This window comes from Carcharodon carcharias, chromosome 7 (genome assembly GCF_017639515.1).
Source record: "Carcharodon carcharias isolate sCarCar2 chromosome 7, sCarCar2.pri, whole genome shotgun sequence".
NCBI lineage: Eukaryota > Metazoa > Chordata > Chondrichthyes > Lamniformes > Lamnidae > Carcharodon > Carcharodon carcharias.
Genome location: NC_054473.1, coordinates 35,773,597 through 35,917,775, shown reverse-complemented (window position 1 = coordinate 35,917,775; position 144,179 = coordinate 35,773,597). Strand labels below are relative to the sequence as shown.

Sequence of the window (144,179 nt, the reverse complement as noted above, 5' to 3'; positions counted from 1 at the left end):
CAACAAGGCCATACTACAACACTGGGCATATTGAAATTCATGGGTATTTCATCTATGTTGCCGATGTGACATAACGGCTCCTCGTATTTTTGCTGCTGTCTGAATATGAATTGCTGGAAACTGGTAATTTTAGCATCAAGGTCTTCTGTTAGGTTCTGAGTAATCTTCATCTTCTGCCATAACACTAGGACTGTGTTGTTCCATAAAGCAGCTACACCAACTAGCTATTGCTCTGAAAAATTTGCTGAAAATGGGGAGGATGACGTCAACTGGCAGGAACACTCACTGAGGGCAGGACATAAGTTGGGAGGAGGGGTGAAGCAATCAGGAGGGAGACAAGCTTAGGTCAGCAGCAATCCACAGTTTTATATGGAACCACTCCTGTTTCTCATGATTCCATATTCAAGTAAGTATAAACCTTTTTGTTGGTAGCCTCCAGCGCTCCCTTTAAGAATCATTGGTTTGGCTGCTTTGCATCAAAGAAAACTGAGAACAGCATACTCAGTTATGTGCTCAATCATGTTAGGATTTAGCAAAGTAGACTGAAACAGGCATTAGGCTAAATCCAAGGCACCCTATCCAATAAGGCTTAATAATGCTGATTGAACTATTTAGGTCTTTCGGTGCCTACTTATCACCCAAAAAGCTTTTGAGCCATGATTCAAGGTATCCTAACTACGGACAGTAGTCATTCTCCTTTCATATGCTGCAGATGGTGGAAAAGTTAGAGTTCACAATTTGCATTTGCAATACAATCTACAAGAGGAATGGCATGACATTTGAAACAGCCTGATGACTGACTCTTAGAGCAGTTGTCACTTTCAGAGTGGCAGCAATGCCTGCTTCCATAGATAGCCTAAAGGGCACACCAGCTAATGGCTTTCAGAACTTAATTAGAGCTTTTCCATCTGCTGCCTGGAGGATAGAGCCACTACAATTCCAGAAACCCTTGGGAAGGAGTGCACCTCTCTGCTTTATTTAAAAGCAGCACATTTGGAAAGGTCAGGGGTATTTTGAGGTCACAAGGAATAAATAACCATGACATTGTCAGGGGTACAGTTTTGGTGCTGGGCCTCTCCATCACAATTTAAGTGTCAGACTGCCTGCAGGATGCCTGAAAATATTTTCTTAAAGGAAAATCCAAGCCAAACTTTCAATATATTTTCTGTCATATTTCCTTCAATACTTTTCATCTTCAACTTTTAATTTAATTTTTTTCCAATTACGATATACAAATTCAGTGAAATGCAAATTCTTAGCCCCTTATTTATTTAGCTGTAGTCTAATTGCTTTTAACAAATCTCCTTTAGAAACCACCTCAATTTTCGACAAGCCTCATTTTTTCCTCACAACTGTTGTAACCACAGCTTAAAGTTAAATATTCTACTCCAGCATGAGGGCTTACCTTACTAACTAATTTATACTTCTGTCTTGTATCCTCAAAACTATTTCTCCACATTTCTTTTAGAGTCTCATGTTACCTGTCATTCATAAGGACAGAAACACATGGTAATGTAACTCATCTTTAGTTTACCTGAAGATATCAATTCCATTGCTTCACTGAAATTATAAAAATACAAAATGCTTTGAGATAGATCTGGACAGTGCTGTTTCATTACTAGTATCAACTGACTTACTTAAAACCAATTTAAATGTGTAAATAATAGCACCTGCTCCTAATTTACAAGGTTAAATACATGAAAATTTAATTTCCAATATTCTTCCATATGTTCTTATCACTTTTTAGCTGATTGAACATCTAAAATTATCTTTATTGTTTTATAACTATATTAAGCCAATTGTGTCTTCAGACACCACTGTTCAGCATGTTAGGATGAGCTGCCTGCTCAAATTTGGGGAAGAATAAAAATTCAGTAACAACATGAAAATCCAGCCTCTCTTGGCAGAATTTAATGGGGCCTGTAAGAGTGGAAAACGTGGCAGATGGGAAGACTTAATTAGGCGAGAGCAGAAATCTTGGTTTCCCAATGGGCAGGTTGAGATGTAGAGATTAATTCAACAGCATTGTAGCAATGGGTCAATTCTCATGAATCCCAAAGCAGGTTCCTATATTCAATACAATTGCATGAACACTCATTATCTTTTTCAAATTAAATCCTACCTTCAAGGTTAAGTCAGCAGGGCACGAAAAACTCATGGCACCAGTTTCAGGGTCATTTAAAGGTGTCATGCATCAGTCATGTTTGTCCACTTGGATCTGAGGTGAACGTTCTTTTTGCGGAAATCGATAGGAAAGAGGAGGGGAGCAGAAGACTGCCAGCTTGGATGGAGGGTCCAGAGGGGCAAGGGCAATTGGGGGATGAGGGAGTGATTGGATCATGGGCATCTGTAGGGGCCAGAGGTCTTCGAGGAAGGGGATAGGTTGGGTTGGATCATGAAGGGGAGCAAGAGGGCTTTGAGGAGCAGGGGTTGGGGTCGGGCTATAAAGAGGAGTAAGAAGGCTTTGAGAAAAGGAACTGGTTGGTCAGGGCATGGAAGCGCACAGCAGGAATGGCCTGGCATCTTAGGTGTGGCCAGGAGTGAACAGTCAGGAAATGCAAAATGAGGGGCCTAATGGGTGGGTTTTGTAGTGTTCCACGTCAGGAAGTTATGAAGCTGTGTGTTGTGGGGAAGGTCCTGGGTTACTGTGGGGAGGTTGATGCAGTATGAGGGAAAGTCCAATCAACGTTAGGGGTAATGGAACGCATCAGAGGGCAAGCAAAGGAATTGTAAAAATATGTCAAGGGTGATGGGGGGAGGTCTAGGATTACATGAGGAATGTCTGCAGTGAGAGGGGGTAGGGTCAAAGGGCAAAGGGGAGAGATAGCATATCCAGTGTCACTGTCACAGGGTCAAGGGTGATGGTGGGAGGTGTGACAGTGACAGAAGTGCAATATGATGTTTAGAGAGTCAAGGGTGATGGACTCAAACTTGAAGGTGACAGAGAGAGGGACGGTAATGGGTTCCAGGTGGAGGGTGATTCTTGTCCTGTCACTGGCCATAGCTCCAAACTTGTGATTAAGCTGGCAGGAGTCCAGGTCCAAGTGGGGTGGGGGGTTGGGGGTACATTTTGGGTGTGGCCCATGGGACTAATTTGAAAATTAGTTTTATTGGTAGAGGCCAATGAACACAGAGGTGCTCATTTCATTGCCTGCCTTCTTCATCCAGTTAACTTAGTAAATTCACTTTGGGTCCGATATGCCCCATATTCTTGCAACTTGGGAGCAGGAGGAGAGGATACAACAAAGGAGGGTTGTCATCAGCCAACAACAGAGGCCAGAGGCTGCAAGGCCGGCAGCAGGGCAGCACCAGAGAGGGAGTCTGGCCAGAGGCAGGCATCCAGGGAATGCAGTACAGAAAATGGGCATTGGCAAGTCACTGCATCTTCAGGACGAGAGCCAACTATCTGCAAATGTCAGAGCGGCAATGCTAGAAATGGCTGAGGCTGTCCCTGGAAGTAGTCACAGAGATATTGGGATCCTACAGCAAGGTGCGCAGCCAAATAGGTTTGGTGGGAACCGCATTCCAGTGGCCCTCAAGGTGACTGTGGCACTCAATTTTTTAGCTAGCGGTTGTTTCCAGGGACCTATGGGCGGCATGTGTGGCATTTCACAGGCTGCCACCCTCAGGTGCATAAAAGAGGTGACCTCTTCCATCATATGGGTGAATTCATTAATTACTCCACAGATGAGGACAGCCAGGCAGCAAAGGCACTGAGCTTCAGCACCATCACTTGTTTCCCTAGAATGCAAGGGGTCATCAACTGCATTCATGTGATACCCTGGGACCAGCTAGTGGCATATGTGAATTGAAAGGGCTCTCAACCTTTAAACATGTAACCAGTCTGTGACAATAGGCAAAGAATCATGCTTGCCTCTGCTCGATTCCCAGGGCACACTCATGGCTAATACATTTTGTGCACCTTGCAGGTCCCAGAGCTCTTTGAAGTCCCAATCTAGGTTGATGGCTCGATCCTGGGTGACAAGGGCTATCACTCCAGACCTGGTTGATGACACCAGTGAGGCATCCCCACTGTGCAGCAGAGCATTACAACGCAGCTCATGCCTCCACCAGAGTCATCATCAAATTAACCATTGACTTGCTGAAAATGTGTCTGAAGGTACTCTGCAGTAGGCACCTGAGAGGCTTTCGTGTATACTTGTGGTCTGCTGTGTACTGTGTACAATGTGGATACACAACTTCGAGAATTGTTGCAACAGGGCAAGAAGAAGGGGCACCACTCCTCCTCAGATAAGGATGAATTGGATGAGCTTGAGGAGGGGTCCATGAATGTGCATGAAATTTCACTGGATGCCAGGGCCATGGAGAGACATGCAAGGGATACCAAGGACCACCTAATATACAGCTGATTTGCCCAAGTATGAGGTGCCTGCATGACCATGATCCCATCACCAGAATTCCGTGGCCTGCTTGGGTTGTCTACCAAACCCTGCTAGCCTCCATCCTGGGGCTACCTCTGCCACCCAGAAAAGCAAGGGAAGTGGAGCTTTGTTACACACACTTGCTCGTGAATATTGGTCCTGAGGACATCTGTTTTGCACTTGATACATCAATCATCTTACCATGACTGAGAAATCAAATTCTGCACCATCATTACAGTGCTTTAAGTGCACCTACAACAATTCAATTATCTCTGTTCAGAGTACTCTCAATGTCCTTGACATTGCATGTAAGGGAGGGCCAGCTGAGCCATGTCCTATAGATTGGCGAATATAAAACTGAACTAACATGAAAACATGAACATTCAATAAAGTGTGAACACAAACACACAACATTGTTTCTTCCACAATAAAGGAAACATCCCTAACTCTCCTGTGACCATCAACGCGTACCAACCCTAAGACATGCCAGTACATTTAGCTCTCTGACTAAGCTAGTCCCAACAAATGACGATGATGCATGTGTGAATAAAGTAAAACCAATATAATGTGCAATACTTACACGTGACAAATTCAACTTTTTTAAAACACCCATCCCACACTTGTGCTCTGATAAAATCTAAAGTTTTCACTTATGGCTGCTACATCTTGATGCAACCCTGTCATCAGCAGCTGAGGTGTCAGCTTAGTGTGCTGCCCCGTTGTCTCTGATGACCAGGGCTGATGTTCTCTGGAGGTCTGAAGCCTTGAGGGTTCTGGCCTAGTGGGAGTCTCCTGCACCAGTGAAGGGACATCCTCCTCGGCTTCACCTATTGGAGACAATAGGATCATTGGCAGAGAGGATGACCAGAGGCTGCTCACCCTGGGGGTATCCTGAGAGCAAGTCCCAAGGGCAGCAGGCGCACCCTTCCCTTCCCTCTCTGTGCTAAATGTTAACAGGATCCAAGCTAGTTGGCGAAACTAAAACCAAGACACAGACCACTTCTTTATTGAGAGAGTTCATTGACTTGTTCAGTCTCACAGATCTCCTCCTACACACCCAGTGTCCCAGCTATCCCTTATTTATATGCTCTTTTAGAACAAAACCATAAATCAATTAAAAAAAACTAAAAGAATGGGTGACGGCCTCTGATTGGGTACTGTAACAGAAATAAAACCATAAAATGAAACTTATCCAATTAAATTAAAATAGTGTTCCCGGGTCTGATGATGCATTCCAGCCCCCACGGTGCCAACTGGTCACAGAAAGCTTCAAGTGTACCTGTGGACACTGTGTGTCCCTCTCCAGGGACACCCGGCATGAATATAGCCGCAGAAGAGGAGCAGACGGTCACGCCAGATGGCTCCCTCAACTGCTCACTGCCTGGACATGTTAATGGCCACATTGGCCAGGCCCAGGAGCAGACTTACAAGGAGGTCTTCCTCCCTCCTCGCTTCCCCCCCACTCCACACCAGATGACCAAAGATGAGGAGCATGGGGCGAAGTGCAATCAAACTTTGATGAGCAGCCCCTTTAGGTAATCAAAAAGGGGCTGCAACTCTGGAAATCTACATAGACAAGGAACATGGGCTCCTCAAGGCTGTAAAAAATACAGGCAGCCTGGGAGCCCGTGAGCCATCTTAAACTTCTATTGCATGGAAGTGCTGCATGCAATACCCTCCACACCAGATCCCCAATGGAAAAAGGGAGGACCCCCACATAAAGATCCCTCCAGCAGGGACCTCCATCACTGCCCAATGGTAGGACAGAGCACCATGGCGTGTCCAGACAGTTAAGAGGGCGAGGAAGCGAAGGGCATGCATCAGCAGCTCGTACAGGAAACCCCTCTGCGCTGAATGGAAAGACACGGAGGGAATTTCCATGAGATGGCTCAAATCGTGGGCCTGAAATCCCAAGGGAAGTGTTGGGACATGGGACCAATGTGAAATTCTGTCTGAATGGGGGTCAGTTCAGACAGGAGTCCACTACACACTTGAGCTGCCTCAACACCTGGAGTGCAGTTGGGACTGAGCACTACCATTTTAAAGCTGTGGATAGCTTTGGCCGCGAGGTGGACATCAATAGATGCATGACACATAAGCTGCTGAGGTGTCAAGCAGTCCGCTCCTCCACCACCCAGCACGTCCCCGATTCTGGTCACCCCAGCAGCTTGAGCCATCTCTTCCACCAGCTATCGAAATCCGTATAGCTGGAGATGCAGATTCCTGACCAGCAGCTCTCTGGCGATACCCACTACTCCTGACAAGAGAGCGATCTGGCGCAAGGCAACCATTGTTCCTGACTTTGATAAGTTCCCTATAAAAGACAGGCAACTCCTGTAAGGGAGCAGGGAGACCTACCGGGTCTATAAACAGGAAATGCAGGTCATAGTTGAAGCTGTGCGCCTGCCAGAAGAAATATGTTGCCAGTGCATACCATCGGGGAGGGGGCTCGACCTAAAGGTGTCACTGCAGGGTCTGGAGATGGAAAATCGCCACTTGGGTTCGAAGTCACACCAGTGCCTGACTGCCTTCCCTAAGCGGGAGATGCAGGACCTCAGCAGCGACCCATTCCATCCTTTTGTCCCAGAAGAAGTCTCTGAGTTTCTTCTATGCCTTTGTGTCAAACTCCGGGTAGGAATCAAAGTGACCAACCAGTACCACAGCATCGCGATGATTAGGTTTATGACCAATGCGTGACCCCTGTAAGACAGCGCTCGGAGCAGTCTTGTCCAACATCCTAGGCAAGTGTTGACTTTGGCCTCCAGCTCTTGCCAGTTCACTGGCCAGAGTCCCTTAGCAGGACGAAGATTAGGGTCCTGAGTAGAGGTGACGGGTGGTACTCCAGGCGAAAGATCTAAGCTCCTCCGGTAGGGAGTCCATCTGCCACTGACCAATGAGGAGTCTGGAACATTTGCCCCAGTTGATCCCGGTGAGGGACGCCTCAGAGTAGATTTTCTGGCGCTAGCGCAACCTCCGCAGGTCAGCTGGGTCTGTGAACATGACGAGCACGTCGTAAGAAAAGGGCGAGAGGACAACCTTCACATCCGACCCACGCAGAGCCAACCCTGACAAACCCTGCAAGAGGCTCAGGAAAGGCTCCACGCAAATAAAATATAACTGGCCAGAAATGGGGCAACCTGATGTACTCCTCTCCCAAATGAAGGTGTGCCATCAGGGACCCATTAACCTTAATTAGATACTCTGTGGCGGTGTACATAAGTCAGATCTGGATGACAAAATGCATCCCAAACCTGAATGCTCACAAAGTCCTGAATAAATATTCGTGATCCACCCAGTCAAATGCCTTCCTCTGATCAAGAGAGAGGGAGATGCTCGACAGACCAGCTCTCTGGGAATGATGGATCAGGTCTCAGATCAGGACCATGTAGGACTGGTCAGGGTGGATCATGTGGTCTAGCATGGTGCCAAGGCACGAAGACATAGCCCTGGCAAAGATTTTATAACCCGTGCTGAGGATGGAGACCGATCACCAGTTCTTAAGGAGGCAGAGAACTGCCTCTTAGGCAACAGGGTAATGAACATCCTCTGCCACAAGAGGACCATCTCCCTGGTTGTGAAACTTTCCCCCAGGACCTGCATATAGTCATTCCCCAGGAGGTCCCAGAATGCCCTGAAGAACTCCACGGTCATCCTGTCTAGTCCCGGGGACTTGCCCCCCGAGAGGCTGTCGAGGGCACAGATCAGTTTTGCTAAGGTGAGTGGAGCACTGAACTTCTTGTCACCCTCCGTCCCAACCTGCGGAAGTTCCATCACAAAACTCTGTGAGTATCCTTGCTAGATGGACTCAGAGAGAACAGAGCAGAATATTAGACTCTGGTTTGAGCTCTTACTCCTCCAGACCCAAGACAAGGGATCTGTCGTTGACCAGCAGCGAAAGGAGCTGCTTACAGACCCCTTACCTTTTTTCCAGTGAGCAGAAGAAGGGGAAGCTGTGATCCAGGTCCTACAGGAACTGGATCTGTGACCTCATGTCCGTGCCTCAGGACCCGATGAGTTGCAGCTTCCTCAGTACGCACTTCTCTACGTACACCTTCCGCAGGGCCAGGTCCTTGATGACCTGACCAAGCTGGGACTCCAGGTCAAGCACCTCCTGCTCCAACTTCTTGACTCTGGACTTCCGCCTCTTCATCAACCCCTTCGCGTACTCCTGACAGAAGACGTGGACACGAATCTTGCCCACATCCTACCATAGCCTCAAGGAGGGTAAACCTCCCAGCTTCCTTCTCCAACCATCCCAGAAGGAACTGAACGGGTCCATTCATCCTCCAGCAGCAGGTTGTTAAAGTACATGTATGCAGACCCCGTCTGAGTGCAGAATGGAACGATTTCCGCCCACACCAGGTGGTGGTTGGAACATGGCACCTGCTGCATTGAAGCTGCCAGAACACAGGATACGAATGCCTTAGAAATATAAAGGCAGTTAATTCTGGATGCTCTGACTCCAGGCTTCACAAAAGTGAGGACATTGGAGTCAGGATTGTTGATTCCACCAGATGTCTACCAAATTGAAGGATCTGATTGGGTCCCTCAACTTCCCCATCGATGCTGAGAGGTGCATAGCACTAGCACAGCTCCTTGCCTCGGGGCTACAGTTGAAATCTCCCCCGAGGAAAGTGAACTTTCTCATCAATGGAGCTAAGAAGAATGGACAAGTCACCAAAGAAGCTTGTTTGCTGCAGCCCATCCTGGGAAGCGTACAGATTCACAAAGTGAAGTGTCACGGCCTCCCGAACGGTAAGATGGAGCAAACGGCTCAGGCTCTTTGACCCCCAAGATCTGCAGCTGAAAATGTGGGGCCAGCAAGAGAGCCACCTGCCAGAATTCAAGGCCCTCCACTCCCTCAGGAGCCCAGCAAGGAACGATTTGAGCCGGCACTGCTCATTCTGGTTCATGCTCCTGCTCACACCCAGGGTTTTTAGGGTGGAGTGGACAGACCAATGAGCAGCATCATCTCCAACCATCGGTCGAGCACCAGCTAGACCCTGTCATGGCGATCTAGGTTTACGACTAGAAATTCCGGAAGCTCCCCTGAAGGGTGAGGGGGTCTCAGTGTGAAGTGTGAGGGCATCCACCGCCTGCACTGAGCTAAAGTCTTCTGGGTCGTTGCCGTCGGCTTCTGAACCCTCTGCCGCATCGGGTATGGTGGACACACCAGCTGGCCCTGATTCTGTCCTGATCCCACCCCCAGGATCAACAGCAGATAGGGTCCTCCCCGGGCTCCTCTGAGGTCTGTGGGCCAGAGGACAACAGCAGCTGAGGGCCTTACTCATTGCCAGGTACTGGTCACCCAGCGTGTCTGGAAAAAGCTAAAACTAATGGCTGTGGTGCCCGGTGCAAAAATTTGGGAAGGAGCAAGGGGGCCACCCCCTTTGCCACCACCACTCAGTGACTCAGGGTCTTGGGAGTCAGCATTGCGCTCCTCCTCTGGGTCAGGCAGGCGCTCAGGGAGGCTAAGTTGTTGCTGGGTGGGTTCAGCCTCTAGGGCCTCAGCTGCCCGTGCCTCCAGCATGCCCACTACAGTAGTGGGGTCCATGATAGTGTGTTGGAACCCTCTCCCCAATGGGGCTGGGAAATTGTAAAGGGGATCAACATTTTTAGATTGGGTATCAAATGAGGTACTGACTCATGTTGGGATATGATCCCAATCACCCTCTGTCACATCAAATGTTATGAGGGCAGGTTGTATGAGCATAAATTGTATTTACTTAAGTTTAGAATGTTAGGGGTAATCCAGTTGAGGGTGGTTAAAATAATAAATAGATTTGATAGGTTATATACAGGGAGATTTTCCTCTGATGAGGCTATCAGGTTAACATTAGAGCTCAGTCATTCAGGAATAAAACCAGGGGACATTATTTTCAGATAAAGGGTTGTTAAAAATGGAGCTGTCCCCTGAGAAGGCTGTGGATGCTGAATCATTTGGAATTTCCAACACTAATGCTGGTAGGGCCTGATTTTCCTTCTGGAGTCGGCAAACGAATGTTAGGACTGTTTCCTGGTCCCAACCCTGCCCCGGTGGGGAAGCACTTACAGTCCATTTTCATAGAGGTAGCCTGTTAATTGGCAGGAGGGCAGGCTAGGTGGCCAATTAGCAACTGTGGGGTTGGGAATGGAGGTGGAACTGAAAAATTGTGGGCCATATTTAAACCCACCATGGAAGTCATTACTGTGGCTGCTGTTTTAATGATTTACTTGCTGTATAACTTATAGAACAAGAAAGATAGAGGGCTGGAACTAGGCCAGGTCTCCCCTGGGCTTTACCAAGGATCTGGAGGTCCTTCTCGAGGCAGTGAGGGAGAGGTGTCAGGAGAGAGTTATCCTCCCAAAACAAGCAGGCTTGGATCAAAGTGGCGGAAACCATGAGTAGACAAAGGGCGGAACGTTCTGCCCCCACCAGCAGTGGGAATTTAAGGTGGGCGGGGGCACTGAATCTGGCATGGATGAAAAAATCAGTTTTCCAATGGCGGGGAATTAGTTCGGAATTTTGTTCTCCTGACTTTCAAGGTGGGCATAAGGCAGGTCGAGTTTCTTGCTGAGCAATGTCAGGAACTCCATTTGCATACATTAGCATCTCATGAATGTTCATTAAAGGCCAACTTTCCAGAATCATGTTCCCCCTCCAAATTAAGTTCCCCACTAGCAACTAATTAGAACGTTCTGTTTCACGACTGGTGGGCTTCACTTCATCCATGATGCTGCTTTCACCCTCCTTTTACACTGTTACTGATATATATCAGGTGCTTGTAGCACAAGCCACGTCAAAGCTGGGCACAGGAGGCACAACCAGCGGGAAGGAATGAGGTGGAGGGAGGGCCAGGGGGAGGGGAGGACCAGAGGGGAAGGATGAGATGAAGGCAGGACTTGGAGGTGGAGGGGGCAGAGAAGGACCATACAGAGGCAGGGCTGTGGGGGCGGAAAGACCATGCAGGACTGGGGGCTGAATGAGCATAGGGAAAGGTTGAGATGGAGGCAGAACTGCGGGGGTCTGGTGGAAGGATCAGAGGGGAAGGGTGAAAGACTGTCCAGGGGGGACAAGTTTAACAGACTGTCCAAGGAAGCATGAAAGAATGTCTGGGGCATGTTTAAGAGATTGTCCAGGGAATGAGACCGCACTGTCAGGGGCATGCTTAAGAGATTGTCTGGGGAGTGAGATCAGACTGTCTGGTCCATGTTGGAGGGCCCTGCATGCCACACACGTCTTGGTTCCAGTCTTGGAATGCCTCTCTGGGCAGTGACAGTAATGCACAGAATTGTGCATAGGGCGTGGTCAGTCCAGTAAGGCATTTGGCCCTTGGGGTTTGGGGCATGGTACTGAGACGCAGAGGGCAGAGCCACATTCAAGGGAAGCATTTGGATCCTGTAAATTGGTAATTCCAAAGTCATGGAGGGGGATATTGGATGATCTCATGGTGAGGTCTCTGAAAGTAGAGTGCAGGTGGCCTCGGGAAGGGGAGGATCAGGAAAGTCAGATACACAAAGGGCATGGGGACAGCAACATTGAAGGGAATGGGGGGAGAACAGGAATATCCAAATGAACAATAATGGGATCAAAGGTAATGGGGAATGCCTGGATAGTTACATGAGGGAATGGAATAGGAGGTGGTGACTGTGGAGGAAGATGGGAGAAACTTGGGTGAAAGGGGGACATTGGAAGGTGTTGGTCGCACTAACAAACGTGAGCAGCACAATCTTCGTCTTTACTGTGTAATGACTCAGTTGAAAAAACAGACATGAAAAAATTATATGAGAGGGGCCTCAAAGTATGTGGGAGCAGTTCAGGACTATTTTGGGCTGAGTGAAGGGGCACCCTATTAATGGAAAAAATGCTCAGCTGAGTACTGGTTTCGAGGGTCAAGTGCCCATTGGAGGAGCTTTGCTCCTTGAATAATGATGCGCATTCATTCGAGAATCCGTTAAGTTTAGGGGCTACATTTGAGTTGGTGTGATTGGCCATCTGTTTCTGACAGAGGCACGTTAAAAAGGGATGGAGGATAAACCTTTCAAAGGCCATCATTCGCATCACCTTCGACATCCTCCTCAACTGAGGGAATGTCTTGCTCCTCTATTTCTCCCTCAGGCAGCACAACCCCCTTTGCAATGCACATTCGTATTCCAAGCCTCAATATTCCCAGTTTAATGATCATGGTTTACAAGGTATAATGCCTAAATTCATGACTTTATTATATTATTAATTGACATTGAGTGTCTAGGCTCATGAAGCCAAGCTGACAATTGCCTGATGGAGGGCTCCAATCAAGACCCTCTTTGTGAAAGCACAGTCATGTCTGAAGGGAAGGATCAGCCACCTGTGGTCCTCCAGGATGTGCTTCACCTGCAAGGGGTGGCCTGGGGGTACCATGTCTAGATGGAGACCATGCCAAGGGTTTTGCACTGGCTTGGTGATGGAGGGAAACCAGTTGAGGGAAAGTTAAAATGAATTGTCAAATCTATTCGTTGACAGATACAAAGAGGCTTGGAGAATGCAAGCTGCAGGTAACCCTGCCTTGTTTATAGCTCTAATGCAAATGAGGAGAAGGATGACCCGTTGCCAATTGGCACAGGTCCAGAAGAAGCAGCAACCTGAGCAGCGAGAGAGAACAGGGCCCCAAGAAGTCCGAGATGCTTCCGTAGAGGGGCAAATTCAATGGAGACCAGTGGCCCAGCCATGGGTACATTGAAGATGCTATTTATATATGAAAAAGAGCAAGGGCCAATGCCACAGGTGCCTTCACTTGTCTAGGGCTGTGGTCATTCACATTTGTTACCTTCTCCATGAAGAACTAATGCCTCAAGGTTTTGGAGGGCAACCCATGCTGGCTTTGAAGGTAACGATCGCTTTGAAGTTTTTTTTGACAGCGAGTCCTTCCAGGGCTCCACTGGGGACCTTTGCGAAGCCTCCCAATCATTAACACACAAATGCATAAGGTGACAGATGCCCTTTTCAATAAAGCTCACCTGTACGTCTAGTTCCACATGGATGCTGGAAGCCAAGTTGCCAGAGTTCTTGGATTCGCAGCGATATGTGGTTTCTGGCAAGTGCAGGGCACCATTGAGAGCATCCTGGCAGTAGCCATTGAGATTCATCAATCAAAAAGGATTTCACTTTCTGAACATCCAAATGATTTGTGATCACAAAAGACGGATCCTGCATGTTTGTGATAGGGACCCAGGGAGTTCTCATAATTCACACCTTGAAGCATTCACAGGTGCCACAGATCTTTGAGGAATCTCGGCGCTTAAAGGGCTAGCTCCTCAAGGACAAGGGGTACCCTAGAAGACCTGACTGATGATGCCTGTTTGCTGTCCACATGGTGCTGCTGAAGAGGGAAACAATGCTGAACATTCCGTCACCAGATCCTTGATAGTACAAATGATTGGCCTCCTGAAGATGCGTTTCTGACATTTTGGACCGGTCAGGAGGGGCTCTTCAATACCCGCCAGAGAGACTGTCCCAAATCATCATTGTTTGCTGCACCCTGCACAATCGTGCACTGCAATGAGGGGGATGTGTTGCCTGAGGGAGAAATTGAGGAGTGAGATGTCTCTTCAGATGAAAAGGATGTTGAAGGGAATGCACCTGACGAGGGCCAGGTTGTAGATGAGCCACATGAAGAGGTCATCGCACAGGACCGACACAGCAGACATGCCTGTGACAACCTGACAGCTACAAAATTCCAGGAGGAGGAAAGTGCAGAAATGTTCTCACAATAATTAGTTTCTTTTGCCTTTGTAGCTTGGAAGGCCCCATCACCTTTCATCTCAGCGCACCTGAACAGCACTCCCTTCTCACACATCCTTAGGCAACTTCACATATTCATAGTACTTTCACCCATGCCTTTACCAAGTCAGTGTGCATGGCAGCTTTTAAACATCTGGAAATCTAAATTACACAGGGATGCACTCATGTCAGTCTGACACCTGCTCACCTGATCACACACATCGCTCTTTCAGGCATTTCCAGACGGATGGCTCAACAGGGAGCAGCATCATGAGAGCACTGTATTTCCCATCGTCAGCTCATCTCAATGCCGAATGTTAAGGCATCATCTTGCTACTGCCTTGTCATTTGCACTACATGAAGCAGTAACCATTAACATCAAGATCATGCAGTAAAGTTGCATGGTTTGTTTGCTTCCCCTCACTGAGAGTGCCTCACCAGAACAATGGTTGGTTGATGTGCAGCCACTCGGGACCTTGCAATCATCGGATGCCTGACAAATCTCTGTCCTAGATGACGTTTGCATTAGGGTGAAACCTTGAGCAGTCATTCTCAACACAACAGCCAATGAATAATTCTTTCCTGCATGGGCCTTGCTGAGGCCTCAAGAGAGTTGGATTTGAATCACATTGAGAGCATCACAGTCCTTGGGACAGTACAGCTCATAGAAACATAGAAAAAAACCATAGAAACATAGAAAAATAGAAGCAGGAGTAGGTCATTTGGCCCTTCAAGCCTGCACTACCATTCAATATGGTTATGGCTGATCCTCTGTCTCAATGCCGTACTCCTAACTCTCTCCCCATACCCCTTGATGCCTTTACAGTCTAGAAATCTATTTCCTTCTTAAACATATTCAATGACTTGGCCTCCACAGCCTTCTGTGGTAGAGATTTCCACAGGTTCACCACCCTCTCAGTGAAAAAGTTTCTCCTCATCTCAGTCCTAAATGGCCTACCACATATCCTGAAACAATGACCACAGTCCCCACAGCTAGAGGAAACATCATCCCTGCATCTATCTGTCCAGTCCTGTCAGAATTTTATACATTTCAATGGGATCCCCTCTCATTCTTCCAAACTCAAGTGAATACAGGCCTAGTCAACCTAATCTCTCCTCATATGACAATCCTGCCATCCTAGGAATCAGAGTGGTGAACTTTTGCTGCACTGTCTCTATGGCAAGTATATCCTTTCTTAGGTAAGGAGACCAAAACTGCACACAATGCTCCAGGCATGGTCCCACCAAGGCCCTGCACAGCTGCAGTGGAACATCCTTGCTCCTGTACTCAAGTCCTTTCGCAATGAAGGCCAACATACCATTTGCCTTCTTAACTGCTTGCTGCACCTGCATGCTTGCTTTCAGTGACTGGTGTATGAGGGCATCCAGCTCCCTTTGTACATAAGCCATTCCTGTCTATATATCCCAAGTCCCAGCAGTTTGGAAGTTAGCAAATCTAATACCACTCTTCAAGAAAGGAGGGAGAGGAAATATAGGGAACTGCAGGCCAGTTAGCCTGACATCAGTCATCTGGGAAGCGCTGGATTCTATTATTAAGGAAGTCTTAACAATGCACTTAGAAAAGCACAATATGTCAAGTCAACATGGTTTTACATCTGTCAGGCAGTGAATTCCACATTGAATTGAGGGCTGTGCTTTTACCCAAGGACCGCTTAAAGCCTTGCTCATGAGCTGTGCAGGTCAGAGTAAAGATCATGGGAGCTCAGGTAATGTCTTCATCAAGAAGAACACATGCCTCTTAAATTATACACACTAACCCATCTTGCAGTCAAATCCACACTGCCCGTTGTATCCTTACTTAGATAGTTCAGCATCTTGCATGTGAAGAATGACAAATCACCAAGGAAGAATAATTAGCATCAAACACGATCACTACATCTTACTGCAGAGAGACATGGAAGTCTATGGGCTTTGAAGGCTTACATTTCAGTGCTCAAAAAACAGTTTCTCATTAAGTAAAACTCATTCTAAGTAACACATTGAACAGACGGAACTAATGTAAGTCATACGAACAAGTCATGACGAATACTCATGTCATCCACAAGCAAGTCTCATAGATTCTATTTTTATTTAATTTGCTTTGCAGTTTTGTGGTCATTTAAGGATCCAGAATGCTGCCTCCCGTGTAGTCCCATCAGGAACTTCAATTGCATAAATTCTCACACATTTTCACCACAGTGAGTAATCTATAATTCCACATCAGCAACATCAGGCAATGCACTTCATTTGTGACAGTGCTGCCCTGCTGTACACCTCGGCCAGTTATTGCAGGGAACCATGCTTTGGCCTTGGGAGAAGTTCTCATTGAGAATATTAGATTTTACTGCTGCTGTTGCACTGATGTTAGTTGCTTGTAGAGTGAACACCCCTACCACCAGTGTACATTCAATACTTTTTAATTTTTCTAACCCTACTGCTGCATCTAGGTGCAGCCCTGATATCTGCAGCTGAGGTGGAGGCAACTTACAGACTGCCATGCCCTGTTGTCTGAGATGACTTTGACAGGCGTCCTCTGGTGGCCCGAGGCCTTGAGGGCCCTGGTCTGCCCCCATCCTCCTCTCACCTAGTCACTGCTGAAACTCACCCATGGCTAGAGAGATGGCGTGCAGGTCCAAGCATAAATCCGGCAGAAACTGCTGGACCTGGATCTCCAAGGCGGCTTCCAGCCTTCCCATGAGAGTATGACAGAATGAGAGTAAACTAGCCAGGAATATAAACAGATTGTGAAACCTTTTACAAGTATATTAAATTGAGGAGAGTAGCTCAAGTAAACATTAGTCCCTTAGAAGCAGGGACAAGAGAAATTATGATGGGAAATGAGGAAATGGCAAAGACATTGAACATGTTACATACCAGAAATAGAGGGTAACGTAGCGGCTAATAAGAGTGAGGAAATAAAGAGAATTAATATCAGCAAAGTCCTGGATAAACTCAAGAGACTAAAATCCAACAAGTCCCTCCGGCCTGTTGGCCTATATCCTATAATAATGCTGCAAATGCTATCACAATTGAGAGTATGCTATAGTTGTGATTTAGACCGGCTGCTACTAATTGGGGAAAGGCTAGGGCACATGTATAAAAAACAGTTTCCACCTGTGTGGGGAAAACTATGTCGAAGGGAAAAGTAGTCTGCACTTATGTTACACTGAGTTTTGTGAATAAACCTTAGTTGGAGACAGACTGGCTCCAACTTCTTCCTTTGCCAGACTGATGTTCATCAGATTAACATCTTAGGGTTCCAAAAGAGATAACTAGAGATAACTGGATGCTCTACCTAGCATTTTCCAAAATTCCCTAGATTCTGGAACAGTCCCAACAGTTTGGAAGTTAGCAAATCTAATACCACTCTTCAGAAAGAAGGGAGAGGAAATATAGGGAACTACAGGCCAGTTAGCCTGACATCAGTCATCTGGGAAGCACTGGGTTCTATTATTATGGAAGTCTTAACAATGCACTTAGAAAAGCATAATATGTCAAGTCAACATGGTTTTACAAAAGGGAAATCCTGTTTGTAACTTTTTTAGAATTTTTTGAGGATGTAACTGTTCTGAGATTGGTCCTTCTGTCTTGGAATCTAGGCATGGGACTTAGTTCTTAGACAGACTGTAGACATACTCTGGTATCTGCTTAACACTTGTTTATTAGTTTATTATTACATCTAAACAGGTTACAGTGTAGGCATGCTATCTCCTGGGCATGATTCCAACCCCTCTTTATCCCACAAGACTGACTAGTGTCAGTGATACATCATCATTTATGTCATACATTAGCATATCCCATCTGTTAACCCCTTATACTACCCTTCCCCAAAGTCTGCTATCCTACTTTTTAACAGCGACACAAAACTATGTCCTTAACTATTTACATTACATTTCTGTAACCCCCTTTTTTTACTACTACAGATTCTACTCAACTCCAACTCCCACTCTTCCTCTCCCCACGACACAGTGCTTGGGATTCAATCTCCAAGAGTATTTTTAGCCCTTAGGGAAGTCAGCTTGGAGACATGAGAGCTTCCTTCTGTGTCTGGTGGGACATCAACATCTGCAGAGTAGAACAGCACTTTATCAGCAATGCTGTCAGTGTAGCTGGGAAGCTGAGTGTAGGTTTCAGGATGATTGAACTGCAAGGACAAGGAAGGCTTTTCAAGGAAAGATTGATCCAAAGAGAAAACTGAAGAGAATAGACCTTAAGACCCTCTGGGACGAGAAGAGAAGAATTCAGGACACTTTGAGGAACTTATTGCTTCCTCAAAAGACCCTGGGAAGAAGCTTCAGAAGAGGAATAATCTTCAACTCCTGGGAAGACTGTCACAGCTGTATCATCAATTGCTGTATCAAAGGCTGAAAATGCATTGAAGAGCTGAGGTTTCAATGAACTTAAAAAGCCAGCTTCCTGTAGGACTGTCAGGAAAAGATGAAGAGATGATTTCCTAATGATTTTTTGACAAGACTGTCTACTTTCTGTAGTTAGTGATAAGAGCCACACTTCTCTCTGTATGAGGTTGCTGCACCATGGGCAATGGGAAGAATTGTTGAGAATATGGAGAGAAGGCAGCCTCATCTGCTGTAATGAGAGGTATTTCTTGTAGACAATCAACTCAGGGACAAGACAGCCGTACAGGATTCTGCAGCTTCAGAAGTGTTAAAGGTTCTGCCGCAGCTTCTGTGCTGACCTCAAGCTCTGAACAGAAGGCTTTCAGCTGGGACTGAAATTTGGGTGGCAATTGACTCTCACCCTGGGAAGGTACCAGCTGTTTAGCAGTGTGATCTTATATGAGCTCTAACTTGGACTCAGGCAAAACATCCTCTGTGGAAGGCTCTTTATGGACAAGTAGGTAGTACATTGGTAGATTCAGTGGCACTAACATCTGAATGCTGCTTAGCCACTAAAAGCATAGTTGATTCTTCTAAAAAGAAAACAGAGACTTCATAATTGTGCGTCCAAAAATGGGAAAGACAAATCATTCTCTAGGACGTCAATCCTCAGTCCAACCATCTTCAGCTGCTTCATCAATGACTTTCCTTCCATCATAAGGCCAGAAGTGGGGATGAGTGATGACTGTACAATGTTCAGCACCATTCGCAATTCCTCAGATACTGAAGCAATCCATGTCCAAATGCAGCAAGACCTGGACAATATCCAGGCTTGGGCTGACAAGTGGCAAGTTACATTCACACCATACAAGTGCCAGGCAATGACCATCTCCAACAAGTGAGAATCTAACCTTAAATCCTTGACATTCAATGCCATTTCCATCACTGAATCCCCCACTATCAACATCCTGGGGTCACCATTGACCAGAAATTGAACTGGACAAGCCATATAAACACTATGGCTACAAGAGCAGGTCAGAGGCTTGGAATCCTGCGATGAGTAACTCACCTCCTGACTCTCCAAAGCCTGTCCACCATCTACAAGGCACAAGTCAGGAGTGTGATGGAATATATCCCCCCTTGCATGGATGAGTGCAGCTCCCACAACACTGAAGAACCTTGACGCAGTCCAGGACAATGCAGCTCACTTGATTGGCACCACATCCACAAACATTCACTTCCTCCATCACTGACGCACAGTGGCGGCAGTGTGTGCCATCTACAAGATGCACTGCAGGAAGTCACCAAGGCTCCTTAGATAGCATCTTCCAAACCCATGATCACTATCATTTAGAAGGACAAGGGCAGCAGACAGATGGGAACACCACCCTCTAAGTCACTCACCATCCTGACTTGGAAATATATTGCTGTTCCTTCACTGTCGCTGGGTCAAAATCCTGGAACTCCCTTCCTAAGGGCATTGTGGGTGTACCTACACCACATGGACTGCAGCGGTTCAAGAAGGCAGCTCATCACCACCTTCTCAAGGGCAATTAGGGATAGGCAATAAATGCTGGCCCAGCCAGCGAAGCCCACATCCTGTTAATGAATAAAAAAAATCTCCAATGGATACCTCAGTACCACAAGTGATTCTTCCTCAGCACTATCTAGGAAGAGCCAATTCAGGTCCAGCAGGTCACCATCTGTTACAGTGCCTTCTGTATCTACTACCTCTGGCTTGACTTCGTGAAGAACTGAGAGATTTATAACTTCCTTGCCTGTCCTGGCTCTAGTGGGTGGTGTCTCTGTGAAAGAAAGGAACTTATTGCTGAGCGTATAAACTTCTTCAGCTTCTGAAGGCTGAGTTTTCGCTGCTTCTAAGCAAAACATTGAAGATTATTGTATGAAAGACAGTGAGTTGTTCAAATGATGAGCATCATCTTGCTTTTCTAGGATTCCTAGAAGTATGCTAACATCACCACTCAATAAGGATGTACATTGATTGTGAAGAACATAGAGAGAATCAATGATCTGTCACCCCTTGTATCTTAGAGGAGCAATAATCCTGCCTTTGGAAGGTCTATGCCACCTGTACCTTGTAACTTGATGTCTAATAGATGAAGGGTCATAGGTCAAGGTCATTTGCTACTATATTAACAGAAGCTCCGGTATCAATTTTAAAAAAAGCATCAAAGCCCGGAACTTGGACTGTAACTGACCAGTGGTCTGGATTAAGACTATCTACTTTGCCTAGGAACTCTGTAGGGTCAGTTTTTTCTAGACTTTCTATTCCTGGGAAAGAACGTGTTTCATAAATACTTGCTGGTCTGTGATTTTGATTAAAATTGCTGAATTTGCAGAGATGCTTGAAATGTCCAGTTTTGTCACACTGGAAACTTTCCCCACCCCCTGCTGGGCAGTCTTGGTGTCTATGCTGAGTTTTCGCGCCACAACACAAGCATTTCAAAATGGCTGCCGGTGTGGAGTTCCTCCCTTTTGCTTTTTTTGGCAGGCTTTCATATGGGTGGGGCCACTGCCCATGGGTCTACCCAATCTACAGAGCCATGTGAAGCCTTGGAGTCGGCACAAATTAGAGCCCAGTTAAATGCTCTAAGCTTGGCTTGCCTTGCATACTGGACAGGTTGATCCAACGTAAGAGTATCTTTGGTCTGCAGAAAGTCAGAGAGCTTTTCATCGCAGAGACCCAGGACTACGCGATCACGGATTTGCTCATCCTTCAGCGCCCTGCATCCACAAGTACTAGCTAGGCGATGTAGGTTGGTTAGAAACAATCCTATTGATTCCCCAGGTTATTGCAAGCACTGGTTAAAATGTGCTCATTCAATTACTAAATTTTTCTTTCGGCTAAAATAAGTGTCAAAGGTTTTAATAATGGAATCAAGATCCATGGTGGACTCCTGCACATCCTGCCTTGAGAGAATGTCGCCCGCTACCTAATGCATGAAGAAAAGAACTAACTTAAAGCTTCAGCATTTTTGTGAAGACCTGACGCTGTTTGTTAATGGAAAAAACGACGTTTTCATAGCTCTCTGTGGGTCCTCGAGTAGTCAAATGGGCGGGGTAGCCTCTCTCCAGTGTGCCTCCTTTCTTCCACCAAAATTTCTTCAAGCTGTTTTCAAAGGTTTCTTCACTCTATGGTTCCTTCGATAACACTGATGTGTCTTTTACATCGATGTCGCCATCGCTGCCACAATGTTCTAAGATAGGTCCTTCTGTCTTGGACTCTTGTCGTGGACTTTGTTCTTAGACAGACTGTAGACATACTCTGATATCTGCTCCACTACATCTAAACAGGTTACAAAGTAGGCACAGAGCTCCAAGGTATCATTCCAACCTCTCTCTCTCAAGAATCTAAGACATGACTGATTAGTGTCAGTCGCACATCATCATCTATGGCAACATTTGCATATCCTATCTATTAACGCTTTATATTATAGTAACTAGTAGATAAAGGGAAACCAATAGATGTAGTATTCTTGGGTTTCGAAAAGGCATTCGACAAGGTGCTGAACAAAAGGTTGAAACACAAAGTAAGGGTTCATGGAGTTGGAGTGATATATTAGTATGGATAGAGGATTGGTGAAAGGACAGGAAGCAGAGAGTAGAGATAAATGGGACATTTTCAAATTGACAGTTTGTATCTGGTAGAGCACTGCAAGGATCAGTGCTGAGGCCTCAGCTGTTTACAATCTATATTAATGACCTAGACAAAGAGACAGAGAGTAATGTAAGTTGCTGATTATACAAAGGTAGATGAGAATGCAAGCTATAAGGAGGACACAAAAAGGTTGCAGAGAGATATAGACAGCTTCCATGAGTGGGCAACAAGGTGGCAGATGGAGTATAATGTGGATAAGTGTGAAGTTATTCACTTTGATCGTAAGAAGAGAAAAGCAGAATATTATTTAAAAGGTGTGAAACTTGTAAATATTATGCTTAGAGAGATTTGGGCGTATTCGTACAAAGAACACAAAAAGTTAGCTTGCAGGCACAGCAAGGAATTAGGAATTGGCATGTTGGCCTTTATTGCAATGGAATTGGAGTACCAGAATAAAGAAATCTTGCTACAATTGTACAGAGCTTTGGTGAGACCACACCTGGAGTACTGTGTACAATCATGGCTCTCCCTATTTAAGAAAGGGTATACTTGCATTGGAGGCGGTACAGCGCAGTTTCACAAAATTTATCCTTGGGGTGAGAGGGTTGTCCTATGATGAGAGGCTGAGTAAATTGGGTCTATAATTCTCTGAGGTTTAGAAGAATGAGAGGTGATCTCATTAAAATATTCCACAATGTTGCAGGGAGGCAGTGGTGTAGTGGTAATGCCACCTGAGTAGACCCTGGCTAATGCTCTGAGGTGTGGGTTCAAATATCATCACAGCAGCTAGTGGCATTTAACTTCACTTAATAACAGAAAAAATTTGGAATTAAAAAGCTAGTGTCAGTAATAGTGACTGTGAAACAATTGTTAATTGTTGTAAAAACCCGTCCTTTAAGGAAGGAAATCTACCATCCTTACCTGGTCTGGCCAAAATAAAAATGTTATGAAGGACCTTATTCTTTATTTTTCCATTCATGGGATGTGGGCATCACTGGCTGGGCCAGCATTTATTGCCCATCACTAATTGCCCTCAAGAAGGTGATGGTGAGCCACCTTCTTGAACCACTGCAGTCTTTGTGGTGTAGGTACACCCACAGTGTTGTTAGGGAGGAGTTCCAGGATTTTGAAATTGAAATTGAAGGAACAGTGATATAGTTCGAAGTCAGGATGGTGTGCGGCTTGGAGGGAAACTTGCAGATGGTGGTGTTCCCATGTATTTGTTGTCCTTGTCCGTCTAGGTAGTAGAGGTCACTGGTTTAAGGTGTTGTAGAAAGAGCCTTGGTGAGTTGCTGCAGTGCATTTTGTAGAAGCGTTGGTTAGAGGGAGTGAATGTTTGTGGATGGGGTGCCAATTAAGTGGGTGGCTTTGTCCTGGATGGTGTCATGCTTCTTGAGTGTTGTTGGAGCTGCACTCCAGGTTGCTTTGTCCTGGATGGTGTTGTGTTTCTTGAATGTTGTCGGAGCTGCAGTCATCCAGGGAATTGGAGAGTATTCATCACAGGATAGCTTGATAGGATAGATAACTGAGACATTATTTCCCTGGCTGTAGAATTTGGAATGAGGAGGCACAGTTTCAGGATAAGAGACCGATCATTTAGGACTGAGATGAGAAGAAATTTCTTCAGTCAAAAAGTTGTGAATCTTTGAATTTTCTACCCCAGAAGGTTGTGGATGCACTATTGTTGAACATATTTAAGGTTGAGATAGACAGGTTTCTTTTCTCTAATAGAAGCAAGGGATATGGGGGTTTGGGCAGGAAAGTGGAGTTAAAGACCAAGATCAGCCATGCTCGTATTGAATGGTGGAGCAAATTCATTGGGCCATGTAGTATTTTCCTATTCCTATTTCCTATGTTCCTATGTTCTTATGATTTTGCTCCTCATCCCCACTGGACCCAAAATCCCTGAATCTCATTGCCAGTTGCTGCCTTCCTTGTGCTCAGGTGGCCTAACAATTGTGGCTGGAAGCCTTGACCCCTCCTCTTCTGCCCCTGAGATGCCAGGAACTGCCCGAGCAGAAATGGAACACTCTCCCAACAAACTCCGCAGACCCATTGGCACCTGTGTGCCAAGAGCTTGAGTTCCCCTCTGATCCATTCTCCCTTTTATGTGTCCACTTATTTTCTTGGAGCAGCTGTGACAGGCTCCCAGCTTTATTTCCACCTCCATGCACCTGGTCTGCCCCTGACCGAGAATACAGCCTGTATGTCTCCATCAAAATCTCAACATGTTCCTCAGTGAGCTCTCAATAAGCTCTCTAACCACCTTAATTGGACTCATTCATGGATCAGGTGGGTTCTCGGGTATGAACTTCCCCTGTCCTGATAAAACTTGCCAGTAATGGGTACGGCAATGGGAAACTGGCACACCACCGGTGCCAGTATTTTCATTACCTGCCTGTCTCCATTCCCACCCCAGGCTGGACCTAAATTCCTGCCCATTGACTTTTGTTGTGTAAAGGTATCAAGAGATGTGGAACAAAGGTGGATAAATAACATTGAGGTACTGATCACCTATGACCTAATTGAATGATGGACATGCTTGAGGGGCTGAATGGCCTATTTCCGTTCCAATGTAGGCTGTTTGACTATTGAAAGGACTATAATCAAATTTGATTCCTGTCTCATCTGAAAGAAACATGCATGCACTTTCCAGCAGGAGATACTGAAGTCACTATCAATTTTCTACTTTGAGCCCAAGACTTTTTATGGTGCTGGACTACTACCCTTGCACAGACTTCACCAGGTAGTTTATTTATTTATTTAATCCATCAGAATTTTGCAGGATTTTCTGTCAAATGTTTTTGGTTACAACACATTAATGACATACATTGCATTCATAGTACAGAGCATACATAGCATGGTAAAAGTGGCACTTAATGGTAGTTATTGGGCTTACTAAACCACTTGTGTTATGGATAACCTTACAGAATGATTCCAGTGAGCTGTACTGGCAACAGTGTACACTGCTTTGCTTACCTGATGTTGCAGTGCCTGTCACATTTTGGTTGTGAGCAGTGCTTCCTATTAAACCAAATCTGATATCCTGCGTTTTGGGTCTCTGGATTGTGACCTTCTGGATTCCACTCTCCCTCGGTTTCTTCATAACTATAGCCTGTTGGTACATTTCATGAAGGTAGCAGTAGGAGGAAGTTGGTTTGGTTGTGTTTTTGATGCTCAAGGATTTTAATAACCCCAAGGTACTTGAACCACATTGAGGACCGTTTTAAGGAGACTAATTTATTGTCAGAGAACATTTTGTGTCTTTTATATGGTTTCCACTTTCATATAGTTTAATTAAACAGAGTGCTCTAATTTTGAAAGAATTTATCTAACAGAAAAGATTTTTGTGGGATTGGACAAAATAATACTATTTTTTAAAGTGGCATATTTTTCATTTAAAGGAATGAAATGTAATGGCCGCCTCTGGTGATCACCAACTTCACAGCCACTGTTATTTTTTGATGACATAGCGATAATAACCATCCATCAGGATGTGATTTTTCTCAGAATAGCTTTGGGAATTTTGGCTGATAAAAAGTCACCATTGAAAAGCTACAATTTTAGTTTAATAATATCTATGATTATGTCATCAAATATGATCTAACTTCGAATCTAAACAATATTTTCTTTTGAGTGTATTAAAGGTTCATAGCTATCACTGCATTATGTTCATTTCTGATTTTTTTACCAATAAAAAGATTAAAGGTGATCTCTCACTGAGAATTCCTGGTGTTTTAAAAATAATATCATTATAGCTAAGGAACAGGTATCCTTAGGGACCTATTTACTCCTAGGAAATGCAGGATTTTAAAAATTCATTGCAGTTAAATTTAAATTATTTCAATTAAATCAATTCCTATCCATTAATTTTAAATCTTTTTCATGTTTCCCTATTTTCCCCTACAACTTTCATTTTTGATGGAAAAAAAATCTATTTTTCAGCCTGTAGACAGTGTAGGTTAAATAATCTTCTCCACTCGATTTGGAAGCACATTTGGGACTCATCCAGTGATGACCCATAAATTCCACATGATGAGCTGCACCTTTGCCAATGGAAGAAATGTTTACATTTGCAAAGTTAAGCAGAAGTCTAACTCAGCATTTTGCACAATGGCTGCCAAGTTCCCCTAGCATTTACTTGCAGACATGATCCTAAAACTCGTTCCTCCGGTTCAACAAGTTTATACACCCATAACTCTTACTCCAACTCTCTCATGCTACTCAGCATAAATTATTCAACTGTTTGCCTTCTCCTCATTAAGTTAATCTTTTTACTCCATAATTCCCACCAGAGGAATATCGCTGGAAGGGCCATCCACACTTTTAAAACCCTCATACCGCATTGGAGAAAACAATTCAGTTTGTGGGCAAGCACTCAGCTCGAGCTGTAGGAGATGGTGAGGTTGACAGCACATTGCCAGCACCAGCTTTGTGACTGTACATGTACACAGTTGTCCTGTGTGAAACTCTACAAAGACACAGGCTTCCAGCAATTTTCTGTTTCCTCAATTGTAGCTATTTTCTTCTGATTTTTTAAATACCAAAAAATAATTTAAGATCATATTTGATGCTGCCCAATATTGAAAAAGCTACAGACAGCCCAACAGTAAAAAGGTGGAGACAAAAAAAGAAGCTGATGAGCTTGAATCTTTGATCATGTTTAAACATGTTTAATTGGATGCCTCTTGTCAGCTTGCATGGGAAATGTTAGATGAAAAATCGCAAGGGAATTAAGAGTGTGTGTGTATGTTCGGAGAAGGGAGTGGTTCAACTGACAATCGAATTTTGCTCTGAAGAAAGACAAGCCAGTCAATCAATCATTGAATTAACCATGGGTATTGCATTACAGGAGTCCTCTCCTTAACAGAAACAGGAACATTAGTGAAGGGATGCATTAAAAGACTGAAATATCAATTAAATAGATGGTCAGATGGCTGATATAATAAATATTTTGACTTGTACTTAGAAAATATACACAGAATTGTTTTCTCTACACAGGTTATCAAATCTAACTTTAAATTATTCCAAATTTATGAACAATTTTTGAATAATTGCACAGACTGTATTGGTGCAAAATAAATACAGATTTACTGGATCTTCCACAAGTAACTTTGAATATCTGGATTTACCTGTTTTTATCCCACTGAATCTACAGGCCTAAAATAATACTTATTTCCTATTGTTCAAATATTTGCTTTGTTATTCATTACTTTGGCAGACTTTCAGATTTGGAATTTTGAATATTTTGTTTAAGCATGTAAGATTTCAGTTGTTAGTGGTAGGCCTAACAGTATCTTGGTAGATTCCTTGTTGTCTGAGTATGTCCTAGCTGTAAATGATTTAATCATCTTCTGTGGGTCCTCTCCCGACTAAAGAGTCCAATGCGGGATCAACATGGATGTCCACGGAACTGGCACTTCATATTGTTGTTGTTGGTGCTCTGGGGGAATTTCTGCAGCTGCACCATCTCTGCCTTCTACTGGGCACATTGGATTTTGTGAGTTTGGTGTAGATGGTCCTTGGAACAGCCTGAACCAAATTTCAGTGCTTGCCTCCATGTGGGCCAGCTGGCTACAGTGTTTTCCTAAGAAAGGGAGTCTACAATGCAGGAGTTTGTAAGGCTCTTTTTTTGCGTGACCTTATATTTCAACCCTTCCTGGGATTCACCTAGTTCTGTTGAAGGGTCATGAGGACCCAAAACGTCAACTCTTTTCTTCTCCGCCGATGCTGCCAGACCGGCTGAGTTTTTCCAGGTAATTCTGTTTTTGTTTTATATTGTTCATACTGACCACCTTGATGTTGCTTGCCCTGAAACAGTGCCCTATAAAAGATCTGCCTGGGGTTTCTATAAACATCCAAACAGGAGACAAAGTCTGTTCAGCAAGTTGAATTTTCTGGAGGGTAGTCTCCATGTTGTAGTATGCAGTAGTATTGAAGATTTGTACTCCGGAACTAGCTGTGCCCCTAGCCAAGTTGTTCCAGTACAGTTACAACACTGGCATCTACCCGACAATGTGCAAAATTACCCAGGTATGTCCTGACAACAAAAAGCAGGACAAATCCAACCCGGACAATTACTGCACCAATCAGTCTACTCTCAATCATCAGCAAAGTGATGGCAGGGGTCGTTGACAGTGCTTTCAAGTGGCAGTTCCTCATCAACCAGCTTACTGACATTCAGTTTGGGCTCTGTCGGGGCCACTAAGCTCCTGACCTCATTACAACCTTAGTCCAAACATAGACAAAAGTGTTCAACTCAAGAGGTGAGGTGAGATTAACTGCCCTTGATATCTCAGTTCTGGGATATTGCTACGAGGGTTCCTCAGGGTACGTCCAGCCATCTTCAGCTGCTTCATCAATGAACTTTCCGCCATCATAAGGTCAGAGGTAGGCATGTTCACTGATGATTGCACAATGTTCAGTACCATTCGCAACTCCTCAAATATTGAAGTGGTCTGTGTCCATATGCAGCAAGACCTGGACAACATTCAGGCTTGGCCTGACAAGTGGCAAGGAACATTCCTGCCACACAAACACCAGGCATATCCAACAAGAGAGAATCTAGTCATCTTCCCCTGACATTCAATTGTGTTACCATTGCTGAATTCCCCACTATCAACATCCTGGGGTTAGCATTGACCAGAACTTGAACTGGACCAGCCATATAAATATTGTGGCTACATGTGCAGGTCAGGGGATGGGAATTCTGGGGGGAGTAGCTCACCCCTGACTCCCCAAAGCCTGCCCATCATCTACAATGTACAAGTCAGGAATGTGATGGAATATCCTCCATTTGCCTGAATGAGTGCAGCAACAACAACACTCAAGAAGCTCAACACCATCCAGGACAAAGCAGCCCACTTTATTGACACTCCTTCCATGACCTTCAACATTCACTCCCTCTACCATGGACGCACAGTGGCAGCAGTTTGTACCATCTACAATATGCACTGTGGCAATTCACCAGGGCTCCTTCGACAGCACCTTCCAAACCCAAGACCTTTACCATCTAGAAGGACAAGGGCAGCAGATACATGTGTACACCGCAACCTGCAAGTTCCTCTCCAAGCCACACACCACCCTGAATTGGAATTATATCACTGTTCTTTCAATGTCATTGGTTCAAAATCCTGGAACTTCCTCCCCAACAGCACTGTGGGTGTACCTACAACACATGGACTGCAGTGATTCAAGAAGGCAGCTCCTCATCACCTTCTCAAAGACAACTAGGGATGGGCAATAAAAAATGCTGACTGAACCAGTGACGCCCGCATTCCGTGAAAGGTGGATGATGGAGGCACGATGGAGGACCTTGTTGTTTGTGATTAAATTAAATCATATTATTTAATAAACTGTTCTGTATGTTATATTATTTTTATTATATTATATGCTATGCTGTGCATTGTATTATATTATACACTGCCTTGTGTATTATATTATTATAGAAACATAGAAAAATAGAAAATAGGAGCTGGAGTAGGTCATTCGGCCCTTGAGCCTGCTCCGCCATTCAATATGAATATGGTCGATCCTCTATCTCAACGCCATATTCCTGTTCTCTCCCCATAACCCTTGATGCCTTTGGAGTCTAGAAATCTATCTATTTCTTTCTTAAATATATTCAGTGACTGCCCTCCACAGCCTTCTGTGGTATAGAATTCCACAGGTTCACCATCCTCTGAGTAACGAAATTTCTCCTCACCTCAGTCCTAAATGGCCTACCCTGTATCCTGAGACTGTGACCCTTTGTTCTAGAACCCCCAGCCAAAGGAAACATCATCCCTGCATCCAGTCTGTCCAACCCTGTCAGAATTTTATACATTTCAATGAGATCCCCACTCCAGTGAATACAGGGCTAGTTGCCCCAATCTCTCCTCATACGATAATCCTGCCATCCCAGGAATCAGTCTGGTGAACCTTCGCTGCACTCCCTCTATGGCAAGTATACCCTTTCTTAGGTAAGGAGACCAAAACTGCACACAAATATGCCAGATTTGATCTCACCAAGGCCCTGCATAGCTGCAGTAAGACATCCTTGCTCCTGTACTCAAGTCCTCTTGCAATGAAGACCAACATACCATTTGCCTTCTTAACTGCTTGCTGCACCTGCATGCTTGCTTTCAGTGATTTGTGTACAAGGATACCCTGGTCCCTTTGTAAATCAACATTTCCCAATCTATAATACTCTGCCATTCTGCTTTTCCTACCAAAGTGGATAACTTCACACTTGTCCACATTATACTACATCTGCCATGTATTTGCCCACTCACTCAACTTGTCTAAATTGCCTTGAAGCCTCTTAACATCCTCCTCACCACTTACATTCCCACCAAATTTCATGTCGCCAGCAAACTTGGAAATATTACATTTGGTTCCCTCATCTAAAATCATTGATATACATTGTGAATAGCTGAGGCCCAAGCATTGATCCCTGTGGTACCTCATTTGTCCTCGCCTGCCACTCTGAAATAGACCCATTTATGCCTACTCTCTGTTTCCTATCTGCTAACCAATTCTCAATCCATGCCAATATATTACCCCTAGTCCCATGTGCTTTAATGTTGCACACTAACCTCTTATATGTGATTTTATCAAAATCTTTCTAAAAATCCAAATACACCACTTTCACTGGTTCTCCCTTATCTATTCTGCTAGTTATAAGACCATAAGACCATAAGACATAGGAGCAGAAATTAGGCCATTCGGCCCATCAAGTCTGCACTGCCATTCTCCTCTTTGGATCTAATATGATCCCTAACTTCTCTTGTTAGCCATGGTTTGGCCACTTTTCCTATTGTGCTTTTGTGCCGGAAAGGAATATATAACTGTTGCAATGCATACTTTCATTTCTTAAATATTAGCCACTGCCAATCCACCGTCATGCCTTATAATGAAGTACCACAATTTATTATATTCAATTATACACTATGCTGTGTATAATACTATATATTATATTATACCCTGTGCTGTGCATTATATGATACACTGCACTGTGTATATTATACACTGTGCTCTATCATACACTGTGCTGTATATTGTATAGTATTTGTTATTGTATTATACACTGTGCTGTGTAGTATATTATACAGTGGCTCTATCTAACACTGTGCTGTGTATATTACACACTGCTGTACTATACACTGTGCTGTGTATTATATTACACTGAATCTGTGTATTATATTGTATTATGTTAAATTATATTATACACCGTGCTGTATATTATATTGTATACTGTGCTCTTATTGTACTCTGTGCTATGTATTATATTGTACACTGTGCTCTATTATACACTATGCTGTGCCTGTGTTGTACTGTGTGTTATATTGTGCACTATGCTGTGTCCTGTGTAGTGCTGTGTATTATATTATGCACTATGCTGTACCCTGTGTAGTACTGTGTATTATATTGTACACTATGCTGTGCCCTGTGTAGTTCTGTGTATTACATTGTACACTATGCTGTGCTCTGTTTAGTGCTGTGTATTATATTGTATAGCATTGTGCTCATTATGCTCAGTGCCCTGTGTAGTTCTGTGTATTATATTTTACACTATGCTGTGTAGTGTTGTGTATTATATTGTACACTATGCTGTGTAGTGCTGTGTAATATATTGTACACTATGCTGTGTAGTGCTGTGTATTATATTGTACACTATGCTGTGCCCTATGTAGTGCTGTGTATTATATTGTACACTATACTATGCCCTGTGTAGTGCTGTGTATTATATTGTACACTATACTATGCCCTGTGTAGTGCTGTGTATTACATTGTACACTATGCTGTGCTCTGTTTAGTGCTGTGTATTATATTATATGGCATTGTGCTCATTATGCTCAGTGCCCTGTGTAGTTCTGTGTATTATATTTTACACTATGCTGTGTAGTGTTGTGTATTATATTGTACACTATGCTGTATAGTGCTGTGTAATATATTGTACACTATGCTGTGTAGTGCTGTGTATTATATTGTACACTATACTATGCCCTGTGTAGTGCTGTGTATTATATTGTACACTATACTATGCCCTGTGTAGTGCTGTGTATTATATTGTACACTATGCTGTGCCCTGTGTAGTGCTGTGTATTATATTGTACACTATGCTGTGCCCTGTGTAGTGCTGTGTATTATATTGTACACTATACTATGCCCTGTGTAGTGCTGTGTATTATATTGTACACTATACTATGCCCTGTGTAGTGCTGTGTATTATATTGTACACTATACTATGCCCTGTATAGTGCTGTGTATTATATTGTACACTATACTATGCCCTGTGTAGTGCTGTGTATTATATTGTACACTATACTATGCCCTGTGTAGTGCTGTGTATTATATTGTACACTATGCTGTGCCCTGTGTAGTGCTGTGTATTATATTGTACACTATACTATGCCCTGTGTAGTGTTCTGTATTATATTGTACACTATACTATGCCCTGTGTAGTGCTGTGTATTCTATTGTACACTATACTATGCCCTGTGTAGTGTTCTGTATTATATTGTACACTATACTATGCCCTGTGTAGTGCTGTGTATTATATTGTACACTATACAATGCCCTGTGTAGTGCTGTGTATTATATTGTATGGCACTGTGCTCATTACGCTCTGTGCTCTGCTTCTCCTGGCGGCTCCTTGTCTGAAGCCAAGGTGCTGACGTCAGCGGCCGGGGAAGGATCTGTCAGCGGCAATGGCGGCGGGAGGGCGGAGTGGGGGAGCAGCCTAACGGGGCGGGGACAGAACAACAGCTCCGGGAGCCGGGGAAGAGCAGGAATACCGGGAGAAAGCAAAGAAGCCGCTGTTGTCCCGGTCGCCTGCAGCCCCCGGGCGGGGGGAGGAATCGCGTTCCTTCTCCCTCTCTCTCCGGGCTGACAGCCGCCGCCTGACGGGGACACCGGGAAGGCGGTTGGTCGGTGAGTGGGCGGCGGCGGCGGCGGCGGCGGCGGGGGGGGGGTGGAGAGGAGGCGGCAGCTGAGACTTTGACTGGGAGAAGCTATGGTGGCCGACCGAGAGCAGGCATCGCCGGCACCGCTGTAAATCTGCTCCCGGGGTTAAGGAGCCAGCTGGGGAGATCGGCGGCGGCGCCATGGAGGCGGAGGAGCTGCTGATGGAAAGCGAGAGCTTCCTGCGCACTGAGGTCGAGCGGCTGAACCGGGAGCTCAGCGAGACGACCCAGGAGAAGATCCAGGCGGCCGAGTACGGGCTGGTGGTGTTGGAGGAGAAGCAGAGCCTCAAACAACAGTACGACGAGCTGGAGAGCGAGTACGAGACAGTGAAACAGGAGTTGGAACAGCTCCGAGAGGTGAGGCTTCTCGAAGGAGGAAAATGGGGAAAATATCTCCGAGCGTCCCTCCCGCTTTTTGTATCAATGTACTTTTTTTAAAAAAAGTTAAACCTTTGCTCAAAGTGTATTGGATGGATTATTCAAAAATAAACTGACCGAAGACCCACCCATTCATTGCCCAAGGGCGTCTGACCGTTGACAGATTCGAGCAGCGGCTCCACCACTTCATTGCTCACAATAATAGTTTTAGTCCTCTGCCAGGCGAAGGACTCTCTGGCTTTTTCGTTACCGTCTGACACCCTCGAAATGTGTGGATCCTCGCTTTAGGGGATCCCTTTGCACACACCCTTCAGTAGATTGTCATTGGATCGGATTGGTGTACACCACTAGATCCTCCAGGAGGCACAGTCAGGGATCTGTCGGGGCAGAAGCCGTTGGATAAAAATTGCTTCCTCCCTCTCCCATTCGAATTTACAAGCTGGATAAACTTATTCACGAGAGTTTGCTGGCCAGTTCTCAAAATGAGTATCTTTCTCCACACACTTGACTTGACAAGGTCTTAAATTCACTAGAGAAACCATTTCAATGTAGCGTAGGTACAAAGAAGTTTGCATAGAACAGGAACAGGCCATTCAGCCCAACTAATTTAATACACCCAGCAACCAGATGCTTAAATGTACGGTACTACCACAAACATAATTTGCTGACGAAGGCAGGCAAAGTGCTGTTCTTCTGCAGACATTCTGTATCTTCCCAACAGGAAGTACTTATAAATGGTGACTCATCTCCTGAGTTTGGGATTAAAAAAAAACGTTCCCATTCAAGACGCAATTGGACTTGATTTGGCACCTACTTCTAGCATCCTGGATCAGATTAGGGAGTCAATGGGAAAATTATGGGTCTGAACTGACTTGCTACCGCACTTGGCTGATACAGCATGCTGATACCTGCACACCATTGAGTTAGTTACGTTCTGGGATAAACATATCTTTTGGCATAATTTTCACAATTGTTTTATATTTGTTTTGCTTCAAGTTGATAATTGACTTCACTTTCTACTTTGGAAAAAGTAAATTTGTAAATAGAGGTATATCTGTGGAGCACAAGCCTATTTGAACTGCCCTACAAGTCTGAATTTAAATAGATTTATTAAAAAAGGAGTATTTTTATGAAGATTATAAATAAGACTTGGATTTTAATATGTTTTGCATTATTACATATGGGAAATGTAATACTATTTGAACTAGGGTAACATTCAGATTTTATATGTGAGAAATACTTAAAGCATATTAGACAATAGAAATAACTACAGTTATTTGATTATAATCGTTGAAGGAAGCTTTAAAAACATTGTTGATTCATAATGTGTCGAAGAAGGAACTGGTGAAATTTTGGCTAGTTGCTTTATACATTATAGATTTAAATAATAGTGTTTAATATTATGTACTGTGATTTTCTCTGAATGTTTCTCAATATTAAATGGGATTTGAGCCCTTTGAGGTTTTTCCTGGTTTCAAAAATTGAGCTGGCATTTATGAGTTTGAATGGCAGAAGTTAGATGGGAATAGTGCCCTCTTCAGACTTTCCAAAAAGTTCAAAAAATTAAGTCACATTCCAAGAGAGTAGTTCTATTTTGTTGCTTTATGCAGGATATGATCAGAGATAGCATATTTGATTTTCCAAAGACAAAAAAAGTGATCTATGAAAGGACTTGTAATAGCTAATATTTATTCCAAGTATTTTCACCCTTGCAGAGTCAGATCTTCGTGGTAATAGTGAAAAACCAAGGGGATGATTTCTTTGTAAATCTGGAGCGATGGGAAATTCATTTTTAACATTGCTTAAAATAACAACTTGTGCTTTAGGAGTAGTTAATTGAAAAAATTTATGGCATTAACTTTAGTCTGTTGTAAGCATTCATTTACTCAAAACAGGAAGAGTTGTGGAATATAATTCCGTTTTAGAAGAAAAATTTTCTGTGTAAATTTGAAGGAATTGCCTGACCAAAACAAGTGTAAAACAAGTTAAAAAAACAGGTATATGTGGGAAATGAGAAGAATCGCTATATGGCTACAGTATGTTGGAGTAAATTTGGATAGGACAGAAAACCTTCAATTGAGCTAACGTTTGAAGCATATTTTTAATTTATAGTGTGTACTTTAGTATCCTGTGAACCTAATGGATGGTGACAGATCGTCTGTCTCATAAAGCTAACATGGTAAGAGATCTCCTTTCTCCTCCCATGCCACATGATTGCTATTGGACAGAACAAACTGTTGTAGTTTGTTTATTATGCAGATATTGAAAGAATGTTTGTTGGTTTTCTCCTTGTAGAAGCTGATAAAGGGGTGGGTATTTCATAACCATTTTAAATTTTTGTGCAGTGTAAGATTACAGTTTGAAATATAAAGGAGATGTGTATAACTATCATGCTAATCACTCCAATTGTTCTTTTGTTGGTGATTTTTTTGGCACTTCACATCTGGCTTGATGACAACTTTGTTCAAAGATTGGATCGCATTCCATAAATCCTTTTAGTATCTCATTTATTTTTCAGACTTAAATATTTTTAAGGGAGAGAAGGGGAATGAAGTGATCAGGAGCAGATCTCCAACCTGGGTGCTGTGGACAATTGTGACACTTTTGCAAGCCAAGATTGAGAATGGTTAAGTGGACAAAAATCAGGACTTGAACCCAGGGGAGATGCAATTTAGAATTATAAAAACAGCATCTTGCTGCCTCGCTCCCAATTCAAATACATTGAGTGGCATGAAGCTCTTGCATTTGCATAGTGGATACGAAGTGGACTCGCCACAGAAAGTTAAATCAAGTTATTTCAAGTCTAAAGTGCCCTTTTAATGTGATAAATGTTTAATTAATCATTAATCTGGCATTGAAAGCTACCTACGAGAAGTGAGTAGTCACATTCTTTCAGGTTTTAATTGTTTTTGAGGTAGAAAAATATAATTATATATAATAAATAAATAATTAAACTTATTTTACTTTGTTATCTTCCTCTTTCTCAAAGCATAAGACCATAAGACATAGGAGCAGAAATTAGGCCATTTGGCCCATTGAGTCTGCTCTGCCATTCAATCTTGGCTGATAAGTTTCTCAACCCCACTCTCCTGCCTTCTCCCTGTAATCTTTGATCCCCTTACCAATCAAGAACCAATCTATCTCGGTCTTAAATACACTCAATGACCTGGCCTCCATAGCCTTCTGTGGCAATGAATTCCATAGATTCACCACTCTCTGGCTAAAGTAGTTTCTCCTCATCTCTGTTCTAAAGGTCTTCCCTTTACTCTGAGGCTGTGCCCTCGGGTCCTAGTCTCTCCTACATCTTCCCCATGTCCACTCTATCCAGGCTTTTCAGTATTCTGTAAGTTTCAATCAGATCCCCCTCATCTTTCTAAACTCCATCGAGTATAGACCCAGAGTCCTCAAACGTTCCTCATATGTTAAGCCTTTCATTCCTGAGATCATTCTCGTGAACCTCCTCTGGACCCTCTCCAGGGCCAGCACATCCTTCCTGAGATATGGGGCCCAAAATTGCTCACAATATTCTAAATGTGGTCTGACCAGATCCTTGTCACCAGGAGGGAAAGAAAGATTGGTTATTAGTGGAGTGCCGCAAAGATCAGCGCTGGGGCCTCGACTATTTACAATTATATTAACAATCTAGATGAAGAGACAGAGAGCATGTATCTAAGTTTGCTGATGAGATAAAGCTAGGAGGAAATGTAAACTGTGAGGAGACAACAGAGACGGTACAAAGAAATAAAGACTGGTTAAGCGAGCGAGCAACAAGATGGTAGTTGGAGCATAATGTGGGGAAGTGTGAGGTTATTCACTTTGGTTGTAAGAATAGAAAAGCAGAATATTTTTGAAAGGTGTGATACTTGTAATTGTTAATGTTCAGAGAGATTGGGTGTGCTTGTAAAAGGAACACAGAAAATTAGCATGCAGTTACAACAAGCAATTAGGAAGGCAAATGGTATATTGACCTTTATTGCAATTTGATTGGAGTACAGGAACAAAGAAGTCTCGGTACACTTGTACAGGACTTTGGTGAGACCACACCTGGACTAGTGTGTGCGGTTTTGGTCTCCATATTTAAATAAGGACAACCTTGTGTTGGAAGCAGTACAGCAAAAGTTCACTAGGTTGGTCCCTGGATTGAGAGGGTTGTCCTGTTATGAGAAGCTGAGTAAATTGGAGCTATATTCTGAGTTTGGAAGAATGAGAGATGATCTCATTGAAACATACAAGATTCTGAAGGGGCTTGATAAGGTGGGTGTTGCGAGATTATTTCCGCTAGTCGGGGAATCTAAAACATGGGGGCACATCCTCAAGATAAGGGGCCAGTCACTTAGAACTGAGATGAGAAATTACTTTGGAGGGTTGTAGTCGAGGCTCCATTGTTGAATACATTTAAGGCTGGAATAGACATATTTTTGGTGTCTCAAGAGATTTGGGAAGCAGGAGGGAAAGTGTAGTTGAAGCCCAAGATCAACCATAGTTGTATTGAATGGTGGCACAGGATCACTGGGCTATATGGTTCACTCCTCCTCCTATTTCTTGTGCTCTTGTGTTCTTTCTTTCTCTTTCTATGCCTGATTTGGCATTAAGCTCCCTAAGTCTAACTTGGATTTTCTTGCTCATTCATGGCACTGTTATTTTCCGATTCATTCGATCTGGCTAAGGAGAATACACAGTTGCTTGCCTGGTTCAATTGGGTATGCAATGCCTTGTAGAGGACACTGCGCTGTTTCCATCTTTCGTTTCCAGCAACTTGGATGGCGAAATAATGGCAACGGTAGGCCTGGCTAATGGATGTCACCATTTGTTGGCATATCATAGCAATCACCTGTTTCACTCCCCAAAAATAGTTGTTATGCTTTTGTTTTCATTTTGTACATTTTTGTTCCTTTACATGCTCCTATTTAATGTTTTAACTCTAAGATGGGAAGGAAATTTGCAAATCAAATGAATAACCTGGCCTGACTATATTTGTATCGGATTTCTTTTGGGTTATTACTAAATAAAATTATGTTGATCTGTAGCATGTTTGGGTGCCGTTAATTTTCACGTCTTGTAGTTGTGTCAGCGATCTTCGAAGTTTGAAATCTAATTTGAAATGAAGCAAAGAGTATTGAGAGAAGAGTACTATTTTGAGACAGGTGCTAGTGTGCGTAATTGTTAATTTTGTTGAAGTTATCTAATTGTTGACTCAATTATTGATTTACTCAGTAAGGAGAAGTCGGTCATGTGGTGGTGACATTACGAATATATGATCTCTAAGTAACAATTACTGTTGTATGGCTGAAGATATCGGGCTGCTAATAATTTGGCAATTACAAGATTGGTTTAAAATGGGAATGTTGCTTTATAACTCTCTTTAAAAATCAACTAGTTTGACACTGTTTGGTTTATTTGTTCTGTCAACCCATAACTTTATTTGTTTGAACACTTGAGTGTTGATCAAATCATTGGGAATTAGTTTGGAGTTGTCACTAAGTAATAGGAAGGAATTGATTGGCATGCAAAAATCAGAAAATGAACTTCAATTCCTTAGACAAGGAAAGAAAATAAGGCATGCTGACCCATCAGAAGATGGTTCACCTCTAATTCTGTGGTGAACCTCTGACCTCTGCTGTGATATCAAGAGAAATGTAGATTTAAGATGAGGTATTTGTCACCTATACAATTGGCTTTGATAAGTGATTGATTTAAGAGGGAGAATTTTGGAGCCCTCGTAAGCTTGCTTATTGTCTCATTAAAAATATATTACTTCAGTGGTGGAAAAGGAAACAAAAAATGGAAAATATTGAGAGGGGGCAACAGCATAGCAAATATTAAGAACTTTTCCAATTCAACGTTTATTTAAAAATACAGATCCCCAATTCAATTTCTTGTTTTGATAATGTAAGATTCTTTATATTTCTTTACTAGGACTATCAAGTACCAATTTGGTGTGTCTAGGGTCATGGGCTACTGTCAGTCAAGCACTTAGACCACTCCAGATCTCAAGTGCAGCATGTTTTTCATTACACTGTTAGCATTTAAAGGAGTAGTAGACCAAAGGTTTTACGCTTCTCTGCCGATGCTGCCAGACCTGCTGAGTTTTTCCAGGTAATTCTATTTTTGTTTTAAATCTGTGTTTGGGAAGGCAAATTAGAATTAAAAGCATTATCGTTGGCCTTAAAACGTACAATAGTTTGTATTTACAGCTCACTTTCATATACCAATAGTTTGAACAAGATCTAGCAAATAACAAGAGAAATAGTTGCAGCTGATCATACGGACTCAAAATGTCAACTATTTTTCTCTCTCCACAGATGCCGTCAAACCTGCTGAGTTTTTCCAGCATTTCCTGTTTTTGTTATGTAAAAGCTGGCTTCCTTTTCTCTCTTTCTGAGTTGGTTAACTTAATGCCAATTTGAAAATAGCATGAGTGTTCCCACATCACACTGGCATAGTTTCAGCTGCTGTATTCCATTGTGTTTACATAATTTACTTTCACTAAATATTGAACTTTCATTTATTAAATATTTTGATCAATGTTGGGGCTTGATCTTGCAATAATTTGAGATTTGCTGTACCAATTCTATTGCTCCAGCTGTCTATATTGAGTTGAGATTACGAACATACATCTAAAGTTATCCTGGGTAAACCATGAGGACTTATAGAACAAATATGACCTATGCGATGCTTTATTTTAGTACAAGTGCCTTTTCTATAAACAACCAGTAGAGATGTTTGTGTATGTTATACCGTACACTGCTAGGATGTGTCTGGCAGTTCCCAATCTTCTGGCATATCCCAAGTAATGAAGAAATTTTAAAAACTAGAATATAAAATAACATTGGTATCTATCCTTGTTTTTGAATCCCTTCATGACCTCACCCTTCCCTATCCCTGTAATTTCTTCTAGCCCCACAACCCTCTGAGATATCTGTGCTCCTCTAATCCTGGCCTCTTGCCAGATTTTAATAGCTCCAACATTGGTGGCTGTGCCTTCAGCAGCCTGGGTGTAAACTCTGGAATTCCCTCTAAGTTTCTCCCCTCTACCTCACTTCCCTGCTTTAAAATTCTTCTGAAAATCTACCGCTGACCAAGCTTTTTGTCACCTGCCCTAATATCTCTTTGTATGGCTCAGTGTTAAAGATTTTTTTATAATGCCTTTGTGAAGCACTTGTGACGTTTTATTACATTAAAGGTGCTATATAAATACAAGTTGTACTTGTATTCATTGTTTTAGATGATCTTTGTAAGTTAATTGGTAAAGAATTGTCATCCAGTGTAGAGGATGATTCAGTACAAAACTAGATAATTCACACCAAGATTTATTCACTGATTTAAGGTTGTCTGATTCAGAAAATAAGAAAGTTCAAATTGAAGAAAAGCTATAAGTACAGATTGATAATCTTTTCAGCTCTTTCTCCTCTGTTGTTTTTACTTCTATTCCCCCTTTTTACTCTTGTATTATATCACCCAGTAAATGTTTTACTTACAACAGCAACAGCTAACATTTACTTAGTGCCGTTAACATAAGAAAGCATCGGAAAGCACTTCATAGAAGCATGATGGGCAAAATTTGCCACCAAGCCAAAAAGAGTTTCTTTTAAAATACAAAGCTTGGTAAAAGAACAGGTTTAAGGAGTAGAAAAGAGTTAGAGAGTCAGAGATTTGGGGAGGGAGCATAAGGCCTATACATACCACTGAAGACATGGCCACAAATGGTGCTATGAAAAGAGTGGGTGATGCACAGGAAGTCAGATTTGAAGGACTGCAGAGTTCTTGTAAGAGGAGATTACAGAGGTGAGGAGGGGTGAGGCCATGGAAGGATTTGAACATGAGAATTTTAAAACCAAGGCATTGGGGGATTGGGAATGAGCACAGGGGTGATGGGTGAGCAAGACTAAATGTGGGTTAGGTAAAGAGCAGCAGAGTTTTGGGTGCAGTATAGGGATCCTCTCTCAAAATCTTCATTATTCATTGAACTAGACCTTTTCTGCTGATCTGTAACTAGATTCCATTTTCTAAATAGAGACAAATGTGTTTTCACTATTGCTTTAAGAATGGTGGCTGATTGACCAAGAGTAGGAACCAAGTAGCAGGTTTTTCCCTGTAGTTTTCAGGCATGGGCAGCCCTTTAAATCCAACAGAGCCAATAAAAATCTCCCTATTTATGCTGTAATTTCACTTTATTCAGCAGTTTCTTTTGTTATTGAAGTGCATCATATTTACTTGCATTCCATCAAGATAAAGTATTTAAAATTGCACTGTATAGAATTACATAGAATTTACAGCACAGAACGATGCTATTCAGCCTAACAATTCCATGACAGTGATTATGCAGCTCATGAGCTTGCCCCCACCCCTCTTCATCTTACCCTATCAACATAACCTCCATTCCTCCTTTCCCTTTTTATTTTTCTAGCTTCCCTTCAACGATACATTGGTGTACATGGTTTGTGTATCATGAGAATGTACTTGAGTACCAATGCTTGACAAAGGGTAGGTAACACATGTTGTCCTGAAGCTTTTGGCTCTGTGGTTCTAACTAATCAATTACCCTTTTTTGATGAGGAAAAAGAGAACATTTCAAGCTAAAAAAAATCTGTGCGTCCGCTTAGGTAGAAATTAATCGACACACTCTTGTTTAGGAAAACCGATTGGACCTCAAGAAATTGCATATTTTCCTGAATGAGATGCATAGGCATGCACAGCAACATGACTCCCCTTTTGTGCATTGGCAAACATAGTATTTTGCTGAGGCTTTTCTTATGCATATATTTGAACAAAAAGAACATCTGTCCCTCACTATCAAAGTTAAGGTAAAGAAAAGATGTGAGACAGGAAGCTAACTGAGAATCACATGGAAATCCTAGTCAATAATGGAACTATGAATTGTTTGAGTGCCCCACACAGATTCTCTCTAATATGTAGGTTAATTAGGCTTGACTGTTTTAGAAACTATAAGTCAAGATCTGGGCAGCTTGTCTCACATTATGTAGCAGCTGGTGAGCTGTTAGCTGTCTCATGATTTGTCTGACAATGTACAATGTCATTTTTGCCATCATAAAAAATAAAGAAGTCATCCCACTCTTCAAGTTTTCAATACTTGCAGAGAATTTGCAAAAAATGCTGCAAAATTGTTTAACTGTCATTTTGACAATGGGCAACCTGAACCAAGAGTTGAGGTTTCCAGTACAGTTAAAATTCAGGATTTGGGAGGTGGGTATTTTAAAGAATACGATGTAGATCCCAGTGTCTGTTTTAAGAATCAAAAACACTTTAGAAATGCGAAGTAGATTTTAGGTTTATTTACAATTATGCTGTGAGAAACTATTGTGCTAAAATGTGAAAGTTAAATCAGTGGCATCAGAGGAAATACTTCCTTTAAAACTGTTAATCAGATTAGAGCACTGCTGAGATGCAGAATGTAAATCCATACAATTACTCCCTCATCATTACTTCTGCTGTTGGATGCCTCAGTGGAATCTCTTGAAGTTCTTGAAATGTTGGGAGTTCTGCCATTTGTAATCTATTTTTCTTGTTGTCTTAAGCTGATGATTGTTTCTCCCAGTAATCACATTAGATGCACTAATGCATCATACTTCTGAATTTATTTTCTTTGATATTTTAGTAATTTTCACATTAGTTGCTAGATTTTTCTATTCCTGGCTATTTTCATTTAAACAATCCTTTGCCAAAATATGCATATTGGATCAATGATTTCTGATGTGATGTGTAATCATCAGGTTACTATACAATTCTGCATAATTCTTGATATTAGCGATGGCTGTTGATCTTTGTGTGTCATTGGCCTGACACCATTAATCAGACATACTTTCATTCAGTTCACAAGTCAAATGTTCAAACTGATGACCTCATTAGTATCTATCACAAATGGATGGCCACTTGCCTGTGCCCAAGTGTTCCATTAGGGAACTGCTAAATGTGTAATGTTTATGGAATGTTCAAAAGGGATTTAGCAATTTTTCATCTATTTCAGTTTTATGGATATGAATGTTAGTACTTTTTTATGTCAATGCCTATAAGTAGTTGTTGTTTGGAAATGCATTGTTTTGATTTAATTTTGATTTCATTCACTGATGTGGAGTTTTCAATTTGTGTGCAGTGAACTGGAGCTTTTGCAATATATTTTTAAGGTTCAGTGTTAAATTATAAATTGCCACTGCAGCGAATTTTATCAGGAAATTGTAAACAATTTCCCCGTCCATTTTAAACATTGAGTTTGGAATTAATTATTGGATTTTGTTATTGTGTTTTGATACTGTGACATCCTTTATCAGGCAGATTTATGACTCTTTTATAGAAATTTGAGGCAAAATGTGCTAAAAGTGCTACCCCTATGATGTAGAATTTTGGTTATGTCAACTCTCTTCTGCTGTCATAAATTAGTTTAATCAAAGTATGTGAAAACGTGGAGTCATCTGTTGTTTTACATGACAATAGTCCTGATGGAGCTTTGACCTTTTGTGTTAGTTTTCAAAGAACACAGTAAGACGTTCATTACTTCAATATTTGGTTGATGATTTGTTTGAGTTAAACTGTAGGGTTTGGATAAAGATTCCATCACAATAATCCTGCATATTTTAGGATGTAAGCCAGTTAACATGTTTTATATATTTATTTTGTTTTCATATTTGGGTTATTACTTTAGCATTTCATTTTCTAAGGGTGTTAGAAACAAATAAATACAAAGGGAAAATTGTGAAAATTACATCTCAAAGGAGCTTGTGTTTGGTTAATGGTAGTTAAAGGAATAGTATTATTGCTTTATGTAGATAGTGGTGATTTTGTATTCAATTGTATGTCTAAAAATCTATAATATACTGAAAATTGGTGCATGATTAGTGAAAACCAGCTGGCATCTAGACATAATTTTCTAAATATGTACCGATGGTACAGACAGTCTGTGTCGTGCTTTGGATTTTGCATATGTAATATATAGCATAGAGAGACTGCTTTCTGATCTGCATGTAGATGAATGTAGTTTTTGTATCCTTTGATTGCTGTTGTATTGGACATGAAAAAGAGGCAGCAGCTGTGTTTCCAGGACGTGAAACTGAGTAATTGTCATCTTGCGTGTACGATGAGGCGTTATACGAAAAGCAACTGTGAAATCACTGCCTGATAGGTGGCACTTACAGCTGGTGCATTCATGATATTAGACATGCGCTTGTGTTAAATTGTCTGCCTTTTCTAAAGCCTTTCAGCTGTGCATATCTCTGCCAATTGTTCCTGCAATTAAGTTGATTTTTTAAAAAAGGGTTTGAATTAGGGCTTAATCCTTAATTGATCCCACTATTAAGGGATGAATCCTCATTTTGCTAAGAGGGTTCATGATTTGGCAGTGTCCAAACCAGTTGAATAGAGTTTGCATTGTAGCATTGTGACAGCTCTTTTCAGAATAATACTTTGTGAAAGACCTAGGGATATCTAATTCTGTACAGTCCCATTCTCACATTATTTGTCTTCGATGATCTAAATTGGTTCCTCTGTCCCAATATTTCCAGTTTAAAAGTTTCATTCTTATGTTTAAATCCCTTCATAATTTTACCTTTTAAAAAAAATTTGTCCATAGGATGTGGGTGTCGCTGGCTAAGCCAGCATTTATTGCCCATTCCCAGTTGCCCTTTAGAAGGTAGTGGTGAGCTGCCGCCTTGAACCGCTACAGTCCATGTGGCGTAGATACACTCTGAGTGCTATTAGGGGGGAGTTCCAGGTTTTTGACCCAGTGACAGTGAAGGAATGGTGATATATTTCCTCTCCCTATCTTTGTACCCTCCCCTAGCTCTCCAACCGCTCCCAAAAAAACCATCATTCCTCTATCTCTGATTTCTGTGCCTTGGCCCCACCATCTCTCTGCCTTCCCACTGCCTCCACTTCCTTTAAGCTCCTCCTTTTAAGGCCCTCCTTAAAACTCCTTTATTTCACCAAGCTTTTGATCACCCCTCATAATGTCTTCTCCTGTGTCATGGTGTCCATCTTTGTAGCTGGCATTTTACATAAATGTAAGTTGTATAATGTGATTTAAACCTGAACAGTCACATCATTCAGGACTTAGATACGCTCCCTCTCCTTTGGTAGCACTTGATTGTGGATTGCTTCTGCATGTTGTGAATTGATCAGGGCTGCAGATTCTGTGTATTTTTGATCAGGTACCAAAGTTTGAAGGGCAGAGCAACTGATAATTTAGCTGACCAGCAAATGCTTGGTTATCATATTGTTAGTATTTCTTTATCGAGTCTCTTCAAATTGTTTAAGAGAATGGATACATTTATATGTTCAAAAAGTGCCTTACTCATGAAAGGTGCAATGAAACAGAGCCTGTTTTGAAATGATATTCTTGGTCAAGTTAGGAATCGTGCCGAGCAGAATTGTTCCCAGGTATTTATAAGCTCTTCAGCCTGTATAGTGTAATGATTTGTTTAATAACTTCAAGGCATTTTATCGTTAAATAATTTGACTGCCAGTAAATTAGAGAAATTCAAAATTATGGATTTTGGTACAGCTAACAGCAAGTATTAGTTGTATATTAATTGCATTTAATTGGATGCAGGTGTGGGCATTAACTGTGGATTCATTGGACTTATAAATAGGAACAGACTGCAACTGGGTTTACGTTTAGGGGGTGCATGGTTGTAATGCGAATCCCTGTTTAAAAATGCTTATAAAAGTGTAAAGACTGAGTCCTGTTTTATCCTTCGCTACTGGGCTTTATGGAGAGTAATAACTTGTGTGACCAAAATGTTAAAGTTGTGATTAAATGAATTATAAGCTGATTCCTGAAACCCAGACAAGTAACATATGATCTGTTAGTTTGGATTGGCCAATGAAGATTAATTGAAGTATTTTCCATTGTGGGCACCTATTTGACATTTCACATAATTGCAAACTAAATGGAGTTTTGCCCTCGGCAATGGAAGTCTACAGCATTACTGCAGAGTAGAGGTTAACCCATTTTTTCAGATCTTGCCAAATCCTGTAATGGAGATTGGTATTTTGAAATAGAGGGCAGATATTTTTTCACTATCGTATATTGGGCATTTTCTTTTTGCAATACTCCATTAAAGAACATTTGTTGCAATAAAACAAATAGTATTGTTTGGTAAAACAACTGGTATTGTTTTGGGAGCTATTCCATTGATTACATATTTTGAAAGAAGAACTGTGCAGCTTATGAATTACCTCTTGGCTGAATCTGGATGCTGAACTCATGAGACAATCCATAAATATCATCTGTCACAGCATTTGTATGTGTATAGTCTAAGCTTTGTGTAGCACAAATTGCCTGCAGTTACATCTGTTCAGTACTGTAGCAAAGGATTGATTCTTGGGGTCTGGCAATAAACATGCAAACTGTGTCCACAGTAGTCTTTGAAAGAGGTTTAGAAGTGTACAAAAGAGTTGCTGAAGACTGATTCTTTGAGAGCCTTTGTTTATTATAGCCCCTCAATCTTACAGCACGTATAGTTATAAATGTTCAAGAAATTTCCAATTCCTTGGGGATTGAATGTTTTGCATCACATTGTGAATGAATGTACTGTAATCTGATGTAAAATGTGACGGAAGGTGCATTCAAAAATCAAGTAACCCAACAGTTTGAGTGATGAGGGCCTCTCGATGTGATATGTTATAAAAGTAATAATCCCTTAAAATTTATAGCATTTGCTTTGCATTTGTATCTCTGTTCAAGTTTAAAGAACTTGCATGTATAGTGGTGTTAATGAAACCAGTGGAGACTTCATTACAATGAACTTCAGCAGAATTTGTTTTCATTTTTGACTTGTGTTCTCTGAGAAGTTTTCTAGTTCTAGTTTGAAATGCAGGCATAACAGACGTGCAATATTTGACTTAAAATTTTCTCTGCCAAAATCCTCTCTGTCCCCATCTTCTTAACTGATTATTTCCTTCATGTACTTTTTCATATTCACTTATCCCGTGCTTGGTATGACATCAGCATTCTTCTAAATTTATGTCAATTTAATATTGCAGCATTACCATTTCCTATCGTTGTCTCGAGCCAGGATCCAGCTGGGATATAGCTTGATACAAGGCACCAGGGTGTTTCTACACCACCTGGTCTGCAGCAGTTCAAGAAGGCAGCTCACCACCACCTTTTCAATGGCAATTAGGATGAGCAATAAATGCTGGCCCAGCCAGCGACACCCACATTCCATGAATGAATAAAACCCATTGTATGCTATCAACTTGGTGTCTTGCTGATTACTCAAAAAGGATCCAAACTGTGGTATCTTTCTTCCCTTCCTCACTGAGAAAGCCTTGTATTTATATCACACATTTGAGTTATGCAGCCACTGAGAAGATTAAAGACAGTGCTTGCCAACCAGTAAGTTAGGATGGGAAATGCAGTCAGTAGAAAGGTGAAAATTGGAAATTTGTGGTGGAGTTTGCAGAATTGACTGGGCAGTTAATTGAGATAATGGTTCCCCAATATAGGCATTTATTGAGGTGACTTATCCTTCCCAAGGCCCACCAAGCCAAATGTCCCTGAAGGTTCACCTATACCCTAGACCTGAACTTGTACCTTTGTCTGCCCATCTTTAACCAACCTTTCCTTTCAAGTCATTGAGTGTTGTCACCTTTCAAATCTGTGCACATCTTTCCCAGAACTCCAATCAGGCTCTGGAGCTGCCACAGCACTGAAGTGGCCCTTATCAAAGTCATAAATGATATCCTATGTGCCTGTGACTGCAGTAAACTGTCTTTCCTTTTCTTTCTCTACCTGCTTGAAACCATTGTCATGGTGGACTACACCACCCTCCTCCAATGCCTCTCCTCTGTAGTCCAGCTGGGTAGGACTGCCCCTGCCTGATTCCATTCTTATCTGTTCAGCCATAACCAGAGAATCACCTGCAGTGGCTTCTCTTCCCACCTGTGCATCATACATCTGGAGACCCCCCCACCCCCCCAGCCCCCACCCCACACACACACAAACAACACCACCACCACCACGGCTCCCTCCTATTTCTCATCTGTGTGCTGCCCCTCAGCAACCTCATCAGAAAACACACTTCTAAGGACACCCAGATCTACCTCCTAAGTGCTGCAATGCCTCTAATTTGCCATACTACTTGTCCAACATCCAAAATTGGATGAGTAGAAGTTTTCTCCTACTAAATACTGGGAAGACCAAAGCCATTTTCTTCAGTGTCTGCTATGAGCTCTGTTCTCTAGCCACTGAGTCCATTGCTTTTTTGGGGCACTGTCTGAGGCCGAACTAGACCTTGGAGCCCTTTCTGATTTATTGATGAGCACCTGATCACAAATTTGGTGCTGCAGCACCAAAAACCACCTATATCAACCTCCAAAACAACCTCCAATGCATTTCAAATTGTCAAACCCTTATCCATGCCTTTGTTACCTCTAGACTTAACTCTTCTGGCTGGTGCCCAATTTTCTACCCTCTATAAACTTGAGCTCATCCAAAGCACTGCTGCCCTCATCCTAATGCGCACCAAATCTTGTCAGCCCTCTGCTTAGTGACCTAGCTTGGCTCCAAATCTGGCAATGTCTTGATCTTTAAAATTCTCATCATTGTTTTCAAATCCTTCCATGGGCTTACCGCTTCCTATCTCTGTAACTTCCTCTAGTCCTATATCCCTCTGAGACCTCTGTGCTCCTCCATTTCTAGCCCCTTGTGCATCCTCAATTTTAATCACTTCACCATTGACAGTTGTGTCTTTAGCTGCCTAGGTCCTGAATTCAGGAATTCCCTCCCTAATTCTCACTGACTCTCTAGTTCTCTATCTTACTTTCTAAGAAGTTCCGTAAAACCAACCCCTCTAATCAAGTAAAAGCAGAAAATGCTGGAAATATTCAGCAGGTCTGGCAGCATCTATGGAAAAAGAAACAGCGCTAACATTTCAGATTGGTGACCCTTTGTCAGAATTGGATGTGCTCAGAAATGTGACAGTTTTTGATCCAGCTCAGGAAAGAGGAGGAAGGGTGAGCAAATGAGAAGGCCTATGATACGTTAGTTATCAGGTGGGATAAAATAGCAAAAGGTATAATAGTGGAAGGCAAAAAAAAAATGCACATGGGACAATGAAAGAAGCAAAACATGTGTCTAGTAAATGGGAAAGCAGAATTGCCATCAACAGCTGCCTGGGCCAATGTCTCAATGTTGAACTCAATGACCAAATATGAGGTTCTGTTCCTCCAGCTTTTGTTGAGCTTCATTGGAACATTAAAGAAGGTTGAGGGCAGAGGGGTCAGATTGGGAGTGGAACAGAGAATCAAAGTGACAGTATTTGACATTTTCAAAAGATAGGAAAAGGTGGTGGGGTAGCTCTGTTAATTAAGGGTACACTGGTGAGAGATGACCTTAGCTCAGAAGAGCAAGATGTAGAATCTGTTTAGGTAGAGATAATAAATAGGGAGGTTAAGAGGTCACTTGTGGGAGTAGTTTATAGGTCCCCTAACAGTAGTCACAATGTAGAACAGTGTGGAATAGATGGGGTGTGTAAGAAAAGTACTGCAATAATGATGGGTGACTTTAATTTACACGTAGATTAAGTGAATCAGATTTGTAAAGGTAGCCTGGAAAATGTGTTTGTGTATGCAAGGCAATTTCTTCAAGCAATATGTTCTAGAGCGAAACAGGGAGCAGGCTATTCTAGACCTGGAAATGAGCAATGAGACAGGATTATTGAAAAGCTAATGGCAAAGGAGCCTCTAGGTGACAGTGACAGTAACAATAGTGTTAAATTGAAAGAAACACCGTACAAATCTGCAAAGATTAATGATAGATCAGAAGATTGGTTAGATTTTAAGAACCAGCAAAGATTGACTTTAAAAAAAAGGGAGAAAGTAGAATATGAGAGCAAGCTAGCTAGTAATACGAAAACAGATAGTAAGAGTTTCTACACGTATTTAAATAGGAAAAGAGTAACTAAAGGTAGTGTTGGACCTTTAAAGAGTGAGTCTGGAGAATTGATAATGGAAAACAAGGAAATGGCAGAGGCATTGAACAGATGTTGTCTGTCTTCACAGTAGAGGACTTAGAAAACTTCCCAAAGGTACTTGACAATCAAGAGGCGAACAAGAGGGAGGAACTTAAAGCAGTCACCATATCCAGGAAAAGGTGCTGGGAAAACTATTAGACCTAAAGGTTGACAAGTCCCCAGGATCAGATGGCCTTCATTCTCGGGTCTTAAAAGAAGTGGCTGCAGAGATAGTGGAGGCATTGATTATAACCTTCCAAAGTCCCTTAGATTCTGGAAGGGTTCCAGTGGATTGGAAAATAGCTAATGTTACACCTTTTTCAAGACAGAAAGCAGGAAACTACAGGCCAGGTGGCTAGAATCCATTATGTAGGAAGTTATAGAAAAACTTTATGCAATCAGGCAAAGTCAACATGGCTTTGTGAAAGAGAAATTGTGTTTAACTAATTTATTGGAGTTCGTTTAAGTAATGAACAAGGTAGATAAAGGGAAACCTGGAGATGTGGTGTTCTTGTTGTTCCAGAAGGCATTTGACAAGGTGCCACATCAAAGTTTACTACACAAGATAAGAGCACATGGTGTAGAGGATAACATAATAGCATGGATAAAGAATTGGTTAGCAAACAGGAAGCAAAGAGAATTTTTTTTTTGAGTTGGCAAGCTGTAACAAGTGGGGTACTATAGAGATCAGTGCTGGGCCTTCAACTGTTTATGAGCTATATCGATGACTTGGATGAAGGGACTGAATGCATGGTAGCTAATTTTGTCAATGACACCAGAATAGGTAGGAAAATAAGTTGTCAAGAGGTGGAAATGAGCCTATGAAGGGACATAGGTTTAGTGAGTGGGAAAAAGTTGGCAGAAGAAGTGTAATGTGGGATAATGTGAACTTGTCCACCTTGGCAGGAAGAACAGAAAAGCAGTATACGATTTAAACAGCGAGAGATTGCAGAACTCGGTGGTGCAGAGGGATCTGGGTGTCATGTTACGTGAATTATAAGAAGCTAGTACGCAGGTACAGCAAGTGATCAGGAAGGCAAATGGAATGTTGGAGTTTATTGCAAAGAGAATGGAATATAAAAGTAGGGTAGCTTTACTGCAGGGCATTGGTGAGACCGGATCTAGAATACTATGTACAGTTTTGGTCTCCTTATTTGGGGAAAAAAAGATATAGGCCCATAACTTCTGACCTTCAGGTCACCATATCTTGGGGGTACCCTAAAGATGTGCTGCCTAGTAAGTTCACACTTCTGTTAGGCAATTGTCCTGCACAGGAAACCATCGGAAACTCTGATTTAAATTGCAAACTTCAGATGGTTCCGACTGTATTGCAGCAATAGTTACCTAGAAAAAGTTAGAAGAATTAAAACCACTTCTAACTCCTGGGTACCTATAATACTAACTCTCGGAGAGGCCCCCCCCCCCCACCCACCCACCCACCCCAGTCCTACCGATTTCCCTTATACGCTTACCTTCTCCCTGGCTTCTCAAAGTGGCTGGATCTTTAAACTTTAACTGCTTTATGATAGCTAGTGTCATAAGAGGGCTGGGGGGAGTGGGTTGGCTTCCTTACCTCCGACTCAGCTGCCCTTGACACAAGGCCTCAGGAAGTCACTGCACTGCACCTTTCTCACCTGTCCCTAGTTGGAAAGTCGGATGAGAAAGGTGTAGCTGCATTTCAAGGTAAGTATCTAGGAGCAGAGCGGCAATTCGACTGTGATTATCACTGCATGGAAGTTACAGTTCATAATTGCGTTAGAAGCATTTCAGAGAAGGTTCACTTGACTGATTCCTGGGAGGAAGGGCTTATCTTCTGAAGAAAGGTTGAACAAGTTGAGATTATACCCATTGGCGTTTAGGAGAATGAGAAGTGATCTTATTGAAACATATAAGATCCTGAGTGGACTTGATAGAGTGTATACCAGGAGGATGTTACCCTTTCTGGGGAGACTAGACCTAAGGGATATTATTTAAGAATCCCTTTTAAGATGGAGATGATTGTTTTCTTGTAGGATCAATTGCATGGGGAAGTCTCTTCCTCAGAAAGCATTGGAGGCTGGGGTCATTGAACATTTTCAAGGCAGAATTAGATTTTTGATAGACAAGTGAGTCAAAGGCTGTGGGGGAGGGAGGTAGACTGGAAAGTGGAGTTGAGATCACAACCAGTTCAGCCATGATCTTATTGAATGGCAGAAGCAGGCTTGAATGGCCTACTCCTCCTTCTGACTCCTCTTTATATCCAATAGGTGACCAGAAGCTCTCTGTCCAAGGCTTCAAATACTCCTATGATGCCCCTAATGTAGCCTCCTTTACGTTTGGAAGGACCAAATGCAGCTTAGGTGATCACTTTGCAGAACACCTGTGTGTAGTTCGCATGTGTGAGCCCAAGCTTCAGGTTGTTTTTCATTTTAATTCTATAATCAAGCTTGAATGTTGTCCAGATCTTGCTGCACGAAGACATGGGCTACTTCATTATCTGAGGAATTATGAAAGGCACCAATGAAGTGTTTTTGATGTCCCCCTTCTTAGGCAGCCTCTCGGGATTGAGCATTACTTGCTTTCACTCTGGTTCGATGTGTTCTGAGTTGGTTGCTAAGTCCTATGCTGATCTGCAGACCCCACCACATGCAGGCCAGGTGGCACTTGAATGGTTGGGTAGATGAGTTGTTTGGAGGTTTGTGTGCTCTCTCCGATGCCTCAGCTTACCCTGTGTGTGTTCCCGACAAAGTCTCTCCATGTGCTTGATGCTTTCCTGAATGAACTTTCACCAATTTGGTCAGTCACTCCAACTTCAGTTATTGAGCTGCATTATGCAGAAGATGTTTGTGTGTGCACTCACTCAGGAATTGAGCTCCAGGTCATTATTGACTCCTCCTCTGAAGCATGAGAGAAATTGGGCCTTTTGCTAAACACCTCGAAAAGTAAAATCAAAAATACCTGGAAAAACTCAACAAGTCTGGCATCATTTGTTTGACCCTCTGCTTGTTTACCATGACCTAACCTCAATAGTGTTGTAGCCACATTTTAAGTGATAAGATGTGGCTGTGACTCACGGAATGTTGTAAGGAAGCCTTCCATTTCCTGTGATTTTCCTGTTTTTTGCAGTGAAGACTTATGAGTTCAGGTTGGAAAATTTTTATATTGTTCAGAGAAACTAGCTGGACCTGACAGTGATAAAGGAACAATAGTGCAGTAGAAAATGCATACAATGCTGCTGTAATTTACAAAGCAATCGATTGTAAAATGAATAAATGATTCTTTTAAAGAAGTGTTGACTTTTTCTGTCACTTTGAGTTCTTGATAGTTGAATGGGTGTCATAGTTTGCTGAAGTGACTATTCTTTCTACACAAGCCTAGATGGTGAAGGTTGGCAAGTTTGGCAAGTTATTCAATTGTAGGGATGTCAGATTAATTTTTTCCTTGTTCCTCACTGATAAATGCCCCCGATCCCTGGTGCACTTACAGCAAAGGTGATGGACAGTAGCATCCTGGCTGTTTTTTCCCCACCCTTTTTTTAACTCGCCCAGTTAAAATTACATCAGGGTCCAAATGACATTCTCAGACTCCTATTTAAATTTTACTGATTTACTTATTTCTGGCAGGTGCATTTCTAACGAGTCAATTCCACACTTAAAACAGCAGTCAGTTTTTTGCAGGAGTGGGGTGATAAGTCGATTTTAGCTGATCACCTGAAATAAAAACAGGAAATGCTGGAAAATCTCAGTTGTGGAGAGAGAAACAGAGTTAACGTTTCGAGTCTGTATCTTCAGAGCTGAAGAGAATGGACTTGTATCTGAAAACAGCAATTATTACATACTTTTGTTAAAATAAATTGTGTGACTGAAGAGTAAGAATTTATTAGCAATATGTTGGCTTTTTCTTATGCTTTTATGTTGCACAACAGAGGTCAATGTCAATTAATCATGCACTGTTAGTCAATGCACAGAAATCTCCTTACTGATTGAAGTTGGTTGGATTTTTTGCTCTGTTTTGTTGCATCGTTGTTAAAAACTGCTTAGAAGTAAAGATCTGGTTTGGACTCATTGCAGGGCTATTTTATCTCTTGTATCAACTGCATATTTCATAGATATTCTGTACTTGATTGCTACTATCTCTTTCACTTTCTTCCTTGCTGCCTTTTGTGTGTGCGCTCCCAGTGCGTGCTCTCCCACTCTTTTACACACTTGCTCTTTCTCCCCTTCCTTGCTCCATAGTCAAATAGTCTATATAGCTTGCACATGAAGCAAGGTACTGGAATGCAGCTGCTTCTATGGAATCAGATTCTGGCATGAGAGGTGGGGAGACATTTGGGGAAGAGCTATGAGGAAAGTATCTTTCATGTGCACTTAGTTTTTAAAGAAATATGACCATTGCGTATGTGATATCCATGTAATTAACTGTATTTATAATGCCTTTTGCATAGTAAAGTATCCTTAGATGTTTCAAAGGAACACAAAATTTGGCACTTGAGTCACAAGAAGATTTTTGGGCAGATGACCAAAAGAGGTAGGTTTTAAGTGCTGTTTTAATGGAGGGAAAGATAGAGGAGGGGAGAGGTTTAGGGAGGAATTGCAGAGCTTCAGGCATTGGCAAAATCGAAGAAGTGAATAGGTGAATGGAAGGAGATGGTTATAGGACTGGAAGAGGTTACAGAGATAGGGAGAGGAAAGACATGGAGGAATTTGAAAGCAAAGATAATTATTCTAAAATCAAGGCATTGCTTAACTGCGAGTCAATGTAGATCAGTGAGGAGGGATGATGAGTGAATAGGACTTCATCCAAGTTAGGATATGGGAAAAAGAGTTTTGGATGACCTTAAGTTTGAGGGCAGAAGATGAAAGGCCAGCAGGTGTGCATTGGAATAGTCAAGTCAAGAGGTAACAGAGGCATGGGTGAGCATTTCAGCAGCAGATGAGCTGAGGCAGGGATGGAGTCAGGCAGTATTACAAAGATGGAAATGGGCAGTCTTAGTTGTAGCGTGGATATGTAGTTGGAAGATCATCATGGGGTCAAGGTATAATATAATAATTGAGATAAATAAATCTTAGGGATCACAATTCACTGTCTATTGTTGGAGATATTTGCTGGTATTGAAGATCTCTCTGTATGGATCATCTTGATTCAAAATGGACAGCAAACAAATTAATCTATTCGACTGTGCATCTGTTGTTTGGAATACTACTGTAGCTCAGCATCATCTTGGATATTGCAAAATCTTGTTTTTGGTTGGTTACAGAAGAGAAGATATATACTTAATGTTAAAAAAGGTATGGAGGGAGCAATTGAAGTGAAAAATTTGATCAGTTGATAAACTGTCCTCAAAAATGGCCTAGTAAGCCATGCAGTTCAAGGGCAGTTAAGGATGAACAACAAATGCTGGCCTTGCCCAAATCCCATGAAAGAATAAAGAAGAAAAAGTGGGAAACCTGAAAATCTCAGGGTGCATTTACATTTCTTTGGAGGCAGTTTTGCTTTGTGCAAACAGCACAGTTAGTTATAATCTAAATGTGCACTCTGGGTGTCATGGAATCAGAACAAAATAGACTGGGACTTTCTGGAGAAAGGGGTCTAACTTGACTTGTGCCAAGTTCAGTTGGGTCCTCTGCTACTAATTTACGCTCCCATGATTAACATTGATGTGAGGCACTTTTCGCTTTATACATTTTTTATTTTTTAAGACAGATAACAAATTTGAGCATTGATTAATTATTGTGTTTATCCATACAATTGACCTTTATGGCTTGCAAATCCACCAGTAACACTAAGGTTTTTATGATATTGCACATTTACTTATCAGGTATTTATGTGAGAAATTGTTTTAATTTGGTGTGGAAATTGAGTGTCCAAGTATGATACTAATCGACTCTTATAAATCTTGTTAAATTAATGACGCAAATTCATCAGTGGTTTATAAATTTACACACACCATGTTCTATGAAGGAATTTATAGTGACAATATTGTTAAAAGTAGGATTTGTGTTTTGTAATTTGAATATTTTGAGATTTATTTTTCCTTCAGCCCTAGTCCTTCCTAGCCTCAGGGTAGGCAGCGAAGTCTTTAGTTCTGTGCTGCCTCCAAGATCACTTCATGTTGGCCAGCCAGAAGTTTAATTCTGACAGGATGACCTAATCTCTGTCTACTCCCAAACAGGAATTCCACCTATTGTGTTTCCAGCTGTTCCTAAAATTGTAAATTTGCAATCAAGTAAGGATTTAGAAACCGTAAAGGTCAATTGTATGGATAAACACGATAACCAATTAGGGTATTGACAGGAGATGCTTGCTGCATGAGTTCTGTTTGTGATTGACATTTGTTCATTATTAATCCTGTGTTGACATATTGATTAAAATTAAGTTTAAATCTGATTCAGGTGGATTTTGTAAGCTAGCTTTTCTCCAGTTTCACTATCTATTGTTATAAACTTAAAAGGATCTCTAATTTCATGACTTTAGTGACCCAAAAATGTCTAAATGGACTTTTCAGAAGAAATCCTGCTGAGATGGCTGTACATATGTCAAGGAAGGGGAAGAATTTGAGGAACAGAATAAATGATTTTGGAAAACTTTCATTAGATAACAGGCCTTTACAATAGTCAGGGTCACACTAACTGTTTTGAGAAGGCTCCCTTTACCTGGTGGAAAACTTTAAAATTGACTGACTAGAATTGCAATAGATATGTTGGATATAGTATGTGAAAGTGTCCTAAATTAGTGACTCTGCCAGTAAATATAATTTAGAAGTATTTACAATTAATGAAGTTTGAAATAACCTTTCAAAAGAAACATGACTGATAGGTTTGGAACAAAGCTTATGGTAGGTGCTACAGTTTGAACAGATGGCCGTGTTCTCTGCTCTGAAACATGATTTTCTTTCATTTGCCCCAAGTCCATCTTTGGAATCAGCATGAGGTTTCAATCATTGATGCTGCTTCCTTGTTTCTGTCATGATTGTGATAGAATGAAGTATTGAATGTCACATTTCTCATTTTTGTTCATCATGATGAGAATCTGCATTTTCTATTTTGCCTTTGAAACATTACATAGCAAATATAGCCCAAAAATAATTTTCCCTGTGTTATTGCTGACAGTGGATTATTTTCTGTTTGTAAAAGTTATCAGTCTATTTATCAAAATAATACAAATTTGTAAATTCTCAAAAGTAGATCCTTCTCAACCTTTTTGATTGGATTGCTGTGTCTTTTTTTGAAAGATCTGGACATACATTTGAAATTCAAATTACTAATGGCAGAAGAAATTGGTCAGTTTCTTTGTTTAAGATGTTACTCTCTCTATAAATATACATACTCTATATGTTAGAGATATATTTTAAACATTTTTATATATATGTGTATATATATATATATATATATATATATATATACACACACACACACATACATACAGTTAGGAATGATCTTGATACCTGAAAAACATTCAAAAAGAAGCTGCTTTTCCATCATGATATTACAAATGAAGGAAAGATTTTATAGAAATGACCAACATTCACAAAGCCCAGTTGATCCCTGTCCATACCACTGGACTCTGTATCCATTTATTCTATCACCAGTGCAATTATGTACAATCTATAGGGTGCACTGCTGCAATTCTGAAGACTCACTTCAGCAGCATCTGCCAGTCCCACAACCTCCATCACCATGAAGGACAAGATCAATAAAGGACAATAAAGTTATTGGAACACCATTACCTCCAAGTTCACATCCAATTTATGCAGCACCTGATTTAGACATATTCTGCCATTCTATTCTCACTGGGTAAACATCCTAGAATTTCTTACCTAATATCATCAAGGAGCCCCTTTGCCACAAGCACTGCAGTGATTCAAGGCACAGGCCTTGTCAGAGTAACCACCAATTGACAATAAATGTGAGTTTTATTAACTTCATCCATATCCTGAAGGGAAAAACCTACAAAATTTAGTTTCATGACTTGCTGTTGACCTTTTCTGTGCAGGTTCCTGTTGAGGAAAACTGAGTATTACTTTTGCCATTTTATAAAGTTCTTTTGCAGTTTTGTCCTTCGGAAATAACTTTGCTTGAAATGTTTAATTTGAGCTTTTTAAAAGCTGACATATTTGGGTATTCTGTGCTGTGCCACTTTTGTTTGAACTTCTTGCTATATCACTTTTCAAAAGAAAGCAATAAGTCCCGCATTGAAATGCACTATAGCAGCAGTAATTTTGTATGATCTATTATACTTGTGCATCTTTATGTTTTCAGTTAAAACTAACGAAAGTTAAGTAAATGAATTTAGAGAAGGTGGACTTTGATCCTTTAGAAAACAAATCGCTCTGCTCAAATGTAATAGATTTAACAAAACTGAAATTCTTAAGTTTTTTTTCACAGCTGGAGAAATGTTTTGAATGTAGTTCATAATTTTGGCGATTGTTTTTAATTGGCTTGTAATGCAGTACAACTTTTGTAACTGACCATTCTATGCATGGTGCATAAGATGAGTGTTTAATTATTTGATTATCTGACTGGATGCAATATGCATTTCTGTCCCCCTAAGTTCATTGCCTTGTGTTTTATATTTCTTTTAGGCTTTTGGTCAGGCGTATAGCAACCAGAAAAAGGTAGCAGCTGATGGAGAGAGCCGTGAGGAATCATTGATTCAGGAGTCTGCTTCTAAAGAGGCATATTATGTCGGGAAGATTCTGGAGCTACAAACAGAACTGAAACAGATCAAAAATGTGCTCACTAATGCCCAGTCTGAAAATGATCATCTTGCTTCAATCACACAGCAGCTAAAAGAGGTAACAAAAAAGAACTGAACTATTGTGAAATCAATTTTTCAACTTCATTAATTTGAGTAATTTTCTGTGTAAGTGTATTTATTCTAGTTTCATTTATTTTCCCACCTCTGGGTCTTTCGTTGGAATGCATATTTTTCAGCAAAGAGGGCAAAGTAGGTTTGTGTAATGCGAACCAGGAAAACTGAAGGGGTGATTGTTAGCTTCTGCTGTGTTCATTAATTTCAGTAGAGGTGGTGATGGAAGCAGAAGAGTTAGTCTCATAATATCCCTGGGTTTTGTCTGGTGTTAATTCAGAAATCACTTCTAATCCACATTTATACTTCCAGAAATCGAATCAGCTATAGTATGGTCAAATAACCCATGGGTGCTATTTAGGTTTGGATTAATCAACAAAGGCTGTCACTTGACCTCTTGCTTTCAAAATAAGATGGAGAAGGGGTGAAAATTAGAAGAGGAGGAGAAGCTGGAAGGTGGGAAAATGTAGTAAGCAGCATGAGTATTGAAAAGTGAGCAGAATGAAAACCCTTGGTGGTGACCATCGAGATCATCCGATGAGTTGTCTCTGTTCTATCCCACTCCTCCACTAGCCCACCAGGTCAAACTCCCCCTGAAGTTCCCCCTTGCCCTAGCCCTGACGCATCTTTCTCTCATTTCTCTCCTCATGCCCTCTGAGTTCATCTTGTCCATGAGACCCAACTCCTGCAACCCCCCCCCCCCCCCCCAACTCTATTCCCACTAAACTTCTGACCACCCAACTTCCCCTCCTCGTTCCCATTTTAGATGGTATTGTTAACGGTTCTCTCCTCTCTTTAAGTGTTGTCCCTCTCATCTTTAAATCTGCCGTTGTAAGCCCTCTCCTCAAAATGCCAAAGCTTGACCCTACCCTATCTCCAGCTTCCTTTTCCTCTCCAGGGTCCTTGAATATGTTGTTTTCTCCCATTGTGCTAATTTTTCATGGAATTCCATGTTTGGACACAGAGTACTGTGGGTATGCCTACATCACATGGATTGCAGCAGTTCAAGAAGGCAGCTTACCACTACCTTCTCAAAGGCAATTAGAGATGGGCAATAAATGCTGACCTAGCCAGTGGCACCCACATCGCATGAAAGAATAAAATAAATTTCTCCAGTCATGCATCTGTCCCTGTCATAGTACCGAAACAACTCTCATCAAAATCACAAATGGCATTGTGTGACTGTGACAAAGATAAACTAGCTTTCCATCCTTGACCTGTCTGCAGTTTTTGACACAGTTGACCATGCTATGTTCCTCCAGTGCCTTTCCACAGTTGTTCAACTGGTTTGGATTGCTCTCATTTGATTCCATCCTTATCTATCTAGTCATAAGCATTGCTTTTGGTCCCTGCTTCAATCTCAATTCCCTAGCCACTTTCTCCTCTTGCCGGCAACAGTTTGAGACTAAACCAATCTGTCCACAATCCTTTGTGCCTCAATTGATCCCAAGATGAGTTTCCGACCATGTATTTGCACCGCCTCCTATTTCCACTGCCATTAACACCATCTGACTTTGTGCCTGTCTCAGCTTATCTGTTGCTGAAACCCTCATTTGTGCCTTTGTTGCCTCTGGACTTGAATTCTCCAATGCGCTCCTGTCTGATGACCCACATTCTACCTTCCGTAAACTTGAGGCCAGCCAAAACTCTTGCTCATCTAAAATTCTGCTGCCTGTGTCTTAACTCACGCCGACTCTTGTGCACAAAAAAAAGGTTGAGTGCTGGTTATAAACCAGCTTATTGCCACAGTGTTGTGGTACTGGCTGGTCATTTTGACCCCTCCCCTGGATTTTGTCACAAAAATCCAGAGAGTGCTCGTCGACGACTTTCAGGATAAAAGGCTGCACTGGATCGCTGCTGAGGTTCGGAGTCTCCCGCTTAGGAAGGGCAGTCAGGTGTTGGTGTGCCTATGCACCCAGGTGGTGACTTTCCGCCTTTGGGCCCTGCAGCGATACCTTTACGTTGAACCCCCTCCGAGATGGTGTGCCCTGGCAACATATTTCTTCCGCCAGGTGCACGGTCTGAATGATGATGTGCAGCTCTTGTTTGTAGACCTGAAGGGCCTTTGTGGCTCCTTGCAGGCGTTGCCCGTCTTTTACCAGGACCTGATCAAAGTCTGGAACATGGTTGCCTTGCGACGCAGCTCTCTGCCATCAGGAGTAGCGGCTATCATCAGAGAGCCACTGTTCAGGAACCCACATCCCTGCCCTTTTCAGTGACTGGCAGAGAGGAGGACTGTGGCTGCCAGAGTGACCAGGATCCGGAAAGTGCTGGGTGGCAGAGGAGTGGGCTGGATGATTCCCCAGGAGTTGGCACAGTGTGCATCGGTAGACGTCCGGCTCATGGCCAGTGCTATCCAAGACCTTAGGACGGTCGTGCTCGGCCCCGAAGTCATACTCAGACTCGAGGTGGCACAGATGTGCGGTGGTCTTCCGTCTAGGCATACCCCTGCTCAGATGGAATTCTACACAGTCAACCACATTGATGTGGATCTGGAGTCACATGTAGGCCAGAAACAACTGGCAGCTTTCCTTCTCTAAAGCACGTTAGTGCATCAGAGGAGTTTTTATGATAATCCAGTATTTTCATGGTATTATTACTGATATTAGCTTTTTACTCGAGATATATTTAGGTAATTGAATTTAAGCTCCCCAGCTGTCTTGATGAAATTTGAACTCATGTCTTCGGATCATTCATCCAAGCCTCTGGCTTATTATTCAGTAACATAACTATGCTACTGTATCCCCATTCTTTCCTGTGCTTTTCATAAATTTGCTCATTACTATCTAAATCTTGTTGCTGACATTTGTCATAAACCACCTCTTTCTGTTTTATTTTAACTTTTTTTTGTTTGTAATCTGGAGCGCATAAGCTTTGGATACTTTATATTTTTTCCTTCAAAGGAATATGCCTAGGTTTCACCTGAATTATCTCTTCCCTGTGTGCCCTCCATCATTCTATAACAACGCTGTTAGCTGTGGCTCAACTGCTAGTACACTTGCCTCTGAGTCAAGTCTCACTCAAGGAGTTGAGCACAACAAAGTAGGCTGACAGTCCAGTGCAGTAGTGAGGGATTGTTGCACCATCAGATATGCCATCCTTCAGATAAGATGTTACATTGAAGCACCGCCTGCCTTCTCAGGTGGACGTAAAGCATCCCATGACACTATTTTGACGAACAGAGGGGATTTATCCTTTGAGTCTTGGTCAATATTTATCTCTCAATCAACATCACAAAAAACAGATTATCTGATTATTACCACATGACTATTCGTGGGACTTTGCTTAGTGCAAATTAGCTGCCACACCACTTACGCTACAACATTGATCGCTCTTCAAAAGTACTTAATTAACTGTAAAGTGCTTTGAGACATCCTGCTGTTGTGAAAGGCTTCTCTTCTTCTGTCCGTCCCCCCCAATCCATTCATAAATCACTGAAATTAGCTCTACTCCAGTTGAGCATTTTTATTTCTGTTGTCTTCCCAGAATTACGTTAAACAAAATTATGTTGTGGTCATCATTTGCTAGATGATCTTCTACAGTTAACATACTTCACTTGCCCTACTTCATTTTGCAGAACCAGATTCAACGCTGTGCCCATATTTGTTGGACTAGAGATATATTGATTAAGAAAGTCCTAATACCCACATGTCCGAAATTGCTGTCTTTCCCCATCCTTACCACTATGTTTTTCCTCAGTTTATTATATGGTAACTAAAGTCTCCTAATATTATCACTCTATTTTTGTTGCACACCTTTGAAATTTTCCTGACAGATTTGCCAAATAGCTCCTCACTTTTGGAGTTTCATAGAAAACAAATTTCAACTTTGTAAACAGCTCCCTCTACATTCCTCAACTCAAGCCAAATAGATTCTGAACCATCCAGTACAGTATATCCTTCCTATTTATAACTGTAACATCATCCTTAATAAATACTTCCTGAATAATTAGTAACCAAGAATATTCAGAAACCATTACTGGCCTGGTTGAGCCACATCTATGTAATTGAAACTGCATCATAATTCCATTTAGCAATGTGTGCCTATGGCTCACCAACTTTATTAGTTCCAGTACAGACATTGAGTTAGAGAGTGGATATGAAAACATAGAAAATATGATTAGGATACACATCATAAGATCACAGTTATGTAAGATAGACAAGATAGACCAGACGACCTTTTCCAGCCTGTAATTGAGCATTCTTTTGTAGGCCATTCCAAACATGTCCTGGAGCATTTTTTGGGAAGATTTTTTGTGGGCCCAGAGGGCAAGCAGCAATTCCCCTTCCTGGCTTTTCAAAACCATTTTCCTGCTGCCAGCCACAGTGAAGGATCCTCTTACCTGATTTGTTGCTGACTTTTGACTTGGCTTACTGATTAAACCACTAGATTTTTTGCCCCCCCCAAAGTGGCTAAGTGAGAATGTGGCTGCTTGCTAAACTAAATTGATGAGATCTGGACCTGAAAATTTTCAGGCTCCTGATGTTGACAATGGGCAGTAGCTTAAGCATGTTAAGAAATAATTTTAGTTTACTCTAATTAATTGTCCCAAGGCATTTCATTTTAAAAGCATGTAGCAGTATGGGTAAAGATAGGCATTTGAATATCTGTTTAAAGAAATGGAAAGCCTTTTGGAGGACTTAGATTATGGTGACTTATTTAGGCGGTTTCTTGCAACAAATTTTTATTTTAGCTACCAGAATTAACTATCTCCAATGCTCATAACCCTGAAGCTGCATGTCTGCTTTGCTGATGCCCCTAGAGAAACTTCCACCCACAGTTGTCCGACAGACAGCAGTATATTGAAAACCTAATGTCACCATCCATCAAACTTATGAAGCAGATAAATTATTGATTTTTTTGGCATTTTTTGCACACTTTCTGCAGTGGAGTTTGTGATAACTGCGTTTCTAAAGGTAACATTTTAGGGCAGTAAAAATAGGGATTTTGGTTTTTTTTACCCCCCCGGGGTCAGTGCTGGGACCCTTGCTGCTCTTGATATATATTAATGGCCTAGACTGTGGTGTGCAGGGTATGATTTCAAAATTTGCGGATGATATGACGATCAGAAGCATTGTTAACTGTAATGAGCATAGTCTTGAACTTCAAAAGGACATAGACATATTGGTGGATTGGGCAGGCAAATAGCAGACGAAGTTCAATGCAGAGAAGTGTGAGGTGATTCATTTTGGCAGGAAGATTATGGAAAGACAGTATAAATAAAGGCAGAAACTCTAAAGGAGGTGCAGGAGCAAAGGGACCTCTGTGTATTTGTACATAAGTCATTGAAGGTGGCAGGGCATGTTGAGAGAGCAGTTAATAAAGTATATGGTATCCTAGGTTTTATTAATAGGGGCATTGAGTACAAGAGTAAGGAGATCATGTTCAACTTGTATAAGATGCTAGTTAGGCCTCACCTGGAGTACTGCGTCCAATTCTGGTCGCCCTACTTGAAGATGTGAAGGCATTGGAGGGCACAGAAGAGATTCACAAGAATGATTCTAGGGATAAACAACTATAGCTATGGGGATAGATTGGAGAGTTTGGGTCTGTTTTCCTTGGAAAAGAGAAGGCTGAGAGGAGACTTGATTAAGGTATTCAAGATTCTGAGAGGTATGGACAGGATAAATAGTGCGAAAATGTTCCCACTCGAGTACATCAAGAACTAGAGGGCACAGATTCAAAATAATAGGCAAAAGGAGTAAATGTGATGCGAGGAAAAATTTTTTTAGCCAGAGGGTGGTTGGAGTCTGGAACAAAATTCCTGAGCGGATGGTGGAGGCAAGTTCGATCGAGGTGTTCAAAAGGGAATTAGATTGCTATTTGAAAAGAATGAATGTGCAAGGTTATGGGGATAAGGCAGGGGAGTGGGATTATTTAGAAGGCTTGTTCAACGAGCCAGTGCAGACTCAATGGGCCAAATTGCCTCATTCTGCCCTGTAAAGATTCTGATTTTCCTTCTCGGCATTTATTAGTTGTTTCCTATTTTGCTCCAATGGTCGGGTGAAACTTCTGGAACAATTGAATAAGCATTATTATTTAAAAGGTTTTTTATGAAGTTGTCCATTTGAACTACTTAGCCTATCTCCCCTCTACATTTAAAGAATTAGAATGCATAGAGTCCAATTTCTGTTCTATTCAATCTGAAAGGACTTCTGGAAATTAATCCCAGGGAACAGCAATCAAATCACTGCGTTGTGCGGATGTGTTTAGACAGGTTGGCTTTCTTTAGAAGGTGGCAGTTTGCCGTTTTGATGCTTGATCAGGGTGTCATGAAAATATATAATTAAATTTTACAACATTGGTGCTGTGTTTCTGTAACTTGGTATTTTATTTCGTCTAAAGTTTGTTCACTTTATTGTTATGCATTTTAAGAATACTATTCATTTTTTTTTCTGAAATATTTTGCCATTGTTGCCATTTAATGAAATCATAGAATCTTGCAACACAGGAGCCCATTCAACCCATTGTATCTTATGGGGCACTTTTAAAGAGTCCCATCCCCTGCATGTTTTTGCTGCAATTTTTTCTCATGTTTAGACTTAAACTGTTGTCACATTCCAGTTAGTGTGAACTGTCAGTCAATACTTAAGATTTTGAACACAAACACACTATTGAAATGGCCGCTGCAAATCATGTAACCTTTGGCATTTTGAACTGCAGACGTCCTGATTCTCAAACAAATACCTAATTAAATATGGGCATTCACACATCCCTTTGTTTAAGGATAGACCATCAACAAAAGAACTATAGCATTCCAGCCAGCTCATCTTTCTGTATCATCATGGACAAAAGAAACATCAAAATTCAACGTGTGTTAGATTAACGTGAATGGAGCTTGTTGACCTTCCATTATAGTCTCTCATCCAAACCAGACTGGGTGGATTTCAAGCTGTCAAATGACAATACAGGGTGTGTAATCAACACACCACACCTTTTTGGAAGAAGGACTTTGAACTTGTAGAATTCACATGGTGAAGAAGGCATTTTGTTGCCTGCTTTTAATATAACAGCAAGAAGCTGGAAACAGAATTCCACCAGAAAGCCATTGAGCTGGCTGCAAGGCATTTAAGCAGCTATGGTAATAAACAATAATACATTGAAAGTAGGAGAAAGAGTTTCCCCCAACCTGTTCCAACTTTGAGTTCACCTGAGAACCAACTCCTGGCAATTCAACTACAACAGGACTCGGAGCAGTATGAGTCCTGTGCTTTACAAGCCCTTTACATCAAATAAAGCATCAACTAAGAAACTACAGGGCTGCCACAAAAGAGACTGGGCAGTCATAAATTGTAATTGTGTTGTTTTTACCTCCAACTTTATCTAATCTTTCTCTGTGAAAATGTGAGAGTCAATTAATTGAGATGTCACATTTTAAACATCTGGGGCAAATGTGTGCTTATAAATAACCTTCTATATTTTTAAAATTCACAAAAAGCTTGTTGCTAGGATTATTTAATTGGGACAATCACTCTGAAGGTAAGAAAATACATACCCCTTATAGGCAAACATATTGACCACTGGCTGTTAGACAAAATTTGTGCTTTTTTTTATGTGGCAGCGTGTGTATAGTGTGGTTCCTCTTTCACTTGGTAGATTTGGATGTTTTGTTGGTAACACGAAGTGTGCCCTGCAGTGATAACACCAACTTGCATTTGTATAGGGCCTTTAATGTAGAAAAACATTCTAAGCTACTTCACAAGTGCAATCAGACAAAAATTGACACTGCCTAAAAAGGTGATAACAGGAGGGGTAACTAAAAACCTGGTCTAAGAGATGGGTTTTTAGAAGAAACTAATTGGAGGAGAGAGAGGTAAAGAGGCAGAGAGGAACGGGTGGTACAGTAAGTCCTCACTTAAAGTTGTAGTTGCATTTCTGGAAAGTGCAACTTTAAGGAAACAGTTTTAAGCAAATCAGATTTTTCCCATGAAAACCAATGTCAAAGCTGTAGCTAGGTCCTGTATGACCTTTCTCAGCAGAAAAAAATTAAAACATTATGTCCTGTAAGTTGAAATACTCCTCTAAATTCCTGTATTGGTAAATGAAATAACTTTGGAAATAAAATTAATTTAAAAAAATAAATGAAATACGCTAAGTCTTTCAAATTAACTCCTCGCTGCAGACCCTCCAGCTTGCTGCCTCTCTTGCTCGATGATCCTCCCTCTCACTGCCTCTCCCAGTCCCTGCCAATCCTGCTTGCTGAATCTCCCGCTTGCCACATATTCTACTCATTGACTCTCCCTTTCGCCAAATCTCCTGCTCCCTATCTCTCCTGAACCCTGGGTCTGAAGAGGGCTCTGGAGATGAGTGGCGTAAGGCAGCAGGAGCAGCTTTGATTTGCAGGAAGTAAATGCAAACTGGAGAGGCGGCGAGAGGGAGCATCTGGGAGCAGGCTGCGAGCCAGAGCATTGACAGGGAGTAGGAGGGGCCAGGAGCTGGAAGGTCGGCAGCGACTGGGAGGGTCAGAGAGCAGAAGAAGCCACATGAGGGAGGGTCGGCAAAAGGGGAAGGTCAGGGAGTGGGAGAGGCTGCTCAAAAACGACACTGTTCGGGCCATATGACCCTATCTCAGACCCAACGTGAAATGGCTTGAAAAGTTACATGCTAAACGTGAATAAGGGCCCTGTTAGTTGACTGAATTTAAAGTGGAACGACTTAAGTTGGGGCAACTTAATAGGAGGAGTTACTGCATGATGAGTTGGAAGTAGGTAATCTTCATGTTGGAAGGAATATAGCAGCGGACACTTAGCTGGGGTCCAGCAGTACCTAGCCCATCCCTACTTCTCTCTCCATAACCTCCTCCAGCCTTACAACCCTCCGAGATCTCAGCGGAGCTCCAATTCTGGCCTCTTGTGAATCCCTAATTACCACTGGAGGCTGTGCCTTAAGGTATCTAGATTATTAGCTCTAGATTTCTCTCCTTTAAACTGCCACCTTTCTATCTTGCTTTCCTTGAAGGTGCCAATCGACCTACCTCTTTGATCAAGCTTTTGGTCACCTGTGCATCTGTCACTTGGAGGGGTGCAGCATTGTGCCTGTGTTGAGGAAGGAGGCTTCACGAATAAACACAGTGCAGCTTGAGCTGTTGCTTTGAGGAGTACATTGTTAGATGGAAATTTACTCAAAGGTGAATTGAGAAACAATAATGTTGCAAAACAGTGCACTTGCATGACTGTGCTAGCACTACTAACAGGGGGAAAAGTGGCACAACCGGTGTTTTTAAAGAGATGAATGGCTGCCAATAAAACAGTTTTCCATTTGTACTTAAAGCATCTTCCCTAAGCCATCAGCAACTTTTGGCAAATCTCAATGTAAGTTCTTGTGATGGTATGCGCACATTTATTTTTCTGTTCCACCTGCTGCAGAACCCATTCGCTGCCTTGAAGTGGTGTGGCAAAATAAATGTTGCATAAAATGGTGCAATTGGTCCTGTTAGATCTCTTTAGTTCATTGACAAATGATGTTGAATTCTATTGTTGTTTGGCATGCTTGATTGGATTTGTTGGATGTTCAGTAAAGTGCTAACATTAATTACTTTGTCTTACTGGAGAAGCAGCTTTTTATTTCCCTTGGTATCCTTGGTTACCAAGCTTCTTGACCATGCCTTCCTGCTTTCTTGCAGCAACCCTTAATTAACCACCACCTCTATGGTGGAAAGATTGTTGTGATTGATTTTGCGTTCTGCCTTGATTTTGAACCTCCTTACTCTGCCTGGCAAATATTTGACTGAGATTATCTCTGGGCAAATATTAACTGCTTACATTTTGACTGAAAACTTCTAAGATTACAGATGTTAATTCACTTAAGTCTGATTTCAGCTGGAAAACCAACTTGTTAGTGGCTGCAAGTCACTGACCCTGTTAAATTTGGGGAATTGAAATTTCATTTTTGATGTGTAACTCTTAAGATTTTATTATTTAAGAAACATTGCAGAATCTGTATTGATTTGAAATGGTGAAATGTTTCAAGAATGCTTCTTCACACAAAACTGACAAGTTTTATCTCTTTGCAGACGTCAGCTCTGGTTTTGATTTGGACAGATTCCTAAGCACTCCATATGATTTAAATTATATTAATAGCCAAGAAATTATCATGTGTAGTCCCTTGTTTAGATATTCAATCAACATGCCAAAAGTTGTTTTTATAAACAAAATTGAAATTGATAACCAGCTTCCACAACTGTCAGCTTAACTATTTTCTTGGAAGCATGCTGTGAAATTAAGCAATTTGAATCATATTAGTTATCTATGAGAGCTTCCTGTTCAGCATAAGAATGACAAAAAGCAACATATTGCAGAGGCTAGCAATCTGAAATAAAAATAGAAAATGCTGGAAATATTCAGGCCTAGCAGCATCTGTGGAGAGAGAAACAGAGTTAACATTTCAGGTCTGTGACCTTTAAGGAATTTCCCCTCACAATCCAGTTAAATACACTAATGTAAGTAATGCAGAAACTTACAGCATTAATCTAATCCTCTCCCTATTCCAAGCTCTGATACAATCATTTAAACATATCACTTACCCGTGGCACATTTTTGCCCAATAAATATTTTGTGCAAATCTCTAATTTCTAAGCAAACAATTATTATAGTTAGAAGGTTATTTATTTTCTATCAGGATCAGAATCCCAGGGTACTAGGATGTTGAAAAGCTGGTAGAATAGTGGTGACATACAGAGAGCAGAAGAAATAATTTCTTCAATGATCAGAATACCATTTCTTTAATTCTTTTGACCTGAGCTAAGCTATTTTAATTGGCATTTTATGGAGAAACTGCTTTGCAAACCTTTAGAACAAAGTTAAAAATAAGATTGTTTGCTTTCATTTTGAATAATAAATTGCAATTCCCACCAATCAACACAGAGGATGACTAAATAAACGTCACTTGTGAATCCCCAGTTTGGCATGTCTATGCATTTGTCGCCATATGCATATAATTACATTGTACATCTTACATAACTTGTTTATATACCAGTATTTTAATTAAAAATTCTCTTGAAGAGCTTTCAATTTTTTCTTTCCTTGATACATGAGGAAATATTATGTGTATGGAGCTTGGCTGTGTGCCAGTTTAATTTGTTACAGCTGTGACTGCAGAAGCTTACCAGCTGTTGGTAAAATAATTGTCTTTCAACTTTTAAATTCCAACTGTACACAACTTTTCAGACTGCACAACATAACTCTGGTTCTCTTCTTTCCTCTCTGTCCCCGCCAATGTTTAAATATGTGACAAGTAATCATTGCTATTTAAAATGAAAATTGAAATTCATAAGTGCAATTAAAAATAATGCCTCCATGTTACAAATGTGCTGCTTGGAACGCTTTCATTTTGGTGAAGTTGCTTTTAGATTGTGAGGGGTGTTTTTTCAACAGGAGAAACAAAGATGGCTGATTACTACCAGCTGACTTGTTTCTTATTCGCCAGTAATAATTGTAATAGTTGTTATAGGATCTCCGTGTGTGTGGCTCCTCTTCATGTACTTGTAAAGGAATTTTGAAAAATGCCCACAGGGCAGTAAACACGATTGGTGTTATGTAGACTTTGATATTTGGTTTACAAAAAAAAGTAATATCTAGGCAGGTGCTATAAAAACATTTTATTTCCAAGCAGGCCTTCCTTTTGTTAACCATATCAGATTTTCACAGAGTCCAGAGTTCAAGGTAGCTGGAATTTGAATTTTGCATTCTTGAAATTCATCAAAAAGGTCTTATTTGTTTACTGTGATTTTAATTGGATGGACAGATTGAAAGAGGTAAATAAGGAAGTTATTGGCTTTTGTATTTTTATAAAACCAGAATGGTTACAGCACAGGAGGAGGCCATTCTAATTGGATTGGTTTTGTTCTGGTTTACCGCTACAACAGATCTTATTCAACCAACTTGCGCTTGCAAAAACTAAAATAAAATGTCTACTGTTAGATGTGATTGGTCAGCACTTGCTGAACAACCATGAGTGTGCTGATTAGCTACATTAACAACCAATTTAAGATAATCAGTCGAGCTTGTAGCATGGCTCATTTACGCTTGTGAGAAGCGGCTACATTGAGGCAGGGATCCATTCTGTGCAAACAAAAGTGATATGTCCAAGTCTTGTGGCTTTTTTGAATTACCAGGGAGCTTGGGAGCCCAAAGTTCCCCATTACTTTTTCACGGCAATGCCTCAGCCACTCAGAGTTGACTTGCGAACCAATCAGCACCCTTCTCCTGTAGTATAAATTGTTGTGATTGTTTGAAATTTGACAATCTTGCGTTTGTCCTGACGAGTGCAAGACAGAAAGCTTCAGCAACATGTCTCTCTTTTCAGCAATATTCAAGTTCTGTCCTACCAAGTGACTATTTAACCTACTAATCATATAAGATGTGGTTTAATTTGCTTTGGATAACTTGTTTAAGAAACAACAGTATTCAAAATATTTTTTTTTGCGAAGTGGCTTCTGTGGGAACTGATCACAAAATGGAAATGATCAACTGCATGATGACTTTATGATTTTCCAATAAAAACTGACATGCACTAAGCAAGTCACTAAGTATTAATGCCTAATGCCAAATCAAAATAACCATTATTTTGTGCCTTGTTTGACAGTGTTTGCTCCATTCACCTTCTAACATCATTGAACCCAAGTAGACATAAATGGCACATCCAAAATCTGTATTGGTGATCTGCAAATGAGTTTTGACCACTATCCCACCATCACATTGCCCAGGGGAGGTGGTAGTGTAGTGATACTAGTAACCCAGAGATCCCAGGGAAATGCTCTGGGGACCTGGGTTCAAACCCCACCATGGCAGGTGGTGAAATTTGAATTCAATAAAAATCTGGAATTAAAAAATCTGATAATGACCATGAAATCATTGCCAATTGTCATTAAAACCCATCTGGTTCATTAATATCCTTCCTTTAGTGAAGGAAATCTGTTGGTCTGGCCAATATGTGACTCCAGACCCACAGCAATTGGTTGACTCTTAAATGCTCTCTGAACAAGGGCATTAAATGGGCAGTAAATGCTGGCCTAGCCAGTGATGTCCACATCTCATGAACAAATAATTAAAAAATGTTTGCTCACTTTCCTCATCCCTAACCTACTTTTGGAGGATCAAGCAACATCCAGAGTCTGTTTACATCCTGCCTCATTGCCAGTGACTATAAGGGCTGTTCCTTCCGGCTTCATTTTCCATAACATATAAAGCCAATCTGTCCCAGTGTGGTGATGTGTCCTTCACATTTAAACAATTGGTCCTCTCCAATTCTCTCAATTAAAATCAATATGAATTAAAACCACTGAGATAAATTTCTACTCTTTAGTGTCTAATCCAGAAGAAGATGAAAGCAGCCATGTTACTAAGTTACTACCCTTGTTACTGAGCAGAACTAGAAATATACCCTCACTAGTACATAAGTCTGTAATTGGACTTAGCCGACTGAATCATAAAAGAAATAAGATCAGAAACAGATATTATCTTTGCATCCTTCATGTCAGGACTCAGTGCATAGTTATGTCTTCTGTGAAATATTTATTGAGGTTTTTGAACTGTTTAAGCTTTGATATTATTGTATGAACTAGCTATATGTTCAAATACATTTGCAAATGTATTCACTAAGTATATGCCTTAAAAGAAAAGGTCCGTCCATTGATGTGTATGCTTTCAGGCATCTAGTGTCAGCTCACCATGGGACTGTTTAATATATTATTGGTTGCATGATTATTACTAGGCAGTAATTTCCTCTTTGATTTGTCCCCACCATGCCCTATCTCACTTCTAACCCCAGCTCTAAAACTCAACTAAAAATCTAAGTCTATTTATGTATTTATTTATATTTTTTAAAGTGTTTATGTATCTTTTTTCTGAATTTGCAAATGATGCAGTATGTAATTACTGGCTTTTTGAGTATTGCCATAAGAAATTAATCAAATGCTTATGTAAAACAAACTTTAATGTGCCATTTTGAAGTATACAATATTTACTAAAATTAAACTTGATTGCCATGGAATAAGAAAGAACTGTACTGCCTAAGCACACATCATAGTAATTTTCATTGGTATTTTAGGAACAATAAACCACTGTCTCCAAACTGATTTATATCTGGCAGATGAGGTAATGATTTTGCACTTGGAATTATTTGTTTGTAACCATGAACTGAAAACTTCTGCCAATGCAACTTCAATTTAGTTGAGGAATGACAAATTTATTTGATAGCATTTGTGTTGAGACCAATCACAGAATCACACAGTGCAGAAGGGGCCCTTCGGCCCATCAAGTCTGCACTGACACTTGAGAAACACCTGACCTACCTACCTAATCCCATTTACCAGCACTTGGCCCATAGCTTTGAATGTTATGACATGCCAAGTACTCATCCAGGCACTTTTTAAAGGATGTGAGACAACCCGCCTCCACCACCCTCCCAGGCAGCACATTCCAGACTGTCACCACCCTCTGGGTAAAAATGTTTCTCCTCACATCCCTCCTAAACCACCTGCCCCTTACCTTGTGTCCCCTCGTGACTGACCCTCCAACTAAGGGGAACAGCTGCTCCCTAGCCACCCTGTCCATGCCCTCATAATCTTGTACACCTCAATCAGGTGGCCCCTCAGTCTTCTCTGCTCCAACGAAAACAACCCAAGTCTATCCAACCTCTCTTCACAACTTAAATGTTTCATCTCAGGCAACATCTTGGTGAATCTCCTCTGCACCCCCTCCAGTGCAATCACATCCTTCCTATAATGTGGCGACCAGAACTGCACACAGTACTCCAGCTGTGGCCTCACCAAGGTTCTATACAACTCCAACATGACCTCCCTACTTGTGTAATTTATGCCTCGATTGATAAAGGCAAGTGTCCCATATGCCTTTTTCACCACCCCATTAACATGCCCCTCCACCTTCAGAGATCTATGGACACACATGCCAAGGTCCCTTTATTCCTCAGAACTTCCTAGTGCCATGCCATTCATTGAATACTTCTTGTCAAATTACTCCTTCCAAAGTGTATCACCTCACACTTTTCAGGGTTAAATTCCATCTGCCGCTTATCTGCTCATTTGACCATCCGGTCTATATCTTCCTGTAGCCCAAGATACTCAACCTCACTGTTAACCACCTGGCCAATCTTTGTGTCATCTGCAAACTTACTAAGTCTACCCCCCACATAGTTATCTATGTCATTTATATAAATGAAGAATAATAGGGGACCCAGCACAGATCCCTGTGGTACACCACTGGATACTGGCTTCCAGTAACTAAAGCATCCTTCTGTCATCACCCTCTGTCTCCTACAACTAAGCCAATTTTGAATCCACTTTATCAAATTACCCTGTATCCCATGTGCATTTGCCTTCTTTATAAGCCTCCCATGTGGGACCTTGTCAAAAGCTTTGCTGAAATCCATATAAACTACATCAACTGCACTACCCTCATCTACATACCTGCTCACCTCCTCAAAAAATTCAGTCAAATTTGTTAGGCATGATCTCCCTCTGACAAAGCCATGCTAACTATCCCTAATCAAACCTTGCCTCTCCAAGTGGAGAAAGATTCTCTCCTTCAGAATTTTCTCCAATAGTTTCCTTACCACTGACGTGAGACTCACTGGTCTGTAGTTCCCTGGCTTCTCTCTACAACTCGTCTTAAATAGTGGAACCACATTAGCTGTTCGCCAGTCCTCTGGCACCTCCCCCGTGCCAAAGAGGAATTAAAAATTTGGGTCAGGACCCCTGCGATTTCCTCCCTTGCCTCCCTCAGCACTGTGGGACATAAATCATCGGGATCTGGAGATTTGTCCACTTTTAAGCCTGCCAACACTTCCAATATCTTGTCACTCCCTATATCAATTTGCTCAAGAACCAAGCATTCTCTCTTTCTGAGTCCGATACCTTCATCCTCATTCTCTTGGGTGAAGACAGATGTGAAGTATTCGTTCAACACTCCACTGATGTCCTCTGGCTCCACCCATAGACTGGTCCCTGATGGTCCCTACTCTTTCCCTGGTTATCCTCTTCCCATTGATATACTTATCTTGGGATTTTCCCTACTTCTACCAGCCAGAGCTTTCTCATATCCCCTCTTTGCTCTCCTAATTGCTTTCTTAAGCTCCACCCTGCACTTTCTGTACTCCATTAATGCCTCCGCTGATTTGCTCCCCTTGTACCTGCTAAAAGCCTGTCTTTTCCTTCTCATTGTATCCTAAATATTTCTGGTCATCTTTTGGCTTGTTACTCCTTCCCATCATCCTAGAGGAAACGTGTTGAGCATGTACTCTCCCTATGTTCTTTTTGAATGCCCCCTACTGCTCCTCTGTAGATTTCCCCACAAGTAGTTGTTCCCAGTCTACCTTGGCCAGATGCTGCCTTATTTTATTAAACTCCACTCTTCCCCCAATCCAAAACATTTTTTTGCAACTTGTCTATTTCTTTGTCCATAACAAGCTTAAACTGTACCATGTTTTGGTCACTATCACTAAAATGCTCCCCCACCACCAGCACCTCAGCCACCTGTCCAGCTTCATTCCCCAGAATTAGGTCCAGCACTGTGCTGTCCTTTGTTGGACCCTCTACATATTGACCTAAAAAGTTCTCCTGTACACATTTCAAGAAATCCACTCCATCCAAGCCCTTAATGCTATGTCTATCCCAATTAATGTCGGGAAAGTTGAAATCACCTAATATAATTACCCTATTGTTATTGTATTTACACACCTCCGCAAATTGTGCACATATTTGCTCCTCAACTTCCTGCTGACTATCTGGGGGTCTATAATAAACACCTAACAATGTGGCTGCCCCTTTTTTTATTCCTAAGCTCTACCCACAGTGCTTCATTCGATGTCCTCTCCAAGATATTATCTCTCCTTACTGCAGTAACTGACTCCTTAACTACTTAACTAATAATGCAATGCCTCCTCTTTTACCCCTTCCTCTGTCTCGCCTGAAGATTCTATATCTGGGAATGTTGAGCTGCCAATCTTGCTTCTCCCTCAACCATGTCTCAGTGATGGCTACTATATCACAATTCCACGTGTCAATCCTCACCCTTAACTCATCTGTTTTACCTGTAATACTCCTGGCATTAAAGTAGAGGCCATCCAGCCTTGCCTTACTCCTTGAAACTTAATGCAGCTGTACTCCCTCTGACTTGATTGTTTTACTGTATTATGATGTGTCCCTATTCTGCTAACATTCTGTGTCTTCTCCCCCTTCTGAATTAGTTTAAAGTCCTCCCAACAGCACTAGCAAACCCGCCCGCAAGGATGTTAGTCCCGCTTTGGTTCAGATGTAGGCCGTCTTGCTAGTATAGTCCCCACCTTCCCCAGAAACGGTCCCAGTGATCCAGGAATCTAAAACCCTCCTTCCTGCACCAACTATTAAGCCATGTATTTATCTGCGCTATTCTCCTATTTCTGAGCTCGCTAGCACATGGCACTGGGAGTAATCCAGAGATTACAACCCGAGAGGTCTTGCTTTTTAGTCTACTGCCTAACTCCCTGAATTCTTGATGCAAGACCTCATCCCTCTTTGTATCTATGTCATTGGTACCAACATGTACCATGACCTCTGCCTTATCACCCTCCCTCTTCAGTATGCCCTGCAGCTGTTCAGTAACATCCCGGACCCTGGCACCAGGGAGGCACACCATCCTGAAGTCACGTTGACGGATACAGTAGTGCATATCTGTTCCCCTGACTATAGAATCCCCTATTACTATTGCTCTTCCTCTCTTCCTCCCCTGCTGCACAGACAGGCTGCTTGTGGCGCCAGAAGCTTGGGTTCAGATGTAGGCCGTCTTGCTAGTATAGTCCCCACCTTCCCCAGAAACGGTCCCAGTGATCCAGGAATCTAAAACCCTCCTTCCTGCACCAACTATTAAGCCGTCTGAACCCAAGCTTCCAGGAGCTGCAGCTGGGCGCACTTCCAGCACACGTGCTGGTCCCGGGCACTGGAAATGTTCCTGGCTTCCCACATGGAGCACACCACGGCTTTGAGCTCTCCTGCCATGACTTATCCCTTTAAATTAAGCCTTTTAAATCAATTACTCTGGGGCCCTTCTTTCCTGGTCCTCATTACCACAGTACCATTTTTAATTTATTAAAATAGTTCCATGATTTTAACTGTTACTTTTCCCAAGATTTGCAGCATGTTATATAGGTTTTTAGATTGGATAAAGTATGTAATTTTTTTTTGTTCTCTAGAACAATCAGGTTGTGGAGCTGCAAAGAAATCGCCTGCGTGATGATATTAAAGAATATAAATTCCGTGAAGCAAGGCTTTTGCAAGATTACTCTGAGCTTGAAGATGAAAACATCTCTCTTCAGAAGCAAGTCTCTGTCCTTAAACAAAACCAGGTGAGTTAAAAAAAACACACACTTTGTGTGTATTCCAAGTTTTACATTGGAAAAGGTTCAAAAAAGACTCACTGAAATTTGACCAAACTTTCTATCACATAAGACTGAACTGAAAACCGAAGGCCGAGTGGTGACTTGATGGAGGTCTTTTAAATAATGGAAGACTTTGATAGGGTAGAAGTGGAGAAAATATCCCCAATTGTGGGGAAACCAAATCTAGAGGCCATAAATAACCTCACTGACACTGTTTTGGTTCTAACAAGGCCAATCAGCTTTTGACCTCATTGCAGCCTTGGTCCAAACATGGGCAAAAGAGCTGAATTCAAGAGGTGAGGTAAATGTGACATCAAGGTAGCATTTGACCTAGTGTTGCATCAGGGAGCTCTAGCAAAACTGAAGTCAATGGGAATCAAGGGGAAAGCTGTCCACTGGCTGGAGTCATACCTAGCACAAAGGAAGTTGGTTGTGATTGCTGGAGGTCAATGATCTCAATCCCAGGACATTGCTGCAGGAGTTCCTCAGGGTAGCGTCTGAGGCCCAGCCATCTTCAGCTGCTTCATCAATGACTTTCCCTCCATCATAAGGCCAGAGGTGATTATGTTCACTGGTGATTGCGCAATGCTCAGCACCATTCACAACTGCTCAAATACTGAAGCAGTCTATGCCAATATGCAGTAAGACCTGGACAACATTCAGTCTTGGGCTAAGTAGCAAGTAACATTCGGGCCACACAAGTGCCAGTCAAGGACTATATCCAACAAGAGCGAATCTAACCATCTGCCCTTGACGTTCAATGGCATTACCATTGCTGAATATTGCACAGTCAATATCCTGGGGTTACCATTGACCAGAAACTGAACTGCACCAGCCGTACAAATACTGTGAGTACAAGAGCAAGTCAGAGATTTGGAATTCTGTCACGAGTAACTCACCTCCTGACTCCCCAAAGCCTATCCAATATCTACAAGGACGAAGTCAGGAATGTTATGGAATATTCTCCACTTGCCTGGATAAGTGTGGCTCCAGTGAGCTCCACACCATTCAGGACAAAGCAGCCTGCTTGATTGGCACCCCATCCACCACTTAAATATCACCCCCTCCATCACTGATGCACAGTAGCAGCAGTGTGTACCATATACAAAATGCACTGGAGGAACTCGCCTAGTCTTCTTTGACAGCACCTTCCAAACCAGCAACCTTTACCATCTAGAAGGTCAAAGGCAGTAGATGCATGGGAACACTAGCTGCACGTTCCCCTCCAGGCCACACATCATCCTGACTTGGAACTATATCGCTGTTCCTTCACTGTCATTGGGTTAACTTCCTGAAACTCCCTTCCTAACAACATTGTGGGTATACCTACACCACATGGATGGCAGCGGTTCAAGAAGGCGGCCCACCACCGCCACCTTAAGGCCAGATAGGTATGGGAAATAAATGTGGGCCTAGCCAGTGACGGCCACCGTGAAATAATACATTTTTTTTTAAAAAGGTAGTAGGTTATAAATTCAGTAAGGAATTAAAGAGAAAGAGCTTCACCCAGGGTGGTTACAACGTGGAACTCAGTGCTCTAATTGCTTTGATATGCACTGACACAAAAGTAGAAGTTACAGGGGATGGAGCAGTAAAATGATGCCATACTCATCAGCAAGGGCATTGACTTGAACCAAAACTGCATTTGGTACAATCCTTAAATGTTTGACTTCTGAAAAGTAGAGATTAATCCTGTGCTAGAACAAAAATGTCAATTTTCTCCTGTACTGATGACCAATGACATTGCTTCTTCAGCTGTGTGAACAAGTCATGAAGTGAGAATCCATTGTTTCACACCAAGACATGACTTGCACAGTCCCTGACCATAACATTAGCAAGTGCATTTTTGAATGATTTGTGACCTAAAAATAACAGAACAATATAAAAATTATATCTGGAGAAGGCACTTCCTCCAAACGTTCTTCACTCTTACAGGCATGAAAAAGTTTTCTAAGCACATTTTTCCTCATATCCACAATTCATGATTAGTTTTTATCAAAACTGTCTTAATCAAATAATGAAATGTATTTATTTGAGTTTGGTATTCCCCTACCCCCATGATGCATAGATAAACACTAATATGATTATGGATAGAATTTTTGAGAGCTCATTTCAACCACATATCTGGTTACTACTGAACATAAAATGTCATTCTGCTCAGGAAATGCAGTTTATTATTTCATTATAATGCAGGTTGAATTTGAAGGTCTTAAACATGAAATCAAAAGACTTGAGGAAGACACAGAATTCCTCAACAGCCAATTGGAAGATGCCATCAGACTGAAAGAAATAGCAGAACGCCAACTTGAGGAATCCTTGGAGACACTGAAGAATGAGCGTGAGCAGAAAAACAATATGCGAAAGGAATTATCTCACTATATGAATATCAATGATTCAATGTACACTAGCCAGTTGAATATATCGCTGGATGGATTGAAGTTTAGTGACGATGGCAATGAACCAAACAATGACGAGATGATTAATGGTTATGAAAACAACAGCCTCAGCAAAATGAATGGTGATAATAAGCTGTCCACTCCTAAGAAAAATGATATCTTTAAGCCAGCACCAAGTTTGGTATCCGATTTGCTAAGTGAACTGAATATTTCTGAAATTCAAAAGCTGAAACAGCAGCTTATGCAGGTATGTGCTTTTCAATAGTTATAGTGACATGCCACAGTTGGAATTTTTGGAAATGTATTTATATGTATCAACTAATGACATTTAATCAAATTTATTATTGTGACTTCCTACTATTTTATATTTATCTAATTAATATGTAATTTTTTTTGAACAATTCAGTAAAATATTGGCAAGATAATAATTGCCTCTGTATTAACATTGTACATTTTCACTGATAACTTGGCATTGTAGAAGTTGAAGGGTGTATAGAGGAGGCATCTAAATGAACAGCAGATTAAATTTATGTTTCCTATTCAATACATTTATATGAAATTCCTCCATATTTACATGATGAAATTTGCTTTATTTTGCTCTTTTCCTCAAACCAAAACTATTACTGAAGAATAGTCTCATGCAATTGTAGAAAGGACTTTGATGAAACTCCTACCTTGAAATTTAGCAATTTATATTAATTTTATTCTAGATAACTTGTGCCATTTTGCTGAAAACAAATTGATTGCCAAATAAGCTTCCTAAACCTCAAGCAAGAATATTTACTGCACAAAGAATGAATATGTTTTTTCAATTTTAATTAAAAACACAGTTAATAGAATTGTTATTGAATTAAAGGTTTAGTAACTTCCACTTTTCTCCCATTCCTACATTATTTTTCACTTGCAGATGTTCAGCTGAGAGTGCAGCACATACAATTAGGTGTTTGATCATTTTGTCCTTGAGCCAATGGTTTGATGAATAAATGGATGAATTACCCACTAATATCCTTCCATGTCTTATGTGGAACTAGTTGGTTTCTCAATGCGAGCATCTAGTGACATAACTGAGATTGTGAACTTGCCACATAGAAATCACATGGTTCACTCCTAGATTTAACTATTCTGAGAACAGGACCTTGGTGTGTTGCCCTAAACAGTGGTCTTTAGCTTCTAGAAAGTAGTACAATATTTTGGTCAACTGCAGTTATTTATTTAATAAATCTTATTATCTACTTTTATCAATTAAGTTACTTATGGTACTTAAAATTATCACTATCTTCATCAAGTTTGGCTGTCATGAAAATGCTGTTCAACACAATTGAATATTCAAGATGTGTGGGGAGGTTGCATATTGAAATTTTAGATGTATGTCTTAAAAATGTTTATTATGAGCATTCTCATGTACTAAATGAGGATACAGTTTAATGATTTGGTTTAAATCCATAAATAGGAAATCATTGTAGGATGATGAGAGTGTTGTACCTGGGTAGGTACCAATATAGATACTATCGTGCACCTTCATAGTAGCTTTTATATCTATATCCAAATCATTATTTTAAGTTTGGTGCAGAAACAACTTGCATGCAGTTCATCAAGGCAGCCTTAATCCTATTTTGGTGGTCTATCTTGAGGACAGTAAAAGCAGCTTCGAGTTTCTCCAATAATAGAAGCTTGCTGCAATTATTTTCTTCAACTGCTGATTAATAAAGATACATATATAATTAAAACGCATTGGACTTCTAAAGCTTTGGATATTAAATTAGTACTATGTATTCAAGCAGATGGCTTTCAACAAAGAGAAACGCTATTTACCTGAATAATCCATTGAAAGAAAAGCCATTAATAAGTTTAGTTAACACTTTGAGTTTATCAGCATAGTGTTGCACAGTTTTTATTTGGCTGAGAACATGGGTGAGGGACAATTTACGAACATACAAATTAGGAGCAGGAGTAGACCATTCGGCCCCTCAAGCCTACTCTGCCATTTGATAAGATCATTGCTGACCTGATTGAATTCCCAACTCCACTTTCCTGCCTACTCCCTATATCCTTTGACTCCGTTGTTAGTCAAGAATCTATCTAACTCTGCCTTAAAAAATATTCAATAACCCTGCCTCCACTGTTGTTTGGGTAACAGAATTGCACAGGCTCACAACTCTTAAGAGAAAATATTTCTCCTCATCTCTGTCTTAAATGGAAGACACCTTATTTTTAAACTGTGTCCTCTACATCTAGTCTCTTCAGCATCTACCCTGTTAAGTCTCCTCAGGATCTTGTGTTTCAATAAAATCACCTCTTATACTTCTAAATTTCAATGGATACAGGCCCACCAGTCCTCATAAGATAACCCCTTCATCCCAGGAATCAGTTGAGTGAACCTCCTGTGCACTGCTTCTAATGCAATTATGTTCTTGAGAAAGATCAAAAATGCATGCAATACTCCAGATGTGCTCTCTCAAATGCCCTGTACAACTGTTGCAAAACTTTTCTACTTTTATATTCCATTCCCCTTGAAATAAAGAACAACATTCCATTTGCCTCTCTAATCACTTGCTGTGCCCGTATACTAGGTTTTTGTGATTCATGTACCAGAATATTCTGGTGTCTATACAGCAGAGTTCTGTAATCCCTCTCAATTTAAATAATATGCCTTTTTTTAAATCCTTCCTTTAAAAGTGGACAACCTCTCATTTTTCCACGTTATACTCCATCTGCAAAAGTTTTGCCCACTCACTAAACCTACCTATATCCCTTTGCAGACGCCTTTTGGCTCCTTCACAATGTATTGTCTTGCCTATCTCTGTGTCATCAACAATTTAGCAATTGTGCTTTCAGTTCCTTCATCCAAGTCTTTGATATAGATTATAAATAGTTGAAGCCCCAGCACTGATCCCTGTGGCACTCCTCTAGTTACAGCTTGCCAACCTGAAAATGAACCACTTATCCATACTATCTGCTTCCTTTTGACTAACCAATCCAGTATCCATGCTAATATGTTACCCTCTAAATCATAAGCTGTCATTTTGTACAGTAATCTTTAATGTGCCATCTTATCAAATAGCTTCTGGAAATCCACATTCAAAGGTTCCTCTTTATCCACATTGGTTGTCATTTCCTCAAACAACTCTAATAAATTAGTCAAACATGATGTCCCTTTCACAAAACCATGTTGACTCTGCCTGATTGCATTAAGGTTTTCTAAGTCCCCTGTTATAACCTCCTTAATAACAGATTCTAGCATTTTTCCTATGACAGTTGTTAGCCTGTAGTTTCCTGCTTTCTGTCTCCCTCCTCTCTTGAATAGAGGAGTTACATTTGCTATTTTCCAATCTGAAACCTTTCCTGAATCTAAGGTATATTGGATAATTGCAAACAGTGCACCTGCTATCTCTGCAGCCACTTCTTTTAAGACTCTAGGATGCAGGCCATCGGGTCCAGGGACTTGTCAGCTTCTAGTTCTAATAGTTTTTTCAGTATCCTTTCCCTGATGATTGCAATTGTTTTGAGTTCTCCCTCCCATTCACCTCTTGAATTACAGGTATTTTTGGGGTGCTGTATGTGTTTTCTACAGTGAAGGTAGACACACAGTATCTATTCAATGCTTCCACCATTTCCTTATTTCCCATTCATTCCCCAGACTCACTCTAGAGGACCCTTTAGTTACTCTGTTACTTTTTAAATACATGTAGAAACTCTTAGCATCTGTATTCTAATTGCTCCATTTTTTTAGTCACTCTTTGTTGATTTTAAAATTCTGTCCTACCACTAATCTTTGCAGAATTGTATATTTTTTCCTTTCAATTTGATACTATCCATAACTTCCTTCGTTAGCCACAAATGGTACATTCTTCTCTTAGAGTCTTTCTTTCTCACTAGAATGTATTTTTGTTGAGTGTAATTAATTATTGCCTTAAAGGTCTGCCACTGCATCTATACTGACCGACTCCTTAACCTAATTTTCCAGTTCACTTTAGCCAGCTCTGCCTTTATACCCTTATACTTGCCTTTATTTAAGTTTAAAACACTCGTCTTCGATCTACTCTTCTCTCCCTCAAATTGAATGTGAAATTCAATCATGTTATGATCACTGCCACCTAGAGGCCCCTTTACTATAAGATCATTAATTAATCCTGTCTCATTACATATTACCAGGTCTAGAATAGGCTGCTCTCCAGTTGCCTCTGGTACATGATGCTCTAGGAAACTGTCCCGAAAACACTCTATGAAATCGTCTTCCAGGCTGTCTTTGCCAATCTGATTTGTCAAATCTATATGTAGCTTAAAAATCCATGATTATTGCTCTACCTTTCTTACAAGTCCCAATTATTTCTTCCTATATACCCCGTCCTACAATGATTACTGTTAAGGGGCCTATTAATTACTCCCAGAAGTGATTTCTTATCATTTCTAATTCTCATCTCTACCCAATTGATTTGATACCTTGATCTTTAGAACTAAAGTCATCTCTCGCTATTGTACTAATGTCATCCTCAATTAGCAGAGCTACCTCACCACCTTTTTCTAGCTTTCTGTCCTTCAAAAACATCAAGTACCTTGAATGTTAGGTCCCAGCCTCGGTCACTAAGAAGGTTTGCTCGACTCATCCCTGGGATGAAGGGCTTATCCTATGAAGAAAGGTTGAACAGGTTGGTTGGACCTAAACCCATTGGAGTTTAGGAGAATAAGAGTTGTTTTTATTGAAACATATAAGATCTTGAGTTGATTTGACAGGGTGGATACCCAAAGGATGTTTCCTTTTGTGGGGGAGACTAAAACTAGGGGACATATTTTAAGAATAAGAGGTCTACCTTTAAGACAGAGATGAGAAGAATTTCTTTTTCTGAGGATAGTTAGTCTGTGGAACCCTCTTCCCCAGAAAGTAAGTGGACCACAACAACTGGATCCTCCCCTTCCCACTCCAGCCCCAAGCAGAACTCTCGCACCAGGTAGGCAACACAGTCTCCTGGACTTTTGCTTTTGGCTGCAGAGAACTGTGCCTATCCCCCTGATTATACCGCCCCCTACTTCCACTGCTTTTCTATTTATTCCCCTTCCCCTGGCTTGAATAGCTTCCTGTACCATGGTGCCATGGTCAGTTTGCTCATCTACCCTGCAGCCCCCACACACATCCATACAAGCTGAAAGAATCTCAACCTGTTGGACAATTGCAAGGGCTGAGGATCCTCCACCTCTGCCTTCTCGATCCCCTTACCTGCCTCGCTCGTAATCACACCCCACTTTCCTTGACCACTGACCAAATCAAAAGATCCTAGCCTAAGGGGTGTGACTGCCTTCTGGAATAAAATGTCTGGGTATCTTACCCTTCCCTGATGCATTGCAGTGCCTATAGCTTGACTTCCAGCTCATTGACTCTGAGCTGAAGCTCCTCGAGTCACAGACTCTTATTTCACGCCCCTAAGTGGCGTGCCGACTTGCCGATGTGGTCCTGCCACCCAGCGATTTTGAAAGAGGTGTTGGGTCCTGTGTAATAGCCATCTGTCCAAACATATTGGGTAACTAATTAAGCCACTTGGCTTAATTAAGAGCCTTTTTCCAACCCTAACTGGACATTCAGTCCAGTGCCTGGGGTACTCACTGTGTCAGGAGGCTGCACATGAAGCCTCCCAGCAGCAGGGCAGGTGGGAGGCAGAGCTCCAATCGTCACTCCGAAAATTAGTCACAACTGTGGTAGTGCTTATTACTGGAGACTGTTTTCTCCCTAATATCTGAGGGCCCTAACCCTTCTGGCACTAACCCTCCTGGCTATCTTACATAGCTAATTTGTGGCTGGTGACAGGGAATGGAAGTGCCCATACTTTGTCCTACCTACTTTAGCAGCTCCACCTCTGACGTTGGGACTGCCGATCTATTCCTGCTGGACAGTCTCCTATTGGCCCTCCAAGCCTGCCCGCCATCCTTAATTAGATGGGACTCCCAGAGATTGCCACTAAATTGGCTGAAATTGGCTGCCTCCTTCAAAATTGCCCTCTGGTCCCACCAAAGGCATTTGTGGGTTCCCAACCCACATTTTATTGTGATGGTGGGATCAAGACCTGGAAATGCAAATTCAGCCATCAGAATCCATATTTATGTTGAAGTTTGCTTGATAATAGATTTTCACCAAAGTCAGGCATATATGGATCCCTTAGACCAGAGGAAGTTTGTCAATTGGGGCGCAATACCTAACGGCCTGCTTATAGTTCTCTGCTTTGTGATCACTTGCCATGAGCTCCTTAACTGTATAATTTTATAAGTAACTCTTTCAATATGCTGCATTTGTAGATGAAATTAGTAAAAGATTCACCCAAGCTTTCCACTTTGACCAATATTTATTCACCACTAGCTTCACTGAAATAGATTTTTTGAAAATTATTTCATTGGTTTGTGTGACTTTGCTGCACACAAATCGGTCATCAAACTTCCTGACATTATGCCAGTGACTACGCTTCAAAATACTTCAATGGCTGTAAAGCGCTTTGGGATGTCTTAGGATTTTGATAGGTGCTATATAAATGCAAATTCATTCTTTCACTATTTCTTACCTTCATTTCTTACTACCACACATTTTAGGTGGAAAGGGAGAAGACCACATTACTTGCCACTCTCCAAGAGTCTCAAAAGCAGCTGGAACATGCAAGAGGTGCTTTGTCAGAACAGCACGAGAAAGTTAACAGACTCACTGAGCATGTCAGTGCCATGAAGAAACTTCAGGCTAGCAAAGAACGACAGACTTCACTTGATAATGAAAAAGAGCGAGACAGTCATGAAGATGGGGATTACTATGAAGTAGATATAAATGGACCTGAGATTCTGGAGTGCAAATACAAGGTAGCTGTTGCTGATGTAAATGAACTTAAGGAAGAGCTAAAAAATTTGAAGGCCAAGTACACTGATTATGAGAACAAATATGAAAAAGAGAAGACCAGCAATGAAAATGAAATCCAAGTATTGACAGAAAAACTTACATTACTGGAGAAAACTAATAAACAAGACCGGGACCAGGTAATCTGCCTAGAAAAGGAGCTGAAGAAAGTAAATGAGGTAGCTGAAGGGACCCAAGGTAGCTTGACTGTTGCTCAAGATGAGCTGGTCACTTTCAGTGAAGAATTAGCAAATCTGTACAACCATGTTTGTATGTGCAACAATGAGACACCCAACCGGGTAATTTTGGATTACTTCAAGGAAGGCAAAGATGTTCGCAGTAGTCCAGAAGGTAGAGAAAGAAGATCGCCAGTTCTGCTGACTAAGGGACTTTTTCCAGGAGAGATTGGAAAAATTGAAAATGGTAATGGAGACACTGTACCATCTTCTGCTTCACCTTTGCCCACCCCATTGTCTTATTCCAGTGATCCACGCAAAGAGCCGATGAATATTTACAACCTGATTGCTGTCATTCGAGACCAGATCAAGCACCTTCAAAAAGCAGTTGACAGATCAACAGAACTATCCAAACAACGCGCTACATCGCCTGAACTTGGGCCAGTGGCAGACAAAGACAAAGAAGTATATATGGATGAGATCTTGAAACTGAAGTCCTTGTTGAGCACCAAGAGAGAACAAATAGCAACACTGAGGACTGTCCTCAAAGCAAACAAGCAGGTAGAGAAGAGATCATTCTAAAATTGGATTTCAAACATTGATTAGCTACATACTGTTTAATATAAAGTTGTGGCTGTATCACATCTCTGGTTGTCAGTTATCCAGTTAATAGCATCATCAATAAATGTAACTTTAATCAGTGAGTTATTCATGTTAACTAGCTACTTTCAGGTGCACTTAAATTATTGTAATCTTCATTCTAAATCTATATGTAATGAGACTGATGTGCATGCACACCACTTTTGGACTGCTAACAGCTCAAATTTATATACTGCCTTTATTGCAAATAGTCATATTTCTGGGTTGCATTTTTAGTTTAAAAGTATAAAAATTAGATCAAAATATTTAAAATTGTTTATTCCTTAGACTGCTGAAGTAGCCCTTACAAATCTGAAGAGTAAATATGAAATCGAGAAAGCTATGGTCACCGAGACCATACTGAAACTGCGTAATGAGCTCAAGGCTTTAAAAGAAGATGCTGCAACCTTCTCATCCTTGAGAGCCATGTTTGCAACAAGGTAAAGATTATATTCTTAATTTTGGTTGAATATGTAAATAAGATTTTTCGCTTGTTCCATTTTCTTTTTTCAGTCAGCTTCCTTCCTTTCTTTTGGACTTTGTACCTGCCTCAACTAAGGGAGGAAGGACAATACCTTGCCCCCATGTAACTGCCCAGATAGGTGAGGGGAAACCTGCAGCATTGCTGATTTACCCCAGATTTGTGTTTGATTGCATTTTGTGTAAAGTCAACGCCCTGAAGAAGTTGGATTAAATTGGCAAATACTATATGATAAATCAGATTCAACCAGGTTCTGTCACTACGAGCTACAGTATATTGAACAACATACAATGACACCACAGTAGGCATTATGGAAATGCATTTTAACACAGTATGTAATACTTTCTTTATTATTTGCTGTACAGATTGAAATAATTATTAGTAGTGTGCTTAAGGCAAGTGATTGGTTTAATTTTCCCTTTGCCGAACCACTGTCTTGTTTTTCTTCTTTAATTCTCCATACGGCCTCCCATTCTTTCGGTGGTCTGGAGACATCCTCCTTTTTCTCCCTCATGTTTTTATTTCCCTTCCAATGATTCCTTCTAACACGTCTTAACATTCCATTCCTGTCCAATTTATGTATCCTTTTCTGAATCAATAAGAAAGGGATGACTTGCATTTATGTAGCAACTCTTATAACCTCAGGACTTCCCAATGCACTTCACAGCCAATAAATCACTTTTTGAAGTGTAGTCACAGTTGTAATATAATAAATGGCAATGTGATAATCAGGTATTTTATTTTTTAGTGATGTTGGCTGATGAATAGATATTGGCCAGAGAGAATCCTGCAACTTTCTACATAATTGTGCACTGGTGTGTTATATAACTAACCAAACTATTTTTTTCATGTCACATTGCCAACACTACCTCATTACTTTCCTTATCTATATCAAACACTTCACTAACTTTTGTTCAGCTGTCTACTTAATTGTTCAGTCAGGTTTCTCTTCCAGTGATAATATCAAGTTTATTTGAGTTGGTAGCACTATCAGCTCAGAGTCCGAAAATAATTGGTCATTATCACCCCTGAGTCAGAAGGTGTGGGTTCAAGCCCCACTCCAGCAACTTGAGCCCCAAAATATCTAGGCTGACATTTCAGTGTATTACTGAGGGATTGTTGGAGTTGAAGTCTTTTGAATGAGATTTTACCCTGAGGCCCTGCCTGCTCTCTCAGGTGTATATATAAGGTCACATGCCATTATTGAGCAGAAGAGTTATCATCAAAGTGATCCAATACCACTAAGAAGAATTAACATACGAATTAGGAGCAGGAGTAGGCCACTCGGCCCCTTGAGCCTGCTCCACCATTCAGTTAGATCATGGCTGATCTGAATGTAACCTTAATCTCACAATCCTGCCTACCCTGATAATCTTTCACCTCCTTGTTAATCAAGAATCTAGCTCTGCCTTAAAAATATTCAAAGACTCTGCTTACACCATCATTTGAAGGAGAGTTCCAAAGACACCCAACCCTCTGCAAGAAAAAATTTCTCCTCATTTGCCTTAAATGAGCGACCCCTTATTTTTAAACAGTAACCCCTAATTCTAGATTCTCCCACAAGAGGCAACATCCTCTCCACATCCACCCTGTCAAGATCCCTCAGGATCTTGTAAGTTTCAATTAAGTCGCCTCTTACTCTTCTAAATTCAAGTGGATACAAGCCTAACATGTCCAGCTTTTCCTCATAAGACAGCCTGCTCATTCCTGGTATTGGCCTAGTAAACCTTCTCTGAACTGTTAAAGCATTTACGTTTTTCCTTACATGAGGAGACCAGTACTGTACACACTACTCCAGATGTGGCCTCACCAGTGCCCTATACAACTGAAGCATAATCAATTCCCCTCACAATAAATGATATTCTATTAGCTTTCCTAATTACTTGCTGTACTCGCATGCTAACCTTTTGTGATTCATGCACTTGGACACCCAGATCCCTCTGAATCTCAGAGCTCTGTAGTCTCTCACTATTTAGATGATGAGCTTTTTTATTATTCCTGCCAAAATGAAGAATTTCACATATGCCCATATTATACTCCATTTGCCAGATCTTTGCCCACTCACTTAACCTATCTATGTTACTTTGTGGCCTCCTTACATCCTCGTCACAGTTTACTTTCCTACCTACCTTTGTGTTGTTATTATCAAGTTGCTGTTTATGGGAGATTACTGTGCACAAATTAGCTAATGAATTTCTTACGTTATTACAGTGACTACACTTCGGAAGCACTTCATGAGATGTAGAGTGCTTTGGGACATCCTGAGGTCATAAAAGGCACTATATAAATGCACCTCTTTCTTTCCAATTTTTCCTATTGTAACCCTCTCACTTCCTTGCCACATCTGCCATCTTGAGCATATACTTCGTATATATGTAAACTGTTTCTTCTGATGCAACTGTTCCTCAGTTTTTAAAGTGCTCACTTTTTCACCTGTTTTCCTAGAAACCTTCATGACATTGCTCTTACCCGCAATACAAATAATTCATAATCCATTGCTGCAGCAATCAGGCTGTCTAGCAACAGCTGTATTCCAGTAATGATGTTTTCTAGCAGGGCTTCATTATCAGCAAATCTGACAGGTTTCACGAGCCAAACTCCAATTTTCACTCCTCCTTTATCTGATTAAGCATTTCTCATGATACCAGCATACACATTGAAAAACACAGACGATAAACAACATCTGTGTCACATTCCTCTTCCAGTCACTTCTTCTGGTTTCCATCTTCTCACTTAAGATTTGCGGTTTGATCCATATACAAAGCCTTTATTAGGCATCTGTCTCTCCACCCAACACCAATGTTGGTCAATACCTCCATTAGTTTGACCCAGTTCGTTCTATCAAAGGCTTTTTCAAAAACTGCAAAGCAAATGTACACATACTGATTATGTCCTAAACTGTTCTCTTGCGGAACTCTAATTATCCCTCTTGCCTCTCTTGTTCCACATCCTTTGCGAAACACAAATTGATCTTTGGCAAGATTTTGTTCTGCTTTTGCTTTTGATATCTTTGTATGTAATAGTATAAAATTTGAAGCATTTGGAATCAAACTGACTGTTTCCAGCATTTTGTTTAAGGTATTATGATTATTTTCATGAAATCATCTGGCTATTCCTTTTTCAAGTAAATAGCTTTATAGCAACCAACAAGTTTGTTTGTTACCTTCCCTCCCATGGTGTTAATTCATTATGCTGTGAATTAATTAACTCCTGTGAATTTTCCATTCTTAACCTAATTTATTGCAACACTTGCTTCACAGTGAAGGACTTCAGGGCCCATGCAATCAACTTCCATTTCCAATTCCTTCCCTATTTCAATGTTGACTTGATTTTCATTTTTTGCATATCATTCTTAAATACTTGAAAGCATTATTGTACAATAAAAATCTAAATATAGCAATATTAAGAGATCACATTGTAAAGTAAAGGGATACCAGTTTTGCCATTGTGATACATTTTCAGTAAGAAGCAAAGCAGTTCAGATAATTGCTTTAATCTGATCCATTTGCCTCTGGGATCTCGCTTTTGTGCAGAGCCCAAAGGTTTTGACAAAGTTGGACTGTGGAAAAGAAAGTCCAGTTGTATAATGATGGAAATATAGCTTAACATAGCAGTAATTGGGCATTGCTTGGACTATTTCGCAAGTTTGAAATAAAAATAGTCATGATGACTTACTAAATAAATGCAGGACTACAGAATAACATTTGGCTTGTTCCATGGCCCTCACCTAAAATTGAGAACAGATGATCAAACCAATATGCAAGCACAATAAATTTGTACGATCAAAGCAATCGGCTTTGTTTGTTAAGTAAAATATTGGTTTGACTATATCCATAAAACACAGGAGTGCCAGTTGTGTTCATAGTTATAAAATAAAAGAACTGTAGTTTTTATTTTTAACATTCGAGGTTATGCAAGGTATGGATTAACTGAGGCTGAAAACTTTTCTAAATAATTAGTTTTAAGGCACACAGCTTTACATGTAGAGATGCTTACAATCTTAGCCAGTCTTAGAACTCAAGTCAGAAGGATCAATTACTTTGCCTAGGAGACTAAGGGGTAAATTCTTTATTAAAGCCTTCTTTGAACTGCTTCAGGTCTGTCTGCTAGAAATCACTTTTTACATGGCTTTGTTTGTACTGTTGCTACTATTATAAAATAGCTTCTGATGCCAGCTTTCCCAAGTTCCAACCAGACAGTTGTATCTCTAGCCATGTTTTACTCCTCAAAAGTGGTGCAAATCTTGCCACAGCAGTTAGTTTCTCTGCAGTCATTATGAAGGAATCATAAACTTGACCAAGTTCAAAAGATCTTAACGGTTCTGTGTTGAAAAGTATTCAGGATTTCTAGTCCATCCATTTAGTTTTCCTTAAAAACCGGTATTAAAGTTTCATGTTGAAACATCCAAAATCTTTCAAAAGTCTGATGCAAAGTGTCATCCCCTCATTTCTTGATGGGCGGACCAGCATTGACAATTGGACATGTAGGATCCAATACTCTTGCGCTCTAATGTTAGCAAAATAGTACATTAGTTTAAAAGTAGCATAATGTTAATGGAAAGTACTAAAAAGCTATTTCCCCATATTTGGTGCAAGTATATTATTCCTACATTTGTGTTAGAAAGCATCTTTACTGATTTGTAAACCAAAATGTTCCATAAATCAAAACTCCATTTCAAATAAATCCACATGTCAGGGTTGTAAATCAGTCATGAAGCAATCTAAAGTTGTGGCTTCATTAAAAACGGCATACAGGATTCATAAGTAATTAGTTGTGACTTTCAAGATTATAATCTTTGCGTTACGGTATTCACAAGTGGGCAAAATTGGAGAAGTTTGATCAAACTCATGGGTACCCAAAGGTGGAAATTACAAATGGGATATATATTTTAGGTATTAATAGAACACGGAAACTTCTTAATATTGGACAAGAAAATCCCCAGGTTTTGCAGGGCCTGAAGGAGTACTCCTGCTGGCCCTGGAGGAAACCATTGATTTTCTAAAAAGAAAATGTAATGGCTTTTTTGTGTCTCTCCTGGATCTGGCATTCCTTCGTGCTGTGTGGCTGCTGAGAGTTAAAATAACACTGGGGTCTGAATTGTTATCAGACCTCAAATTTGAATCTCAGTGGGCTTCTTGTCTGCCTGGCCAAGGTGCACTCGTTGCAATGGTGCACGGCTCAAGGGCCAGGTGACTGCAAACATTTTAACCCCCCGCAATATGCCTCATCCTTGTCAAGCACAGGAAGCTAAAATCTGACTACTTGGATTTTATTAGTTGCAGTAATTAAAATGCTTCATCATTTTAATTTCCCAATTGATACAAACTAGACACTTACTTTTCTAGTTGATCGTATTTTTGAGAGAGGCTTCAAATTGTACAGGCATTGGCATGATGGGCTGAATGACCACCTTTGGTGATTTATCCTCTAATTTTTACTGAAAAAATTGATTTGGAAAAAAAATGCTTATTTTATGGCATTGCCATTGTACTATCACTTTCTGCCATCATTACAAGTATTTTTCATTAAATAGCTTTGTTTAGTTGCTGTTTTGAGTTGCTTCACCAGTATTTAGATGGTATGACATGTTATTCAAATGTGTTCTTTGTAATCTATTGTGCTTTATATTTTCAGGCACACAGTATTTATATGCTAATAGTGTGAAAGATGTAGACCTTCACTGAAACTTGTTTTGCAGTATTCTTTGCTATATGTTATGAATATTGATTTAAACAGAAGTTTGCTGAAGACTTGATATGTTGCAGATTTATAATCTCAAATCATCTGGATTTATTTACAACTGTTTTCTGTTGATTTGCTAATTGTAGGAGACATTTTAAAGAATTCTGTGCATCCTGAAGAATTTTTACAAACCTTTTAGCTTCACAAAATTTGAAGGAAGTCAATGTGACTTATCCCTGTTAAAGTATGAAAAGGTTGAGGTTGGCTCATCAATATAAAGCTCATTTTAAAATGATCCAAAACGTATAGTGTATGTTCTTAATTTGTTTGGAACATTCACTTTTTTTAAAACTAAAATTGTATTAACATGATAGTACAGAATGATCATAAAATGTTCTTTTTAATTAACAGAATGTTTGTCTTTATAATCTACAATCAATTTTATAAAACAATTTTACATGCTGTTTGTCTCAAATTACAGCCTCAGGTGTTTCTTTTTTTTTTCTCGTTGCCCGTAATGGTATTAGTACATGCTTGATAGTCAGGATATGGTGAGATTAAGCTCCAAGACTTCTTCAGAATAACACACCAACTAACTGTGCAGTCAGTTTAGCAGTTTGTTTTGTTTTGCCTTTAAGATTAAATACTGCACATTGAACAGAGAACTTAAAATAATAAAAGGTTTTGATAGAATAGACACAAAGAAACTATGCCCCTCTGATGGGGGAAGTCCGGAATAAGAGACCAGATCATAAAATTAGAGCAAAGCATTCACATGTGCAGTTAACAGGCATTTTATTCCGTACAAATAGCAGTGGAAATGTGGATGCAGGATCAATTAAAATTTTCAAGCAAAGATTGACAGATTTTACTAAGTAAAGATACCGAAAGATATGGATTAAAGGTGGGTAAATGGAGTTGAGGTATCAATGTTCTAATAAGTGGCCTAACAAGCTTGAGGGAGTGAGTGGCTTACTCCAGTTTCTACGTACTTATGTGAGGAAAGATCTCTGTTCAATGTGCAGTATGAAACCTTAAAAGCAAACCAAAACAGACTGCTAAACTGATTGCACAGTTAGTTGGTGTGTTATTCTGAAGAACAGTCTTGGAGCTTAATCTCACCATATCCTGATTATCAAGTGTGTATCAATTGTAATAGGGCTAATGAGAAGCTAAATTTTCAAACAAAGAAACACCTGAGGCTGTAATTTGAGACAAACAGCAAGTAAGTTTTTTTTTGTAAAATGGATTATAGATTATAATGACAAACATTCTATTAATTAAAAAGAACGTTTTATGATCATTCTGCACTACCACGTTAATACAATTTTAGTATAAAAAGTGAATGTTCCATACAAATTAGGAACATGCACTATACATTTTTGATAATTTTAAAATGAGTTTTACAAACTCTAACCTCAACCCTTTCATACTTCAACAGGGATAAATCACATTGACTTCCTTCAAATTTTGTAAAGCTCAAAGCCATCAAACTTGTGAACTCAACTTATTCAATATTTCCTCAAAATTTAACCTTTTAAGAAATATTATGTGGTAAATTTGCAATGTAACTCCTCAAGGCTGAGGTGCAGTGCCCAGCACTGACTGCATATCTCTAGATTGGATCTGACCAAGGCTCTGTTTAACTGGAGCATAATTTCCTCCCCTTTATCTCAAGGGGGTTTGAATACAAAGACCAACATTCCACTCGCCTATTAGTAAATTGTGTACATGGACAAACAAATTGCTTTGCTCCTTCACGGTTTATATCTAGTCTCTCATCATTAAGAAAATATTCTGAATTGCCTTTAGTACAATCATATAGCAAGAGGCTGTTCATCATTACCTGTGCTGGATCTTTGAAAGAGCTATTCAGTTAGACCCACTGTTTCTCCATAGCCCAATATATATTCAATTCTCTTGTAAGTTACGATCAAAATCCACTACCTTTTGAGGCAGTACACTTCAGATAACTATAACTCACAGTGCAAAAATATTTCTCATCACTACTCCTTTGATTCTTTTGTTTATTGATCCTCCTGCCAATGGAAACAGTTTCTATCTACTTCATCAAAAAGAACCTTCAAAATGTTGGACACCTTTATTGAATCTCCCCTTAACTTCTCTGCTCAGCAAGTCTGGCAGCCCCTATTAGAGAGAGAAACAGTTGGTGTTTCGGGTTTGTGACAGACCTGAAATGTTACTTCAGTTTTTTTCCCCACGGATATTGCCAGACCTGCTGAATATTTCCAGCATTTTCCGTTTTTGCATAATTAGAGTAAATATTCTCAGCACTTTCGCCATAACCTTTCTTGGATTGAAAGTGTGATTGCCTTACACTTCACCACATTGAACTTCATCTGCACATTTGCCAATTCGCTTAGTCCCTTTGTAACTTCTTGCTATATAACTTGCTGTTCCTTCTGAAAAAGAGGAAATAATGATCTCCCTGTTCCTAATGCAAACATTCAAATTTGTCTTCTGTTCTCTAAATTTTACAGGAAACCATGTCAGCTTTGAAACACATTTTCCCCACTGCCACATTTTGCCCCCCAATAAAACATTGCCTCAGTGACCAAATGTTTGGCCTTTGCAGGGGCACACTATTTTTATTCATTCATGGGATGTGGGCTTTGCTGGCTGGGCCAGCATTTATTGCCCATCCCTAGTTGCCCTTGAGAAGGTGGTGGTGAGCTGCCATCTTGAACCGCTGCAGTCCATGTGGTGTAGGTACACCCACAGCGATGTGAGGAAGGGAGTTCCAGGATTTTGACCCAGTGACAGTGAAGGAACTGTGAAATATTTCCAAATCAGGATGGTGAGTGACTTGGAGTGAACTGACAGGTGGTGGTGTTCCCATCTATCTGATGCCCTTATCCTTCTAGATGGTAGGTGTCATGGGTTTGTAGGGTGCTGCCGAAGGAGCCTCGGTGAATTCCTGCAGTGCATCTTGTAGGTGCTGCTACTGTGCATCAGTGGTGGAGGGAGTGAGTGTTTATGGATGTGGTGCCAATCAAGTGAACTGCTTTGTCCTGGACGGTGTCAAGCTTCTTGAGTGTTGTGGGAGCTGCACTGATCCAGGAAAGTGGGGAGTATTCCATCACAATTCTGACTTGTGTCTTGTAGATGGTGGACAGGCTTTGGGGAGTCAGGAGGTGAGTTCCTGACCGTAGCCTCTGACCTGCTCTTGTAGCTACAGTATTTATATGGCTAGTCCAGATCAGTTTCTGGTCAATGGTAGCCCCCAGGTTGTTGATAGTGGGGGATACAGTGATGGTGATGCCATTGAATGTCAAGGAACGTTTTGGTGAAGCTGGTCATTGCCTGACACTTGTGTGGCATGAATGTTACTTGCCACTTGTTAGCCCAAGCCTGGATATTGTCCAGGTCTTGCTGCATTTGGACATGGACTGCTTCAGCATCTGAGGAGTCACGAATGGTGCTGAACATTGTTCTGTCATCAGTGAGCATCCCCACTCCTGACCTTATGATGGAAGGAAGGTCATTGATGAAGCAACCGAAATTGGTTGGGCCGAGGACACTACCCTGAGGAACTCCTGCAGTGATACCCTGGAGCTCAGATGACTGACCTCCAACAACCACAACCATCTTCCTTTGTTCCAGGTATGACCCCCAACCAGCGGAGAGTTTTCCCCCGATTCCCATTGACTCCAGTTTTGCTAGGGCTCCTTGCTGCCACATTTAGTCAAATACGGCCTTGATGTCAAGGGCAGTCACTTTCACCTCACATAAATAAGGAAGCCATCAAATGAAACTAAAATGCTAAGTGTATACTTTTCTTCCCAAATATTATCATGAAATCAAGCAAGTTTTCATCACTCAAAATCACCTGAAGCAATAATAGCTGAAAGCAAAGTCATTGCAAGGCTACAGAGAGGCATCATGGGCTATGGTCAATTTTGGCAAAGCACAAGAACACTTGGCCACAGATGTGGTTCAGGTGATTTTATTAAAAGAAAGGGGAAAAATCAGACTTTAGAAATCATAAGTCTGTGAACTTGGTAATGGCAGTAGAAAAGCTGTTACATATATGCAGACTTGGGTGGAGTGGCCTCCTTCAGTGCTGTCCTCTTCTTTGAGTAGTTTATGATCGATTAGAGAGTTTGACAAGCATTTGGAAGCCCCTTTGGCTTCAGGAGAATTGTATCCTCTGAAGAAGTGACCAGAATGATGTATGTAGATTGTTCAGTTGGTTTTTAATGGATACCTTGATCTTCAAAAAGTGTTTAACAAAGTTTCTATTAGATGGCAATTCATAAGAAATTGGATCTCGTATACCTTGTATAGGTATGAATGGCCTAACAGCACTGAAGGTGTACCTACATCACGCGGACTGCAGTGGTTCAAGAAGTTGGCTGAACACCACTTTCTTGAGGTCAGTTAGGGATGGGCAGTAAATGCTGGCCTTGGCAGCGACACCCATGTCCCATGAACAAATTTTTAAAAACCTAGTTGAAATTATATAAGCAGAGGAATGTGTCTGATTTTGGGCCCAGTTATGGGCAGACTTTCTCAGGCTTCTGTGCTGGATCCAACATAGTCATTTCCATTCTTCATCTAGAGGAGTGCCTAACCATTCAATCATTCTTAAATTGGTGAACAATAGAAAACTATGCTCAAGGATTGATAATGTGGAACAAAAGAATTAGGTTAGCTGAATTGGATTCGTTGGGTCTATGAGTGATGTCTGTTAAATGCTGATTAACGTAGACAAATTCAATAGTTTCTGTTTGGTATTGTGACAAATATCTGGTTCATGTTAATATTTTAGAGGTAATGTTTAATTCTGGGAAGATTGTTGTTTTGAAGATAAGGTAACTAAAATGCTGGGCTTTAGAAATTGCCTAAAAGAAAATGGCAGATTATCCATGTTTGTTTAATTGATTCAGAAGAGATAGAGCTATAAAACAGCAGGTAGGCTTACTTAGCTGGAAAACTGGAGAAGTGATGCCTACACTGCTTGCAAAGAAGTGCAGTCCACAGAGATGTTTTGTTTTGGGAGTTAGAGTTAAAGTAGGTTAAAAACATTCAGTGAATTCTGAAAGGCTGCATCATCATGGAGATGGATGGAACTTCAGGAGATTCTCTGGTTTCAGTTTGAGTGCACTGCAGCAGGGGAAGAGGCTCCTGACTGATAAGGTGCTGCTGTTAGCAGGCTCAGGCATTTGGGCTCAGAAAACCCTTGGGAGCTGTTCAGTATAGTGAGGACATCCTGAGGAGCTGAGAACAGGTGGAAGATCTCTGGTCTCATGCTGAAGACAGTTAGGGCTCAGAGAAGCCCCGAGAGTCATTTACAGCTCAGTGCAGCTGGGAGACTGGAGTTAGGAAAAACCCAGGGGCAGTGCCAGCTTGGAGCAAAAGAGCTGGAATTGTGCAACTTTGTGAATCCATAAGACCTAAGACATAGGAGCAGAAATTAGGCCATTCAGCCCATTGAGCCTGCTCTGCCATTCAATCATGGCTGATAAGTTTCTCAACCCCATTCTCCCGCCTTCTCCCCGTAACCTTTGATCCCCTTACCAATCAAGAACCTATCTATCTCGGTCTTAAATACACTCAAGGACCTGGCCTCCACAGCCTTCTGTGGCAATGAATTCCATAGATTCACCACTCTCTGGCTAAAGAGGTTTCTCCTCATCTCTGTTCTAAAAGGTCTTCTCTTTACTCTGAGGCTGTGCCCTCGGGTCCTAGTCTCTCCTACTAATGGAAACATCTTCACCACGTCCACTCTATCCAGGTCTTTCAGTATTCTGTAAGTTTCAATCAGATCCCCCCTCATCCTTCTAAACTCCATCGAGTATAGACCCGGAGTCCTCAAATGTTCCTCATATGTTAAGCCTTTCGTTCCTGGGATCATTCTCGTGAACCTCCTCTGGACCCTCTCCAGGGCCAGCACATCCTTCCTGAGGTATGGGAGCCAAAATTGCTCACAATATTCTAAATGTGGTCTGACCAGAGCCTTATAAAGTCTCAGCAGCACATCCCCGCTTTTATATTCTAGTCCTCTCGAAATAAATGCCAACATTGCATTTGCATTCCTAACTACCGACTCAACCTGCAAGTTAACCTTAAGAGATTCCTGGACTAGGACTCCCAAGTCCCTTTGTAGTCCAGATTTCTGAATTCTCTCTCCATTTAGAAAATAGTCTATGCCTCTATTCTTCCTACCAAAGTGCATGACCTCACACTTGCCCACGTTGTATTCCATCTGCCACTTCTTTGCCCATTCTCCTAAATCATTCTGCAGCCTCCCCGCCTCCTCAATATTACCTGTCCCTCCACCTATCTTTGTATCATCTGCAAACTTAGCCAGAATGCCCTCAGTTCCTTCATCTAGATCATTAATGTATAAAGTGAAAAGTTGTGGTCCCAACACTGACCCTTGCGGATCTCCACTAGTCACTGGTCGCCATCCTGAGAAGGACCCCTTTATCCCCACTCTCTGCCTCCTGCCAGACAGCCAATCTTCTATCCAGTGGAATGCAGTCTCACGAGAAGAGATTCAATTATCGGGAAGTGAGCAATCAGTCAGGAAGTCCGAGTCAGAGTGTATTTTGAGAGAATTCAGAGGCTAGATCTTCAAAACTGAGAAGTTGAAACCTCTCGTTAAGGAGACAGAGTCTTAACAAGATTTTGTGACTCATGTCTGAGTGGGTTGCTGAGAAATCCGTGGGATCTATCTTGGTTCCATCTGCCATTTAATGTGCAGTGTGGTGTGTTCAACCACAGTTTGCCTGTTAATTGATATCTACCTCGTGTTAATTCTGAAAGGTAGAGTATAAGTTAGATACTGTATTAATTTTTTTACTTTTCTGACTGTGTAGTGGTTTATTTTGTGGAAGCTTGTCTCGTAGTAAGTACCTGGGATTTCAAACTTCATCTACTTTAAATAAACAGTTTCTGGTCCCTAACTGGATCATAACAGTATTCAGAAACTTCAGGAATATCTACACCATGTGAAGATACCTTTTAAATATAAAACATTAGGAAATAGACTTAGCTTAATAAAGCAAGCAGTGTAAGGTTTCAAAAATCAGTACTTCTCTGTAGCAGGGACTCTAATGCTTCCGGAAAAATGGCAGAGACATAAAGGGCAGAACCATTCAGCTATAACAGATGAGATTAGCATGAATTCATAAGCAGCTACAACCTCCTGCCACCTTCCAAACCAGTGTTTTCAATATGTCTTCCTTTTACCTCAACCAAGGATTCCCCTCATCGCACTTGACAGGGCCCTCAACCATGTCCATCCCATTTCCTGCACTTCTGCCCTTGTCCTTCCTCTCCCTCTCAGAACCATGATAGAGCTTCCCTTGTCCTCACCATCCACTCCACCATCCTCCACACTCAACTGATCATCCTCCCCCATTTCCACCACCACACACATCCCCTCCCCTTTCAGCATTTCAAAGTGACCCAGTCACTTCTCAATCACTCCCTTTCTCTTTCCACAGCACTTCCTGTGCAAGCACAGGAGATGCAATGTCTGCACTTCCCACCGTTCAGGACTGCAAACACTCCTACCAGGTGAAACAGTATTTTATTGTCGTTCTTTCAATTTACAATTTCACAATGTGGTTCTCTGTGTTGGGGCACCATTTTGCAGGACCTCTCCGTTCAGTCTGCAAGCAAGATCCAGAACTTCCCATTGCCTGTCATTTTAATTCCCATCCCACTCCCACCTCTCCTTACTTGGATTTCTGCACTGGTTCAATGAATCTCAACATAAGTTCAAGGAATAGAACCTTATATTTTGGTTAAGCACTTTACAGCACTCTATATTCAACATTGAGTTCCACGGCTTCAAAACATCATCACTGCTCCCAATTTTACGGACAGCAACTGTTGGTAATGACTCTATTATTCCCATTTACACCTTTCCTGGATCTATCTTCAGTTTCTTTACCTGTACCATTACCATTCCTTCTTGCCTTGCATCACCTATTTTATTATTTCATCTGTCCTGCCTTCCACCATGCCACAGACCTTCCATTTTGTTTCTTTCCTCCCCTCCCCCTTTCCTTGCCTCTTCACTTGCTTCAAACTTGTTACAGTTCCAACTTTTTCAAGTTCTGATGAAAGGTCATTGACCTATAACCTTAAATGTATATTTTCTCTCTCCAGAGATGCTGCCTTTCCTTTTCTCATTTCAGATTTCCAGCATTTGCAGCATGTTGCTTGTAAACAATATCCTGGAGCATGTTTGATTTGCTTTAGGGCCTTGTCTCTGTCGCTCTCTCTGCACATACAAAAAGGACTTTTAAAAGTTCTTTCACAGGGTGTGGGCGTCGCTGGCTCGTCCAGCATTTATTGCCCATCCAGAATTGCCTTGCTGGCTTAGCCAGCTACACCCACACCCCACCAAATAATAAATAAAACCTTTTTGTATGTTCGCATGTATCTGACCTGACTTGATCTAGTTTGCCAAAACTTATGAAACCAAGTTCTGATTTCATCATCTCTGGCTGTTTTGATACCACGAAATTACTCCATCTCTGTCACGAAATTACTCCATCTCTGTCCACTGTTTGACTTTGAACTGAGCTTCAGGCTCCACATCCTGTCTCCACCTGTGCAGGATTGCCTGACTGACACCTTTACTGTAGCTCTCCTCTGCTTTCATTGAAACCCTCATTGAAGCTCAACATCTCCAATGCTCTCTTCACTGGCTTTTCCTGTTCCACCCTAAAGAAACAAGTGCATCCTGCACTGAGTTCCAGCCCACTCTCACTCATGTCCTTATCAGTTTCATTAATTTCAAGTTCTTATTTCTAGTTTACAATTCCCACCACACCCCTGCTCCTCTTTCCCCAATTCTGCTCAATTTGTAATTAGCCTGAATTTGAACAGGGTCATCTGCAACCAACATGGTGAATATATTGAGTTTTATTGGAATGCGAGACAAAATACAACATGCTAATTATGAAGCAAAAGCAAGCGACCGTACCAGGTAGTGAGTATCGATCCAGGTTGAGCAGGTTGGCTGGCATCTGCAAACAGTTCTACTTTTCCTCTTCTCTTCTTGGTGCCTTATGTCTTCTTGACTTCTCAAACTACCCAAGAGTGTTAGACGGGAGTGATCCTTGAGTGTTCTTCTCCATTGCCTGAATGCACTTAGGTATCCCAAAGCCTCTTACTTTATACCCCTTTTCTGGGGTAGCCCTTGATGGATTATTAACGGGGCCTTATTGCCCTACATAGATTTCCTTTAATACAAAATGCATGTTAATATTTTGAGTTCCTTCTTTAGGCCATGGGTAAAAGCCCACCCTACTGTTATCCATGAGCTTTTGCCATGAGCTTCTAGAGTCTTTGCAAGTACCCTCTGTCCTTGATCAATCTTGCCTTTACATAATCTTTCCTTAACTCAACTCATGCTGTTGCCCTGGTCAGTTTCATCTTCCCAAGAAACATTACATATCCGGCCTTTAAGCTACTTTCAGAAGTTTCATTATTCATAGCTACATGTTATCAGTTAATTGCCTAAGGCCTCCTAACGAACTGTTCACAATGTCCATTCAGTCCAGCTGTCCTTATTCCTGTACAGACTATTGAACTGAAGTGACTCTTATTCTATTCCTACGTACCTATTAACTCATACATTCCAGGAAACATCTTCATTAAGCAAGGTTAACTGAAAACTCAGCACCGCTTTGTATGATGGTTATCTACTTATGCATTTATTCAGCTGCGGCCCCTCTTGGGCTGATTACCATTAACTAAGAATAATCATTCCACTAGATTTATTTCTAGAGAAATGAAACCCTAAGCAGTATAAATTTCTTCACGTGAACCTATGGAATTTTCTACCCCAGAAGGTTGTGGATGTGGATGCTCCATTGTTGAATATATTTATGGCTGAGACAGACGGATTTTTGGTGTCAGGGAATCAAGAGATATTGGGAGCAGGCGGGAAAGGAGTTAAAGCCGAAGATTGGCCATGATCATATTGAATGGCAAAACAGGCTTGGGGGGTTACTTGTAATTCTTGTGTTCTTATTTTTGACTAGGCTTCCTTTACACTACCACTTCTTTGCTCCATCTTTGGTAGCGACCATCTTCACCCTTCTCTCTAGAACGTGGTCCATAACTCAGAGCATAGAACGTTAAGCGAGAGTCCGATAGAAGAGGTCATGCTTTGAAGGGGGTTCAGTGGGTTAACTGATAAAAGATTGTGTTCATTGGTTGATAGATCAGTAATAATGGAAGCATAAATCTTGGAAAAGGGTACCAAAAACATAGAGGAGTGTAGATTTTTTATGTAGAAGTTTTTTCATAAAATATGGAATGCTTTGAATAAATGACGAGTTGATTGCAGCATTTAAGGAGTTTGATAAACACTGACAGGAAAACATTAAAAGGTACAGGGATAAGTGTTTAGATTAGATGACTCTAATGTGGAGCTAGCACTGGTAAAATGGACTGAAGGATCACCTTATTTACTGAAATCTTTGATTCCATGGTGAGATTTTCTTCTCTAATCATTCCTAATTTATTATTATGCTTCAGATTATTAAACTCTACAAAGATCCAACAGGTAGGATATGAATAGGTGTATGCTGTTGAGACTTCTGTTGCGATTCATGCAGTGACTGCATGTTGGCTTTTCATATTGTAGCAATATGGGAGCTGTGGAAGTTTATATTCTAGCACCCTCTTCTGTTTAATTATGGAATTCATGTGCTTGCAGTCACCATTTTGCCTCCTTGATTTCTCAAGTAGTCAGTCATCTTATTTCTCCAGTCTGTCTTCATCCTTTCCTGGGGTCACCTCAAGTAACACATTTTCACAAGTATTTGTGTGTCACCTGAGTACTGTTTCTTTCAAGAAATGGATCAATATGACCATTGTTTAGTTATTCACAAAAAGTTTAATTTTCCCCAACAAATTTAACTAAATGTTGAACAATTCTTGACGAAAGTATTCATAAAATGGCTGAAAGAGAAATGCATTTTTAGCAATTACTAATTTTTCACCTAATCTTCTTCTTTCCTTTCATAGAAGAGCTAACTTATCCTGGAGTATAATTCTACTGCAGTAGTCAGTTACAGGCAGCTTGCCCAAGTGTGAGCCTTGCATCACATTGAGTGTCACTGAGTCCAGTCATAGCAACAGGGATTTGCATTTGCAGCAGAAAGCACTATATGGTGAACAATGGCCCCTGTTGATTTGCCCTCCTTAATCAAGGGGCACTGATGCCATTTATGCCATCTCTACAGCCACCCCATGTGAGATCAGTGAAATCAATGTAAACCAGGGATCAAACCTAGGACCTTATCATCTGTGTGGCACAGAAGTGATATATGTCTGAGCCTTTGGAGAAAGAACTTGTGCTTTTAAAATCAAATGTTATATCAACTCTTAAATGTTATTTTCTGTATTCTCTTTATTTGAATTAGACTGGAACTATTGAGACAAGTCCTGAAGAATATGCAAGAAGGAAAGGAACCTTTGCCCTTAGCTCCTCATTATAGTGTGGTCAGTTCACCTGCACAACACAGAATCTATTAAATATAATTTAATTACAATGCTTAGTTGCAAAACAAAAAAAAAACAAAGTATACTAACAAAGTCACTGAAGTCTTTAATGGCTGATCAAATTTCTAACTTTGGAAAAAGCAAGTATCAGAGCAAATAGTTTTTCTGCATTGAAAGTAAGCTTCACACTTTCCCCTCTGTTGTTCAGTTGTGGAGTTTGCAGTTGCCTGGTATAAGATGCAGCAGGTGACTCTTTGAACTGGAACTGCGTGTTTTAATTTTTTATTCTTGGTATGGTATTATAATTATTCAACATCACCACATTTAGTCAGTGCCTTTGGTCTTTTGCTGTTTCCTATGCTGTTTGGTGTGAATGTCAATGCTTGGTTAAGTGCAGTCTTTTTTCAGTTTGTCTGGAGGTCTCCACGTCTCCACTTGTTTACATCACTGATAATCATTGTAAACATTGTCATAAGAATATAACCATTATTATTCTGTCCCTGATTCAGACTTATATGCTTGTGCTTGCTTCTGGGATACTTTATGTAAAAAGAAAGCCACGTTGCTCTGTCTCATCGCTTTTGACAATAGTAACATGTATAGCATAAATATTGAAATAGACTGTGCAGCCAATTGCAGGCCTATTTACATTTTACAATCTAACCAAATCCGATGCCATATGGCTCTGATCTATTTAACCAAAAGATTGGTTCTAATTATATCAAGCTTTAACTATTTTCTCACCTTTGAAGTTTATTATATATTGAATTATATATTGGTTTTTCCATCAGTCACCAGCAGAACTTTAGTGTGTTTTAGATCAACCCAATCTAGAATAGATGAAAATACTAGTGGAGTTAACTGGCTGAATTAGACTAATTAAATCATATTTTTAATAAAGTGTAGCTTTTTGCAAATTTTTAGTTAACGATTTTATATTTCAGATGCGATGAGTATGTAAATCAGCTTGATGAAATGCAGCGTCAACTTGCTGCTGCTGAGGATGAGAAGAAGACTCTGAACTCTCTTCTTCGCATGGCCATTCAGCAGAAACTGGCACTGACTCAGCGGCTGGAGGACTTAGAGTTTGATCATGAGCAGTCCAAGCGTGGCCGAACCAAATCATGGACCAAAACCAGAGCTAACAACCCCAGTGTAAGTCATGTACGCTCTTGTGTTGTCAGACAAGAGGGAGTAGTTGTCAGCAACCAGATGTATTGCAGTGAGAAGTACAAAATCTACTGTGATTGATTGTGGTATGTAGGGAATTCACAAGAAGTGGATAGTAAATAGATGTGGTGCTTTGGTGTGCAGTGCAGCATTAATGCCCTGTTTTCTTAGCATTGCAGTGAGTTCATCTGTATTGGCTTTGTTAACCATTGCTTAAGGCATGGAGATGAAGTAACTGGATTAGTGTGACATTTACATCTTGTAATATAAATTTTTAACTGTGATATCCATGCACTATATGGGTAGTATGGTATTTCTGAGGTGTTAGTTCATTCTGTCAGCCTGCTCCAACACCACTGTATAGCACAAATGTGCTATTTTCCCCACCCAGCTTTAGTTTGCACTTCACCTTCCAGACAAAGGGTTATATTTAACAATGTTGCACATGTTTACAATATTGATATATGCAAATTCATCCCTTCCCAATTCAAACTCCAATTTTGTTTTACCAATATTATGCACAAGGTGATGTGCAGTTTTATAAATGTTTGAGGGCATTTGTAATTGCTTTCAAAATGTAGAGCTTTCCATTCACTAATGCTATTCTTGAAACTGTTTAAATGAGTGAGGATTATATTCCAAACAAGAGACTCAGTTGAAATTTTGTTTCTGCATATACCAGTATTGAAAGAGACAATGCAATGCTTCAGTGTTAATTCATGCTAATAGTGCTTGTAGGCTATTAACTTAAAAATGTCTTACAACTTGTATTTATGTATATAAGCACAGACCACGTGGAACTCTCCATTATGTGTGACAATATAGAACAAGGAGGAAGTCCTAATATTAAATACTAGCGATTTCAAAACTTGAACTGCATGTGTTAATTTTTGAATTTGGCAAAAGCAGTAACTGTGATATGGCAGTAACAAATAATTAGCAAAATATTAAGCCTTTCGATGCTGTTCATTCAAATAAGCACAAAGTAAAACACATAATGGACTGTGGGTGCACCAAATTTGGTAAAAAAACTGCCTGTTATCAAGCATATGTCTTGTCTGTCACTTAAATTTGCTTTGTCTGGGCACAAGCCCTGCTTGAAGCAATGTAGAGAAATATTCTTAACCCTGCTATTTCTCATTGATTGCCAGTAGCTTTGTTTTCCCATACCACCATATTGCCTATAAGTAGTCAGGAGATTTGTTTTAGTAACACAAATGTAAGTGCATTGCTTGCCTTCTGGTTCCAGAGAAGATCATGAAGTACATTAATATTATGACTTCGGAAATTTATACCTTGTGATGTGTAAGTTTAAATATTTCATCTCATTAATTTTTTCTTTGAAGAAACTTTTAAAAAGAAAATTTACCACAAAAGATTATTTTCAAATTTATTTCTAGTTCGGTGTCTCTAAATCAAATTTTAGGGTTAAGATTTATTCTCTACTGAACTGGCAATTGATAACTGTCCTAGGCCTAGTTCAAACATACTGAAGTATATTTATTACTCACTATTTTAATGGATAAGTATGAAATGCATATCATTTCTAGAAACTGAGCTCCATAAAGTCATTCAAACTAAATATTTATTACCATATGAAGCAGCTATGCTACAGAATATTTCCATTAAACACCCAGTAGTTTATGCTGTAAATGTTGAGTGTTGACTTTGCATTTTTCTCTTTCTGGGGCTGCTGCCTTAGGATATGACTTCATCGTCAAAATAACAAGACTAGCTTTGTCCTTTTAGCTGCTCTCAGTGCATTGACATGAAGTACTCTCCGGCCTGTGAGCTTTAAAATTACTTTACAACAGGATTGAATGGTGATATTTAAAATAAATAACTTTATATGACACAGGACTAATGAGGCATTAGGTGCTTTTAACTTTGGAGTGACACCTGACAATGAACTGGAAATTTGCCATTGCTGAAATTGTGAATACAAAGGATTTCTGTTAAATTAAATCCTGCTTTAGTTTTCTATGCTGCACAATCCTTTGAAGGCCTTTGATGTACTGATAATTACCTTAATTGCATTCTGGGTTATTAATAAATGCCTATAGTTTGAACTAACTAAGCATTTAGAAATGTGACATTAAACATTTTTGCTCTGAAGCAGACATATTTGCTTCCAATGTTTCAGGAAAATTTTTAAAGATGCAGTGACTTCCCTATAGTAGTAGCAAAAGTAAACAATCACTAAATTTGATACTTTGAAAAGAGATTTGTAAAGCAACTTGGGCAAATATTTAAAATGTTTCTCAAATGTATGAGCTAATTTTGTGATATGGCAATGTGTCCCAAGTTTGCAGAAAAGTTTGGAATATGCATCTATATACCTAGTGTTATCTAACTGCTGTTAAAATGCAGCATGTGAAATCTTATTATTGCCTACCTCTGTTAGCAGGCTGTCTGTCCTTTGGCTTCTGGCTGTATTTGCTATTCCTTATAGCAGTCTGCATATAATGACCTGCATGTCTCTCTTATAATCTAATGGCTTTGTAAACCAATTCCTGTGATAAATTATCTTGTTGCATGACCAACATCAGGTCACTCAATACTTGTGAGGTTAGCTTCCTACAAATGGCTCGCATCATTTTAAACCTTATTCTGTGCTTTATATTCAGAAATAATCTAAAATGTCACCTCCTTTGATCACTAACAGCCCACACTTTGCATTAACAGACTAATATAACTAGCAAAACCTTGTGCCATGCATTCTTCATGAATTGCTCCTTGTGCAAGTGGTTATTTGTAATAAGAGTTTTGGCTAATTTATTTTTATTTTCCCTTTTTCAGCGATAAAAGTCCCTGGAGAAGGACTTTCCACCGAGAGTGCAGTTTATTTAAAAATTGCTAGTGTAGTCTGTTGCACAAAATGAACTAATAGTGAAGAAAACACTTGAACCACATTAATAATAGAGGCAGTTAATTTGCTGCCTTGTGTTTGTTTTGCACTACAAGTTGCAAATACGAACAAAACTACATTATTAAAATGGCTGCTGCAGGAAGAGAAACTCACAAGTGTTGAAGAAATCTTCAATGATTTGATTAACATTATGCTTTATGATAGAATATTCACAATTTGAGATGTTATGATATTCATATATGTTTTGCAATTATTCAGTGTTTTTAATCAGATGTTATACCTGTGCACTTTTGATATATTTTTTTTAATTATTAGGAAGGTAGAAAATGCTGCGGTTTCTGGATATAACTCCTGCCGGTAGTGTCTTTAATTGGTGTGATAGATTTCTGCATCAGCATGCTGCAGAAGAGTCAATTATATTTTTAACCTGTGTTCAAATTAAATTTTTACACTACCGGTATTTGTGCTTCAGCATTTTCTCCATTAGAATTTGTTTTGTTTTACATATGTTAACTGCCACGTTCTAAAATCCAGGGTGATCCAATTCTGGGGTTTTCTTGTATATTATTCTTAGGAATAGTTCAATGTAACAAGGAAAAAACTTGACTTTGTTCTGGTAATGGTAATAGACACTTGAAAAGTACTATTACTAACAAATTCCAGGATTTCTGGGTTTAAAAAAAATCAAGTATCATTGATTTAACAGAATTTTCTACAAAGGCGCCAAATAAATTCCAAATTGGAATTGTTTTCTTATTTCTCGTTTTGTTTATTGTGCCAAAACTTGGTACATCTAGAAGAAAAATCTAAAAGATTGTTTATTGTGGGGTGTTCTGTTTCCATGCCTTGATTTTGTTAATCCTGCCAGTAGTGCCTTTGATAATTTCAAGAAAGAGTGCTTGTTCTTACAATTATGTTTTTGCGAACTAAAAAGTATTCAAATTTCAAAAAGAAAGGATAAAGCAATAAGTGCAACTGAGAACCCCCCTTTTGCACAAAATTTCCACTGCAGTCTTAATTTTACCAATAAATTGTATGAAATTCTTTTTTGTCGATGATACTTCTGAAATGCAGATTCATGCAAATTCAGGGGATACTTATTTTGGGAACCAAATCTAGTGAGTTTGGACTCCTGACAGACACATTAAATTGTATTAACACATTTGTGGTTGCAGTACAGAGGACTGTATCAAATGTATCTTAGCTTTGTTTGGTGATGGTCACAAATAACTGGTATTGTTGGCAGATGTGAAAACATTAAGACAGTAACTTTCCTTACCAGCTGTGTAATCATTGCATAAGTTCAGCAAACAGAAAATAGATGCTGCATCAACAAACCATGCCAATAGATTCAATGGTGATGTTTGTTGAGGCCAGGTTTTGACAAATTGGGTCAAATTTAGAAGTAACTTTAAATTAAGTGCAATTTAAATGATGAGTTTTAGCATTATTGTGAAAGACATTTTCTGTTCGCTGGAAGAATGGTGTGATTCTTATCCTTTTTTGTTACAGTACAGCATATGCTCAGTTACATTAAAAAACAATGTACTTCATGTGGGTATTTATTTGAAGCAATTGTCACAGTACTGTATTACTTTTTATGTGCATTATCATTTAGTGGCAGGTTGGCTTAAACATAATGTCATATGCATGTGTGCCAGCCTAGAGACCTTTACACAGATTTTTTTTTAAATTAAATTGAAGATTTTAAACAAGTGTGGAACTAAAGGCTTTTTAGACCTTGTGAAATATTGGACATTGGACTTGCAAACATGTAAAACCTGAAGAGAGGTTTATTGTATCAGGATTGTATCTGTGTAAAGGTAATCCTATTGGCTATGTCAATAAATGTGGATTATAAATAAGACATTGAGTCTGGAGACTTTTATTCTTTTGTTTGAATTACTCGTTAAAATAAATGAGAACTTGACCACTTTCTTACTAACAGTAGTTTTAGAAGTCAGTGACTTCACAGAATCACTGATTACAGCATAGAAGGAGGCCATTCGGCCAGTTGTGTCTGTGCTGGCTCTCTCAGAGCAATTCACCTAGGCTGGAATTTTCTGATTCCTCCTGCCGGCGGGATCTTCTGGTCCCACCGAAGTTAATGGATGTTTGAATGGCTCGCTGCATCCACTATGGGGGAATCCGCTGTGGCGAGGACGGAAAATCCCAGCCCTTGTGTCACTCCACCACCTTCTCCCCATAACCTTGCAAATTCTTCCTTTTCAGATATTATCCAATTCCCTCTTGAATGCCTTGATTGACCCTGCCTCCACCACACTCTCAAACAATACAATTCAAATCCTAACCACTCACTGTGTGAAAAAGTTTTTCCTCATGTCAGTATTGCTTCTTTTCCGATTACCTTAAACCTGTGCCCTTTGGCTCTCCATCCTTTCTCCAATGGGAACAAATTTCTCTATCTCCTCTGTCTCTCCCTCATGATTTTGAATACCTCTATCAAATCTCCTCTTAACCTTCTTCAAGGAAAAGAGTCTCAATTTTTCCATTCTATCTGAGTAAGTTCCTCATCCCTGGAACAATTCTCCTGAATCTTTTTTGCACTATCTCTAATGTCTTCACATCCTTACTAAATTGAAACAATTCATTAAATAGTTAAAATATGATTGTAAAATAGTCATTCTTATTATTTGAATAATAGAAGTTCAAAGCATCATATCGTTTCTAGGAGACTAGTATGACAAGTCACAATGGCTATTTATCAAATATTATCCAGGTTAAAACAGCTATCTGCTCAAATGTTATTGATCTATCAATAATCCTTTTAAATGTTTGCACCTCACATCTGTCTACCATGGCACACCTTAAAGCATCACGCTTCAGACTAACATATAAAAAGGGTAAAATTTCATGATTGACTGAAATAAGTGACCTGTCAAATACCAAGAGTGAAAAATTTGCAAAATATTTTGTGTAACTGATTGTGCCACCATGTTTTAATTAATGGAAAATGCACTATTATTAATAACACAACCCGTGAAATTGAAGATATTAAACTAGAATATAATTTCCAATTGATATAATACTGGTATAATGTTGTATATCATTGGAAAATATTCTCAGATTATACACCCCTGTTGGAACCTCAGGGCTTAACTTTGGAATACTTGAATTATTATTGAAATAAAAACAGAAGATGCCAACAACAAATATTTCAGTATATATTCTTCATAAGAACTTCAAACTCAAAGGTAAGTGAAGCTTTTGATGGAACTCCACAAAGCAAGAAGTGCTGAGAGAAACATAATGAGTTGTTAGTTGATTTCCCAGTGGTAACTGTTGTAAAGGATTGTTATACATAAAAGACCAAAGGCATCATCTTTAGCCCCCTTTCAAAATCTGCAGAAACCCTTGCCACCTTTGATAATCCCCTCCCTATTGACTGTCTTGGGCTGACCAAGTCAAGTTGCAACTTGTGTCTATTCGATCCTGAGCATACTTTCTGACTACATAGAACATGACCACCTACTTTCACCTACAAGACATTACCTACCTCCACCCGTACCTCTCCATCTACCGATTATCTTCTCCCCTTCCTAGCATCAGGAAGCAATTCATTATTAGTAATTTCATTATTACCCCTACCGCTTCCACTTTGAACTGTCTGTTCATTTCCTGTATTTTTCCCCTCTCCTTTGCCCCACCGTCACCTCACCCTCAGCCATTCCTCCTCCAGTCCCATTTTTTTGCCTCAGAGGCTTTCAAAATTCAATATACATTTTTTTTTAAAATAAAGAAATCAAATTTGGATGAGGAATGTTTGCTGTCTCTTAGTAAGAAATTAGTAAGCTTTTCAGTCAACGAAATACATGTGGATTCTTACCTCAAATTCTCAAAGCTCAATTTTGAAGCTAAATTAAAAAAGATAAGTTCTATTTCTCTCTCAGTCCCTGTCATATGGGCTGCAGCTTATCTATCTTGTCATAGATGTGAGCAATAATTAATGCTATCGAAGAACATAAATGAGAATTATTTGCCTTCAAAGTTGTCTTTTTTTGAAAATTGAAATATTGTTCATAAAGGGTTTGTCTCCCCTTCCTATCTGCTCTATTTTGTTCTCCTTGAAGAACACACTTTCTGAAGTTTACAGAATACATGGAGGGATTAAGGGCACCAAATTTATTCTGGGTGGGTGACATGTATGTTTTCATGAAATGACTTGGTAATGTCACCACTGTCCACACTGATCAGTTCCTGAAGGACAGGGCTGCCAGAAGAGAGGAAATTGGAGGAGAACTGGTAACTTCTCAAATTATTTTATAATAGAATGAATTATATTATGATAAATAGAAAATTTTAGGCAAGGTAATTAAGCTAAAAGAAGATAAATTGAAACAAACTAGGATTCTTGGGGTAGAAAGAGAATATTACAGAGCTACTAATAATCATATTTCAGGGCTCTATTGAGTGCAGATAGATGAGAAGACTGGAAAGTGGCCAATGTAGTATCCAATTTTAAAAAATTGAAGTATAGCTATTCTGAGTAATTACAGGCCAGTTAGTTTAACATCTGCAGAAGGGAACACTTGACTTAAAAATAGAAATAGCTTGGAATTCAAAAAGGACCCTCATGCTTGACAAACCTTACAGAATTCTTTGAAGAGGAAAGAAACATTATACATGGGTGGAATGCAGCTGATGCCCTATACATGGACTTCTAATAGCTTTTGACAAGATATCACATAGAAGATTATAGAGCAGATTAAAGGATATGAAATTGGGGGGAGGATAACAAACTGGATTAAAACCTTGTTAGAAAAGAGCAGAGTAGGAGTTATCGACAGTTTAATTTTTGAAGTGTTTGGAAGTGGGTGGTGAAGCCCCACAAGCTTCAGTTCTGGGGCCACTTCTGCTCTGTGTATATCAATGATTTTGATGGCCTAGTGGGGGTGGTGTTGAAATTTGCAAATTGTGACTAAATAGGAGGTACAGTTAATTTTTTTTTTAAGGTGAAAGGAAGCTGCAAATTCATATTGATAAGACAGGAAATAGGCTAAAAAGTGGCAGATGGAATTCATTGTCAGGAAGTATGAGATGGTGCGCTTAGATAAAATAAAATAGCAGCAATTTAGCACTAAGCTGCAAGAGTAGAAAAGAGCAGATGGATTTGGGGGTTGTGGAACACAAATGACAACCTTGAATTGATACAGCTACTGCAATAGAATTTTAGATAGAGGTAATAATGAGCCTATACCAGTCTCTAATAAAGCCTCACTTTGAGCATTCTGCAGCAATCACTTTACGGGAAGAATAAGCAAATGCATTGGACTGTCCTGCTATGTTAAAAGTGCTAGTAAGGCTTTAGGGAGGGTACTGATATATTAAGATGTTGCCAGCTGTGAGGAAATATAGATATGAAGAAGGTCCTTGAAGAGCCTTCTTTCATCATAAGTGTTGTCCAGTGGATTTAAGTGCTCACTGATCAGGTCACCTTATTTGCCACATAATACAAATATATGCAATATTAATATAACAATTAGGTTTGAGGTTTTAAACAATCAGCAATCAAGACTGATATAGCTACGGTTAGAGCAAGGAGACCAGCTTCAAAAGGGTTTTGCAATGCAAATTGGCAAATTATTGGAAACAATTCTGAGAGACAGGATAAACTCAGGTTTAATCAGGGATAGTCAGCATAGCTGTGTTAGGGGAAGATAGTGTCTTTCAAACTTAATAGAGTTTTTTTGAGGAAGTAACAAGGAGGATCAATGAGGGTAGTGTAGTGGATGTTGTCTAGGTGGATTTCAGTAAGGCATTTGACAAAATCCCACATGGCAGACTAGGCAGGAAAGTGAGATCTCATGGGATACAGGGGAAGGTGGCAGGTTGGATCCAAAATTGCCCCAGTGACAGGAAACAAAGGGTAATGGCCGATGAATGTTTTTGCGAATGGAAAACGGTTTCAAGTGGTGTTCTACAGGGCTCAGTGTTGGGGCATTGCTGTTTGCTGTATACATTAATGTATTTGGGGAGAGCAAACAAAGCAAGTGAATACTCAATAAATGGCAAGTTATTGAGAGGGGTTGAGGAAGTGAGAGACCTTGGAGCACATGTCCACCTATCCTGCCAAATTCATGGACTTGTGGACAAGGTGGTCAAAGCATATGGAATGGTTTCCTCTATTGGGCTAACTAACTAGTGGGGTGGTACAGTGATCAGTGTTGGGCCCTCAACTATTTACAGTCTATTAGTGACTTGGATGATGGGGCTGACTGAATTGTAGCCAAATTTTCAGACAGATAGGAAAGCAAATTGTGAGGAGGATACAGAGTCTCCAAGGGATTATAGATAGGTTAAGTGAGTGGGCTAAAATCTGGCAGATGGAGTATAATGTGGGAAAATGTGAGATTGTCCACTTTTGTTGGAAGAACAGAAAAGCAGAATAATATTTAAGGTATTTATATAAATATTTATATAAAATCACAAAGCCTCGAGGTTTTTTATATAAAACTAAATTACACATTTATTAATTTAATAACTAATTAAACACAGACACATGTCTGCAAATTACTGCCCTGATAACTTTTAAACAAATCCCCAAATAAATCACTCCTGGGTAAATCTTCACCAAGGCAACAATAACCCATAGACTTTAAACAGATACCAAGTAAAGCACGTTTGATCTAACGAATTCAAAATGAGATTCCTTGCAATTTGGCTCCTTTTCAGGTACAGTTGTAGGGCTTACAGGCTGGTTAGATCCTACATGCGTCTGCCTCACACACGCAAACTCCTTTCAGTTTATATCTAGTTTTCCCTTCAAATGTAAATTTTCCATTATATTACTAGGTTTTTAATTTTACCTCTCCTAACAATCCTTTCATTGCACCAATTTTATTAGTAATATAAACACATTGCTTGGTGTCTCCCAGCTAAGTGCAAGATTTTACCACTCTTTGGTTTATTCAACAAATGCAAATTGCACTTTACCTTTTAACTTAAATTTACCTAATTAATATCTCAAACATACATCTAAGCACCCAGACTAGCTGCCTTTAATCCAATTAAGACACACACAGACACAGGACCTATTACAAGTTCAATTTTAAAATAATTTCAATAACATTATACACAATATCTCTTCATGACATGCCCTCCCCCATCAAAAAATGAACCGTCATAATTTAAAAAGATGGCTTCATTTTTAATAGCCCATCTCACATACTTATTACACTATTACATTACCAGATGCATGCATTAACATAACATACATATATATATATATATATATATATATATATACACACATATACATACAAGTCCTTGGTATCAACAGAAATCATTCCAGTTCAGTGTCCAGGTTTTTTTGTTACATGTCCTCTTTTCCCTTTTATGCTTCAAACTCTTGACAATGCATCTGCGAACAAATTTTCTCTACCAGCAACATGTATAGTCTGTAGATTAAATGGTTGTAATAATAGACTCCACCAGAAAAGTCTTTTGTCTTAAAATTTGTCCAAAAACTTCAAAAGATTGTGGTCTGTATAAACAATTGTTTCTGACGAATTGTTTGCCACATAGATGCCAAAATGCTGCAACACTAACACCAGACCCAAGGTCTCTTTCTTGATCATTGAATATCTTCTCTGTTGTACATTCAGCTTCCGTAAAAAATACCCTATCAGTTTTTCAATTTATGTCATTATCTTGTAACAGGATGTCCCCAATGCCTATATTGCTTTTATCAATGACCAACTTAAATTGCTTGGCAATATTGGGTACTGTCAAAACTGATGTCGTAGTTAATACAGTTTTCAAACTATCAAATGACTTCTGACACTCCTGTGTTCATTGAAACTACTTATTTTTTAATAGCTCAGTCGGTGGAGCAACCACACTGCCAAAATTTAGCACAAATTTCCGATAAAACCCACTCATGCCCAGAAATCTCAACTTCTTGATTTGTTGTAGGCATTGGGAAATCCATGATAGCCTTGACTTTCGCATCTCTCGGAGCCACCTTACCATGTCCAATGGTATGGCCTAGATACATAACTGGCGCTTTTGCAAATTCACTTTTAGTCAAGTTCATAACCAAATTAGCTTCTTGTAATCGAGTAAATAATTCTTTCAGATGTTATAAATGCTCCTCCCATGTCTGACCGAAAACTATTTGATCATCAATATAAACAGCACAATTACTTTGATTACTTTGCAATTACTTTCAGTCTTTATAATGTTGCAGGTGCATTCTTGATATCAAATGGCATGACTTAAGCTGTTTTAGTCCATTTGGCGCCACAAAAGCCGATATCTCCTTTGCTCTTTCCAACAATGGTACCTGCCAATATCCTTTTAGCAAGTCAATCCTTGTGATAAATTTTGATTGTCCTACGTTCTCAATGCATTCTTCCAACTGTGGTATGGGATATAAATCCGCTTTTCTCACTGCATTCACCTTTCAATAGTCCACATACAGCCTTTGTGTTTCATCCAGTTTTGATACCAGCACATTTGGCGAACTGCAGTTACTGCAACTAGACTCGATATCATTTTGAAGCATGAAATCAATTTCTTTCCGTACTTCTGATAACTTTGCTGGATTTAATCTATAAGAATGTTGCCTTATTGAAGATTAAACTTATACAGACACATCACATATAGCTAAAATAAAAATACCTGGAAAAACTCAGCAGGTCTGACAGCATCTGCGAAGAGGAACACAGTTAACATTTCGAGTCCATATGACTCTTCAACAGAACTAAGGTAAAATAGAAAAGAGGTGAAATATAAACTGGTTTAAGGGGAGGTGGGACAAGTAGAGCTGGATAGAGGGCCAGTGATAGGTGGAGATAGCCAAAAGATGACATGGACAAAAGGACAAAGAGGCGTTGAAGGTGGTGATATTATCTAATAGGTGACATTAAGGGTAGAAAGCAGGACGAGCACGGTACAGATAGCCCTAGTGGGGGTGGGGTGGGGGGAAGGGATCGAAATAGGCTAAAATGTAGAGATAAAACAATGGATGGAAATACATTTAAAAATAATGGAAATAGGTGGGAAAAGAAAAATCTATATAAATTATTGGAAGGGGGGATGGAGGAGAGAGTTCATGATTCAAAATTGTTGAACTCAATATTCAGTCCGGAAGGCTGTAAAGTGCCTTCTCGGAAGATGAGGTGCCGTTCCTCCATTTTGCGCTGAGCTTCACTGGAACATTGTAGCTAGCCAAGGACGGACATGTGGGCATGAGAGCAGGGTGAAGCGTTGAAATGGCAAGTGACAGGGAGGTCTGGGTCATGCTTGCGGACAGACCAAAGGTGTTCCACAAAGCGGTTACCCAGTCTGCGTTTGGTCTCGATGTAGAGGAAACTGCATTGGGAGCAGTGATGAGGGAAGTGCATTTTGAGCTTGGCACAATGCTGAACTCTTCTGCCACCTTCGTCTCCATGCTCACTTCTTTGGGCAGGAATCCTCTCCCTGCTCAATGGATCCTTTTACCTGCCTCCAATATTCTCCTTCCACCTGGACCCCTCCCTCTGGATTCTTACCTTCTCTTGATCTTTTCATTGAGAACTGTTGGCGTGACATCAATTGTCTCAATTTCTCTACTCCTCTCACCCACTCTAACCTGTCTCTCTCTGAACTTGCACTCCGTTCTCTCAGGTCCAACCCTGACTGTCATCAAACCTGCTGATAAGGGTGGTGCTGTTGTGTCTGGCGCACTGATCTCTACCTTGCAGAGGCTGAGCGTCAACTTGCAGACACTTCCTCCCATCTCCCCCTGGACCATGACCCCACCACTGAACATCAAGCCATTGTTTTCAAGACTTACTGACTTCATCTCCTCTGGAGATCTTCCTTCCACAGCTTCCAACCTCATAGTCTCCCAAACTTGGACGGCCTACCTCTACCTCCTACCCAAAATCCACAAACAGGACTGTCCTGGCAGACCGATCGTGTCAGCCTGTTCCTGCCCCACGGAACTCATTTCTTGCTATCTTGACTCCATTCTCTCTCCCCTTGTCCAGTTCCTTCCCACCTACGTCCGTGATTCCTCTGACACCCTACATCATATCAATAATTTCCAGTTCTCTGGCCCCAACCGCTTCCTCTTCACCATGGACGTCCAATCCCTCTACGCCTCCATCCCCCACCGGGATGGTCTGAGGGCTCTCCGCTTCTTCCTCAAACAGAGGCCTGAACAATCCCCATCCACCACTACTCTCCTCTGTCTGGCTGAACTTGTTCTCACACGGATCAATTTCTCCTTAAACTCCTCTCACTTCCTCCAAATAAAAGGTGTGGCTATGGGTACTTGCATGGGCCCCAGTTATGCCCTTCTATTTATGGGGTATGTGGAACATTCCTTGTTCCAGTTCCACTCCGGCCCCCTCCCACAACTCTTTCTCCGGTACATCGATGATTACTTCGATGCTGCTTCGTGCTTTCGTCTGGACCTGGAAAAATTTATTAATTTTGCTTCCAATTTCCACCCCTCCCATCATTTTCACATGGTCCATCTCTGACACTTCCCTTCCCTTCCTTGCCCTCTCTGTCTCAATTTCTGGTGATAGACTGTCCACCAATATTCATTACAAGCTTACCGATTCCCACAGATACTTCGACGACAGCTCCTCACATCCCGCTTCCTGTAAGGAATCGATCGCATTCTCTCAGTTCCTTCGCCTTCGTCACATTTCTGATGATGCCACTTTCAAAAACAGTCCCTCTGACATGTCTTCCTTCTTCCTTAACTGAGGTTTTCCACCCACGGTGGTTGACAGGGCCCTCAACCCTGTCCGGCCCATCTCCCGCGTATCCGCCCTCAAACCTTCCTTTCCCTCCCAGAAACATGATAGGGTCCCTCTTATCCTCACCCCACCAGCTTCCGCATTCAAAGGATCATCCTCTGCCATTTCTGCCAACTCCAGCATGATGCCACCACCAAACACATCTTCCCTTCACCCCCCCGGCAGCATTCCGCAGGGATCGTTCCCTCCAGGACACCCTGGTCCACTCCTCTATCGCCCCTCCCATGGCACATTCCCGTGCAACCGCAGAAGGTGCAACACCTGCCCCTTCCCCTCTCCTCACTGTCCAAGGGTCCAAACACTCCTTTCAAGTGAAGCAGCACTTCACTTGCACTTCCCTCAACTTAGTCTACTGCATTCGCTGCTCCCAATGAGGTTTCCACTACGTTGGAGAGACCAAACGCCCCGCTTTGGGGAACACCTTCCTGCGCAAGCATGACCCAGACCTCCCTGTTGCTTGCCATTTCAACACTCCACCCTGCTCTCATGCCCACATGTCTGTCCTTGGCCTGCTGCAATGTTCCAGTGAAGCTCAACGCAAACTGGAGGAACAACACCTCATCTTCCGACTAGGCACTTTACAGCCTTCCGGACTGAATATTGAGTTCAACAGTTTTAGATCATGAACTCTTTCCTCCATCCCCACCCCCTTTCTAATCCCCCTTTTTTCCAATAATTTATATAGATTTTTCTTTTCCCACCTATTTCCATTATTTTTAAATGTATTTCCATCCATTGTTTTATCTCTACTTTTTAGCATATTTCGATCCCTTCCCCCCACCCCACCCCCATGAGGGCTATCTGTACTGTGCTCGTCCTGCTTTCTACCCTTAATGTCACCTATTAGCACATTCCTTAGATAATATCACCACCTTCAACACCCCTGTCCTTCTGTCTATGACATCTTTTGGCTATCTCCACCTATCACTGGCCCTCTATCGAGCTCTACTTGTCCCACCCCCCCTTAAACCAGTTTATATTTCACCTCTTTTCTATTTTTCCTTAGTTCTGTTGAAGAGTCATACGGACTCGAAACGTTAACTGTGTTCCCCTCCGCAGATGCTGTCAGACCTGCTGAGTTTTTCCAGGTATTTTTATTTTTGTTTTGGATTTCCAGCATCCACAGTTTTTTGCTTTTATCACATATAGCTAAATCTGTCTTCCCCAATTTATTCCCACAAATAGGTTTGTGTGACTGCAATAACATTTCCAAATCATTTTGACACTTGTTTGGAAGTTAATTCAGTATTTCATTTAAATTTTCAAATATCCCCTTATTATTCAATTTGATTAGAGGAAAATCAATTTGAGTTCTGCACTTCTACTTCTTTCTCATTATCCACCATCACTAATACCTCTTTTTGTTCTTCTTCCCTGCCAAAGTACTTTTTAAGCACATGACACACACACTGCTTTTTTCTTCTATCTGGAGTATTTATTAATTAATTTACTTCACTCAGTTTGTTTACAATCCTGTAAGGTCCACTAAACGTTGCATTTAATGAATCACCTAGTACTGGTAACAAAGCTAGTACCTTCTCTCCAGAAACAAAACTGCGAGCTTTAGCTTTCTTATCTGCTTTCACTTTCATTACTTGATGTTGATATCTTTAAATGTTCCCTAGCAAACTCAATTGCTCTGTTCAATCTTTCCCTGAAATTTGATGTGTAATCCAGGAGAATAGTTTCTGAATTTTGACCCACCAATTTCTCATGAATCAATTTCAGTGGTCCCCCTACCTCATGACTATAAACTAGTTCAAAAGGGCTAAAACCAGTCAATGCATTAGGAGCGTCTCTAACAGCAAGAATGGAATTTCTGTACCCCAATCCTGTGGACAATCCTGACAGTATGCTCTCATCATGGTTTTTAGAGTTTGATGCCATCTTTCCAAAGCTCCCTGTGACTCCGGATGATAAGCTGTTGACTGAAACTGTTTTATCCCCAAACTATATATTCCTTCCTTGAACAGCTGTGACATAAAATTTGAACCCTGATCTGATATTTCTTTAGGTATACCATATCTTGTAAAAAAAAATTTCATTAACTCCTCCACATTCTTTTAAGTTGTAATATTTCTTCAAGTTATCGCTTCAGGAAACCTGGTGGACACATCTGTTATTGTCAGTACATACTGATTTCCACTTTTAATCTTAGGGAGAGGTCCTACACACTCAACCATGACCCTAGTAAGAGGTTCCCCAAATGCTGGAATTGGGATTAACGGCGCCGTCTTAATCACTGCTTGTGCTTTCCCTGTTACTTGACATGTATGACAGGTTCTACAGAATTTGACTACATCCCTATGCAATCCTGGCCAAAGAAAAACCTCTATATTTTCCTGTGTTTTCCTAATTCCTGCAAGTCCCCCCATAATGAGCAATTCTCAGAATCTTATTTCTATACCCTAATGGGATAACAATCTGGTGCACCTCACTCCAGCTTTCATTTGTTGAGACATGACCCGGCCTCCATTTTCTCATTAAAATAGCTCCGTTGTGGTAATAACATACTGGAATATATTTTGCTTCTGTTTCCAAGTAAGCTTTCTGATATAACTTTTAATTGCAAATCATTTTTCTGTAACTCCACTAACCTCCTTGAGTTAAGCACTTCAGTTGAACTGTCCTCTCCTGTCTCTTCCTGAACAATGTTATCAAACACAGTGCCAGCTAATTGGATTTTGACACCTCCTTCTTGCCTTGAACTACCTGCTCTTCTTGTTTTTCTTGTTTCAACCTGTGCGCATGTGACCTCGTTATCACAATCTGGAACAATCCAGGATGCTCCTTCTGTAACACCCCTGTTGAAAACACTTCAACAGGCTGCTCAATTACCATAGGCATCACCCACATCTGTGTCCCAGCTGTATCATTACTCAAAATAAATTGAACCCCTGCAATGGGCAATTTTTCCAGCACCCCAACAATAACTGTACCTGCCTACCATTTGCTCTTTAAATTTATTTTCCACAAGGGGATATGTTTAGCCTCTCCATGAACCCCATTTGTTATCACCTGCTCTTGCAATACTCCCTCTGGACAACAAATATCGCTATCCCACAACATTAAGAAATGACTAGCCCCTGTATCTCTTAAAATGTTAACACCTTTACCTACTCCACCCTGTACACATAGAAAGACTTTCCCTTCACATACAAGTCTTTAAACATATCTGCAACCTGCTCCTCAGAATTCTCTTGGGTAAACTGTGAACACATTCCTACTTCTTTACCTATCATTGATTCTCCCTGTTTTACCTGTACACAAACAAAACCACTGGTTTTGCCTCAACCTCAGAATCCACAGTACTGTTACATCCAGAACTTTTCTGCACCCTAATAATTACAACCGATTTTCCCTGCAATTTCCAACACACTGACTTTGTGTGCCCCACTTTATTACAATGAAAACACCTCAATTTTCGAATGTCACTTCTACACTTAGAACCTTCCTTTTTATTCTGAGAAAAAAACCTCCCAGGAATTTCCTGCTACTCTTCCCTAACTACCTATCTTCCTTTCACCTTCCCACTTTCGATCCTTTTCTGATTTAAGAGTGACAAAAAAGCTCTATGAACTAACTCTTAATCATCAACTATCTCTGCTGCTTGTCCAACAGAGAAACTAGGAGCAGGAATAGCCTATTTGGCCCTTCGAGCCTCCTGCACCATAAAATATGATTATGGCTGATCCTCTATATGCCACTTGGAAAAAGACTAATTTATTCCCGCTCTCTGTTTCTAGTTTGTCAACCAATTCTCAATCCATGCCATATTCTTGCTTTCTCTCCATACCCTTGATGCCCCTAATATCCAAAAGTTTATCAATTTCTTTCTTAAACATAATCAGTGACCCAGCCTCCACATCCTTCTGTGGTAGAGAATTCCACAGGTTGGCCATCCTCTTGAGTGAAGAAATTATTCCTCATCTCAGTCCTGAATGGCCTGTCCCGGATCCTGAGACTGTGGCCCCTGGTTCTAGACTCCCCAACCAGGGGAAGCATCCTCCCTGCATCTAGTCTGTCTAGCCCTATTAGAATTTTATATGTTTCAATCAGATCCCCTCTCATTCTTCCAAGCTCTAGTAAATACAGGCCCAGTCGAACCAATCTCTCCTTATATGACAGTCCTGCCATCCCCTATATCAGCCTAGTGAAACTTTGCTGCACTCCCTCTATGGCAAGTATATCCTTTCTTGGGTAGGGAGACCAAAACTGCATTGACTGGTGTACAAGGACACCCTGGTCCCTTTTTACATCCACATTTCCCAATATATCACCATTTAAATAATGGCCAGCCTTTCTGTTTTTCACACCGAAGCATATAATTTCACATTTATCCATGTTATACTGCATCTGCCATGTGTTTGCCCAAACAAACAACTTATCTAAATCGCCCTGAAGCCTCCTTGCATCCTCTTCACAACTCACAACCCCGCCCAGTTTTGTGTCATCAGCAAACTTGGAAATATTGCATTTGGTTCCCTCATCCAAGTCATTTATATATATCATGAATAGCTGGGGCCCAAGCACTGATCCTTGCAGTACACCATCATGGCAGGCTCCTGTCATCTGGAAAAAGATTCATTTATTCCTACACTGTTTCTAGTTTGTCAACCAATTCTCAATCTATGCCTGTATATTACCCCCAATCCCATGTGCTTTAATTTTGCCCACTAGCCTCTTATGTGGGACCTTATCAAAAGCCTTCTTGAAATCCAGATATACAGCATCCACTGGTTCTCTTATCTATTCTACTAGTTACATCCTCAAAAAACTCCAGTAGATTAGTTAAGCATGATTTCCCTATCATAAACCTATGTTGACTTTGTCTAACCCCATTAATACTTTCCAAGTGTTCTGTTACCATGCCTTTTATAATACGCTGTAGCATTTTCCTGACTACTGATGTTAGGCTAACTGGTCTGTAATGTTTTTTCTCCTTTTTTTAAATAGTGGGGTTACATTTGCCACCCTCCAACCTGTAGGAACTGCTCCAGAGTCTATAGAATTTTGGAAGATGACCACCAATGCATCCAATATTTCCAGGGCCATCCCTTTAGTACTCTGGGATATAGATTATCAGGCCCTGGCGATTTTTCAGCCTAAGTGCATTAATTTCTCTGGCACCATTTTTTTACTAATACTGATTTTCTTCAATTCCTCCCACTCACTAGACCCCTGATTCCCTAACATTTCTGGGAAATGATTTGTGTCCTCTTTTGTGAAGACAGAACCAAAATATGTGATCCATTCTTCTGCCATTTCTTTGTTCCCCATTGTAATTGCCCCTGTTTTTGACTGTAAGGGACCTACATTTGTCTTCACTAATCTTTTACTCTTCACATATTTATAGAAGCTTTTACAGTCAGTTTTTATGTTCCGTGCAAGTTTACTCTCATACTCCATTTTTCCCTTCTTGATCAATCTTTTTGTCCATGTCTGCTGAATTCTAAACTGCTCCCAATTCTCAGGCTTGCTGCTTTTTCTGGCAATTTTATACCTCCTCTGTATCTAATACTATCCCTAATTTCTTTTGTAAGCCATGATTGAGCCACCTTTCCTGTTTTATTTGTGCACCAGGCAGGAATGAATAATTGTTGTAATTCATGCAAATTTTCCTTAAATATTAGCCATTGCCTATCCACCGTCAACCCTTTTAGTAAGGTTTCCCAATCCATCATTGCCAACTTGCATCTCATACCCTCATAGTTCCCTTTATTTAGATTCAGGACCCGAGTTTCGGATTCAACTTCTTCACTCTTCATATTAATGAACAATTCTATCATTTTATGGTTGCTCTTCCCCAAGGGAACCAGCACAACAAGATTGTTAATTAATCCTTTCGCATTGCACAATACCCAGTCTAGGATAGCCTGCTCTCTATTTGGTTCCTCAACATATTGGTCTAAAAAACCATCATGTACACACTCCAGGAAATCCTCCTCCACAGTATTATTCTAGTTTGGTTTGTCCAATCTATATGTAAATTAAAGTCACCAGTTGTACCCTTATTGCATGCGTCTCTAATTTCCTGTTTAATGCCTTCCCTTATATCTCCATTACTGTTCGGGGGCCTTTCAACAACCCCCACCAACGTTTTCTGCCCCTTGGTGTTTCTTACCTCCACCCAAACAGATTCCATATCATGATTTTCCAAGCAAATATCCTTCTTCACTATTGCATTGATTTTCTCCTTTACTAACAATGCTACCCCACCTCCTTTCCCTATTTATCGGTCCTTCCTAAATATTGAATACCCTTGGATTTTCAGTTCCCATCCTTGGTCACCCTGCAGCCATGTCTTCGTAATTGCAGCTATATCACAACAATTTATATCTATTTGTGCTGTTAATTCGTTGACCTTATTGCAAATGCTCCACGCATTAAGATACAATGGCTTTAGACTTGTCTTTTTGACATTGTTAGTCATCTTAGCTTTATTTTGCACTATGACCCCATTTGTTTCTCGCCCTAGTTTTTTCTGCCTTCCATTTTTGCTTCTTTCTTTACTGTCTTTCTATCCTTGTTTTCCCCCTCCTCTAATTCCCAGCTCAGGTTCCCACCCCCCTGCCATTCTAGTTTAAACCCTCCTCAACAGCACTCGCAAACATCCCCCTCCCCAAGTACGCTGGTCCCAGTCCTGCCCAGATGCAACTCGTCCTGTTTGTACTGGCCTCACCTCTTCCAGAACCAGTCCCAATGCCCCAGGAATATGAGTCCCTCCTCCCTGCACAATTTCTTCAGCCATATATTCATCTGATATATCCTGTTATTTCTACTCTCACTAGCATGTAGCACTGGTAGTAATCCTGAGATTTCTACCTTTGAGGTCCTACTTTTTAATTTATGTTGTAACTCCCTATATTCAGCTTGTAGGACCTCATTCCTTTTTTTACCTATGTCGTTGGTACCAATATGCACCACGACCACTGGCTGTTCACCCTCCCCCTTCAGAATACCCTACAGCCTCTCTGAGACACCTTTGACCCTGGCACCAGAGAGGCAACATACCATCCTGGAGTCTCTTTTGTGACTGCAGAAACACCTGTCTGTTCCTCTTACTATTGAATCCCCTATCACTGCCACTCTTCTTCCTCCTCTCTTGTGCAGCAGAGCCTCCTGTGGTGCCATGGACTTGGCTACCGCTGTTTTCCACTGAGAAGTCATGTCCCCCAACAGTATCCAAAATGGTATATCTGTTAGAGAGGGAGATGGCCACAGGAGACTCGTGCACTATCTGCCTTCCTCTACTCTGCCTGGTGGTCATCCAACCCCTTTCTGCCTGTTCAGTCTTTACCTGCAGTGTAAGCACCTCACTGAACATGCTGTCCATGATAATCTCAGCATCACGGAGGCTCCACAGTGAATCCAGCTCCAAAATGTGGTTAGCCAGTAGCTGCAGCTGGGCACACTTCCTGCACACATGGTCACCAGGGACACTGGAAATGTCCATGACTTCCCACATAGCGCAGGAGGAGCATATCACGGCTGCAAACTCTCCTGCCATGAACTCCCTTTAGATTAAGCTTGTTAGTTACTCCCTTTAAAGAATAATAATTACGTTAGGGGCCTTATTCCATTCCAAACGCTCCCACTACAATCCAAAGTCTTCACCTTATTCTGTTTAAGCTAACGGACTGCAGCAGTTTAATTAGAAGAAGAAGTAGAAGTACTCACCTGACTGTACTTACCAATCAGCTGCCTCACCTATGTTGCGTTAGTTTTTGAATCATGGCACCACTTCGAACTCCACTGCCTGAAGGCCCTGAGAGTAATCCTCTCCTCTACGCCTTGGCCTCTGTTTTTCATGCCCTTTTATACCGTTCTCATCGATCTCTCCTCTCCGGTCTCTGGCTCTGTTTTCATGCCCTTTTATACAACTATCGCTGGCCTCTCCTCTCCTCTGCTCCTCCACATGAGTTCTCACTACTGAAGGGATTGAGCCCTTAAATTCTTCCCAAAGAATTACTTCCCTAAGAGCTGCATATGTTATTTCTATTTTTAATGCCCATATCCACCGGTCAAAACTACTTTGTTTTACTCTCTCAAACTCAATATAAGTTTGCCCAGGCTGTTTTCTCATATTCCTAATTTTCTGCCTGTCTGCCTCAGGAACCAACTCACGTGCACTCAAAATAGCCTTTTTCACCGCATCATAATTCACTGATACCTCTTCAGACAGCGAAGCATATACCTCATGTGTTCTACCCACCAACCTTATCTGTAAAAATAACTTCTAGTTTTCCTGTGGCTGTTTCATCTGTTTAGCTATCTTCTCAAGTGAAGTAAAGAATGCTTCAATATCTTTTTCCTCAAACTTTGGAACAGTTTGTACAAATTTAAACATCTCCCCACTGGGTTCTACTCTGGAGGTAAGCCCTTCCTCACCTCCTCGCATCTCTTTTTCAACTGCCAACATTTTCAGTTGAAATTCTCTTTTTCTCTTTCATCCCCTCTATCTTCACGATTTCTAACTTACTTTGAAATGTCCTTTAACTTTCCTTTGCTTTTAATTCAAGTTTCTTCAGTTCCTTTGCTTGTTTGAGTTCAAGTGTCTTCATTTTTAACTGAAGTCTCACTACCTCCAGCTGTGACTCACTAGTATTAGGTAGCACTTCCAACTGTAGATGCTTTGCTATACCTTTATTTATATCTGATTTCCTAGCCCCCGCAGGTAACCCCAATTGTAATTTATCTGCCAACTCTGTTAACTTATTCTTGGTTATTTTTTGTTTCCCAATCAGTTATATCTTCTACTCCCAGACAAGTCTTCACAATTGCCAAAGCCATTTTGCAGTCCCACCACTTATTAAAAAAAACCTCACCAACTCCTGAATTCAAAGTGCTTCTCGTACCCGTAACCTTGAGATTCACCAATGCCAAACCAATCAAGAAATTACAAATATTATCCCGCCAAAAGCCCCCAAGTGTTATGACACAGCAGTTGGCAAAGGCTAAGTTGTTTAAATCCCAGAGGGAAACTTGAACATCTGTCATAACCTATATTTTCAATTGGTAAGTTAGAGATGCAGCTCTGAATTCAGGAATAAAACCACAAAGCCTCAAGAGGTTTTTATATAAAACTAAATTAAACATTTGTTAATTTAACAACTAATTAAACGCATACATATGTCTACAAGTTACTACTATGATAATTTTTAAACAAATCCCCAAATTAATCATTCCCAGGTAAATCTTCATCAAGGCAACAATAACCCACAGACTTTAAACAGACAAAGCACATTTGAATTTACGAATTCAAAACGAGGTTCCTTATAATTTGATTCCTTTTCAGGCACAGTTGTAGGGCTTACAAGCTGGTTAGATCTTACATGCCTCTGCCTCACGCACACAAACTCCTTTCAGTTTATACCTAGCTATCCCTTTGAGTGTAAATTTTCCATTGCATTACTAGATTTTTAAAATTTTACCTCTCCTAACAATAATCCTTTCATTGCACCAATTTTATTCGTAATATAAACACATTGCTTGGTGTCTCCCAGGTAGGTGCAAGATTTTACCCATTCTTTTGAATGGTTTATTCAACAAATGCAAATTGCACTTTACCTTTTAACTTACATTTATCAAATTAACATCTCAAACTACTATACATCAAAGCACCAAGACTAGCTGCCTTTACTCCAATTAAGACATACACAGACACCCTACTAGAAGCCCAATTTAAAAATAGTTTCCAATAACAAACACACTAACATCTCTTTATGACAAAGGAGAAAGGAAACAGGGAACTACAGGCCAGTTAGCTTCACACAATACTGAAATTATCATTAAGAAAGATTTAATAATTTACTCAAAATCACCGTATGATCAGACAAAGGCAACATGTTTTATGAAAGGGAAATCATATTTGACAAATATATTAGTCTTTTGAAGACTTAACTGGTAGGGTACATATGTCGGAAATTACTCATACCAAGGCATCATTTCATATGTAGATATCCCATCTATTACTTGTGCACAAGGGAGACAATACAATGAGAGCTACTGTACCATCTCATAGCAGAATACATGCAGACCTGTTAAAAGCATATTTACAGTCAGTCAGTAAATTTTGCACAAACCTATCCGCTTATTTGCATAAGTTAACTGGCCAATCCATATTTCAGTAAATTTCCATTCCCAGCACAACAGATGTTGTGTTTACACACATGCTTATCACAACCCTGATTACATTCGGCCTGAGAAAGAACAAAATGGAATGTCTCAGGGCTCATCCTACAACTGTGGTCAGACAAGATGGTATTGTTCTCAAGGCTGCAGTATTTTTCTCTTAGGCCTAGGCATATAATTCAACTTCCCCATTCACCCTTTTAGCACCAAATGGGTTCCCTGTAGTTGCCTAGGCCACCACACTTCCCCCCTTTTGTCCTGTCAAGGGCAATCCACCACCCTTAGCCAAGTTCTATGTATCCTAGCCTCTGAGCTTCATCCTCAGTGGAGTCCTGATTCCTGAGGAGATGGAGGGAGGGAATAGATAACTGGCTTGCCACCAGGAATCTGGAGGTTCTGTAGTCAGCAGACAGAGTGGATGCAACAGAGGACAAGCTGGATAACAACATACAAAACAATAAGCAGGACAAGATCTATGACAAGGTATTTGAGGAGGGTTTTGAAAAGGCTCCCAAACCACTCACCGATGTTAGGGATCCACCCCCACCAGTCAAAGGATTTTTCCTGGGCAACTCATGGAGGAGGAACACTTGGTCCTGAATGAAACGTACATCAGTCTCAATCCTCTGGTCCTTGTTAACGTAGAAACAACATGTTTCATTAATAGCTGCACAGACTCCCCCTGCACTGCTAGCAGGAAATCCGGGGCCATACGATTCTGGAGGACAACCTTGGAAAGGGACTTAGCTTCCAACTGCAGACTCTGAATGGCGTCAGCAGTCTTGTTCTCAATAAGTTCCATTGTAGTGGAAATATTAATAATGGCCTTTTCCAGCTCTGAGACACTTAGACCTGATATGAGGGCCCGGACAAATTTGTGGAATCTGTTTTTGCGGGTGACAAGTGGGTTCCAGGTTGATCGTTTATGATGCCTACAGGCCCTAGATGGTTGTGGAGAGAGTGGCTACTAAGGCTCTTGACCCCAAAGGCCTCAGGGACAATATAGCCAATGGTACAGGTGCCTGCCCGATTGACAGGGAGGGTTTTGTACGCCCTGTTTCCACAAAGCCAGAATGAGCCATTGCAAACAAGGGTAGGGTACCAATAAGTGGAATTTTGGCAAAATCTAATCTGGTCCCAGACAAAAGAGGAATTCGTCTGGTCATACCAGTGGATGCAGCAGGTTTGACTGAGCTGCAACGCTTGCAGGGCCAGCAAGTCGGGGCAACCAGACTGATTTTTGTAATTGCAATGCCCAAATTCTTTAATGTAGCAGGCATTAGAGGTCTAAGTGGAGGTGGAATTATCTGAGGTGAGATTGTATGATCGTTGGCAATCACACCCACTCACGTTCAAGTATGTGAGGCTATCCTCAGATCTCAGGACCTGCGAAAGACACACCATCTCATTGGCCTTGCGCTCCCAAAAGGTAGTCATAGGACCAGACTGGTTGTGGAACTGGAATCGGCCCTCCTGGTAGTTATAATCAGCAAGGTAGGCACAGGAACCCAATGGCAACTCACCCACCTGAGTACTACCCTTGGTATAATTTCTCCTGACGCATAGCCAGGCCAGCCCCTTAACAACCACAAAGGTGGGCTCCCAGCTCCAAATGGGCGTTTGATGAATAAGGACCCCTGTATTACCTAGGGACCATGCAGAATCTGAGGGGAAAGCCAGAAAATGCATCTCTGAGGAGGAGGGGTTAACAGGAAAATGAGTACAAATCCAACATTTAGTCTGATTAACTTGTGAGGCTATGGCCTGCATTCGTTGAACCGCAGAATTGGTATTCCATGCCCCCGCAAGGACCACACAGGGCAGGATCCAAATCAGAGTCAGCATTCTGACGGCTCAGTTAAAGTTCCTGCACAAGCACTTCCGTCCGAGATCAGCGTCTGCTTGACGTGCGATGCATGGATCCACAAGGGTCGTCCTTCAACCTTCACAGCCGTATGGGTGATGAGCAGGACTTGGAAAGGCCCCTCCCATCAACGTTCCAAACAGTTCTTTCTCCTGAAGGTCTTTACCAGGACTAGATCCCCAGGCTGGTATCGATGGCAGCCTTCAATGGTGGGCTTTTTCTGAGCTTCTACTACCTGTATATTCAAGCTTTTGAGAGAATTAGTAAGCGCTATAAAATATGTAATCATTCCCTCATCCATAGTGTGGATGTCCATTTCCCTAGCAGACAAAGGTGGGGCCACTGGGAGGCGCACAGGACGTCCCATTACAACTTCATAAGAGGAAAGGGAGATGGTACGGTTAGGGTGAGAGGGAATAGTCATGAGTGCCAGGGTTAGAGCTTCAGGCCATTTCGAACCGGTTTCTTCACATAATTTAGCTAATTTGTTTTTCAGAATACCATTTTGTCTTTCCACCGCCCCGGTAGACTGGGGGGTGGTATGGACAGGAAAGGCGATAGTTGCATTGTAAGGCTTTCAACAGTTCCTTTATCACTTTAGCGATAAAATGAGGCCCATTATCACTTGAAAAAATCTCTGGTATCCCAAATCTCGGTATGTATTCACGCAACAACAATTTTGCAACAATAATAGCATCATTCCATCGGGTGGGATACACCTCCACCCATCACGAGAACAAACGTACTATAACTAAAACATAATTATATCCCATACATTTAGGCACTTGTATAAAGTCCATGGGCTGGGGTCCCGTACCAGCAGTCACTGTGGGCGTCTTGCCTGGGTTTTGTCGTTGACAAAGCAGACGTTGTGAAGCTATTTTAGCTGCCATAGCGAAAAACCCAGGCGCAAACCACATCTGCTGTGCCATTCTGTTCATCCCCCCTTTGGGTAAATGAATGTAACATGTGGGCAATCCAGGGCAGGAGTGAAGCAGGGGCAACAGCACGGCCGTCAGAAGAAATCCACAGGCTGTCAGAGCGTTGTGCGCATGATGCTTGAGTCCAACTGTGTCGTTCACGGGTAGATGCCTGTGACTGCAAGTGAATAAGGTCAGTTAGACGAGCTACAGGAGTAAGGGTTGCAGCCTGATAACAAAAGGGAACCACAGACCCAATGAGACCGGCCGCGGCTGCACGGGCGGCACGACCAGCCCTATCGTTACCTTGAGAAACAAGATCATTGCCCTGTGTATGGCAGAGCATTTAATAACAGCAAGGGAGGAGGGGAGCTGGATAGCCGTTAAAAGATTAGCGATGAGCTGCCCGTGGCAGATGGGGGTTCCAGGTGATGTGAGGAATCCCCGGAGTTTCCACAGTTGCCCAAAGTCATGTGTCACACCGAAAGCATATCCAGAGTCGGTATAGTTACTGGCCGATTGTTTGGTAGCAAATATGCAGGCTCGTATAAGGGCGAGAAGTTCAGCGGCCTGGGCAGAGCAGGACAGCGGGAGGCGAGATGCTTCAATGACAGAGTAAGAGTCACAAATAGCATAGCCAGTAAGTAAATCACCACTTGGTGATCGAGTAGAGGAGCTATCGACAGAAAGAATGAGGTCAGGATTTAACAGAGGATGATCCTGTATATCTGGGCAAGGTAGAGTGGAGTGCTGGACAATAGTGGAGCAATCATGAGGCTCACCGTCTTCCTCCGTGGGTAACAGGGTAGCGGGATTGAGGGTGGTGCATCATGCAATAGTCAATGAGGGATCCCCTAAAAGGGCTGTTTCATAGTGGGTGACGCAGGCAGCGGTAAGGTGTTGGGTAGCCAAATGGTTAAAGAGAGCCGTGACTGTGTGGGGAATATGTAGAACAACAGGGTACCCAAGGGTAAGGGACTGGACAGCGACGACAGCAAGGTAGGCTGCTGCAACAGATCGAATACAGGAGGGATAACCGCAACAGGAACCACAGGCGGCCGAGGGCAGGTACAGACCCAATGACCCTCCTGGCCACAGTTAAAACAAGTCAAGCAGCCACCCCCTTTTGGTCCAGCCTGGTGGCCTCTCCCTCTCCCTAGCCATCAATTCCCCTGGGCACCCTGTTGCCAATTAGGCTGCCACGTATTCTGAGGCCTTATAACAGGTTGGGGCAGGCAATTGTAAAAGTTGGGCTGCTGTGAGGCTAATTGAGGGGCAGCGTAAAATACAGGGGCCAGTGCCAGTGCGGGCGCTGTGAGTGGAGCTGCAGGCAGAGGCGCGGTGGGCGGAGGGGTCATCACTGGAGGTGCTGCTACTGGTGCTGCTGGATTGTCTAACACCGGTCCCATTGTTCCTTTCTTAGGGGATTTCTGGCAGCGGTTCAATTGGCACTCACAATGTTGGAGGGTGCTATTAATTTCTTGAAGACTTTCCTTACCTTCCGACCCAATGCAAGTAAGGGTAAAGACTTTCTTAAGATCAGGCTGCAATCCCTGTACAAGAGCATTAACAAGAGCCGGAACAGAATCCTGAGGATTAACACCAGAACATTTTTTTTAAAATAGTACGGAATCGTTCAACATAATCACAAAAATCCTCATCAGGCTTTTGCACTGTGCTGTGGATTTTATGCCAATCAACTATGTCAGGATAAGCCTTCCACATGGCTGCACAAATGCACTGCCAGAGTTGTGTCTCCTGATCCGCAGTAAGAGGGTCAGGGCCAGGCAGCGGCCACTCACAGTTTTCCTGAATTGGTCGCCAATGCTGGGCACCCAGTCAAGTATCAAGAACCATATCTATATCATTACAATTGGGGTTATGACACTTGCGGAGAATTTCGAGTTTCTGTATAAACTTCTCAACTCCCTCTTTAGGATCGGGGGTGGATTCAACAATTGCTCATAATTCGGAAGGTGTCCATAGATGGTAGACTTGCATCTGATCTCCAGCAGGATTAGGGTACAGCCTCATGGGCATCTGCGTCACAGTGCCGGAGGACGAGGGGTCGGTTGGGAGGTCTGGATCTGAGTTCCGTCTCCATTGGGAGCGGGATCAGGTTTGCACACCGTTAGTACTATCAGGTTCTGACGCGCCCCCAGGAGGTGGCGGAGCCGGTGGGGCAACCGCAGCCGGGGGTGGAACCTGTTCATGATCATCATAAGGAGGAGGGGACCGGTAGACAGGCCAGTCAAGATCGCTGAGCTCATCATCGGACGGCAGAGCGCTGGGAGCTGCGCAACCAGGATCCTGGACTTCTCTTTATTATCAATTTGCTTTCGCTTTTTCTCACATTCTTGACTCCTTTTCCTCGACTCATCAGCCCGTCCCTGCGTTTCATCCTTCCACTGGACATACGCAGGCCAACCCACTTTCTTCTTACCCGACTTCTCTATCTCCCTTAAAACATGATAAGCGCTCAATTCTATCCCGATTAAAAGTTCCATCTGGTGGGAAGCTCTCTCCCTTACCTTGGGTCCACTTAACCCATTCAGAAACATGTTGGACACTTTCAGGTCCATAATGGACATACATATAAGCATTTGGGGTTCCCCTTGGAGGGGAAACCTGGGGTTTCTTTGATGCCATATTACCCATTCTCTATCTAATAATTAAAAATATTAAAAGGCCAGTCCTTGGCGGGTCCGCGATCCCTAATCTACTACTAAGGTACTTTCACCAATCAGTCCACTCACACGCTCAAGGGGTCCTGAACCCCGAGCCGCAATCACACACACACTCAGTACCAATTCCAGGGGCTTCAACCCCGAGTATATTCTAAACCTAAACTCCAGAGGCTCCAACCCTAAGTATATTCTAAACCTAAACTCCAGGGGCTCCAACCCCAAGTATATTCTGGCCAGAGCGGTCAGAATAACTAATCTCCTAAACACTTAAGTAGATGACTTACCCTAAGAGTCAGCCACAGGCAGGCAAAGGCAGATCACAGGTCAACGAACCCCAGAAGCCCAAATCGGGCTGCCGCGGGCTGAGGAGTCCTTGAACCGCGAGGTCCTAACGCTGGCGCTCCATGATCCAACCCTAGGGGTTAGTCATCTCGGTGGGACCTCCAAGAAACTGTCGGAGATTAATCACACCAAGGCATCATTTTGTATGTAGATACCCCATTTATTACTTGTGCATAGGGGAGACAATACAATGAGAGCCACTGTACCGACTCGTAGCAGAATACATGCAGACCTGTTAAAAGCATTTTTACAGCCAATCGGTAAACTTTGAACAAACCTATCCGCTTATTTGCATAAGTTAACTGACCAATCCATATTTCAGTAAATTTCCATTCCCAGCACAACAGATGTTGTGTTTACACACATGCTGATTACATTTGGCCTGAGAAAGAACAAAATGGAATGTCTCAGGGCTCATCCTACAACTGTGGTCAGACAAGATGGTATTGTTCTCAAGGCTGCAGTATTTTTCTCTTAGGCCTCGGCATATAATTCAACTTCCCCATTCACCCTTTTAGCACTAAATGGGTTTCCTGTAGTTATCTAGGCCACCACACACAAAGGAGATATGGTCGATATATTATAGTTCGATTATGAAAAGACATTCAGTAAGGTGTCACATGAAAGGTTATTGCACAGGATGAGGGTTTATGGAGTTGGGGCTATTAGAATGTATGGAGGATAGGTTAACAGACAAGAAGCAGAGGGAAACAGGGCCATTTCAAATTGGTGCGCTGTAACTAGTGGAGTGCCACAAGGATCAGCGCGAGAACCTCAGTTGTTTATTATCTATACTATTGACTTAAACCAAAAGTATGAAGGTAACGTGTCCAAGGTTTCTGGTGATACAGAGCTAGGTGGGAATGTAACCTGTGAAAAGGATACAAAGATCTGCAAAGAGATATACAGTAGGCAGATTAAGTGAGTGGGCAACAAAATGGGCAATGGAGTAAATATAATATGGGGAGGTGAGAGGTTATTCACTTTGTTAATAAGAATAGAAAAGAATATTTTTTAAAAGGCTTGAAACTTTTAAATGTTGATGTTCAGAGAGACTTGCACATACTTGTACAAGAAATACGGAAAGTTGGCATGCAGGTATAGCAAGCAATTAGGAAGGTAAATGGCATGTTGGCCCTTATGGTAAGGGGACTGAAGTACAAGAGCAAGGAATGTTTGCTACAATTGTATAGGGCTTTGGCATGGATGCAGTGTAATGGGTTAATTCTAACTGTAATATGCTAATCAGACACTTTGTACATCATCACAGGAAGTGATGTTACATCAAATGATTTGCGCTCTCATGCAGCCTTGTGGAAGATGTAACCAAAGCAGTAAGAAGTGTTCCACTACAGCTTGTGGTTAATAGACCTCTGCTGACTCATTTTATGTTTTGTATTCATGGAACAACACCAAGAATAATATATGGTGACAGCAGGTGAAAGAAAAGTTATGGAGAAATCTCTACCATTACCAGAAAGCTTCAAGGAAGTCACAGGCTCCAACCAAGCAGAAGCATGGCTGAATTGGCATTGGAGATTTGCTAGAAATTGAACTGCATTAGACCTCGCTGCGAAAGAGAGCAGTGAGCAGGTTAGTACCCTGTTACATGCGATGGGTGGCTGTGCAGATGATATCCTCAGCAGGCAGGGTAAGCATGAGGAAAAAGCCACATATGATGAAGCATTCAAGGCACATGATACATACTTCACCCCGAGAGAGAATACCATTGTTGAGTGGGCTAAATTTAACATATGTACTCAACGACAAGGAGAAAGCACTTATAAAATGATCTGTGTAGACTTGCAGAGAACTGTGGATTTGGCACCTCAAAAGAGGAGCTGATCAGAAAGCGAATTCATGGGAATGTTGGGTGATGCCTTGCCTGGCCACTTGCAGTACAGAGATGATCTAATCTTAGCAAAGGCAATCCAACTGAGCAGACACACTGAGGTCAAATGAGGACAAATCGATCTGTGATTCGAGGTGACTGGAAGCACCCTATCTCAAAAGCAGCTGTCATAAAAAACAGGGAAGACAGTAAGAGTGTCCATCAACAGCCCCAGCTAACTGTAATCAGTGTGGCAGGGAAAAACACAGGTGTGAAAAATGCCCTGCCAAGGAGGTTGCCATTTATGCAGAAAAATAGACCACTGCCAAGCTGTGTGCCATGACAAGAACCCTGTACTGAATACACACAAAAGTTGCAAGATCCATGAAGTAGATGATATCCATGACATTGAGATGCCTTTCCTCCAAGAGATCCAGGAACCAAGTGGAAGCTACTGGAGTGCTGATATCCTAGGAGAGGGAAATTAGATGCATTTTAAGTTAGATAAAGGTGCAGCAGTTTCAGTTCTTTCCGATCCTGAATCATGGTTGGCAAGCATCTCTCTTCAGCCATCATGCAAAAAACAATACAGTAATGTCATAGAGAAATAAAGCCAACCTACAACATCGAGAGGAAAAATAAATTCACAGAAACATTCTGTGATTCAAAACCAGAGTTGCTTACTCTTGAACAGGAAGGCCTATATCACTGATATCTGATTTGCAGAGTACAGGAACTAGAAAGCTGAGAAGATCAGCCCAAAAACTTCAGAGCTGAATTTCCACAGTTGTTCATAGGACTAGGAAAGCTGAAGACTGCATACCATGGAACTCTATGCCTAGAAATGAAGCCAGTGTGCCTGTTTACACCCAGAAGCGTTCCTCATCCACTCTTGCCAAAAATAAAGAAGGAAATTGACTCTGTTGAAACAAAGGGTTATTTCACCTGTGACAGAACCAATAAGCTGGTGCTTGGGGATGGTTCTGGTGCCCAAACCCAATGGATCTATCAGAATTTGGGTAGATCTTACACAGCTGAATAAAGCAGTTGAATGTGAAGTTCATCCTATGTTGTCTATGGACAAGAACTCAGCTAAATTGGGAAAGAGTTCAATCTTCACAAAGCTAGGTGCAAACAGTGGTTTTTGGCAACTACCCCTTGATGAAGAGTCTATGTTGCTCACAACCTTCATTACTTTATTCTTGCTTCAACAGACTACCCTTTGACCTCAAATCAGCACCAGAAATCTTCCAGAGGACAATATCAAGCACCCTAGAAGGACTGGATGGCATCGTATGTCACATGACACTGGATTGTGAGCTGTACTTTGATGCCTACAGGAAGCAGGAATTACACTCAACAACAAACATGAATTATCACAGCCAACCGTTAAGTTCCTTGGGCATATTGTGGATGCAACTGGTGTCAGAGCTGATCTGTAGAAGTCAAGAGCAATCGAAGAGTTCCCAGCCTCTCAGAACATAAATGAGCTCGTGATTCGTGGGAATGGTAAACCAATCAAAAAGTTCCTGCCCAACCTAGCGGTCGTAAATAAGCCACTATGTCAGCTATTCCAACAGGACAATACATGGTGCTTGGAGGAAGCACAACAGATATAGAGACAAGTCACAAACCTTTAGTTAGACACTCTTAAATTCTAAGGAGTTTAACAAAAATGCCTCAATGAGTACGATTCAGACTGAGGATGATGAGGTTTGATGCAAAGAGTATGTTCCAGAAAAGCAGCATACTAGAGCAGATGTTTTGTCCCACACCCCAGTGGGATTCCAAGGCCCAAACAAGGTGATGTAGCCCTCGATGAAGAGGTAGAAACCTTTGCATTGACAACAACCAGAATTTTACCAGCAACAATTCAGCAACTGAATGAAATCAGAGCTGTTCAGAAGTCTGATGAAGAATATGCACAGATCAGAGAGTACTGTGTCAAAGGATGGTCAGCATACATACCACATAATCACATTTTCAGACAATACTATGAAATGAAAGGACCCCTCAGTGTAGTTCATGATTTACTCATATGTGGCGAGAGAGAGGTCATTCGAGAGTTCTGAGACTCAATGTACTGCAACTATTGTACAGGGATGTTTGGGCATCACAGAATGTTGAGCCAGAGCAAGATACCCCATTTGGTAGCCAGATCTCTCAAAGTCACTGGAAGAGATTATAAAAATACTGTATTATTGTGGTATTAATCATCAGGAGACAAGAGAACAGTTGATGTCATCTTCCTTTCTACTAAGACCATGGGAACGTCTTGGAATGGGCTATTTTGAACACAGAGATAAGATGTTCTTGATTGTAGTAGACTACTAGCTCAGATGGATAGGAGTCAAGCAACTGCAGCGTCACACTTCTGAAGCAGGGATTACATTGGTCAAGAAGATATTTGCAACACATGGAATCCCTGACCTTGTAATCTCAGACAATGGACCACAGTTTGGCAATGAATACTTAGAGTTCACAGCAGCACATGGATTTGTCCATACAACCAGCTCACTAACCATACCCTCAAGCCAATAGTGAAGCTGAAAGAGGAGTGTGTACAGTGATAGTATTGCTGAAGAAGAATAATGACATTCAACTTGCACTTCTGAGCTATTGTTCAACTCCACTCCAGGATGGTCTTCCTCAAGGGAAGAAGATTGAGAACGCAACTCCCTACACACTCACTCACTCACACATTCACGCTGCAAGTACGAGCTGATGACTTGGATAAAGTGGGAGAGAAAGAGGACAAATATCATTCTGGCCAGATGTGTAGTTATGACAAATGTCATAAGGCATGCCAGACCTCCAATCAGGAGAGTCAGTTGGGATCTGAATCTAAGCCTGCCAAGGACAAGTGGTTGAATAGACACCGCATGCACGGTCCTACCTCATCCAAACAGAGCATGGTATGGTGAGATGGAACATATGTACACTGATCACCATGCAGAAGCAGCCTCCTACCATGTGGAAGCAGTCATCCACCCAAGCTAACCGGCCAGAGATTCTGCATTCATCCATCAATCCTGATGACAACCCAACTGGCGAAACTGAGTTATCTACTAATTCCCCTCCTGCCCAGCAGAGTCTGAGAGACCACACGCAGGACTCACCAGGAGAAGAGGACCTGTTCTGGTGGATTTGGGAAACTGCCATTGTGGTTGTCCATTTGAGAACAGAGGAAAGAAGAGGACATAAGAGAAGAAAAGATTATAAAGTTGTGGTTTTTTTGAGCTTCGCAATACAGAAATGGGAATCAGAGACTTAGGGGGAGACGTAGTATAATGGGCTAATTCTAACCGTTTAATATGCTAATCAGCCACTCTGTGCATCATTACAGGAAGTGATGTAACATCACATTTGTTTTCTCTCATGCAGCCTCATGGAAGATGTGTTCTAATAAAGTTCATGCTTTATAGACCTCTGCAAATTCAGTATGTATTCTGTAAGGTAAAACAATAACAAATAATAGGATGGAGACCATACCTGGAGTAGTGAATGACCTGGAACAGTAAATGCAGTTTTCATCTCCATATCTAAGAAAGGATATATTTGCCTTGGTGCCTTGGAGACAGTATAGCTTCACTAGATTGGTTCCTGGGATGAGACGATGCCCTATGATAGGAGGCTGAGTAAATTGAGCCTGTACTCAGAGTCATACAGCACAGACATGGGCTCTTTAGCCTATCATGTCCATGCCAGCCAACAAGCACCTATCTATTCTAATCCCATTTTCTAGCACTTGGCCCGTAGCCCTGAATGCTATGGCATTTCAACTGCTCATCTAAATGCTTCTTAAATGTTGTGAGGATTATGGTCTCTACCACCCCCTTAGTCAGTGTGTTCCAGATTCCAACCAACCATCCTCAAATCCCATCTAAACCCCCTGCCCCTTACCTTAAATCTATGTCCCCTGGTTATTGACACCTCTGCCAGGGCGAAACATTTCTTCCTATCTACCCTATCTATGCCCCTCATAATTTTGTATACTTCTATCAGGTCCCCCCCATCAACCTTCTCTGCTCTAAGGAAAACAACCCTAGCCTATCCAGTCTCTGTTCATAGCTGAAACACTCCAGCCCAGGCAACATCCTGGTGAATCTCCTCTGCACCCTCTCCAGTGCAATCACATCCTTTCTATAGTGTGGCAACCAGAACTGCACACAGTACTCCAACTGTGGCCTAACTAGTGTTTTATACAACTCCAGCATAACCTCCCTGCTCTCATATTCTATGCCTCGTCTAATAAAGGCAAGTATCCATATGCCGCCTTAACCACCGTATCTACCTATGCTGCTGCCTTCAGGGAGCTATGGACATGTACACCAAGGTCCCTCTGATCCTCTGTACTTCCTAGGGTCTTACCATTCATTGTGTATTCCCTAGCCGTGTTAGTCTTCTCAAAATGCAACACCTCTCACTTCTCAGGATTAAATTCCATTTGCCACTGCTCTGCCGATCTTACTAGCCCATCTATATCGTCCTGTAATCTAAGGCTTTCATCCTCACTATTTACGACACCACCAATTTTCGTGTCATTTGCGAACTGACTGATCTTACCCCCTATATTCACATCTAAATCATGAATATACATTACAAACAGCAAGGGTCCCAGCACTGATCCCTGCAGTACATCACTTGTCACAGACTTCCAATCGCAAAAACAACCTTCGACTATCACCCTCTGCTTCCTGCCACTAAATTAATTTTGGATCCAATTTGCCAAATTGCTCTGGACCCCTTCTTGACCATTCTCCCATGCGGGACCTTGTCAAAAGCCTTACTGACGTCCATATAGACTACATCAACAGCACTACCCTCATCTACACAACTAGTCACCTCCCCGAAAAATTCAATCAAATTTGTTAGATATGATCTTGCCCCTGACAAAACCATGCTGACTATCCCTGATTAATCCCTAACCCTCCCAAGTGGAGATTAATCCTGTCCCTCAGAATTGTTTCCAATGGTTTCCCTACCACTGATGTTTGATTCACTGGCCTGTAATTACCTAGTTTATCCTTACTACCCTTCTTGAATAATGGTACCCCATTTGCTGTCCTCCAGTCCTCTGGTACCTCTCCTGTGGTCAAAGAGGATTTGAAAATTAGTGTCAGAGCCCCTGCAATCTCCTCCCTTGCCTCACATAGCCTGGGATACATCTCACCTGGGCCTGGGGATTTATCTACTTTTAAGCCCGCTCAAACCGCTAAACCTCCTCCCTTTGAATGCTAGTTTGTTCAAGTATAACACAGTCCCCCTCCCTGATTTCTACACCTACATCATCCTTCTCCATAGTGAACACAGATGAAAAGTAATCAATTAAAATCTCACCTACATCCTCTGGCTCCATGCACGAATTGCCACTTTGGTCCCGAATGGGCCCTACTCTTTCCCTGGTTATGCTCTTGCCCTTAATATATTTATAAAATGCCTTAGGGTTTTCCTTTATCTTGCCCACCAGTGCTTTTTCATGCCCCCTCTTTGCTCTCCTAATTACTTTTTTAAGTACCCTCCTACACTTTCTTTACTCCTCTAGAGCTTCCACTATTTTCAGCCTTTTTTCCTTATTTTTTTCCTTATCCAATCCTCTATATCCTTTGATATCCAGGGTTCCCTGGACTTGTTGGTCCTACCCTTCAGCTTTACGGGAACATGTTGGCCCTGAACACTCATGATTTCCTTTTTGAATGACTCCCACTGGTTTGATGTAGACTTTTTTTGCAAGTAGCTGTTCCCAGTCCACTTTGGCCAGATCCTGTCTTATCATATTGAAATCGGCCTTCCCCCAATTCAGGACCTTTATTTCCGTTTCATCTTTTCCTTTTCCATAACCACCTTAAATCTTACAGAATTATGGTCACTATACCCAAAATGCTCCCCCACTGACATTTATACCACTTACCAGCTTCAATTCCCTAGGATTAGGTCCAGTACCGCCCATTCTCTTGTAGGACTTTCTACGTGCTGGCTCAAAAAGCTCTCCTGTATACACTTTAAGAATTCCGCCCCTCTAAGACTTTCACACTGAGACTATCCCAGTTAATATTAGGGAAGTTGAAATCCTCGACTATTATTACCCTATTATTTTTATACTTCTCTGAGATTTGCCTACATAACTGTTCCTCCATTTCTCCCTGACTGTTTGGAGGCCTCTAGTACACTCCCAGCAAAGCTATTGCCCCCTTTTTGTTTTTAAATTTTACCCATATGGCCTCATTTGAGGAACCTTCTAAGATACCATTCCCCCTTACTGCAGTAATTGACTTTTTGATCAATAGTGCAATGCCATGTCCTGTTTTACACTCCGCAACCCCCC

The 144,179-nt window shown here is 41.2% G+C and overlaps 1 protein-coding gene across 2 annotated transcripts; it reads left to right on the top strand.

Moving 5' to 3' along the window:
• The first annotated feature begins 32,801 nt into the window (after nt 1-32,801).
• On the top strand, nt 32,802-111,163 carry LOC121279833 (protein bicaudal D homolog 2-like). 2 transcript variants are annotated; one of them, XM_041191260.1, is made up of 8 exons: nt 32,802-33,380; nt 58,929-59,141; nt 77,339-77,491; nt 79,718-80,167; nt 86,491-87,519; nt 87,886-88,037; nt 106,204-106,414; nt 109,229-111,163. In XM_041191260.1, exons 1-8 carry the CDS (start codon nt 33,165-33,167, stop codon nt 109,232-109,234), a joined length of 2,430 nt encoding a protein of 809 aa, XP_041047194.1. In that variant the 5' UTR covers nt 32,802-33,164; the 3' UTR covers nt 109,235-111,163. The 2 variants fall into 2 exon arrangements, with proteins under 2 accessions (XP_041047194.1, XP_041047193.1); XM_041191259.1 differs by having other exon boundaries at nt 106,204-111,163.
• The last annotated feature ends 33,016 nt before the right edge of the window (nt 111,164-144,179 follow it).

What these genes read in the sequence shown, in the direction of transcription:
- LOC121279833 (XM_041191259.1), top strand. Translation starts at nt 33,165, where the DNA reads ATGGAGGCGGAGGAGCTGCTGATGGAAAGCGAGAGCTTCCTGCGCACT. An exon ending in CTGTCCTTAAACAAAACCAG is followed by an intron (nt 77,492 to 79,717) that starts GTGAGTTAAAAA and finishes ATTATAATGCAG; the next exon opens with GTTGAATTTGAAGGTCTTAA. An exon ending in TCCTCAAAGCAAACAAGCAG is followed by an intron (nt 87,520 to 87,885) that starts GTAGAGAAGAGA and finishes TTTATTCCTTAG; the next exon opens with ACTGCTGAAGTAGCCCTTAC.